At 39.4% G+C, this 144,179-nt stretch overlaps 1 protein-coding gene across 1 annotated transcript; it reads right to left on the reverse strand.

Annotated features, from left to right (window-relative positions):
- Positions 1-15,180: 15,180 nt before the first annotated feature.
- On the reverse strand, positions 15,181-86,886 carry STAC (SH3 and cysteine rich domain). Its single transcript, XM_059477462.1, has 11 exons — positions 86,690-86,886; positions 63,050-63,326; positions 43,257-43,357; positions 41,012-41,093; positions 39,498-39,613; positions 35,127-35,208; positions 30,911-30,975; positions 29,908-29,996; positions 26,412-26,463; positions 26,149-26,286; positions 15,181-18,119 (listed from the first exon to the last, which is right to left on the reverse strand). The coding sequence occupies exons 1-11, from the start codon at positions 86,804-86,806 to the stop codon at positions 18,021-18,023; spliced, it is 1,218 nt and encodes a 405-aa protein (XP_059333445.1). The 5' UTR covers positions 86,807-86,886; the 3' UTR covers positions 15,181-18,020.
- Positions 86,887-144,179: the final 57,293 nt, after the last annotated feature.

Here is a 144,179-nt window from a genome sequence, read left to right on the forward strand (position 1 = left end):
CAGTTAGATGTAGAGATTTATTGTGACTGAGTGACTTTACGTGGTCAAATTTTACAATACCAAATGTCTGTGCAAGGCAAATCCCCCCTAAATCAGTCCTCCTCTGAGACCTCTCGTGCCAAGATTAGTCTTAGAGCAAATATTCACTTGTTCCCCATCATCTAAAAACTTATGTGCTTTCTCAGTAGAAGAGGCTGATAATATTGTGGTCCACAGCAAGGCATGAAATTTGGCTCCCTGAAAGGATCTGGGAAATTGGAGACTTGGAAGCCTTAAGGTGAATTGGTGGTTTAGAATGTTTTTCAATGCCTTGGTAATTTGAGACATCACTTTATCTCCCTTGCTTTTTAAAAATTTCCTTTAGTCTCCCTCTCTTTCTCTTACATAAAAGCAAAGGAAAAGGGTCAACAAAGGGCTATGGCTCAATTTCTCCATGAGGCAGGTTGGATTAAATGGAGAAATGAAAGAGCTTTGTGCCTTGTTTATCCTTTTCATAAACAGCTGAAAATTAAATCACACGTATTCTTGGTTTTCAGTAGCCAAAGCTGAAATGATAGATTTCCATCAGGCTTAGTTTGTTTACTGGTGCACAGGCTGCAATATTTGGAGGTTATGTTGCAAACAGACTTTGCCTTGAAACTGATGCATATCTCACACTCCTGTTTCTTTACAGTGAAGAGATGGAAAATCAGCATTTGAATTGAAGAATGTCTTGTATTTCAAGTAACCCTACCCTGCAGAGAGTTTCTTGTCTGTATTTCAACAAGTAGCAGGGCTGATTATTATTACTGAAGGTTGCTGAGACAGTTGAGTGTTTGTGGATGTGCTCTTGCTTGTCAGAATGAAAGAAGAGGACCATGTCCAGCTCCCATTTATCTAGGCTTGTACTGTGGCTCAGAATGACAAGGATGTGACTGAGATATTTGGAATAATAAAATAAGAGGGTGTCAGCATAAATTGGAGGTGGGGGATACTATGTTGGTGAGGGCTCTTATGAACAAATTCAAGCAAATGTTAAGGTTTGAGGAGAGATGCAAATATGTACTCAAGATGCATATGTGACCTGTGGCATGAACTGAGCACATAAAGAAAATTCATGCTATAATTAAGATCCAAATTCACTGTTTACCTTCTACATGCCAGTGAGCTAAATTTTTATTTGTTATTTGTATACAAACTTGTGATAGAACACACTGGTGGAAGCCCATTTGATCGTGGTCTAATTGATGTTAGTCCAGGGTCTCCAAGTCCTGTGAATAAAACAGGTTAAATAAAATTTCTGTTCAATTTTTTTGCTGAAATAGCCTCTAATAGCATTTAGGCTAATTTGTGCTATCTCCTATAATAGACAGTGAAGTGTATTTATGGGTGGAAAAGCAGTCCTAGTTGACTTCCCTTCCCTGAATGCAACATTCACTCTTCCTCCCTTTCAGGAGTGAAGAACAAAGTGCTGTACAGCAGCTCCTTGGTGATATCAGAGTTCACAACAGTTATGTCTGCAGCCTGGTGAGGCAAGTTTTTGTCCCATTTGCACAAATGAAGATAAATCCCAGTTACTAAGGAAAGGCACAATAATGTTTTAATTATTTTTATTTTATATTCAGAAACACCTCTTTTAATAGAAGCATCAGTGCGGGTACTGCAAACTGAGCTAATGTGATAAGGGAGATACAAGACAAGATAAGCATGGTAACTCACAATGATCTTGTTTCCAGTCATGTTTCAAAGATTTCTGTCACTGTGCACCTGAAAAGAGACCTATCCTTTCAAAGGCTTTGGGTAAAGTTCTGGTCATGCTGTCAGAAATGTGTGGGTGTTTCAGGGAACCAACACAATTCAAAGGACAAACATTAAAACACATTTTTAGCTATGTGGGACCTGCTTCCCCATTCCCATATGTTTAGCAGATCAATATTAGCTCCTCTACAGTCAATAGAGCTCACTGATATAGAACTGCTGTGTGCATGTTCTTAATGATTCATAGTTTTGAATCCTGGCCAGTTCTATAATTCAACCCTCACAAAGGCAAACAACCTCCTGCCAATCTGCCCTTTCTTCTCTCATCCTGTTATTTGTGAGGCGTCTGTAGCCCATTAGCTGGCTTACTATGGTATTAATAAGTGATATAATTATTCATAGCCAGATCTGCTGATAAGAAATCGAATGCTCTGGTAAACAACTGACTCCTTTTTTTCCGTGACATCAACAACAAAGTCAAACAGGGTACTGGAAAAAGGATAATTCCCAGGACCATGCTAAAAGATTGCATAGTTACGTAGAAGAGGAGAAAATCTGCTTTCAAAGCACTGATCAGGAATGTTCTGTGTCATTTCCAGCAGACACCTGCCACCATGTCTTCTGCTCCCACCGGTGACACAGGAACTCATATGGCTGATCACTCCATGCCAGGTCTGGCCCCCAAGGGAACCTGTCTGGTCCCACCATCTTTTCCTCCCTAAAACCAGTGCCTCAGGGTATAGGAGAGCACAAGTTGGATTATTGGATTCGTTTGTAGTACTTCTGTCCAATGCCAGTCCTACAAGTGCTTGCTGAGCCTCCCTGGCTGGGAGAGTGCTTTAGTGGGAAGCCCTTTGCATTATCACAGGACTGGCTGGGCAGGTGTCTGTCAGCACCCAGGGCTGCTTCTCCCTGCTGCTGACTCATGTGCCAGTCATGTTGGCATGGGCACAATCCCCACAGTTAGAATATGGATGGTTTGCAATATGTGTGTGTTTTATATTAAATGTGCTTTACATTATTGGGATTTCTCTGGCTTTGCTAGGGTTGCTCTGACACCCCGTGTGGCATCAAACCCTTCCCCTGCTCCCCTTCCTCTCCTAGTGACTGCTTGACTATTCAGTGGTTTTGAGGCTGAGATTAACTGTGGTTAGAGAATTGAAAACTCTGGTTAATGCTGTAAACACTTGTGCAGCTTTTCTTGACAAAGTAAGTGCCATCTTTAGTGTTCAAAATAATTTAAACTTCTTGTTCTTTTTTGTTCTTTGAATACTCTGAATAGGAGTAGGGATACTTACAGGGAAACACCTCTCAGTGATTGAATACCATTTTATGTTTCAGGTTAATAACAATGATTTTCAATGGTAGTTCAGAGGTTAAGTTCTGACATGACCCTTATACTGTCTGTCACATTTCCTGTGTTACTCCTGGTCTTGCAGTGTTGCTACTTTTTTGAGGCTACAAGCTTCTGTGCAGAATGAAGATAGTTTTCTAAGTCTTCTCTTTGTCAAACTCTATCATTTTCCTGGCATCTTATCCAATCAGTCAGTTACCCTTGCAGCTCAGAACATTTCAGAAAAATCTGAATTTTTTCTAATCTTTGTGGTCTTGGTGCTTTTTATGTCTTCTTTGGCTGAAAGAACTTGTCACTGGCCTTGGTCTTGCTCTCTGAAAGCAATAACATCAAGTGAAAAAACTCACTCAGAAACCATGTTTTTGATGAGTTTCTGAGTAACTGCCTTGCTGAAAGTAATTTTTGATGTGTCTGACATAATTTTTTATGCCTTTTCCAGCACTAGGTTTTTCAGCACCTAAATTGCAACTAGTTCTGTAGCTAGTATTCAACCTCTCTGCGTTGCCTGCACAGATAACACAATCTCCCTTACAGTGGGTCACATATTCATTTTTAAAATGTGTTCTAGGATCTTTTATTAAATCCCTAGGGCTTCCTGCTGAAACTTCTTTTGTGCTGGTGGGAAACCTGTGGAACTTACATTCTTTTCAGTGAGTTCCAGGATGTGACTGTCCTGATCTGAAGGTCTGTGGTATCTCTAAAGGTCTGTCTGGGAGAGATCTTGCGTCTGTGGCCTGTCAGAACACAGCATGTTTGCAAGGGTCTGTTTACAGGTGATTCACCTCCTCGTAGCATCTCTTGTTTTGGCTTTCCAAAAAGATTAGAGATGTATTTGCCTAGTGCTGAACTGGAACTTCATCATCAACATTAGCAGTTCTGTGGGAGCCTTTCAAGACTCTCAAGTGACAAGTGAAGCAGGATTAGGACCTGTTTGGTCTGAGCCATGAGCTTTTGACAGTTGAAACTTTTGCCTACACAAAACCCCAGTGGCACCTCTGGGACTTGACTCAATGGGGATGAAGGCCATCATATTGAAAGTAAGGATGGAGCACAAGTATTTTATTTATTCTTCTGGGATTCTACTCTTCTTCAGGATAACAGAGGCCATTGTCAGTGTTATTTTACTCTCCGTTGTTTCAAGGGTGGTCAAAGCTCAAGTGCTATGGGCACTGCTCAAAGAAAGACGTAACCTGCTCTGTTGGCTTTCCTGTGGAATTGATTTAACAAAGATGTCTCTCAAGTGGGAGGGTGAGTGGATGGGCCAACACAAGATGACTTTCCTGGGCACATACATCCTGGCATTTCTGAGAAGAGTTTTAGCAGTGAATTCTGAGTATGGAAAACAAGGAAGAACAAAAGGGCAGGTGGCATGACCAGTGAAAGGCTAAGGATAACAAACAATGCATGAGTTGCCTGGATTTAGGTTTCAGTGTTGTGGCAATTTTGGGCATGAAAGCTTATCAGCTCTTACAATAACATCTGATAATGTTTTTTCTAGAAGGATGCTTATGTTCTGGAAAAGCCATTATGAAGTTATTGTTTTATTTTAATTTAATTTTAAAACCATCCACCCTTTTATAACATCAGCCTCTGCTTCTTGCTACAGAGTGATAGTCATTTGGGAAAAAAAAAAAGAGGCCTGATAATTAACTTAGTTTTGTGTGTATATCTGCAGAGCCACTACAGCAGCACAAGGTTAGAGAGGACTGTTCCTTCTCTTTGTTTGCCTTCCAGCTGCCAAACATGCCATCTCTTCTGTTCTCCAAAGGAAGAAGCAGAGGTGGTAACTCATGCTCTGCTCAGCTCATGCACTGTGCTCTGCATGTGTATTCCATTCAGTGTGAAATACTGCTAGTAAAAAAAAATCTTTTCCTTAAAAATGGGCAAAGTTTGTACAAATATTTATTAGCTGTAAGCAGTGCTTGAAGTCACACAATGCCATAAGAGACCCCACCTGACAAACACAAAGTTCATAGGAAGAACTTTGAAACAAGTGTTCAAGTCAAATGATTCAATAAAATACCTCCAACAAACCATCAAAAAACCCATAAAAATAATTGTGATGGTACTTGTACCACAGAGATCTTTACTGTGGGGTCAAATCTGGACTGCAGCTTTCCTCCCAAGGGAAGGTGTGTGGCTGTTCTTGGACCCACCATACCCAGAGCAAGCAGGAGGTCTGCTGTGTGGGAATGGGTTGCAGTGCTGATTCCTGAATCACTTTGCTGTGAGTTGCTGTGGGTGTTTGTCCTTGCAGGATGCAGGGGGGGCGAGCTACCAAGGTTGGTAGTCTGGGATTGCTGATCAGAGGACTAAAGGCAAGAGGATGCTGGAAAAAAAAATACAAATGTTTGATCCTCAGGTACCAGCACACCTGCACTGGGTAGCAGGTGGCCTCGTGCTGCACATACAGTTATGTGACTCTTCCCTTAGGATACTAGAAAGATAAAGTGTGTCCACAGCCCACTGCTGGGGTTGGATGACAGGCTGAAACTTATCCTGAGACATCTCATTTGTATGCTCCAGACATGTCTGTCTATTGAATTATTTATTCCTTTGGCTTTTCCACTTTAATTTCACTTTTCAGAAGCTCAATTTTCTCTAGCTATCATTCTGTATCATGAGTCATGCCCCATATACTGAGCAGTAATAGTGCATGCAAAAAGAATTGTACCAGCTAACACATCAGTAGAAAACATCGTTTTTGGAAAGTGGAATCTGCCATGTTGCAGCAGAGCTAGTTTCAAGTTCCCAATCTTAATGAAACTGCCACCTGAACTTTTTTTTCCCCTAGATTTATTTGCAGTTCTTTGAGATTTATTTCCAATTAATGAAAGTGTGATTCATGTGATTACAGCAGCCTTAAAAGACATCACAGATCATTGCAGAACAATTCCCCTCTGTAGCTAGCAGGACTGTAATTAGTATAATGTCCACTAAATGACAGCCCAGTGTGTGAACCTCAGTCACAGCTGCTTTGGGTGTTATCAGTCTTTCAAGACTTAGAATGAGCCAAGTCATGCATAAATGGTGTTTATCTTTGCATTGCAAATATGTCTGAGAGCTTATTATGAATGTCTCCAATTTCCTCAAGATTGATGCTCTAGATGAACCTGGCTCTGCATGCTTTAGCCTAGGAGCCGAACAGGATATTTATGCAAAAATGATTATTGCACCACATATTGAACTTTGAATAGAAGATTTATCAAATTGCTCTTTTATTCAACAGGATTTCAAAAGTCATGACTGGATTCTTCACACATGTAGCAGAGGAATCTCTTGTCAGCTCCAAGAGGTGGGTGGATGTCTTTTTATTAAGCCACCCATCTCAACTCAAAGGGGACTCTTTCAGTTGCCTTTTTTTTTTAAATGAAGGTGAACTTCATTACTAATTTAGTAATTCAATAGCAATTATTAATAGAGTAATTAGTAATTTATCTGGAAGCCACCACTCCAGGACCAAAGTCTGCTCCAAGAGGTAACTTCCTAGAGGATCTGACCTTTGATGGTTGCATGCCAGAATTCACTAAGAGGTGGACGTTTGGGATGCAGAGAAGATGCAAACTCCTCTGCCTTAGTTTAAAGGCTGTGAGTTATTCAGTAAGAGCATGGAGAGAAATTCTGAAAATATGGCTGTCTCTGAAATAAAATTTTAGTTCTGTTTCCTCCTTTCTTCCAGATAGAAACACTATCTAGAAGATATCATCAGCTGATGATATTTATGAATTTATAATTAATTTTTCTTCCTGGAAACTTTTCCCTTTCTCAAGTTTCCTCTGAGACCAAAGGGTTTTTATGACAGCTGCTCCAATGGCAAATTTGGATTGTGTCAGCAGCATAGTGTGTTTTCCCTGTGTCGTACCAGACCTTGGCTGAAAACCCATAGTCTCAACAGGGAAGAACAGCAAACCCTGGAAACTGACACCACATAACCCTGTAGCCCCTATATTGTCTTTAAACATCTAAGTAAAAAAGAAACAGTATCCATTGTCATGTTAAATTTTTTTAATGCCATTTTCTTATAGAAATGGCAATTTGTAGTAGCTGAAGTTGGGATTTTTTGAGCTTCCAACTTAGAATATGCCATCAGGAATTTTTTTGTATTTTGCTTGGATATGGTACACCAAATTTATTTAGTAGAGAATGTATTAAACTCAATGAAGAGGTGAAAGTAACCCACGTGAAAACTGATTGCAGTTAAATTATTGCATGCTGGTCAAATCTTATCTCCCAATTACTTTTCTAAATGCAGCCTTTTTATTGCTGATCATGGCAAAAAAGATTTCAGCCCCAGTTGTTCTTAACATAAGACTTTTCAGAGGAAAGGCCTCATAGGAATCTTGTCAGTATTTTTAGATTGTGGGCAGGATTTATTGTGTTGTCCTGGCTCTTCAAGGCAGCCCATAGCCTCAGTTTTTTGGCACCTTCTTCAGAAAGGACATAAAAGCAGGAGGTGTTGCAGTCATTTTGTCTGCCCAGTAAAAACCCTCACTGTGAGTCTGCAGGAATCCTGGGAGAGGTGAGTGGTCAGCAGGAGCTTCCCAGGGAGACCTTTCCACACAGGAAAGCTTGCATGAAGAGAAGGCTGGCGGAATTGTTGGCAGCTGTGCCAAAAGCACAGGGTAAATAAAACCACCAAAAGATAAAAAGAGAGATCATGCAACCCAGCAGCTGCAACATTCCAGGATATACACCTGCAGTTTCTCCAGAGTCTAACTGGGAGAGAAAGCTTTGCCACAGATGTGCATAATGCAATCACTGCCTGAAGTGCTCTTCTTTGGGAGCCTGAAAGGTGCTGCTGTCTGGCTCCCACTGCTCCATCTGTGTAGTACTGACACAGGTAACATAATAAGGAGGAAAAGCAGAGCCAGACGTTTCCAGCTGAATAATTTAAAACAATAAATAAACAGGGATTATCACTATAAACTTTTTTCTCCATTCTTTAACCGTTTTTTCTTTTTACCTTATAACTAATTTTCTACTTTCCATCTTCATCAGCTAAGTTTCTTCACTGAATTTTTCTTAACAGCAGTCCAAATCTGTTGCCTATCACCTGCTACTTACTTTCAAATGAAGAAACAGTTAGAACATCGGCTGGACTAGATGATCTTATAGGTCTCTTCCAGTCTTGAAAATTCTGTGATTCTGTGATTCTGTGAATCTGTCCCCATTTTACTCATTTCAATTAATTGTCATGCTTAAATGATCTTCTCCAATCCTCTCTAACCCCAAGGCTACTCCTATATGCAGTCTTGATAGGTGATTAATGACTTTCCATTCCTGGAACCAATGTGAAAGACAAAAGAGAAATAAGACAACCAAGAAAATACTCTCTTTTTTAACCTTTCTTTCACCTCAATCATTTCAGGAAGGAAGACAAGAAGCGTAATAAATGTTTCACTCTTCTTCAAGGAACATCAGCTCTGTTGGTGCCCGGTGTTAATTACCAGAAAAATATTTAAATGAGGGTACACAACTTAAAAAGATTAAGTTCTTTTCTCTTGTCAAGTTGGAGTGGCAGCACAAAATATATTTCTTCTGTGCCTGTTGACAGTGTTAACCCACCTTCCTTTAAGCTCTTATGTTGTTCCTCAAAATCTAGATAAGCTTAAGAACAAGAACAATGCTTTTTCTGTGTGTAACTTCAGAGTTCATCTAATTCAATCTACAGTGATTTATAGAGCACTAATTGCTGCCCAGTGTCTGTTTTGTGGTAACACTTTGGAATTAAGAGGTACAAGAGTCAAAGTGCTTTACAGAACTCACCTTGTCCCATGCTTAATGGATTTTTTTTTCTTGTCCACTTGTTCTTAGCTCTCAGTAGCAAAGATGAACAGAGATCCAAACTTCACACAGAATACAATTGCTGTTGTGATATTCCATGCAAGAAACAGGGGATTAAACTGATTCATGAAGTCTTTCTTCCCTTCAACTTCTCTAGGGCAACACTGAGCGCTCAAACATATCCCGCCTATTTGAGTGATGATCTGTCATCTTGGGCATTTTTTCAAGTGCTTGACTGTGATTTGACAATCACCTGTGGCTTTTGCATGCTTGAAGGCTCCTTGTGCCATTCCTTCCATGGTGAGAGCTGCCTCCATTCCTCAGTGCCACATAGTCTGACCAGGTGAACACCAGCTGGGCCCTCCTTCCTACAACAACCTCAAACCCATGGTTAACCATATTATTCATAAGCCTGCAGTTGGGTAGAGAGTCACCATTCCTCAGCAGCTCTGTGCAAAGCTGGTAATTCTGGTTTGAGAATAAGGGACTTGTGGTGACATGAATGATTCACGACAGATTCTCAGGAAGCAGGAATGGCATATTTACTTAATTAAGAGTCTTTTATGTCCCTGTTTACAGTTCCTGCTGGGACTCCCACTGTTTAAGAGAACCCTTTAGTACAGCTTTGGTATCACCTGCAGTTATTTGGTTTGACTCAAACCAGTTCATTTAATATTAGTCTGTATCTCGTGTGCCAAGGGGTGGATCACATAAGCTGGCTAGCAGGTGCCACTAATAAAGCAATGAACCCTAAAAGTAACATCTGTCTCATCCTACTCAGGCTCTCAGATGATAATTACATCACCTGCTACATTGCTCATTAGCACTGTCAGCTCTTCCTTCCTTGGCTCCCAAAATGGTGGGGGAAGGCAAGGCACATACCCCACCTGTGTGTGGATTTCCACTAAGCAGGTGTTGACTCCATCTTTTCATGGAGAGGCTCAGAGACTACAACATTACATTAGATGCTGCTCTGCCTACTTGTCAGGAATTTGCTTGACTGGCTGGTCAGAGACCAAGGCAACAGTGATTGATATTGCTTAAAAGAAGTTGAAATCTGACTTATAAAAGGGTAACATTTTTAAAAGCTGGCTATGAAGGTAGTGTTACTCTGAGGGGCCAGAGGGTATCATCCGGATCTTTAAACATGCAAAGACCACTACCTGGTGATGCTTGCCTTCAGAAAGGACTTTTAGGGGCTGACAATGTGGCTTAGTCTGGAGGTGGAACCTGGAATCCTCGCAAAAGAATGAGAGCAAAAGTGACCATTGCTATTACCTTTACCACCCAATCTACCTGATCTGGCAGCAGAGGAGTTCACTCATAGAGCACTGAAGACAAGAGGCTCCTTTGATGCCCCTGGTCTGCTGCAGATTGTTTCATTAATTGCTAGCATTAAATGTGACTAGTGAGCTAACTCTATGAGGGGTGTAATGGGAGCACTGAAGCAGGAAGACTTCTTAAAGAGCACTCAAAACTCAAGAAATTAAGGTGCTTCCATCTCAATTAGCAGATCTCATGTAACTGAAGTCTGAGGAGTGAGTACAGTGCAGTCAGAATAAGAACTGTGTGTCTGCTCCAGCATCTGATCTCTCAGCTCATGTGTTATGGTGATTGGGTTTGTGTGCTGGGAGGTGCATTATGTAGAGAAGCAGACTGTATTTTCACAAACTTTACTAATGTCACATGAGCCAACATAAAGGCCACAGGGATTTTTTAGAAACCACCAAGCTATAGCATCATGGCCTATAGCAATATGGAGAAACCTGGGCAGGTGCTGCCTGACCCCAGACTGGGAAGTAGTGCTTTCTACACAGCTAACATTGACTCTGCACTCCAGCCCTGCCGCAGGGCAGCTGAGACCTAACCTAAGAAAAAAGTCTGTATCTTCATAGATACAGGTGTGCCCAGGCTGACACCTTTTATTTGATCAAAATGCATGCAAATGTGCAGGATATAGAAGTTGTGCCCATCAACGTTTCATTTAGGCTAGCAAGTCCCATTGTACTCCTGATGCTTGAGTGGAGGATCATCACAGGTTCTTTGTGATGTCTCTGGGGTCTTTAGAGAGCTGACCCTTGCAAGTGATGTGGAGGATAGCACTGCTCTTGGTGCTGTAGTCTTCAGGAAGAAATGTCTTTCTTCCAGTCTGGGTATATGGGAGCTTTTGCACTCCTAAGGAAAATGGCAAAAAATGCCTTAGCATCCAATGAAGATTTATGTAAAGGAATTAAACAGATTTTATGTTCTTTCCATAAAGCACCTGTGAGTTAGTTTCAGGACGTCAGTAAAGCAGATTTGCCTGCCAGTTGTACTAATAATACTGTACTTACAATAACCTCCAGAAGCCACAGGACTTTATGCATCTCTACAGAAAAAAGTACAGCAGGCAGTTTAAAAGCTGCAGGTATAAGATGAGGGGTAATAATAGCTTACTCACTATTAATTTTGTCTTGACTATTTTTGTGCATTTACCATTTTATTTACATGGTAAAAGGCTACAAACCATATAAATACCAATAACACTAATGGAGGTCTGATCACACTCAATTCCACAAGTCAAATAATTCAGCTTCTCAGTACTCATCTAGGGTCTACTTATGTTTAAGTGGTCCACCTTGGAATTTTAAAGAACCCACATGACCCTATGTGGCCTTGCAGCAGGATGAATTGCAAACCAGGCGGCTGTGCTGGCCATATTCAGCCCTGGCTGAGATAAAGGTGTATGATGTTGGATAATATACACAGAAAGCATCACCTGTGACAGGAAGGGAAAAGCCAGGGAGGGGAGACCTTTGCAAGACTGAGCTGAAAGACACAAGGCAACAGCTGATTGGGATGTGGAGTGAATGAAAGAGAAAGCAAGAAAGGTTTGCATTCACTTTTCATTTCTTGAGCCCAAATGTGATGATACAAAGTATTAAAGAATGCGGACTGGCTAAAACCAGAAGCTGGTCTCCCATGTTTAGTATGACTCATGCAACACTTGGGCTTGGAGACACAGATTTGTTCCAAAGGCTTAAAATAAGATAGTTTCCCCCTTCCATACTTCATCACATTGAAGTGGACCCTGCGCTGGTGGGGATGGGGCTCACAGCAGACCCACACCCCTCTGAAAGAGGCTTTTTCAAGCAGTTCATAAATGTCCATGTGGGAAGGCTGTTGAGCCAGGGCCAACGCCAGATTTCCCTTTTTTGGGACAACTAGGTCAACAGCAAACATTTAGCAGAGCAGATGCTTTGGATAAGCCTGAAAGGTTTCTCCTGGCAGAACAGAGTGAAACTTAGTGGGTGTAAAATGAGGATAGCTTGTGAAAAAGATGCTGCAACCTGCCCAGACAAAGAAGGACCAGGAGCAGAAGAGGTGAGTGACACCTCTCAGGAAGGCAAAAAGAACCACCATTTTTTGCAGGAAGGCCACACTCCAAGGTTTTGGGGACTGCTGCTTTGTTTGGCTGCTGTTTTCCTTGGGATCATTATCATCATTGTTATTATTATTCTTATTCTTATTATTGTTGTTGTTGTTGTTGTTGTTTTCCTCTCCTAGACACAAGGGCAAGCAGTTGGCAGCCAGAAGCTGAACTGGCATGACCCTTGAAATGAAGAATGGCTGGAAAGACAGTGGCTGAAATGAAGAGTGGCTGGCTGTGTTGGCAGGGCTGGGCAGTCTCGAAAGAGCCCAGAGCTCTGCTTTGCAATTGTGCCCATATTCCTGTAGTGCTGCCCTTGGAAGAGAGCAAGGGGTGGGATCTGCTGCCTGGGCCTGCCAGGGAGAGAGGGTTACATGGAACAGACAACACAAATTGAAGGTTTTGGTTAAGTACCACTGCTGCCCTGCTTCTGTTAAACGTTGAATTTTACTCACAGCTATGTCTCATTTTTTCCTGTTTGTGATGCAAAGCTGAAATAACTCTCATGGTCTCTCAGTTTTGTGTTGTCAGCCTCTGACCCTGTCAGCTGGAAAACTGCTGGTAGCATAGTAATTATCCAGACATTGATTTACTTCATTCTAATGAAGGTATACTTAGGTGTGCTTCTCATGGTGTGCGTGTGTGACTGATTAGCACATTTTAAAGCCTCCTGGCTTCCTCTCCTTCAGGTGTCCCAGGAGAAGTAATTCTTTGTTTTCAATATCTCATTATTGTGAGTCACTGGGTCAAAGCAGTATGATCTACATGATGTTCTGACAATGTTTTCAGGCTGCCAATTTGTACATGGCATGCAGTCCTCTGTCTTTGCCTCATGAACGATGTGCACTTCAGAGCAGTGAGCATCTAGACTCTGCTCAATGTATTGCATTATTTCCAGTTCAACTGCTGCAACTCTGGCTTTATATATTATACACATTGTCTGATACACATAAAACTTCCAGACTTTGCCCATCTACCTTCCTGTCTCAGTACTTACTGGGCACCATCCACTACTGTAACTTGGTGCTGAGCACAGTAAGATAAGGAAAAATTCAGTCATGACAGATTATTTAAGGGTATGTACTCTTGCAATTGGATTGACGGTAATGTATATGAGATATACATACATATTTATGCATGTGTTGCTTGTAGGTACACGAATAAAATAAGAAATTAATTTAGACTCATTTGATTGAAAAAATTACATTAACGTAGGCAAATGCTGTGCAGAGTTTCTTGGGGCACTCAGGAGATGGATGTACATGCTGACCTGCAGCAGTCCTACTAAAATTTTTCTGGGCCTCTTTTGTACCAACCCTGCCAAGTGTTCATTCTCCAGGCACATAGCAGTTTTCTATATAAAGGATGGTTTTAAAAATAACTCCCATGTACCTCTTAGATCCAGATGCTCTTTTTAGCTATGGAAAACTCAACATTGTGATGACATATATTCCCACTGGGGAAAATATTTATTCTCCTTGCGTTGCAAAATGCAGTGTGCAAAATCTGGATGATAATTTGGGACCGCATTTATTATGAAATGCCTCAAATATGAAATGAAACACTTGTGTTGGTCTGATCCTATTTGTAGTAGAGCAAAGTACAGGAGTATGCATGGGAATATCATTCACACTCCTCCCTCCTTATATTTTATGTGTTCTATTTAGGAAGCGACCCTTACCCACCAGCCAGCAAAAGAAATTCTATAAAAAGAAAAAGGGGAAAAATGCATCTCTTTCCTCATTTCTAACAATAATCATGAGCAGTACCTTCAGAGTTACTGTAAAAAGTACAAGATATGTGGTAGTCAGGTGTCATCTGGTACAGATATAAATAGATCAGATGAATGACATCATTGGTTTTTGGGAGAAAAGTAACACTGATGAGCCTTTTGCAAAATAATGAACTTTAGTCCCTATGGCATTCAAGGGTTCTTTTTTACTCTGGATTTAAATAGGATAAGATTGATATGGCATACTGCATTTATTCAGCATCCTTTACGGAAAGAAAGATGTCTTTTAAATTCTCAATAAATCAGACTTGTCTGCACATATTTAAAATAAATGAGTTGGGTTAATTTTACAAAGACTTCTGTCTAGTTCCATTTTAGAAAACCTACATGGTCTCCAGTGGCTTCTTTAGAAGGTTGCAGCTCTTCCAATTCTCCCATGACACTTTCTGCCAACCCTGTGCGTGCTCCTCTGATGGCACAGAGTGCTGTATTTAGTCAATCGAATCTCAACAAACAACTAGAAAAAAGGGCTGTAAGCATTTCTAAGGTATCCAAAGTTTGTAGGCATAATGTGGTAGTTCCACTGGGACAATGAACCCACAGCTGAATGGTGTTGTGCTGCAGCACTCATCTCCAGATGGAGTCACTGAGTCCAAGTGCAGGAAGAGGTCACAGTAAACTGTGATAATGTGTTATTTGCTGAAGGGACAAGATCACGATTTGGGCAGCTCAAACTCAATTCATGTTGTTCAGCTGTTCTCAGCACATAGGAAAATATTCTATAGGCAGTTTTATGCTGTGTTGAGATGTTGTATGGCTAAAACTACTTTCTGATATGCCACAAACAAGTGTTCAGGGTGGCCCCACCACAAAACTTCCTTCTGAATCCACACGTTACATACATTGCAGAAATATGTTAGAAATGGTTTGCTAAATGTGGCAAGTGCAAGTGTTGTAAATTTTAAATGGAAATGCTCAGTAACATCTGTTGCTGATGGGTTTAGTGACTGTGCTTCAAGCTGGGTAACGAAAATTCCACAGTCTGATGCAAAAAAGCCAAGACACACACACTTCTACTCTCCTTCCAACCGTCACATAGTCTTTATTAAGCAGAATATTAAATTAAATCTGAGCAGCATTTATCTCCTAAAATTCAGTTTTTCTTAACATATGTCGTATAAAATCCATTCCATCTTCTGTCTGATTTTTAACTGCTTGCTAACACAGTACCTATTGCAAACTGCATATGGTAGTAAAAGAAGTGATGAGATACTTCTCTGGATTAAGAGTAAGGCATCCAAAATAAATTTGAGTAAAATGACCCTAATTTAGCAAAGTACTTCAGCTTTAAGCATGGAAATAGCCAATGAATCACATGCTTAAAGTAAGACTCATGTATGATATGTGCTTCTTGCTAAATTAGGCATAAATTACATCTACATATTGAATGGCAGCAAAAGCCCAGTAAAAAGACAAAAGCAAGCAAGCAAGCAACCAAAATCACAAAGAAAACATAAACATGAAAGCTTTGGTTCAGAAGCAATAGTTTCTCAGATGTAATGCAGTCCACATAAGGCCTGTTTTGTTTTTACTCAGTCACTTTATTATTTATTGCTCAGTATCAAAAGGAATAAAACTGACATTGATTAAAGGCCATTGTGAATTGTAGGTAATATTCATATAATTCTTTGAATAGTATGATGCACATTGTAGGGATAAATCAGAGTCATAGAAGACTGAAAAAGGGGGAATCACAGTATGATGCAATCATGTAAACAACAGCACGTATGTATAGATTAATACAGATTTCCTTTTCTCCACTTGACAGGCCTGATCAAAAGTAGCAAATATTTCAGTTGTAACAAACATTTGAGTTTTTCCTTTGAACGGGTGAATATATATATATAAAAAATAATCTTATAAAGCAGACTGGATTAATATGTCTCTACTGCTTTTCCTCTTGATCCTTAAGGATTATCAGAATCCTCTCCCACTGAGTTTATTAGTTGTTTAAGAAAATATGCTGAGCAAATGTTGTTTGAAGTGGAAAAGAAACCCCTGCTGATATTCCCATAGAAGGTATCAGATACCTTTGATCAGCCAGGAGTTTGTTGATAATCAGTATGGACTGGTTGCATTATAAAGGGCCGTGTTTCAGCAGCTGGCAGCCCTGCAACTTCTTCTGCAATAAGGGGTGCATAGCAGCAGCAAAATGTGTCTCTAAGAGACTGAAGACCAATCTGCTCTGAGAACTTCTGGTCAACTGTAGAGTTCACCTGGATTTTCTAAGGCTTTGAGCAAATTCAGCAATTCAAATAGGGCAACTCAGCTACTGAGACCTGGGCTATGCAACCCAGCTTCAACCTGACTCAACACATGGGAACAGGATCAGCAGCTGCTGTTTTTAGAAAGAGCATCAACTTTGCAAAGGCCTATACTAGCCTGGCATGCAGCAGCAGGATTTAGGACACCAATTTGTGGTTAGTCACAGAAAAGACAGGCATTTAGTTTCAAGCTAGTCAAAGAAGGCATGAATTCAGCAGGGAGCTTTAGGATAGGGCTTAATCTCTATGTCATAATACATGCTAAGCTGTTTAAGTGTATTTGGTGCAATTACATCCAATTAAATACTTGGAAATTAGGTTCCCTGTCTTCAAATATCATAGGCCCCTGCTTTACAACAGAATTGGCACCGACTGACTTGTGTAATTTAGTCAAGACTCCCAGGTCCCACAGACCGCTCCCTGAAAGGTTCCTGTGCCCAGAACACATTTGAAGATGGACAAAAGAGGGATGTCTGCACAGTCTCACCAGCATGGAAAAGACTCAAGGGATGATCACGGTGGTTTACACCAAGGAAAAATTTATGTTGGTGTATTTACTGCTGAATCTGCAAAACTTCTATTTAGCAAATGGAGAAGAGAGCTTTGGTGTGCGAGCACACCACCAAGACACTCAGTGCCTTTCTGTCACGAATTCTGCATTTTGATAATTACAGACTTCAGTCCTGTGTGCAGCCTGTCCTTTCCTAACATTTTCAGCCTTCCAGTGGGTTATATAACTGTTTTATTTTTTTATAAATAGGATTAATATATAAAATGTTTTAAGTGCAATAAACACAGAAAAATATAAAATGTTTCAAGCCTGTGGCTGTCTCCCAGCGTTTTACCCATTTTCTGTATCACCAGATCAGGGTGAAGGAAACACAGAGCGATGCTTCCACGCAGGCTTGTGAATCCAAGGATCAGCTATTTTTGTGACCTATGAGAGCAGCCAACACACACCCAACATACGCTGAGAGCTTTTGTTCATATACAGAGAAAACAAAGGACACACAAATTCGCTACTCTTTCCTACGGGAAGATTGCACAGAAAGAGAAAGTTGCCAGCTTCCAGGGCACAGTGCATTTCTCGAACTGACATTCACACGGTGTCTCCAAACTGATTTGTTGTGAGACTAAACACCAGGACTAAATGCTGAAACTCGGGTCGTATTGGGGACAAATCTGTAGAACCACAGCCACACTCTACTACAAGCATTGGACTGTAGTACGAGGACAGTTTGAACGGTATTTTCCCCCATCCCCCAAAATACACACTTCAAACAAGAAAGCAGTCCAACAGTTTTCTAAGACACAAGAACAGGACGCTAGTTTAGTCCTTCAGAACAAGCTGTCTGTCTCCGTCAGGGTTGTAGCAGCCATCTTGCACCAGAAATCAGCCCAGGCTTTGCTCTTCTCCCTCCCTTACCTTATTCCTGTTACAATTCAAGGGCCTCTTATTTCCCTGGTGGTTTCTGACTACATTTTCTTACAAACATTCAACTTTTCATATTTTTTGTGTTGCTGTGGCAGTCTAAATGTCTTTTTCTTCGTCTTGTTGCAGTTTTCTCACAATTTCCCTGAACATCTGCAAGACAGCCCATCTGGGTTGACACAGTGTGAGATGAGGCAGACAGGCATTGCCAACAAAGGGCTCCCACTGCAGGGAGTGGGCTGTTGGAATCAGATGTTTTCCAAGACATCTATGGGGACAAAGCCTTTCTTCTTCCCACTGTATACCTTGATAAAGCCATCGTGTTCCTTTTCAGAAGTCACACAAATCTGAATACAAAAAAGGTATCAAAATGTTAAACTCTTTGCCATGACCAAAGACACAAATTATTCCAGGGTATATATCAGGCAGGCTAGATATCCTGCTAGTTACATCTATAAGTAGAACAATCCCTGTTGGACTCTTCATTGCTTTGATAAGAATCTCAGACTCACATATTTAGAGACTTACCTTTCCCCTATCTCCCTGAAGTGCCACATAAGCATGAGAGATATCAAAATTGTTAAGGACTTTGTGGTGGATAAAAGATTTTGAAACTTAATGTTGACTTCAGCCTACTGCAATGATCATGCTGAAGCTGTCTGTGTATGAGAAAAATGGGTATTTCAGATCGTGAGCTATCTGACTCCCTCAGCACCTAATGGTGAAAAGTAATCAGGGGTCCTGGTAGCAGCTGATCTGAATGCAAGCATATTCTCTTTTGCATGTTAAAGGAGCCTCAGTACTTCTGAGACAAGCAGCGGATTATGATATTTACTCAGCCCTCGCACCTGCCTGTTTTGGATACCAAAGTGTGTGACCCAAATCCAGCTCTTTGAGAGTGTTTCCATAACACCTGCTCCACAGGGAAGCAGTCATAAAACCATGTGGTCTTTATAACAGCACAAATATTACACTGTGGTAAAGACTTTAATTTCCTCCTGACCTCTCTCATCTCAGGCATTTCCACTTTAAGGCCCTTCTTGAAGCATCTGGTAATGGCTGAGCCATTTGAAAGCCTAGTAGCACAGGCACATTAGACTGGGCACAGCACCACACCAAATAAAGACTTGTTTTCAAACGTCTGTGCCAAAGAACTATATATTTCCTACTAGTCAAACAAGGATAAAATATAGCTGGAAAACTGACAGTCCTATTGAGACCACTCCACACACTGATTTCTCATGATGTCAGCGCCAGCCCTCTATCTGGACTAACACTCATCTCTGTCTGATAAGTATTTACAATGTTTATTTACAATAATTCACAGGATATGAAATGAACAAAAATAGCTCTAATGTATTCCTGGATAAATCCATTTCAGCATTACTATTATGGGTGACACCTAAATACCATGTCTGAATTCTAGCCCAGCTTGTCCTGTTGCTGCATAAAATTTACTAGCAGCACTGATGCTGCCAGAAGGAAATGAAAAGTTATAAGAAGATGGTGAAGCTGCTTCACATTTACCACTTCTAGTATTTGTAAATAGGTAGGTGGATCTCTGTACCTGCAGACAAAGTTTTGGAAAGAAAATGGACTCATTAATTTTCTTACTTATCCTGCCTACTCAACACTAATGGAATTGGATCCCTGGGGCAGAATGACTGCGCACACCAACAGGGCTGACATGCAATTAGAAAGAATAATGTATTGTTGTTTGGGCCAAATCATATGGAAAGCGTGGGAGAGGTCTAGAATTGATGCTGTCTAGTTTAGGTTCTGTTGCAAAACAGCCAAGCTCATTTATGTCGTGAATTCCCAGCACAGCATCTGCTTCCTCTGCAGTCCCATCACCATTCAAAACAGAGAGTGCAAAGCACATGGACAGTGAAAGATGTTTCTAACTACTGCTTTCTGTTGGTCTTTGTCCCTGAGAAAGAAATGATGAGAGAAAAAGCCTGCAATGAAGCACAAGACTAAGGGTGGCTAAGTATGGAAGACTATCCAAGTGTGGGAAGGAGCATTAGTTGCAAAGTTCCCCTTTTCAGTTGATGCCTACTGCCATGAGCCTTTGCACCTTCTCCACAACTAAAGTTGAATGTTTAAAAGGAGTGATTCACTACATCACTGCATTTTTCTCCTAACTGAAGATGTCTGCAAGACTTCTAGCTTTTTGATAGAATCCCCAAAATTATCACATCTCCAGCAGGTCTACATTGCTCACTAAACCTGGTGCATTTTTTTGCTTAACCTCTCTGGTGCTGTGCAGAACATATTGCAAGAACAGAGTGGTTTCCCCTGTTGTCTTGTACTGTCAGCAGAATGATTTGTGGACAAAAGAAAAACACTGAGTTTTCTGAACACTGTTTTTCTTTGTTTTTGGAGTGAAAAATATGGCAGATTTCTTCTATTTTCAGTGGGATGAGGTATTATTTTTTTTTGTTTTTGCTCATTTGAGTGCTCCTTAACATCAATGCGTCCTGTGCTACAGTGGTAACTTCAGATCTTCACTGGGCATGAGGTGTACAATGCCTTTATGTGAGAACTCTACATTCCAATATCTGAATTCTCCCAAATTCCAGCTAAAATTCTCTCATGCTAAGACACTAAGCCTTGCATGTGCCAGACCCCAGATGGCAGAGTTTTTTCTCACTACTTTCCAAGGAAGGTTAGAGTTCAGGGGCAGAGTAAACTTGGCCACAAAATGTCACACTTTCATAATCCTGTGCCACTCAGGAGGTCTCCTGGGTCTGTGACAGCTGCTGGAACTTTGCAAAGCCCTGGAGCTGCTCCAAATTCTGCACTTTTCAGAGAAGACTGAATAAAATACCATCTATGGCCACTTTTGCTCTCATCCCTTTATGTATGCTGCCACGGATTTCACTCACAAGTTGTATCCTGGAGATTTGGCTCTTGATTTTCTTACATAAGTGTAAATTCAGAGTAATCCCGATGAGGACATGGTAGCATCCAGAGTTTTGGATTTCACCTGATGGACCAGCTGTTGTTGAGGATTAGCCTTGATGAGAGATGGCAAAGATGATGGCTGTGAAGGAATGAGCTACCACAGGTACCAACAAGTGGTTATGGTTTTCTGAATGAAATTGGAAACTGCTTCAAATGGCAGCTACTCAGGCTGGCATGTTTTGGGTGGCAAGCTGCTGGCCTGACCACAAAAGTGAGCCACAGAAACCACTCTTCAGTGAATTTGCTTGGAACACAAAGGGGGATGGTTGGGATTTTCCCCTGCACTCTGGCTCAAGAGATTAGTAGTGGAGTAAGCCACAGGGCAAGAAACCACATCTCAGGCTGTTTCTCACTCAAAAAGTTATCTTCAGAATTCTCTGAAAGTGGGATCTAAAAAGTTACTTCCCCATTCTTTCATCTCATTAGCTTTAAAAAGTTAGTAAAAAAACCCCCCAAACATTCAGATTGTGACTGTTGTCTGAACTTGTCAACAGCTACCCTGGGAATTTTTTATCTGTCAGTCAGCCCTGAGCAGGTGGGGGAGATGAGCAATTAGGAAACTGTCCTTTGACCTACATGGTCATTCCTGTTCTAAATCCTGTGCTTTGAATTTGGGCTTAAATGGCCAGTTCTCTTTGGGAGTAATTTTGAAATTGCTGTAGCTTTTTGCAGCTCTTCTTTCTTCCACATAATTAACCCATGTGACAGCCACAGACTGGTTCTGATGAAGTAGGACTTTGGTTATGAGGGCAGTACAGTTTCAAAAGCTATCTTGGAGCCCATAGAGAGTGCCAGGTCAAGAGGCCTACAAGTTCAAGTCTTCTGTTTGCAAGAGTGACAGCACAGGGACACTGTGAGCTTCTGTATCTGCTGCTGCCAGTGCACCAAGGTCCTCGCCTGTGTGAGCCTTGGGATGGAAATGCTGAGCAGTTCACTTTCCATACCCATAGAGTCATAGTGCAAATGATGATGAAGGGTTTTGTATCAGTTGTTTTACTAACTTTTGGACAGGGAACACGGTCTTGTTTTACCCATATCACCTAAGGTTTCAAAGAAGACCTGGACTAGACTGGATGATCTGTGCCCTTGTTTTGGACTCTTGCAAATATTTTGTGCCACTCAGCATCCCTGAATGAATGGGGACACCCATCCCTTCTCATTGACTGATGTCCATGAAAACCAGAGAGAGCTGGAAAACGACCCTGTTCCCTTTCAGCCTAGCTGTGAGGTGCAGCACTTAGAGATGGGGAGCACACGAAGATCTGCAACATCACTTTCAGTGATGAGTTTGCCTTTTAAGTGTTCTAATTTGAATGCATAAGTCACTGTGATGAAGCTGGTTTTCAAAGGCAGCTGAGTCATGCTCTTAGAAGCTCAGCTTCTTTTACAGGATCACAAAAATATGGGGAGATAAAGTAACTCCTAGCAAATGAGGCGAAAAGCCAGGTAGAACAAAGCAACCGGGCTAACTAATCAGAAGATCTGAGAGAGGTGGATTTCCTGGCTTTGTAGATCTGTCCTCCAATCCCGCCTTGTTATGCCCAGCCTTGTGGATATGAGACATTTGTAAAACACCCACCACAAAAAGTTGCACTGACTTCTATGTAAATTCACAGTGCACTCTGGATGAGGTAAAGAGCTTCTGATTCCCAGTTTGCTACAAATGCCATGGTTTAGGGTAATTTCTGTTGCTCAAGATCACTTCCACAATTTAAAATCGATTGTTGCTATTTAAATACAAAAAGCCCAGCTCTAAACTAATTTGTGTTAGTGTGACTGTAGGTGTCAGAGGCAGCCAGGTGTGAGTAGCATCTTTTTCAATGTAAAAACAGACATTCAAACAGCAGATTATTTTGAATTCTTTAAAAATAAGGATGATCAAACACCTTAAAGGCATTTTAAGAGATGCTTTTCCAAATATTGATCATATATTAGATATTGTAATTTTTTTTTCTTTTGTAAATAGAGGTCAAATCAGAGCCTGTTGTCATGCAAAGAAGTATTTGTATAATGTGTGGTAATGAATTTGGGTAGTCTAGGGCAGAAGTTACAGGCTGGGGAAAATATTATATATATACAAGTGATGATACAATCAGAGTTGAAAATGATGCAGTTCATATTATTTGTGAGAAGAGCTGGAAAGTGTGGAATCCCACTGAAATTGGTCAGATTTGGTTTCATTATTGATCATCTTGATTTACTGATGACAGGGGCTATGCCTGCCTACATCCTACAGATCCCTGATCGAGCCTGGTGGTGCCCAGTCATTTTCTGAACTGGTTTGAAACTCAAAAATCAGCCAGTGAACCTTAAATTCCAAGATGCTGCCATCTCTGAAGCAGTACACTTTTTATCCTCCAGTCCGGGTTTCGTATTGTGTAGTGAAATTTTCAAGGGATCCTTTGTGAAGATTAGATTGTGCATACTGCTCAAGATGGGTGAACAAACTGTGGTTATTCTTCAGCCCTCTCCCTGAATATTGATTTTGCCAGAAAGGGTGCATGAAGCTTAAACTTCAAATGTTATTTCCATGGCATGAAACCAAATGATTGTAGAAAAAGTATCACTCACTGTGCCTCAAACTTTGAAAGTATCTCTGCTTGTATCTTAAAGTGGCTTTTTCTAGGATAGCCATGTAGGTTTGTTGATATGAATTTATTTCCTTTTGCCTTACAAGAGTAGACTCTTTACCCAGAAAAATTCATACAGGGCATGAGAGGACAGAGACCTGAGGAATAAACCATGGGAGGTATCAAGCAATATAAAGAAAATTATATTGGATCAGTTTTTCTCTTAGTGTATCATCCTTGCTTTCATTGTCAGAATGGTTCTGTGCTCTCTTTAGACCACATGGAAAGTGACTCAGTGAAGTAACTTTGCCGTCCTATAGTCACAGGGATTTATTAGACCAGTTAATGAGTTTTTCTAGCTAAAGTGAGACTTGACAGGAATAAGTAGGGATGAATAATCTCCCCTGCTTGCTAATCTGGAAGAAGTCAGTGCTTTGCACATAGTACATGTACTGCATTCACAGCAGTCTGAACACTGTGCCTGGAGACAGGTAACATGGCTGATGACATTCCACAGAAATTCCCAACAGACCAAAAGACAAAAAAAATTGTGCCTAAGTTTTCCCAGAAGTCCCATTCAGATAACTTTGTTTTTGCCATGCCTTCCCCTACTGCACCCCTCTCTCTGCTTCATGTGTAAAACAGTGGAGAAATAAAGGCCAGAAAATAAGAGAAATGGCTGAAGAAAGAAGAAAGGAAATTTGACTTTGGAAATATAAAATAAATTTTTAAAGTAAAAAATTCTCAATAACAATCTTTTTTTTTACAGTAAGAGTTTTTCCACAGTGAAGGCAGAGTTGTTTTTTATAAAAAAATATAAAAAATTGTGCCCAGTTTGGAGGGAAGCAGGAAGCAGATAAGTGTCCATGGCCTCACTGGAGCTGTCCCACTTGGAAATTACTCAAAATGACCTTCAAGCTACTTAAATGTCCCCCTTTTGCATAATTCGTGTGAGAGAGGAGCAGGATCTGTTTGCTATGCTCCTTTCCTCTCATGTCTCTGCATTCATGTGTTTGTGCAGTCTGATCTCTGCCCCCTGTTTCACAACAAATATTTATTTATTTCTTCCTCTGAAGCCTCTCCCACATGGAGCAAGCAGCAGACAGCATTGATATTCAGCCTCAGCATTTGTGTGGGCTTGAGATAGAGCTCCAAAGTTTTTTAAGGAAAGGAGGCAGTAGGGGTACAGGATCTATTCATCCCTTTCTTTACCTCCTGCCTTGCCAGAGAGGATGAGGCACCCTGACTCCGAGCTCCCTTTGTGATGCTATTATGAAATAGGGACAATAGGATGGTCCTTGTGTTTAGATGAAGCTGCCAGAGCTGCCCACCTGGAAACTGAGGTTTTGTGAGAACTGAGGGAAGCAACTGGGCTCTCACTGCTTGCAGCAGCAGCCATGCTGACAGAGATGATCTGGTACACCCGCTAATGAGAAGTGACACAGATCTTGACCATTCCCTCATGCTGGCATGCCATGTTCCAACACTACCATTTCCTACCTTTGCCCTTGTGTATTGCTTATTTTAGAAAATAAAGCCTCCAAAAGCTCTTGTTCTGCTCTGGTAATATTTCTTTTTTTTTCTGTGTACAGAGAGAAAAAAAATTAAAAGAGATGTTGGGTAAAAAGAACGTAAGAACTTTCTTTCTAGAAACTGCAGAGCTGCCCAATGTACTATGTGTACAGGGGCAGCTAAAATATACTCTGGGCACTGTATTTCTGTGCCTTCCTTAAAAAGCTGTGTGCACCCAAGGATTGTTAGCACTTTTATGTTTTGCTATGCCCACAAATCAGCAGCAGCCAAGCTGTAAGTTAATCTTATCCACCAGTGCAGTGAAGCATAAAAGAAGTTCTGTATGGAAAAATCTACAGCCCTCAAGTCCACACTGGTTCTGACTTCTTCTCTGCTTTATTAAAATCAGTGGCTGTTCAGGTTATGAGGCAAACCATTTCTGGTGATGTGACACAGTTGCCACAGGAAAGGGCTTTGCAAGGTGCAGTGAGAAAATCTACCTTTCTATTGCATCCAGATTTCAGAGAACTCAAGCTGTGTGTACCCTTAGTATGTCATCATCCTAATTAGATGAGCATATGCCACAAACCTGTCCCTTAATGCAGGTTTTGGGTCATGGCTTGTGCCTAGTGAACCTATCTGAAGGACACAAAATAGAAGGAGTTGCTGAAAATACACCTGGGTGAATGGACCCTGCAAGTCTTCACTGTATGTATGTAGTACCTAAGCTCACAGGAGCACTTAAAGCTTAAAATAAATTACAGCCTGTAGAAAGGGTATTTAAGTGGTGACAGACACAAAAAAAGGATTAAATACACCTTGCAACTGGATAACAAGTGTCACATTTAGGATTTACAGCTTTGTGTCATGCTGTCTTAACTCTCTTCCTGTTGAAGCAAAGACAATGGGCTGTGTTTAGATCTTTAGGTAAGTTAGGATCTGGAGAGGGAGGCACTATCTTTTATTAGATTAGCTCTACTAGTGGGGAGAAAACCAGATCATTTTTCTGGCACTCAAGGTCTACTGCTAAGACTCTGTGTTCATCTCTCTGAAGTCAGTAAGAGAATGAGAAATATATAAAGTAACACTATGAATGTCTGTGAAACTGAAAATTCAGGCTATGCTAGGCATCAAGTATGTGTTTGCACAAGGCAAACACTGCACTTAACTGGCTACTAGATACTGTTACCATTAAAATAATAAACCTTCTAAAATTGCAGTAAAAACATCTGCCTGTCCTCATGTTGCATAATTTTCCCTTCAGTCATTGGTAAGACTGCTGGATGCTCTAGTGAGTCCAGTGAGTGTTCAGCACAGAGGATCTTACCTGGTTCTCTTTCAGAGTTATCTGTCCCTGTTCCTTGCAGCCAATGAATGTCCTGATACACCTGTAAATCTTCTCATTTTGTTGCACTCTCTGAACAAAGTTAGCAGGAAAATATCCAGTTCTGTCATCAATTCTCCCCTATGAAGGAAGCATATTGATAGAAGAAGATTGTTAACAGTAGAAGCTCTAATACTATTTCAGTATTGAAAACAAGATATTTTTCCTTTTGGAAAGAAAACAGATATAAAGTGATTATCACATACCTTCCACCAGTCTTCATTAGAGTCTTCCAGAAGTGTGATCATATCTCCTGGCCTGTGATTAGAAGAGGAATAGGATGTAAGATGACTTACATAATTGTCATGTTGAATCAGCTTTCACAATTCCCTTCTAATAGGAAGGTGGTCCCCACATGGTTATTTTGTTTGAGTGTTCACTGAAGGTAGACCCAATAAGGTGGCAAGGCTTTCTTCAGTCACACATGTTAATGTAGAAAGGCAGTCTCTGTATCTTGGGGCTAGATCTATATTTTGAGACAACATCTATGGACTGGAAGTTTTGCTTCCTGTTTTTTAAGGAACTGTTTAAAATACAGTCCCTCTTTATTAAACACATTATTGCTTTATTTTAAGACATTTCACACTGTTGGGACACACTACTTCATCATCTGTGTTTTCAAGCTGTGATTGCAGAAGGAAGGCGACAGGAAAATAGTTCTATTTTACTGACAAAGGCAATTAGTCAGCAGGGATATAATTCTGCCCAAGAATGTCTTTTTGATTTGAATGGGACATATTTACCTTTCTAATGTGTGGTGCTGAGTTGTAATTGCTAAGTATCAGCATCCAGCTGACTAGTTCCAAAGCAGAACTAGGAGAATAATTTGGCTGGAAACACTAATAGCAAAATTTGCTAAGATGATTTTGTGCAGGTAGTTGAACAGTTATTTGACCTTTTCTCCCCCACTGGTGGCACTTCATCAACATCCCTACATACTTATAATAGTGGTATGTTGTAGAAATTAAGTGGGAGACTATTTCCAAAGGGATTAACTCCAGAAAGCTCTGTCTGCTGGATAAGAGACATTTTGTGATCCTAATAAAATTAATTGTTGACCTCTAATTATTCAACCTTCCCTGCTAGGCTCAGTGTATTGTTGAGGTATCATCACAAGAGCCTGTAAACACATCTGGAGCATCTGTTATGGTGGATAACAGGTCCAATTTAACAGGCTTTTTCAGAGCATGCTTAGAAAATGTGGATCTGTCCAGCATGCAGCTGGAGGTGTGGTCAGTGGTGGGCATCCTTGGTCCACTTTACAAGTGGCTATCATTGCTGCTGACAACTGGAGAAACAGGCATTTAGTCTTCTAACTGTGCAATCTGAAACAGGATTTTTTTCAAGCCCTCCTCAAGAACCTGCTTCAATGTGTTTGGAATAATTAAATGTTACTGAGGTGAGGAAGGAAGCTAGAGAAAATGGACAATTTGGTATCCCAATGGAAAAAGATTTTTTTTTTCAATGGGAAAGAATATATGAATCCTTTGCTGCAGTTAATATTTAGTATAAACACTCAAATAGGTAACAGCCATTGGAGCTGTTACACTTAAAGGAAAAACAATTTCAACAAGAAGGATTTAGAGAGCCTTGTCCAACCCATACTTCTCAGCCTGGTTGTTAGAAAATAACCCAGAAAATATAAATTTATTTGGCTGTCAGAGAAAGATGGCAACAGAACCTAAAGTCTCTCCCTGTCACTTGCCTGAGCACAGAGAATTTTAGGTTGAAAGCCTGTTGATTTTGTTGATTTTCTTTTTCCTAGAAGAGAGCTAATATAAATGTCTTTAATCTCCAAAAAGGACTCAAAATAGAAATCCCATCTGGACCTGTTATTCTTGCACCCTAGATTTAGGCTGCTAATCTCTGATAGGGGCTAACCCACTTGGTTCTTACTACTAGTTGAAATAAGTGAGATGTCATTTTTTCTTCCGTAAATCACAGCTTTGGATAAGTTGTCTGCTCTACCTCAGTGATAGGAGGTGGCAAGGTGGCAAGTCCCTACAGGGACTCCTGTAGGTCCCTTCCAACTATTCTATTCTATTCTATTCTATTCTATTCTATTCTATTCTATTCTATTCTATTCTATTCTATTCTATTCTATTCTCTGCAGTGTCTGAAACACGGTGTTGCCTGTCTTCAGGATTCTCTCTGGTAATGTAAAGCCATCTCTTAGAACAAGTGTAGTACTCCAATGTCCTACTTTAATTATGCCAGAGCACTGGAAAATCCATCTGACTGCTCCTGCTGTTAGGGAAGCAATCCAGGTTGTGATAAATTCAAATTTCAGCTGAAATCAGGGCTACACATCTTCACTGCAGTAATCTGCCATTCACTGTATCCTCTCAGAGATGAGCTGAGAAATCTGCCCTAACTCTTCCTTTCAGCTCAGGTCCTTCCCCAGCTACTTGCCTTTGGTATGATGGAGCTGATCAGTGCCTGGCTGGTTCCCAGCTTGGGTTCCCAGGACAGAGCTTGACAACATTGCTCTACTGAACCCACCTCCAGCTAAATGGGAATTCCTGCAACAGAGTTGGATCCTGCCTGGCTCTGCAGTAACAAAACAACTGGAAAGAGCCTGGTGTTCCATGAAAGAGAACGTTTCAGACCACAGGCTGCTTTTTCTCCTAAAATGTGGAAGAGGAAGATTTTGAAGGTTGATGTGTTTTCTGGATTTCTGTGTCTGGATGAGGATGGTAGTCCAGTGCAGGCTTGCCTGAGAGATTTTCTATGTCATGGAAGAAATGCACAAGATTGAATACACTGCTAAAGAGCAGGATGCAAAGTGGAATCTTTCAAGCAGAATAGCTGGCAAGTTGCACTGAAGTTTGCCATGTACTGTGGTTATTTCCTGAAGAGACATTCCTAAATTAATGATCAGGAAATGCCATTAAAGCAGAATGATAGGAAAACTTGTAATTTCTGCATTACATCCCCCCCCTTTAGTTCCAGAGCAGTGAGAAGGCACAGCTGGGAACAGGAAAAAGGTTTTCAGTGTTGGAGATGCTGAGGAGAGGGACATTTCTCTACCAATTCCCTAAATTCTGTGGCACATGCAAGATTATTTTGATACAGGGATGCCTTGAAGACAGGTGACATGTTTCAAAGTAAGAACTCCAGCAAGACCATGCAAAATGTGAGCGGCATGAACAAAATAATTTCAGTGAAAGAAAAGATGTCCTTTTGCTTCACTGGGCTTGGATTGGACCTATTAATGCAAGCAACTGATGCAGAACTGAGGAAGTAAGTGCTAAAAATAGCAATTAACAAGGTTATTTTGCAAAATTCTCACTGAAAACACTGCCATCCAGCAGCTGGACACCATTCTCTTTTTTCAGACACAACTGAATAAGAGGGAGGATCAAAGAGGACTGGTAAAGTTTTTAGCATTAACATGAGAAGTGGTGGAGAATTCCTAGCTGAAAACTTCTGATTGAAAAACAAAGCAGCTGAGAACATTTTATAGCTGAAAGCCATCTTGCTCCTAAAGTGATATAAGTGTTTTTGAAACTTTTAATCTATTGTATCCTTGCCAAAGGAATTGGTTATCTGCTCTTTTTAACTGTAAGAACATCTTTGTATCTTGATGGCTTCATCTATAAAAGTGTATATTAAAAATGTCAGAAGAAACTCTCCCTTCCTTAAAGTCATATATGATCATTAGTGCAAATGTGTAAAATCAACTAATATTTTGGAGTTTACCTCATCTCCAAGTCTTCATTTTCTTGTGGTACAAATTTGTACAAGGCAACATAGGTGTTCATTTGTAACGTGCTTTTATAAAATGGTCCCTTTAAAAAAAAAGAGAAAGAGAAAATTTAAATATCAGCTCTGTAAAGGAATTTGGTTCACTTTGTTACAGACAGAGGAACCAGAATCTGACCTTACAATAAATTACCCAGAATCATCTCTCTGCTCTCACAGCTTGGAGGACTATGGCCCAGGTACATTGCAAGCCATTAAGGCAGTAACTATCTCAATTTAGAAAGAAGATTATTTGAACTCGAAGATCAAATTCCAGGCTTCCAAAGAACACAAGCAAAAATTTGCACTGGCTGCTCTTTGAGACAAGATCTCAAAAATGAGTGTGTATTTTGTCTCTCAGTAGTACATATGGTAGCTCTTACGAGCCCAGTAGTGTAGTATTGGCATTATGTAAGGTGTCTAGTCTACAGTTCTCATTATGGATGGGGCTAGAATTGTACAGTGCACAGGCCCAAATTTAGAGCACGAAAATCACTTTTTAAAAGTGATTTAATTATCTGAAATCTTTTTGTGCTTGGTTTTCAACAGAGAAGACTGGCTACTCTCTCTTCTCACTTTTTCCACTGTTAATCTGGGGGAAAAGAAAGAAAAAAAGGCAGCTAAAGCAAACACTAAATAATTTTCAAAATCAAATCTGTGATTTTTACATTATGGGAGTTCTATTGTAATTACATGGCCTGCACACTGGATCTTTTGCATTCCCAAATCAATTTGCAATAAGCAGAAAAACATAAGGTGATGACAAAGGATAAACCAAAAAGCCATCCAGTAACATGTATTGCTTCCAGCTGTGGCCAGTGGCCCAGAAATGGTGTAAGAACATGACTGTCAGATATCAGTGACCTATCAGACCTAGTCAACGTCCTCAGACAGCCATAAAAACAAGAGTTTTACATGACTTCCCATTACCACTGCATCATCACAAAATTTATGTTCATACCGGGGAATGTATACTTTTTGGTTCTTCTCCAAAGTGTTCTGTGCCGTTTTCAGAGTATGTAAACACTGAAATAAAGAAAACACATGACATTTTAGGAGTAGTTTAAGACTCTTCACCTAAACAGGATCACCTGGATTTGTTAATCTCTTCCCTTTCTCCCTTATTTTCTTTGAGTCCTTGTGGTCTCCTCTGAGCCCTTCTACACTCCCAACAAAACCTCAGATGTCACTGGCACATGACACATTCTCTGTCCTCCAGAATTTGCAAGTGTAACAAACGAACCATTTTGATCAGATGAACGCACACAAGTACAGCACTACAAACAGAACCCAGGTACTGTAAGTGCAATACTATTTAAAGCCCAGCAGGCTTTTTCTGACGTTCAGTACTGGATTGTCATGTGTAGGATAAGCAGTATTACCATTTTAAAGCACCTGCAAAAGCTGATGATCATATATGAGAAATATTGGGAAAGTTTGTGCGCAAAACCTCTTCCTTCCCCTCTTTGACCTCTAACTCCAAGCATTTGATAGCCTTCTTTGGCCCCTCTCTCCACTAGTCCATGGAGTACACTGGATACACTACTTCTCTCTCTGAATTTACAGGAGGTAACTGAATTGTTTTCAAATCAGGGTAGGTAAACTCAGACACAGGCCTGTAGATGTAAAAATTTGCTTTTAAGTTACTAAATCAGAAACTCATAGAATAAGACAACAGTCACAGCACCTAACATACTTGCTAAGTAACCAGTTACCCTCTGTTGCAATTAATTAATGAGCTGACTGATACGTGTTCTCAGTTATCTCCCTAGAAAAAACACTGTGGCTTTATCCTTTTGACTGAATTTCCCCTTCACATTTTTAAGAATTGCCCAGTGTTTCTTGCTTCTCGGTAAGAATGTGATTTTTTTAACAGCTGGAATCTTTGAGCAGTTAGAACCATCAATGTCTTCTGCTACCATTTACTTCTGTAAGTGTTTTGAGGAGAAGCTGGACTTTATAGCCTCTAACAATTTGGCAGTCTCCAAAGTGGTAGTATCAGGTGACTTGGGGGCATTTTCTTTTTGTTTCTCTGGCATACAGTTACATGATTTAGGGGAAAAAAGGAACAGAGAACACCAATCCTCTGAATTTTTCTCCTGTTTTTTCACTTGCTTGTCCTTTACTTCATTTACACATATTTCTTGGACTAGTCTACATGGTAGTTGACAACATAACAGAGTCTGTGGAGAAGCTTTATGAAGGAAATAGTAAGGTTCTTTGATAGAAGAGAGTTGTGCTTGGATATTGAAAAACATGACAGTGTTCTTGCAACAGATAAAAGACAAGCACACGGCAGCCACAACATGAAAGATTTGGTACAAAGTGACAGACATTCATGAGCACACACATCTTCTCTGACAAAATGTAAGACAATGTTGTAGTCATAAAGTTCAATCTGTGAACGTGAAGGGAGCATGTGAGCTGATACCTGCCACGCTTAGGGTGAAAATGTCAACACAAGTTGTGTCTGGCTGTCCTGACCGCAGCGTACCTGAGGCCTCAATATGCTCCTCAACAAGTCCTGCTGCAAAGGACTCTGACCCTGCAGACTATCATAGATATGAGAATGAAAAGCTAAGAAATAAACCCAATTTACTGCATCATTAATATAGGGGTATATACACGTCTGGCATCTGTATGAAGGGGTTTAAAGTGCTGCTATTACAGATTGGCAGGGTTTAAGTCCTACTCAAATCACTATGCTTTGCTTTTTATGCTCAGAGGAACAGGAGTTAGGAGGCAAATTGAAGATGTTCTGGTGAGAATTGAGTTGGGTAACCAGGAGCCTTTTGGACTTGCAAAAAGTCATTCACTAAACTAAACTAATAACTAAAAGTATTTCAGCCTCCTGTCTGGAGTAATTCCTGTTTGGTGACAGAAAATAAAGCAAGTTACTAATGTACAGCCTCGTGAACTGTGGAGCTGACCCAGCACATGGGGAAGTGGCTGAAATGTGTCCTTGTGTCCTTGTGTTGGCTGAGAAGCGCTCTTCAAAACTGGGCTTGCAGGGAGGATATCCCATATTTGATTCAAGGGGAAAGTGCTCAAATCACTGTTGATAACAGGCTCACAGATGTCACCTAAAGTACATTTTGGCTATTGGGACAGATAGTAGGTCACAGCATGAAAGAGTCTAACTGGCTTAGAGGAGGCTGAAGGGCTGGAAATTAAGTATGCCATCTCACAGTTGTAAACTGGGAAGCTTTGCTTCATGGGATTTATGCCAGGGCCTGAATGAAAGAATCTCCCCTTGAAGTTGTTGTCATAGGAGTTCTATAGGGAAAATTACATGGCCATGCATGTGCTGGGTCCTTTTACCCATCTGGAGGTTGTCTTTTCTGCTGATTCCCTTTACCAAAGAGCATCAAATGTACATTTTCCCAAATACTTATTTGTAGAACAGTATTTTAATAGCAAAAAAAATAACAACACAAACTCAACTGGAATGGACCTGAGTCATTGAGGCATTAATGTGCAACTTCCTGATAAAGAAGCAGTAGACAACTGAAGAAAAAGGAGCCATGAGTCACTTTGTAAAAACATTTTGAATGTACTTATATTTTTAATCTATGTTTAGTTTGTGGTGTCTGGATGTTAATAGGAGGCACTCGAATCTGAAAGTCATAGAGGTATGTTGTTCATATCTCCATACAACAGAAATCCATCTATTAAAAAAAAAAAAAAAGAAAGGAAAAAACCAGGGATTTTTACATTCTGAAAAAGATTTTACCATTTCCATAGCTTGTGCAAACAGTGCAGGCAGTTTATTAAAAATCTACCAAGAAGAAATTTTTGGAGTGACTGATGCATAATTTATACTCTGAGCCCCTAAAGGATGGATTGTAAAAAAGCCAGTGCTGATCAAAGGAATTGTTAATGTGCCGAGGAAGTTATTTGGAGGTTTGACACATGCTGAGTTTTTAAACTAATCTCTTTAAGTAAGTTCCTTGAATGCTTTTCTGTGCATTCAGTGAATACAGATTTCAGAGAAAAAAAGTTTCTTTGGGTTTCAGAAATGAAACTATTGACTTGCAAAGAAATAAAAAGTTATCTGAACATTCAAACAGGGTCAATTCAATCTCAAGTGGCCAGGATTAAACAATGTAGTGCAGACTGAACTCTATCTTTAACCAGGTCAGGTCAACTTGCACTTGCAAGACAGAAAACTTAATAAAAATTTCAGGAGAAATCAGGTAATATGGATGAGATATTCACAAAACAAGAGGAAGGAAATTACAGAACACCGTGAGGAGAGATGATAGGACCAAGAGGGGAGGAAAGGAGTAAGGAGGTGGCATAATATAGGAACAGACAGCTAAAGCTGGCCCTTCACCTACATGAATTGGTAGCAGTATGTATGGAGTACTGGGGGTACCACAAAGAAAACAAGTTATGCTCGGTGTGGTTTGTTTTTATTCTGTACATCTTGTGAGATTCAGCAAAACAGATTTCAGGTGCTGTTAGAGAAGTTGCCATGATGGTTTGGGTCTGAATTTGTGCTGAGCAACAGCTCCTTCTGTGCATGACTTCCACTGCCATGGCTGAAATCAAGAACATGGTCACAAACACCAACTCTTGGTGGCTGAGATTTCATTACTAAACCCTTGATGCTATCAAACCATCAAACCAAAGCTGCAAAAAAGATTACTTTTGTACTGCAAATCAAACAAAGGAATTGGGCCATTAATATTACGGGTACATACTACAGTTGTACTGAGAAGATGCAATTATAATCAAAATTCACTGTGTTGTGTATTTTACAGACACAAAGATCTTTTATGATTAGTTTTTTGTCCCAAAGAGATTATGATATACAAAATCATGTGGAAAAATCAAACATATGGAAAAGAAAGTATTTTTTTGGTTCCACTTTGCCAATGTGGAAGTGAAGCATGTTACGTCTACAGTCATGATCATGAAGTAAATATAGGAGATAGGGAATAGACCTGAACCTTGTCCAGTTGCACTTTTGGACACACCACATTAAGGAAGGTGTTGGCTTCCATTTCATCTGAATGGCAAAAAAGCATTCCCCAAATTTTTTGCACCAACTCACCCCCTGCTTTGGAAACCAGAACACTGCTAAAACCTGTCCATGCCATAACCCCTGCTCTGAAACAGGCTGCACATGGGCCTTTTCACCGGGGGGGCTGTCCTGGCCTGGGGGCACTCACCGCTGTTGCTGCGTTTTCTGCTTAGGTCGAGGGTGCCTGCAGAGCTGTTGCCTTCCTCAGGAACTTCTACCAAGTCAGCTGTCTGCAGGGACAGAAACAGCACATGAGACAGGATAAATCAGAAAAAGGGACCAATGAAGTGAAATAAAACCACAGCAAGGACCTTTGGGAAACGCAGTACGTGAGTGGTGAGAGAGCAGAGCAGAGTCAGGCTAGCGGGATGGGAGGAAACATTGGATCTGATGATGCACAGCGCATACCTACTGCACAGGGAGCAGTGGAAGCCCTGACAAAAAATTCCAAACCAAGTTTGGAGTCTGGAGCACAAAAGATTTCTGCAGTATAAAATAAAGTGAAAGTTAAGGAACAAAGGATTATGTTGAGCAATGTGCTTCTCTGAACAAAACAGAAGGGGCACGAGGGGATTTGCAGATTCTGCAGGTGTACTAAATAGCTATAATCCAGGGAGACTGAACACTAGTTGAAACTACTGAATTTTAATATGCCAGTCCCAAATACATTATTCAGTAAAATAACTGTAATGTAAGGGTCATTTTAATTCTTTTAAAATGCTGTAAAAGAAAGAGCTTAGAGTTTAATGAAGTGGATGAAGTCAGTCTTTAAATATCTGCCCTCACTTTCTTTTTAAACAGTCATCTGGCCAGTATGGTTAGGGAAATTGAAACCTAAGTGTTGCTTTTAGAATTACTATGATTTCTTTTCTGTACCATATTAATGTCAGTCATGATTAGGGACCCAGTGTTCCAGGGCATAGGAAAACGTGGGATGACATAATCTCAAGCCTCAGAAGTATACTCTGCATACAGATTCCTTGGTTGGGTAGTCAGCTTCTCCTTGTATAGCCCAACTGGAATTAGGAGCTGCTCCAAACAACTCTGTGCAAGTCTGACCTTAACAAAACTTCAGTCGTTGAACTCTCTACATCTTTGAAAACTAGAAAAACCCCAAAGATTGAACTTGAGTCAGGTGCTTTCTCTAATCTGAATAAATGTAAATTTATTGCAAATCATCTTTCCCAAGATTTATTTTTTTTCCAGCTCACAAATTTCAAGACACAAGAAGGATTTAATGTTATTGTACGACACTTTACAATTGTACTGTACACACAGTTTTCTCTTTTGCTTTGCAGTCCTGTATCACAGGAACATTTCTGTTTTTGTTCATGGAGCAGAATCTGACTTGTTTTATAGATTTTACATGTTGTTTTGTTCCCCTTTTACTAGTGTTGACAGCAAAGCTTTTTTTAGAAAGGGCTTTCACAATTTTATTTCTCCTATCTAGTACTTTCCTAGCTATTTTTCCACAAAGGAAACGAATGAACAAAGGGGTTGAAAGTAGATTTGTGCCACAGGTGTCTTGTGGCTATCTTGTTTCCCTTGCTGTTTTAAGAATATATACTTTGCTGCTCTGTTGCTCCTTGTTTTTAGACTCAGCCTTTTGCAGCAGGTCATGTTTATCTTGCATCTTGCCCAAATAGGCCACCCGAGGATGAGGAGGCATTGCAATAGCAAAGTTTACACAGATCCAGTGCAGAGCATATCTATGGATTCTGGTTGCTGGGTGGAGAAGAGAAAGACCGGCTTTGTTGAAAGACTAAGTCCCAGCTAATTTTCAGCTCATTGCTACAATATGTTCCTCAGTTTTCACATTAGCTTCATTATTGCTGATTAGCAATTAATATTATTTTGTTAAGTTCTAGTGCATATGGGATGTGTAGTGACTGTCTCTTCAGTATTTACTTCATCCAAAACCTTCTGAGGCAACCTCATTTACCCTTAATGATTTTTCACTGAATGACTACGTGACAAATGGTCTAATAGAAATGATAGGTGCAAAGCTGCTTTTGAGACGACCTGCTCCACAAAAAACTAACAAGAACTAGATTCACATTTGCATCACCTCAAGTGCCTTTTTGTATAAATGTGGGTTGCAGAAGCACAGTTTTGAAGCAAGCAGTAGGTAGTAAATCTGGAGCATATGGCCACTTTCTTTTATGGGATATGCAGAAATCAATGAGTACGTCCACACAGCTCAGTCATGTTAAAAATACTTTGGCTAGTTTAGAGGAAGGTGGTTGTCTCTGCAGAGAGTAGAGGCTGTCTACATGAACTGCATGCAGTATGGCAGTTTCATGGCTGTAGGAGTAAGGTACAGCTCCTAAGCCAGTCACCTTTGCTTTTCATCACCTTCAACAGGAGCACCTCTGTTGTGCTGACCCACAGCAAGGCCTTGGACAGCTTGGACACCACCTGCAAGGTGAAGTAGTATCCCAGGTGTCCCCACGTCCCTGGTGTCCCTAGTTTGGCGACATGGCAGAACCTTGAAGCACGTTCCATCTCCCAGGGCTGGGAGTCAGCACAGCCTCAAAGCTGCATTGCTGCTTCTGCTTGGAGAGGAGCAAAGCAGCCCAGAAGTGAGGATCACTGGGGAAAGGTCGTAGTCCCTCTGACCCCTATTAACTACACATGTTTCTAAGGGCTCTGTGCCACATCCTTGCACAGCCACTGGTCAGTACCTACTCCCAAGTCACACACCAGTTTTAAAGGTCCTCAGCTCCATCATTTCGTTCAGGGTTGTGTGTACCCTGTTTTTTTATCCTTGTCTTGATCCACAAGCTTGTGCTGGCAAAATTTATGGTTTCTCAGGTCTGCTTATTCAATTCTCTGATGTGCTCTATTTCCTGTATGCTGACACATGTTACATTCTCTCTCAGCTTCAATACCCTGGAGAAATTCCTGTAATGAGCTTGCGTTCCCAATTCTACGCCCACACCCCACCTAGTTATGATCTGCTCCCTAGAGTAAGCTGACACAGCATTAGTGACTTCTGTGCTCGAGTTTTCATTTATAATTCAACATAAACTTTATTGATTTAGAAAGCAATAATTACATTTGTAGAAATTTTGTTTCAAAGGAAATTAAATAATTGAAAGAAAGAAATGTAATAATGCGACAGAAGGTTGAGTCACTTTGGGTTTAAAAAAAAAAGGGAATTAGCAAATTTCTTTTAAGGCACAAATGGGGGTGGGTAGAGGACATGTCCTTTAATAAATCTCTTGCAGACTTCATTTAGTTCTTGCTTGAGTTTGTTTTCTTTCCCATCTGACATGAATTGGTGCCTGTTTAGAGTCCACCTATACCACCTGAGATTACAGGTGAGCCATGTGAATGAGCATGCATTTAAATGCCAGGGAAATGTTGTAACAAATATATACAGATATTAGCATGACTTGATATTAAGCATATAAATATTTGCTTTGAGACCTGGAGACCAACTCTCATCATGTCTCTATGTCCAGTGATTTTTCTTATGAGTGTGAGCAGAAGAGGTTGTCAGATAATGTGGGCCAGATTTTTAGAGATGACAATCAGCTTTAGCCTCCAGCGGATTCAGGCGTGGTTTTCTTTTTATGGTTATTTTTTTTGAGGGGGGGAGGGATGGCATGGGGAGGATCTCTTGGGAATAGAAGAGAACCTCAAACATAGGTGTGAGTGCCTGTTTATGAGAGGCTGAGAAGGTAGGAAATGTTCTTTCAACACCATGAAGGAGCTTCTGATCTTGTGGATCCCAATACTAGGATAAGGAAGAAACTGGCAATTTTTACTGTTGAACAAGGTATGGATATAGCAAAGGCATGGCCATGGGAACTGTCACTTCCCTTGTTCTCTACCTCTTCTGCCATAGTCCTTAGGACAGTGACTTTTATGATTGGAGGGAGTGAATGACAAACATTAAGGCTAAAACCTCCCTGTCTGGATAGAACAGCCTTATCACACCTGTCTATTTTTATTTGGGGTTTGGAGAGAGAAGCCCCAGTCTGTAATGCCTCCCTCACGATTCTGCACTGGGAAGGGGTGGAGGTCCCAGTCCCTTGCTTTGCTGCAGTAGCAGTGTCTTAATATTTTCTGGGCTTTTATTGGGATAATGTACTTTTAAATCTAGGTTCTGAGAACTTCAACTCATCGTTATCATTTGTATGAAGGGAAAATGGCCACCATCAACAATGGGCACTATGCATCTGCTCCAGCCTGACAGTTCAATATCTCAGTTACCCTTCTAAATGGATATGCAAAATAAAAAGATTAATATTTCCTTTTCCAATCTGATAAAAACAGTTTACTAATTTAATTAGTATTTTTCTCTTTTTCTCAAAAGTCATCTAAAAGATACATAAAACTTGAATTTGCAAAACTAACAAATTTTCTGGTCCCTATATGAAGCTGAGAGTAAGATTTTAGGTTTTTTTTACGGTTTAAAATACAAGTTTTGTGAACTCTGACACAATCTCATGTGAATGATTATCTGTTGCTCCTCCAGAAAGAAAACGGAAGAAAGATGTGGGATACTTACAGAGTTTCTGTTGGGAGAGTCAGACCCACTTCCAGAACTTCCCTTTTTGGTTTTCTGGGCTAAGGAAGTCCCAAAGCGAAGAGTTTCATACACAGGGTCAACCTTATTTCCACAGGCTGCAACAGAAGGAGCAAAACATGCATCAGTCAATCAGTACCTTGAGGATATCTTCCTGCTTAACTTGGAGCAACGCATGCCTCTACCAAGAGGTTGAGCTGTATACTTAGAAACAATTTGAGAGACCATGCTGATAAAAAGTGAGTGTTGAACTTAATGGAATTGCTATCAATTTTCTGCTGCCTCCCTACTCCCATAAAGATCATCCTCCTCTCATCCTGGCTCTTCCATTCTCGGCCATCGCCTTGTCTCTCTTCACCCGCCGTTCTCCTCCCCTAATCATCACTGGTGCCACCTATGTGGTGATAAAGAAGACAGATTACCAGGAGGTTCTAATCCATGTTTGTCTCTACCAGTGACTTCTTGAATTGCTCTCAACAGTGGCTTTCCCTCGTAGCTAGCCACAAAAATAATCTCCCATGGAAGAGAAATGGATGTCTTTGATGGAAACAAGAAAATCCAGTTCAAGCTCTCTTCTACATCATGCATTCTTAGACCTCAGCTTCCCTTGTGACACAAGGCTGTGAGCATGTAGAAAATGGTACATTTGTAGAGCTATGCACAAAGAGGAAAATTTTAGCCAAAGTACCGGGAAAGCGCAACAGATTTTGGATTTTGATTGGAGGAAAGCACACGTCATTTTTTAGCCAGAGTTTATTTGAAATGTTTCCATTACTTCTGATAAAATGATGGGTGTTTTTGAGAAATAGAAACTTAGATGAAATCATTGTAATTATTTTTTTTTAAACTGATAACAATAAGAATGCAAATGTCCTTAGACAAGTAGTTTCAAGCAGATTGCTTAGTTTTAGCTTTGATTTTTTTGCACTTCCAGGATTGCCTGGTTAGAGTACTGGTGCGGAAAAATATTTTCCAGAACAAACTTAACTTCTCCATTTCAAAATGTTTCTTTTCACAAATTTGTTATTACAGTGAGGAGCAAGTAGTCTTTCAAGTACTCAGACAATGTGCAGACATGATCAATAAGGAAAAATATGAGGGAAGTAAGAAATATGGATGAAAAAGGACAGGAACCTAGCAGCATCTCTCAAAAGCTGGACCAGTGATTTGAATGCCCCCTGTTATTTTGATCTCCCTGTCTTTTATCCATTTTTTCCCAGCTCAGACCCTCATTTCAATATTTCAGCGCTCCTTCACTTCTAAGTTCCTACCCTGATCTCAGGTAGTTGTTCTGATAAGCAGGGTAATTGCTAAGAGGTATGCACACAGGGTTTTGAGTGAAACACACAATGAACACACCCTGTCCTCTTCCAGCTTTGTATCTTTGAAGTGATCCTTTCCTGAGATGGCAGAAGGGCATCCAGTCACTGAAAGGAGCTGGACGGAGTCTTCCCATTGCCAAGGGAAGACTGAATGGAAAAGCAGTCAAAACCTACCAATAGGCATCACTTCTTTGATGCAGCCAAACTGTTCGTGAATGAGTAGTGGCGAGCTGTAGTACCGTCGAAACCCCTTTGGCTGGAGGGAGAAAAAGCAAAAATGAGTGAAGTGCATTGCTTGCCTTGACTGATGAAATAGAAATAGCCTCAGCTCTTTGATTAATGGTGGAACATTGTGGTGAGGCTGGAAATTTGCCTCCTGTTGTTCAGTCACTGTGAGGTTTAGAGATCAGATGTTTATTTGATTTTTTTGCCTAGAAAAAAACCAATTTCCTATATTTGTGTGGAAGGATGGGCTCATTTTCAGCTCTCTTTTTTCTTTTGTCTTACACAAAAGCAAAACTAATTAATTGCAGCAGAAGTGCTGAATCATTAGAGGTTCTGGGAAGTTTCCCTATCTTCTTATGTATATATAATGTGAATTTGCATTGTCTTGTATTTGTTAAACATGTGACTATCCTTCCCCACCCTAACTCCAAATCCTCATGCTCCCACATACACATATGTGAAACCCAAGAAATTTAGAACCTTCCTACAGGTTTTTCTAAGGTTTTCTGCTGACTGACTGCAGCTTCCACTGCTTTTTTTTTTTTTTTTTTGGTCTTGTAAGGTCAAGAAGCTCTCTAAGCTGTTATCAGATATTCCCATAGTGCTGATGTGTAGAAAAATGCTCCATAAAAGCTCAAGCTATAGCATTAAAGAGTACCATAATATGGCAAATAATGGTGCCTATACCACTCTAAAAAATGTATCTCAGTCAGGCAAAATTTTAGGCATCCATTCAAAATGAATGCCTTCAAGACATTGGAATTTCACAAATGGTCTCTCCAATTTCTAATGTCTGCAGGCTGTGAGAACTTCTAGTCACACTGAGAAGTGAGGAAGATTTGAAGAGATATGCATATTTTCCATATCCTCTATTCAGTGTACATCAAAACCTGATAGACAACCAGTTCTTCAGGTAATGAGCTGCAGAAAGGACTGAAAAAGACTGAGGTGACTGATAGTCTTGGAGTCTTAGAGGAATAAATTTCAGATTCCTCAGCCTTTGTCCGTACCCAAGCTAAATTCAGAGCATCAGCATGAGCTCACAAAACTCCTGCGACTTTGCTGACAACTTCCTGATGTAAATATGGTCTCTCTTTTTTTGTTTTTGTAAACTAGTAACCACAAGAGCTGAGGCTGGAATCAAGTCATGCACGAATCAATTAACATGAGACAGTATTTGCCTTGTCCAGGGCTTGTCATTCAGCTTTTCACAGACCAACTTCCTATACCAGAATGCCTCATACTAGAATTATGATTATGGTTTAGATACATGAAGACTTGGGGATGTAAACAACAATAGCTTTCAGTGAGCCCTCTTGGACAGAAAAGATCTTTCCAGTGAAAGGTGAGGTTTGTAGCACTTCTGAAGTCAGTGCTTGCATTTTCCCATCACTTAACACAGTAAAACTGTTTGGTTTTAGCTCAGTAGTCTCAAGTGTCTACAAGTCACAACAAATCCGAGAACATCTGAAACATGAATCTATGTATTATTCACTTTTCATATTCCAATTGGTATTATTCCAAGTTCTTTTACCAAAAGTAACCAGAAGGAACCATAGTCCCGTAATAGTCAACAAGGTGGGTTAGAATTGTCTCAGACATAGTCTACTGCCATTGCCAACCACAAGATTTTGCTGCTTGGAAGGCAATCCAGGCACTAAAGTGCTGTGCCCTTACAGGGACAGGCTCCTCCCAGCCCCTCCTGCAGAGAGATTGCTTCAAACTCTGCTGTGTCTTACTGCAAAATATCCCTTGATTTCCTTTTTAAGGTGAATTATGTTTTTTTATTCAAGCCCTAACTGTGGAGAAAACAATAAAACATAATTTGAATGATTTTTCATTTGTTAAACCCTACTGAAATACTATGATTAATTTATAGCATTCTTTGAGAGGTTTACACTACAGCAAGCATTGTTGAAATCAAAGTAATTAATTTTGTTAGCTAGCTAAATTTGTATTCCGTAACTGTATTTTCACATCCACAAAGCAGACTGGATTTGTGCCTTGTTTTTGTTTGCATCCTTGTGCAGCAGCAATCGCCCAAACTGACAGCAGGGCACCACCTGGCTTCGCTTTTCCCGCCTCAGTAAAGCGACCTGGTGTGGGTTCTGTTAATGCAGCAGCTAAATGCACACCTGGGGTTCAGGCACACAAAAATAGCTCCAGCACAAGCTGCCCTGGGCTGCTCACTTACCAGCTTGCCCATGCACTGCTGCTGCCCGATACTGTCGGCACACTTGTGGTGGATGCTCATCTTGCACGCCTTACAGCGCAGTCCGTGCTTAGCGTTCGTCCCTAGGAAACACACAGCAAAGATTGAATTAGACAAAATCAATAGTTTCCATCCATTTAAACAAGTGACCTGAAAGAGCTGAAGGGGTCAGTTGCCGTAGAGCAAATACTGGCAGCATTCATTGCCTTACCTGCTTTTAAAAACGCACATTCGTACACCCATTTTCTTTACAGCCTCTCCATTTTAGGCATTTGTCCCCCAGGCTCTTTCCCAGGCTGTTGTTGCCTTTAGATTTATACTGGATTATGCTCTGCTATATGATAATCTGACCAATAGCGTCTCTGCCTCATGAACACCAAGCAAAACCCCTCTGTTATTTTGAAAGGTCTTGGCGTGGCTGTGCATGGCTGAGGGAGCCACTGAAGGAGCACCCAGGCTCTGGAGCAGCTCTGGGGAGCTGGGCCATCAGTGGAGGCCCAGGTTTTGTGGATGAAGTTAGCTCCAGCCATATGTGAGAGGGTTAACCCATCTCCTTTGCCATTTCCCACTCACAGGCAAACACATCCCTGTTTGTGTGGTTTCTTTTTCCTGCATGGTTGCTCTGGATTAGTGTGCTGTGAGGATTTTTTCAGTTATAGTTTCTTTTCAATTACACATGCTCAAAACAATACTGACAATTGCTCCCAGGGACTGCTGCTCTCACCATCCTGGGCCAGTGCTCAGAGGGTGCAGGAAGGGCTCCTTGCATGTCCCTGAGTGGGGCAGTGAGGGTGCCACAAGTTTGACCATACTCTCCTCCCTTGTCAGTAGAAAAGTTACGTGTCACAGGTAGGGGAGCTACAGCAGAAATTTGGCTTTAAAGAAGCAGAATTATCCCACTAGGCCAAATGTAGTTCTGTATTAGCTTCAGTCAGGACCTACTCTTAAATGACAGACCCAAGTCTGCTTGCTTCCAGGCAGGAATAGTCACTTTTATTCATACAACCATAACACTTCCTAAACTATGAAGAAGCAGCGATGCTGCAGCAACTCTTTTATCCCCTACAGGACTGTGTAAATGGAATGAGTAAACAACATATCTGTTCATTATATCTACTGTGAGAATTAGTATGAAATGAGGTTAATAAAAAACCCTAAAAACTCTTGACATTTTAACCAGCCCTCATTAGTCAGACGTGATAAATATTAGTCAGAAGGATCCTGCATCTGAAAGCACTCATTGAGCTTATTGGTTATGTACATGCTGCCAGTTTCATTCAGTGAAGTGCTACCTCAGAAAGAAGCACTGCAGGGAAGGTTTCATTAAGCTCTTGCTAAAACCCAGGCCTTGTGTTCCACTTTCAGAGGAAGAGGTGTCTGAAGTGGCCACTTGCAAGCCAGGTAAGGCAGGCTGAGGTAGCCGTGGGTTGTTGCAGTGAGCCAGGCTCAGATGTTTTACCTGTGTGCTTCCTTTAGGACAGGGAACCAAGATGTTCCCCACCTCCCTCTACAGACTGCTGGAGTGATAGGGACTGAATGGGGTCGAGTATGGGGTGTGCCCCAGGGACTTCAAGGGAGTGGAGTCAGTGCCTGCTCCCCACTTGTTGCCCCTTTTAGCAACAGTGAGTGCAGACATGCTTTCTATCCTCTTTTTCTGAGGTCTTTTTTCCTAGCAAACACAGGATTTCTTAGAAGAACACATGCCTGTTTATTTGTTTCTTTTTCCTGCATGATTGCACTTGGATTAGTGTGCTGAGAGGATTTTTTTCAGTTATAGTTTCTTTCCAATTACACATGCCCAAACCAATATTGACTTCTGTGGCTTTGTGCTTTTATTACTGATGATGAAATGCTGAATCACCCTTCCTGGTGATCAACAACTGGCACTGAAAAAAGAGTATTTCCCTCACAGTTTTTCATTATATTTATAGGGCAGAATGAGTAAAGGAAAATTACATCACAGTTGGCCTATGCAACACGTCAGTGCTTACACCAGGTCTAATTCTCCTCTCATGCTGCTCTGTACCAAGGTACTCCTAAGATTTAGCTGTGGAGAGGCAGACAGGCTCACAGTCCTTCCTGCTGACTATGTTATGCTTTTCCAGCCATTTTAATGCTAACTTTACAAGGTAGATGTTGGTCCTTACATGTTATAACCATGTGATCACAGAAGATACACATTTGTCAAAACAATTGTGCGCAAAAATGATGTGCAAAATGAATGTGAAGCATCTGAGTTGCTTTCAAAAATCAAACCCCCAACTCTTTCAGAATAGGAGTCTGTGGTCATGTGAAAATGAGTAAGACAATTACAAAAGAGCAACTCTGTATTTCCATTGCCGAGTACCATATTTTTATATCTGAGTAGCTAAGTAGTGGCTTCAAAGAGAGGAAAACTATTTCTGTCACACACTTGAGTCTACAAGAAGGCTAAATCAAATCAAAATGAAACCCCTGTAACTACCAAAAGCTCCAATCTTCAACCCATTTTCAGTTCTAACTACTTGGTTTACAGTGGGGCTAGCTTGGAAAAAACTTCCCTGCGTCTCCCTGCCTCCCACTGAGGAATAACTACGGAGCTTGGAGAAGAATCATTTATGCTGTATTTATGCTAAACCACCATATCTCAAGCTCTGAAAATGGCTTTTCTACAAGAAACATCTTTTTTTTTTTCCCACATAACAATTCTTTCTTCAGTTTCTCTTCCCCATTACACTAATCACTCAGAGAACTATGGCTAAGCTGTTTCAAAACTAGTGCATGCCAGGAATCAGATAACTACATACTGGCAATGTACCTGACCCAAAAGTTTCTGAGATTCAGAAATGAGGCACAATCACAGCTCACATCACAGATAAGAGATTGCATTCAGTACAGGTGTAAATGAGACCAGGGTTTGACTCATTGCATCAATTTCTGGCCTCCTATTTATGCACACTTATTGACCATGCAGATGCCTGAATGGGGCAGGTTTTAGGAGATATCTGGTAGATTAAAATAGTGAAAAAAGCAGGCAGAACACAGATCTTGAAAGGATGTTATTTAAAGCTGAATGATTACAGTGACAGTTCCACAGTCATGCATTGGTAGAAGACAGTTATTTCATTATGCCTAAAGTAGTGGCACAGGATATAGTAATGTGTTGAAACATTATTTCCCAATAAATTCCCCTGGAAAACATAAGAAAGTTAGGAATTTGGTCTGAATGTACATTAAATACTAGAAAATAAGTGGTATTAATGACTCATAAAAGTAAAAAAAAAAATAAATTACAGTGACAAAGATAGTAACAATAATAGCAATAGCTACAACAACACAATAGAGACTATTTGAGGATAATTTTCCTTTGTTGCCAGAGGGTACCAGGCCTTGTTTGAAGCTGAAAGCCTCTCTGTGGCGTGGTTACTCCCACTGGGTTAATCTTTCTGTGGATTGAAGCATAGGGCAGGGGAAGGGTAAGGAGAGGGTTCACACATGAGCTGGTTAAAGCACTGTCTGGAAGGTGCAGTGTTCCAATTAATGAAGTCTCAGACACTAACACAGTCTCCTCAGGGACATGTGCTGAGCACACACTGATGATCTGCAAGCCTGACCATCGCTGTCTAGGTTGATTTCTGTCCCCTTAAATAGCTGATGGTTTGATTGCAGCCCACTGTGTATTCCCACCAGCAGATATTCCCCTATACCAACCTTAAAGCAAAGCTGGAAGCTTCTGATGCTCACATGCAGTAGTCACTGCTTATCTTAGCTCACCTGGAATAATTTCAGTCAGTAGTGGATCAGAAATATAGGAACTGAAGGCTTTACAATTAAGCTTCACTTGGAGTAACCTAACTACTTTTTTCTCTGGTTTTCATTCAAAGGGGGAGTAAACTAACAGCTTTGATAGCTTTGCTATTACCTTCAAAAAGTAATCATCCCTCCTACCTTCTTCTCCAAAACCCCTTACTAAGGTTACTTAAGCTGGTTGGTAAATACTGAACAGGACAGAACAAAATTCTGCTCAGTTGCTTTTTGGTTGCTGTCTGGGGATGTGATTTTCACTATTTTTATTCAAGGCACACTACTTCTTCATTCACCAAAAAGAGCAGACAATGTTTGATGAATGGACAGTTCTATTCAACATCTATTTTTTACTTTCCTCAGTCAGTGTGTGTCTTTAAGCATTATCTCTTGAGTCCCATGTTACCTTATTCCAAATACAAAGTGATTAACGGCCTCATGAGTTTTCTTATGGGCTGTCTTTGTCCCTTGCCAAAACTTGTATGAGATGGCTCTCATTTAGGGGAGTAAGGGGTAAAACCGTCAGAGGTTGCACTAATGTTATTTTGGCCCAGATGCTGGTGTTTAAGTTATAAAAATTGAAAATTCTAAAAGTGGGGATTTAGAATGGAAATTACTAGACATGTTTAACTGACTTATAGTGTTCATGAACCCTTAACGTGTCCTCTTTGGTCAATGAAGTAGTGTCTATGTGGTTATGAAATTCATACAGAGAAAAACCACACAGACATTAGAATAAATGTCCTGTGTCATAGTCATTAATGTATCAACTATCTCCAAGTCTGTAGAGGCTGGTATTCCTTTTTCAAACAGTAAAAAAGGCAAAACTGACAAAAGAAACAGTATTTCACTGGAAAAAAAGAGGACATTTCAGGCCAGAATACTGAGTAGGTCTTAAATAAACTTACAAATGAGGTTCTGTCCAGTAATTTTCTTCAGATATCAGCTAATGTATCCAGGCACCTAGGTCTGGAAGGATGCATTGTTTTGAGAAGCAGGTCATGTTTAATAACACCTCACTAGAAATACTCTGTGACTGGGTCAGCTCCCATTTGAATATCTAAACCAGAGGCTAGGTTTTCCAGAACAGTCATGGAAAATTGAATCTTAAACTGTTCTGATAATATGACCTTAAATACGTCTAAAAGGACACACTGCATCACTTTTATAAATTTAAATCTTTTTTGGAGGAAGCCTAAATGGAAACAGAACACCTCAATATAGGTGAACAGAAATATTTGTAGGCAGAGAAAGACAGAGGGAACAGGGCAGAATTTGATTCCAACTCTTTTTTTCCTGTGTTTCCTTACAAAAGCAGTTTAGTAACTACTGTGCATTTCAGGAAAGTCACATTTTTCCTAAGGAACGCAAATGACAATCCGCTGGTTACAGACACACAAAGGGAGGAACCTGTGTCATCCCCTTTATGGCCACGGCACTGCTGGCTGATGCTTTTTGCCTGTTGTTCCAAGTCTCAACATAAGATTAATAACCAGAGAGGGAGAACAAGGCCTACGGCCTGGAGAAATTTCAAAGAAAACTGCAGATGTTGGTAACAACATGATGTTATACTGGCTGTATAAACATAACTATATTAGGCACTTATGCCAAAGTGGGGAAAAAAACAGAAAGGAGAGGATAAAAACGTTCAGGTCTATAAAAGACAGAATGAGGAAGGGAAAGAGACACAGATAGGCTGTCACCTCCAGCTAATCTACCTATGGCCCAACCACTATTTTTTTATTATTCCAGGTGAGAGGAACATACCACTCAGAAATTGTTTTGATTTAAAACTTTCAAAAAGAAATATATTTAAAATTACATAATTTCCATAGAACTTCAACTTCTGCTGTGGGAGGATGATAAAAATAATGAGTGTCTTGCCCCTTTCTCCCTAAATGCATTTAGAGTTGTCACCAGAAAGCTTCATCCATGCCAAAGTTTATGGGAAATGGAGAATTTTAAGCAAGCTGGGCCAGTATTGCAGCAGAGAAGGGTTTAGGATGTCACCTTAAAAAGAGGAAATGCCCGAAATGGGACTGATGCCTCTGCAGTTATCTCTAAGCCTTTGTGTACTCTACTGTCATGCCCCCTTCTTAGATTTTAATTAATTGATTTTGCATAAAAGCTCTGATGCTGAAAGAGACAACTGTTTTTAAAAATTCCTCTGTAGCAGCTTCCTGCCCCTGTGGCTGGCTGCTGCTGGACAAGCACTTCTCCTTCTCCTGCTCTATCCCAATCAAGAGCTGTGAGGAGATCAGAAAATGGCATTTTCTACATGAGACATCCAGATCTTTAAAGTTAAAAACCTTGAGCCTAATTCATCCAAACCACCAGGTTGGTTTGTAAGAATGAGCTGGGAAGTCCTTTTCTTACCCTTCCTCAGCCTCAGCTTCCCTGAGTGCCTCCTGCCACCTTGGGAACTACACTCTCTCCTAATGCCTGGCACCCTTCTAATTATATTTTTTTAACTGATGCTGCCCCATCACTTTCCCACGCTGGCATTTTGGAGAGTACAGAGGCTCAGATCCTCACCTGTTCATCAGGTGAGCCATAGATCAAAGCCTGAACACAGATTTCCCCAGCCACCCTAGAGGCCTGAACACTGAAGTCATTGCTGCCAGATACCTGATTGAGAATTTAAATTGAGAGTTATTCTTTAGTAATGACATTTTTTTCTTTATTAAGCGGTGGGTTGGATTTTTTTACAGTTAAATTCGCCACTTCAAAAAGTACAGAGCTTTGGGCATGTTAAATTTATAATTTCTTGGGATGAGGCACATTGTACAAAGTGTACAAAGTGTCCTGTTCCCATGAGTTTACCTTGTGCCACTCTAAACCAAACAGGGTGTGTAGAGAAGCTGGAGTTTGTATATTTCTGTTCTGTAGAGTAGGACTTGATATCCAATCATGGTACCTATCCCTTCAAATGAATAAATTTTAGATTATATCTCATTGAGAGGTGTGGGTCCATTTGAGTGCCTACCCCAGTTTCTCCATAACAATATCCAATGTTTAAATAGCAAGAAAAGTTGCCTTATGTGTAGGTAGGCTACATAACAGTGCACAAAATTAGAATTGACTTCCTAGTGGCATAGTTTTCTTTAGAAATGACATGCTGAGAAAAAAATGAGGCAGTAATAGGCAGGTTTTTCTGCAAGACGGTTATAGAGATGAAAAATATCCCTGCTAAAATAAAGCCTTTTAAAAATTTGGCCATAAGAATTTTTTTCAAAATGCATTTTTCACATATTCAGCAGCTTTGCTATAAAAGTCTATCCCTGAAAGGAAATATCCACCTCCGCACTTCTTAAAATATCATCTCAGGTTTTTGATCATCTAAATGTTAATTAGGATGCTGGAACACCATGGTAAATAAACCAACAGCTATTATTGAAAGAAAAAGTCCCTGTCCCCTAAACACTAAACATGCTAAATCATGTCTAACATTCCGTGCTTTGAAAAAACTGGCACTGATTTATTGTTACCTACTCTTCTGGATAATTTTCAAGATTGATGAACCTGTGCTTATAGGTCCTTGAACTGGGCTGCTTGGCTGAAAAGGAAAACATTCCAGAGAGGACAGGCATAAACTTGGCTATGTGAGGAGATGGTGGCAGAACTAAACAGGAGAAGGGAACATGGAGAAATTAAGCTTGGTGTGTTATTTCAAATGAGGACAAGCAGAGATGAATGGCTGATCTTGGTCCCAGTAGTATTAGTAAACATAGCATCCGAAGTAACTCTTCCTGAGGTGAAGATGATGAAAGTCAGATTTCAAACAAGATTTCCACTTTGACAGGCTCAGGTTATTTACACCTGTGTTGAAATGAAAAGTCATTAGTTGCAGCCTTTTTTTTCCTGTGTTTTGAATGCTTTGAAAAAGCAGTTGAATTTTGTAAGGCTGCTCACATGTGCCAAAACCTTTATCTTCCAAGGATATTGTATCATTACAGAGGAGCTGGAAAACAGAAACCAGAAATCTGAACAAAAAACTATGATGTGAAATGAAGACCAGGACCATGAGCTTGCTGAAAATGTGGGAAAAGAATTACAGAACAAAAGAACAGTGTGTCCTCAGCAAAGGGATTTGATCTCCTCTCTTCTCTGCTAATGGATTTTTGACATAAGCCTGCTGCTTATGTGGCTCCATCGTCATCAGTGAAAATGAGAGACTGCTATTTGCCAGAAGATCAGAAAAATCAATTAGAACTATAGGACAGTTAGTTCCCATTATATATATATACATATATATATAATGTGTGTGGTTGTTCACTGGCCTTCTGCTGTTTCAGACTTACTGAGGGGCTGGGCCCTTTCCTCCTGCACTAAAACCATTCCCTCACCAGTGCAAGCTCCCAGTGCTGTTGCAAGTCTGTGTTGGCACAAACCGACTGGCAGTGCCTGCTGCAGCAATGGGCCTTGCATGCAAAGTGCTGAAGTGTGACTTACCAGGACAACAATTCCTCTTCCTCCCTCTCTTTTCCATTTCACAGTAGCTAGTGACAGAGATGGGAAATGGAGTAAGAGAAGATAACAGAAGATAAGGTAAGATGTGACACCATGTGGCTAAAATCTAGCGCTTGGTCAGGATTTGGCCACATGCACAGACTTCTGTTCCAAAGCTGTTTCTTCCCTTGGATCACACATAGCTAAGGAGGATCTCATCAGAAGCTACAGATGCATTGACAGCATGATTTGCTTGGACTAGAGGGAATTCAGGGCACGACCATAAGTAACTGGCTAGTTACACCATTTTGGTGGGATCAGTTTTCAAGGAATTTATTTCTACAGTTAGTCATAATGTGCTTCTACCTTTCAGAATTTTACCACCACATTTTATAGCAAAATGTGTTTCAGTTTCTTTTCCGTGTGAGGGATATACAATCACAGAATCAACTAGCTTGGGAAAGACCTCTGAGGTCAGCAATCCAACCTATGACCTAACACCACCCTGTCAACCAGACCATGGCACTGAAAGCTACATCCAGTCTTCCCTTAAACACTTCCAGGAACAGTGACTCCACCACTTGCCCCAGCAGCCCCTTCCAATATCTGTTCCTGTTTTCTGTGAATTCTTTCTGATTTCCAAGCCATGGAAAAACATTCAAGTGAAACCTTTCACACCAAGTGCAGGCTGGGGGAGAGTGAGGTGGGGCAGGGTGTTGGTAATTTTTTTCCAGAAATAGCTACTGATTTCAGTGAGATCACACAGGCTGGGAAGTACAAAAACTTCATTTACAACTGTCAAAGAGGCAATCTCAGCCTTCTACCCTTATAACCTGAAAGAATTCATTACTTGACACATAGCCGTACTGGCCTAAAGCACACCTACAGGTACACTTCCATAAGGCACCAATTAATAATTAAATAAATAAGAAAAACTTCTGTCAAGTGATTTTACAGAAGTTTATGTAGCTCAGCAAAAAAGAACATTACCTGCCCAAGGGTCAATCTGGACAGTGAAAAAAAATGGGGACATTAAGCTGAATTTTCACTCTATTGCTAAATAATTAAATCATTAATCAAAATCACCAAAGATCTGCTTTTTAAGATTTTGTCAATCAACATGAATAATTCAATGCATCACTCATAAGATGTCCATATTTAGACAGTATTTACCTTACCAGAATTCACCCTGGCTTCTAGTAGGAACAAGCCAAGCCAACACAAGCCATAAATCTTATCATCTACATATGATTTGGACCAGCATGGCTATGTGGTTTGTTGTCCAAAAACCTTAATTAATGTTGACCATAACTGGGCTACCACTATCAGGGTAGTGAAACCCAGAGGGACAGCAAAAGGCTTGGCAGGCATTATGTCTGTTGTACAATTGTACAGTGTACAAAGCTGTAACATATAGCTAAAGTCCAGCAAAGAGCACATCAATGTGTCAGAAGGTACTGGCACAGAACTGAATGTCAATACAGGTATTGAGATTTAGGAGCTGTCACTGGCAAAGAACAGGTGAAATTGTGAACAGAACAGGCAGCAGGTGACTGTTGTGTAAGTGCATGAAACTGAACCCCTGAACTCTCAGACAAGAGGTTGCTACTTGCAAGATGCAACCACTATTAGCCGCTGGAAATGTTGGTAACACTCTGACTAAACAAAAACAGTGTATCCCAAATCCTGCAATTAATAAAGAGACAGGAGACCAGAGCACTAGTTAGAAGGCTGATTATGTCCTGTTCTTATGCACATACATTATTTAGACTGGAGGAACTGTAAGCTTGGTTTCCAGAAAGAATATTTGGTGCCAAAAGTTCCTGAAAGAAAGAAGTGTTCTCAGAAAAAAGAAGGGGGCCAAAGGTGAAGATCCTGGCCTGGGGTGGGATCTGGGAAATGCAGGAAGATCTTGTAGATGAAGAAGCCATGGACATCAATGTTGTACATCAGTGACGGACATCAAAGCCAGGGGATGCCCGGGAACTGCGCCTGAGATGGGCAACTTCAAGCAGCATCAGAGCAGGAATAAAAAATTACTTTCTGCCCCAATCTCACTAGTAGTGACCCCTCCATGCAGGGAAGGGGAGACTTAGGGAATGAAAGGCTGGTGGGGAGGGAGGAAGTTAGTGTAAGAAAAAATAAATAGGGTAAAATCTGTAATGTCATTGTTTCTTCAATAAAACCTGGTACCCAGATGCTCTCCACATTAGAATTTTTAACAGTGTATTAAAGACTGCAAGAAAGGCAATATCTCACCTTGCTGCTGTAAACAGATATTATAACCTGAGAGAATTCATTATTTGACACACAGCAGTACTGGCCCAGAGCACACCTACATGTGGCACCAATTACTATTTAAACGAATAAGAAAAACCTCTCTCAAATGATGGACATAGCTAACTTCATGCATGCTCTAAAGTAACCTCCAGTGAAGCCACAATTTTCAACTACACGTCATTTTTAACTGAGCCTGTCTTCAGAATCAAAAGCCAAGACTCATGTGTTTGCAGCATCCTTCAGTGTACAAGATAAACTTATGTCAAGGGGGAAAACTGCTCCGTATTGTGTATACCTGGAGAAATGAAATTTCAGCAGATCAGATAAGAGCATTGGTGAAGTTGCAGTAACTTTCACTCCTATTACCAAAGCAGGAAAACATGCAATGATCCATGTGAGCTGCAAGGATCACTGCTCTCTGAGACATCCTTCTATATTAAGGACAGCAACAAGCACATGTGGGTAGGCATTTTACTCTACATGATGGCAGTGTGCTATTTCTTGCAGAAGCATTTCTGTTAAGTGCCTCCTTTTAAGATTTCTGCAACTCAGAGTAAGGTAAAGCTTCTAATAATTTTGCTTCTGGATAATGCTTTTGTCAGCTATACAGCATTGTAATTATCCACATAACAGTCACACTCTGGTAGATAAGGACTCTAAAGAGAAAAATTACGTTTTTACAAGAAGGTCAGCTTGAAAGAAGATGCACTTAATTTGCTTATCTGTAAACACCCAACATCCCATGTGAGCTCTGGAAAAGTACATAGCAGGACATAAAAACTGCACTTGCATTTTGCTTCATCCCTTGGCCTCTAAAAAACCTTGAGCTTGCCATTATGTTCTTCACTAGAGCTGATACCAGGAGCAATGGTACCAGGAGCCTACTCACTACTGAATAGGATGTTTGGTGGTTTTAATGTATTTTTTGGTTAAAAATCACCATGGCTAACAAAATATTAATTGTAGATGTGCTAGAAATGCTTGTTGTTCTCCATCTAATTAAACAGCAAATGTTGGTCAGCATTTTTTTAAAGTCTGTATTGACTGAGGGATTAACTGCAGTTAGTTTCATATTAATAGCAATTTCCCCCAAATTAAAGTGAGCTTGAAAACTATCTTGTAACAAATGTGAAACATGTCTGATGCTGTTCAAGGACAAATTAGAATTTATAATATATTTCCACCCTCTTTTCTCAGCTAAGCAGTTCCTGATTATCCAATTTACTGATAACATTCTTGCCTCATCTCAGAGGAGGAAGCCCTCCCAGAGGATAAACAAACTAAATATTTTCTTTTCAATATTTGCTTGAGAGCATGTTTTAACTCTTTGTTAACAAAGAAAAGTAATGATTTGATGCAGGGATAATGTGTGGCTGCCTGTAGCATTTCTACAAATGTGGGACTGCATGAATTGGATACTTTTCCCCATGTTTATCAAAAAATAGAAATGGAGCACATCTATACTGCACATACCATTTTGTTTCTATGTCTTCACTTCTGTTTATTCCCACTTTATTTATTCCAACAGACAGAATATCCACTGTTGGGAAATTTTGGAGAGTCCAGATGATATTACCTATACTTGACTGGTCCATAACTAACGGTTAAATGCATGCTGTACAGTTTGGGTAAATTAGTACTTCATATTTCCAGAAGGCTTTTGTTTGGCCCTTCTTACAGGGCTCCACTCAGAAGTGGAGAGGTCTATGCTTATGGAGACATATTAACTCAAGAAAGAGATTGTAGGATAAGCCAGGTTCAATTTCACTCTAATAGGGTAAAATAATTATTTTACACCAATTTTTAGCAGATGTGTGTTAAAAAAATACAATGTTTTTATTTCCCCTAAACCTTAGCACAGCAGAGGGAGATCACTTAATACTCACACACTGACTCTCAAAAGTGCCCACAGCCATTCATTGTCATCAACTGAAATGGAGTGTCCTAAATCCAGGAGTAAATTCAGTGGAAGGAAGGAGGAGGTAGAGGCAGGGATTGTAGATCACCTAGTAATATATGGGATGGCACCTGGTACCAGTAATTGAAAAGGTTACACAATGGCCCTTTTTCAATGAATCACAGAGTGACTGGGTTTGGAAATGTCATCTGAAGATCATTTAGTCCAATTTCCTGCTGAATCAGGTTCTACTAGAGCAGGTTGCACAGGAAAATGGCCCAGTGGGCCTTGAATATCTCTGTAACATGAAACCTCACAACTTCTCTGGACATCCTGGTCCAGTGCTCTGTAACTCTCACAGTAAATAAGTTCTTCCTCATTTTCAGATGGATCTTCCTGCTTCAGTTTGGGCCTGTTGTCCCTTGTCACTCCCAGAGCACTGCTGAGCCTGGCTCTATCCTCTTTCAAACCTCCCTTCAGGTACTTATGGACATTGATGAGATCCCCTCTCAGCTGTCTTTAGTCCAGGCTGAACAACCACAGCTCCCTTAGCCTGTCCTCTAAGTGAGATGCTCCAGGCCCCCAATCATCTTTGTAGCCATCCGTTGGACCTGCTCCAGGAGTTCCATGTACCTCCTGCCCAGGGAGCCCAGAACTGGACACAGCAGTCCAGAGGAGGCCTCACCAGGGCAGGATCACCTCCCTCAGCCTGCTGGCAAAGCTCTTCCTAGTGCACTCCAGGATACAATTGGCCTTCTTGGTCACAAGGACACTGCTGGCTCTTGGACAGCTTGGGACTGTTATCCACAGGGATCTGCAGAGCTGCTTTCCAGCAGGTCAGCTCCCAGCCTGCATTGATGCCTGGGATTATTCCTCCCCAGGTGCAGGACCCTGTGTTTGCCTCTGTTGAATTTCTGGATCTTTCCATCCATACAGCCCTCCAAGCTGTCCAGGTCTCACTGGGTGTCAGCACAGGACTCTGGGGTATTGGCTGCTCCTCCTGGTTTTGTAACATCAGTGAATTTGCTGAGGATGCATCCATCCCTTCATCCAAGTCATGGATGAATGTGTTGTACAAGACTGGACCTGATCCCAACCCCTGGGGAACATCACTAGCAATGAGCCTCCAACTGGACTCTGTCTCTACCATTCAACCAGTTCCCAATCCATATTAACGTCCACTCATCCAACACTTCCTGAGTTTGCCTACAAGGATGTTAGGTGAGACAGTGCCAAAAGCCTTGCTGAAGTCAAGGTAGTCAATATCCACCACTCTCCCCTCACCTACCCAGACAGTCATGGCATCAATAGAAAGCTGTCAGATTGGTCAGGCAGCATTTTATGACTTTTCCTCACAAATAAAAAAAAAAAAAAAGATTCAGCAGCTTTTGAAAGTTTCTTTCAATAGGGAAACTCTTAATAATAAACAAAACAAATTTATGCTGTAGTAGTAATAATGTCTCTGGAGGATAGATGTGGGAAGGCTTGGCTGTGACTACACAAGCCCTGCTCCAAGGGTATGTCCCCCTTGGTGGAAGATCTTTACCCTTCTCTATAAGGCACAACTCTGTTCTGATGAAGTGGCAACACAAATTTCTTCCCTCAAGGTCATCTGTGTTGGGAGATGCTAGAGAGACTAGGAAGAGTGGAGGGCAGGACTGAATGAATAACATTATTTTTATTCTTCATCCTGCAAGATAAATAAAAATGTCTTTTTTTGTTTTTTCCAAGATCTCTGTCCAAAGAGCCTTCCAAACTACCATAGCCTTGGAAAAAGCCAGTTACAGTCATGCTTCCAGGAGTACTTCTACTTTGTCTTGCTGCCAAAAAGTGGTGATCAATCTGTGACCATTTACTGCACCTTTGTCTACCTGGATAATGCTGGATATAGGCAGGTTTGGACCAAACCAGAATTCCTACTTCATGAAATGAGGCAGCAAGCCTAAAAAAAGTCAAGCATATTTTTTAGGAGAGAGCTGATCAGACTGGAGGCAGAAAGCACTGTGTCATAGTTCCTGTGAAATTTTTCTATATTTAATAAACATCCACATAAATTACAGTTATATAAACACTTCCTCTAACCATGGAGTTTTTCCAGTACTTATTAGTCGCAGTTACAGATAGTCTAAGAGAAGAATTTCAAATGCAGAATCTAACAGAAAAAGGCTTCATTGCTTCAACCTAGACCTCTTCCCTTCCCTTTTTCCTGCATTTGAAAAGCTTGCCCAATTTATCAACTTTGACCCTAACTTTCTGGAGGATTTTACAATACAGCTTTGGGATTAAAAGTGGTTGAAATTTCTAGCGGCCACAACTGCACAGTGAAATAAAGAAATAGGGGTTGTTTCTAAAAGATGAAGTGAGAAAGAATTATTCATGGTAATTTTTTGGCTGTCTGAACCTCCAGAATGACTGGCTAAACCAGAACAGACGGTGGTAGGAGTGAGTAAATTCTGAAGGGATAACACAACTTCACTGCTTAAGCACTACTGATTAATAGACTGAAAGGAAGCTATGCTACAGCCATGTCTTGGTTTTATCTTTTTTACTTGCTTATTTGTTTTCCACAGGTTTCTCTAACTGCAATCTGGTTAGCTCCCCAAGAGGACAGGTACTGAGTTATTTACCTCCAGAGCTGCAAAGGCTCAGAGAATCTGCATACAAACCAGAAACCCAGCTGCCTTGAGAACACCTATAAATGCATATATTTCAGGGGTGGCATGACCCAGAAGGACCTGGTTTTGACTTACTGGACATTGCGAACCACAATTTTTTCTGCTCTTCCTGCAAGTTTGTTCCAGGCAAACATGCTCCAACAGGTATGCCAAAAAAACCCAGGTGTTTGATTAAAATTTTGTGCCATAGTTAAGGTTAAGAATGGAGTGAAACAGTTACACATACTTTGGAAACACAAAGAAAGATACAATAAAAACAGAGATATATTTCTTTAAAACACAGCTTTGAAAGATTGACTACAAAGTAATATATTTTTAAAAGCAAAGCACTTTTTTTGCTTCATTACTTATATTTGACTTTGATGGGAATACATTAATTGCATGTAATATGCTTGGAATATGTGGAAAAGAACATTTTTTCCATGTGAATCAGCACAGGAAATGATCTGCAAATGAATAAAACGTTGAGAATTCTACAGATGGAGTTTTTTCTGAAAAATGCACAATGTTTTACAACTCCAGAGTACTGACATCATGTTTTCTTCAACAGCAAATTGTCACAGAGATGATTGATGACACACCAGAGACTGAAGAAAAGCAAGAACTTCCTTCTGATCATAAGAACATAAGATATAATAAGATAAGACATAGGACCATAATCTGAAGCAACATTAATTTAACAGTATCTATCTTCGCTGCAGCTAGGTGGTTTTGCCTCCCTTAATTTGCCATTGCCAAAGCTTACCACATTCTTGCTAATCACAGAAAATGGTAGATAAGAAGGTATCTGAGTATCTGACATGGTTTTCTTTTCACTGTGATGTAAAATAAAAACCCCATAAAACCAGTGTCTCCTAAATGATGATCTAGTAATACATTCCACAAGACACTTTGATTTTCAAAATTTTCCCTTGCTGGAGTTAGATATTAAAGTAGTAATAAATACTACTACTAAAACCAGCAAATTAATGGTTTTCTAAAAGACATACTGTGAGAGGATGTTCAAGGGTGGATATGTTTAGGAAAATATGTAGCCCTCAATGCAGCTGAAACCCCAGTCCTAAACTAACCGATGCCAGGCACTCACAGCAGCAAAACAGTGAGTGGGAGAAAGGAGTGCAGAGTCTGCTCCAACACACTATTGATTTGCTCTGAAATTATGTGAATTATTACTGTTGAATTCATTATTAGGAATGATGATTTTATTGGAGAATTGGATGCTATAAGAAGGCCCCATTAATGTAAAATGGATTCTGCATGCACTCTTCAAAGCTCCCTCAAATGTGAAATTTCCTCCATTATTTCATTTGACAGAAAATTGCTGCTTCTGTATCAAATTTTTCTTCTGTTTACTGAGGTGGAACTTGAGTCTCAGTCTAGTACAATTAATAGGAACAGTCCAACTCCTGCCTTCAAAGCGCGGTATGAAGCACACTATTAATACTCTTTTTTCTTTTTTGAAATCACATCAATAAACAGATTTGCTTTTGAATATGTTGCTGCATTGTACTCTGGGCTGCATGAAAAACATTTGAAAGAGTAAGTTTACTCATTCATATATATATATATATATACACACACATATGTATATATATATATATATATACACACACACACACACATATATATATATATATATATATATATATATATATACTGATTGCACTGCATCCCAAAGGCAGTATTTGGCTCCTAGTGCCCAGGGATCAAAGAGAGATGATGCGTGTATTTTTTTCTAGTAAGATAATGTTTCAAGTTCTTTAATTTTGCTGTGAAAAGAGCAGCACAGGGAACCTGCTGCCTCTGCTCCATGTGTCCTGCTCACTCTGAAGCTACAGATGGATTCTGCCACATGAGTGAGACCGAAGCAGTCGCTGCACATTCATGCTGTGCACTGTTTTTTACGCTGCCATGTACCAAACAGAGCGGCTTAGTTCATGGATCAGAGTGCCATTTAAGGTGAGCCTGGAATCATTCTTGGTGGCAAAATTAAAGCCATCTAAAGTCAAGACACAATTTTCCTGGAGTCTTTCCTCCAGCCTTCAAAACATGTATCTGTCTTTGCCTTTATTCTCATCAATGAGGAATTTAAAGTCATAGACTCATTACTCTTAAATGTCACTGCCTGTGAAAAACGCAAATAGAGAGAACAAATCAGCTCCATGTTTCAAGCAGTCAGAGTCCCTGAACAGAAATGAGGCTTTTTCAGTCTGTCTTTGGGAGCAGGCTTGACAGGGTTCTCTGAAAGCGGCCTGTTTTGCTTTTCTATTCCTATAACCCACAGTTGCACAACCTATATGGATTAATTGAACAGCAAACAGTTAACATCGAGATTTACCATGCTATTTAAATAACAATACAGCAAAATCAGGCACAAATGCACTAAGGATTTGCACTTCTCAAAAAGAGAAGACGGCAGGAATAGAGAAGACGTTTGTCTATGAAAATCAGGGCATCTACAGTCTAAGGCATCTTAAGGTAACACTCCCAACATCTTCTCTGCCTTACCTCCAAGCAAAGATGAGCTGGAGGAGGTCAGAGCAATTCACCTGACTCAGACTGCTACCAGACAAAATAGGTCACATTAGTTTCTTCAGCAATTATAAGAGGCTTCTTCAGCTAATGAAGTGGCTAAGACACAGAACAGAAAAACAAAGCCCTCAGCAGAGAGAACAGAAAAAACTTCAGAAAGCACAGGGGGTTTAAGCTGATGTTTTGAAGCCTAGAGCTGTGCTTCAGGACTTTCCTATTCCAGGCGGACACAGATTGCCCAGCAAAGGAGAAGGGCAGGAGTGTTTATGAACTGGATTTACTCTCTGCAAAGTTTGCTGCCAGCAATAATCCGTCATGAGCAGCACTATTTTGAAACACTAGTGCTGAGTCATGCAGATTTGTGATGATATTTGTCTCCATACAACTTCACAAGAAGCTGCCAGAAATTCAAGGAACTTATATTTGCAATATATATTTGTGAAAATAAGCTTTGATAGAACATCCATCCACATTACTGAAGGAGACAACTCCTGGGCCTTTCCCATATATAAAGTTATTTCAATTAACTACTTTTCCAGACTTCCTGTCAAATTCTGGACCGTGAACTTCCCTGATACTTTACTGTTTCTCTCTTTAATTTATTTTACCACTTCAAGTAGAAAACAACCTTAAAAGATTGGAAAAATGACACAAAAAAAAGTGATTAAAATTCCTTAGCTTCCTTGGATTCAGTACAGCTGTGGTGAAGTGAGAATATAAGTTAATTTGTGGAAGCAAGATTGTCTTGCATCAATTTTAATGTTCTGTAGACAGCTGCCTTTTCCAAAGACCACAAATTCCTCACAGAAGTGGGGAACGCTGAGCACCCTCATTTGAAAAATGTTGATCAGTCCTATCAGCATCTTTCAAAAGCTTACCATACTGTTACCTAAAAAGCAGTGACTTCCATGCCAGGGGATGTAAGCTTCTGACTGTAAGTTATACAAATTTTGTATAACAAGTTTTACAGACAATATTTTGTACTCAAAGACCTGTACTACTTCTACATGAAGCTAAATCATTAGCACATTTAGCTCCCTGTCCTGCCTAAAAGCTTGGAAGTTGCGTCACTCACTTTTACATTGGTAAATTGCCACTGAATTTACTCCTGCTCTACTGTGCTGGGACAAGGAGATGGTAAGTAAGCAGGAAGACCAAATCATGTGCACAACACAAGCCACGAGGATGTGAATTTCCAGGATCAGATTGCTGAATAGCAGCTCCTGCAGCTTCCCACTGTGGTAGCCATGCAGCTTCTACACCTCCAGGCACTTGCACTTCTCTTTTGACCTCTCCTTGCACAGCCCCATGGATGATCAGCATGAAGGCTGGCTTTTTAGGTCTTCACACTGCACTGAAAATTACCTTACAAGCAGGGCTCAGCAGGGAGGTTTTTTCTGCACACTAGAGACAATAGCAAAATTTTCTCCTGTCTGTCCATCAGTCAGTACCTGGCTGGAACTTACGTACTCATGGACTGCTTCAGAGAGCAGATAGGCCTACCTTTCAAAGGTATAAAGTTAGTGTGAGGTTTTGTGCATAGGAGGGATCAGGTAGAATAATCCCAAGAAAGTCTGCAGTGTAAATTCAGTTGTTATATTTGGTTTTTGACCTGGTCTCCCAAAATATTCATCCTAGACAGCCAACACCCACACCCACACAAGCAGATAAGAGCCTGCCACCCAGCAGATGCTACTTCTTGTCCCTTAAGTGACATGTAGGACAGCTGGGGGAGGTAGGTATGGTCACCACAGTGAAAGGGAACTGGGGGTGATGCAGTGCGTGAGGGCAGACGTGAGGAGGAAGAAAGTTAAAATTACTGCTGTAGGAAAAAGTGAGGATAATGTACACACTCGCAATATGGATTTCTGCTGCTTCTAGTGCAGCATACAACTTGTGCTTGGTGCTCAGTATAACCTGGATGACAGAAGAGTTTGATTCCAGCTGAATCCCTCACCTGTAATTTGTGATTACAGTATGTGTCTACAAGGCAAGACATCTGTCAGTAAATGTTAGCCTGTGGCAGATATGACACAAATCCAGAACCTCCCTGCATGAATATTCTCAAGGAGACTTCTGGGCTCACAGAAATTAGAGAAAGGTCAACTTGCAATTTCTAGCAGGGACACACATGAGATTTTAAATAAACTGTTTCTTACCAACAATCATATGGTTGCAGACATCACAGAAGGTTGGTTTTTTGAAGATGTGCTCCTGGAAGATGTGAGTCTTGCTGTTTTCTGGCAGCTGTTGGGCTCTGGTGGGTGAAGATGCCTGGCTGTCTGAGTTGGGGAGCTGCCCAGTGCTTGTGCTCACCTCAGGCATCAAGTCTACTTGCAGCTTCACATCACTATTAGTCCTCTGGAAGAAATTGTCTGCACTTTTACTCCGCAAGCTTTTAGTCTTGAAGGAGAGGGATCGCTTCAGTTTCTGCAGCTGCAACAAATAGACCAATTATAATTACTATCTTTTCTACTCTAAAACCAATGCAAGGCTCCTGGTTTTGGGGTGTGTTGTTACCAAGTGAACTTGGGAGATGCTGTTAGACCTTAAACCACCTAAACAATAAAACTGACCTTAAAATTTAACCAGCAATTTCTGAGCAAAGAAAGCAGATCCTGATCAGAAACAACCTACCCTACATATGTTTTCTGATGGACAATAAACTTGATAGTCTTAAAAAATGTTCCTTTTGGTCTTTATTTGCAGGTACAGCAGCAAAGAAGTATTGCTGAAAGTTGTGGGCATGGGAGAATACACCCTTTGTATTCAAGCGTGAGGGAACTTAGAGTATTATTCATCCTCTAAGAGTACTTAATCAGTCTGTAAAGCCATTACAGGAATAGCTGCTAAATGGTGGTACATGACAAGTGAATTCAGTGAATATATTTGATATACTTAAAATTCTTGAATTTGGCAGAAACAAAGATTATATGCATTTTTTATCATATATATTTAAGATTATATGCATTTGATTATTATTGACTAAGAAATTCTACTTTATTTTTTTAAGGACAGAAGTCTTAACAGCAGTAAGAGTGTAATTAGTTGGCCAATTGATAGTTAATGCATTAATTAACACTAGTAAACACACATTCACATATGTTCTTGTATGTTGTATTGTATTGATTGTCAGATTATCAAGCACCACAATAAGGCATTACTTAATTGGAGTTGTTAACTCAAATTCTTTATCTGTAAATTCTCTTGTGCCATATCAGCCATAGTCTCATTTTTCATGCTCTTCCCCAGTTTTGTATAAGGCTGAGAGGGGTTCTGGATGAGTCACTGACATGACTAGGAAATTACCCACACGAATTTGTGGTTTTGTCAGCTCCAACATCCCACAAGGAGGGGCCAGGTAAAAGGAAAGGCAGCTCTGAGTCTGCTTTGTGTTTGCCCTCTGTGAAGTGCAATAATTCTGTATCACCTTTCACACAGCATTATTCAAACCACTGCAAAATAATTTCAATCACCGCTGCTATTCTCTGGGTGACTGTGATGTAACAACTGAAATTTTCCATGCTGCTCGGGCTGTCTGTGGTAACCAGCAGGAATGGTTTATATTAGAAACTGTTTATGTTGGAAGCAATGATTATTTGGAAGCATAATTCACACTAATATAAAGGGAGGGAGTTTACATGCTTTCCCAAAAAAAGCATGGAGCTGGTACGTCACACTGACATAGCGGCCTCAGAGTGCTTGCTCTCCCTAGATTCTGTTCCTTATCCATCCATTTTCTTTATGATGTGGCTGACAGTACACTGTTGGAGAGGAGAGTCAAGACACTGGGGGAAAGCATCTCTTCCACCTTCAGAAGCAAGCAGCTTGTTCCTGGAGAGGGAAACACCAGCTCTCTACCCAGTGTTTCCCAATAAAACCCCAGAGTCAAATAAATGGACAAGGAGCTGCTGTTGGCTCCAGTTAACAGTGTTTGGGTTTGCTACATGGGAGCAAACTGCAAACTGCATTCTACTTCCTGAGCTGTTCCTTCACAATGGTTTTGGGAGTGGGGAGGCATCAGAACCGGGGCCCATCTCACATTCACCTCTCTGCACCCACAATTCACTCAGGGTTCAGAGGAGGAGCCCTGGATCCAAAGGAAGAAAATACCTATTTGCAAGAAACTCTCACTCTGTAGGGGAATGTGAAAATAAGAGCAATTAAGTAATTAAATGCCAACAATGAGTTAAGTGCTGTTTATGGTTTCTGATGCTTTTTCATCTGAAGCTTAAGCCATGGACTGTCTGAACCTAAAACTCACTGTAAACTGCACCATGAGAATGTGAGATCTTCTCTTGGATGTTAAGTTACTAGCTCCTGAAGTCACTGAGGTTAGTCAGTTCTGAGATTACTTCATCTCCCCAGTGACAGCCAGGAACTCAACAATAATTCACCTCCTTGCTCCTGAAACATTTCTCACTGAAGGCAGACCTAATTAGAGTAGCAAAACACAGAGAATTACAACACCACAAGGTGACTGAAATGGCATACGTTATTGATTTGCCATCCATTTCTACAGTGCCACATGAAGCTAATTAAATTTCAAAATGCTGTTCCTGCCAGAGAAGGAAACCTAAGCTGTGCAATACAGTATTTGTTTTATCATGAAACAACAGTCCTGCTGCTTTGGATACTGAATGCAGTACATTTTAAGAAGCTTTGCATTTACTATCCTTATCCCATTCTCCTGTGCACAGCCATTTACCAGTTGAGGGATCTACCAGCAGCTTTTCCTCCCCCAAGCAGAGAAGCCAAGTTTTCAAAAAAACAATAATCCAGCATTCAGGCTATACCTGCCCAAATTTATGGATAAACACTAAAGGGCATGAAACTGTGGATTCTGCGCATTCCCTCCCAGAATATTCAGAGGACACATCCCCAAGAATGAGTCGAGCAAGTTACCTTCACATATTTGGGAGGCACCTCTGCAGTTCTGCAAGCTGATAGCCCCTTCTGAAACTCACTGAGAACCATCCTGGCTTCCTGTGGTTAAATAATTCCCAGACAAGATGAGCATCCATTTCATTAGCCAAAATACAGATTTCATGCCCATTTGCACTCAGACTGGAAGACAGCTGCAGGTGTGGCTTCCGTTGCATACCTAAAACACCAGTGGAAGTCTGGGACTATTACATCCCAAATAGGTTATATGTGTGGAGAAGTGACTTGGAGAAAATGAAGAATATTGGCAAAATGTAGCATTTTGCACAGCTAATTACACACCTCTACTGTTAAGAATACCTCTCAGATCAGGTTTTATTCTCTTCATGCATATTCTCTTCATACACAGGGCCACAGAAGACTGGCATCAGGTTTTCAGATCAGATCCAACTTTCCTTTCTCATATTAGGCTCATGAGAGAATTTGAAATAGGGCAATGGTATGTGATTGTTTACTTAGGAAAAGTTGGCCCAGGCAAGGGCAAGGGCTGGTTGTTATACATGTTGTATAAACTATAAAACCATAAAAGCTTAAGTAATTATTAGACTACACTTGAGTAAGCATTGCTTCCCTTACTTAAATATCACCATCTTCTCATTTTGAAATTTGCTGTGGATTATCCCCATTCTTTTATTGCCAGATTTCAAATGCAATTAAATACAGGTATGTAATATATGTCTGGTTTTGGTCTGCTGTAAACTGAGTTAAAGCACTTGTGATGCTACAGCTGCTATAACATTCCCCTGAGGTGGGAATAAAATCTTTCAATAGAGAGGAACGTATGCAAATTTTAATATTTACACTTTATTTCTGCAGAGTGAATGAGTCCAAAGTTAAACCTTATGAAGACACATCACAAAACTTTGTGAAAAAGCCCTGCAGCTGGGTTTGTTCTACACTCAATACTTCAACTTTTCAGTGAAAAATCATGTATTGATACTGAAACAACCCCTAAACCAAGCATAAGAAGGCCTTAAGAAACATATTTGAAATAAATCTCCTAAGACTTTCACATTTTCTCCATTGTGAGCAAGGCTGCAATTTGCTTTCATTTAAATAAAAGTAACATTCTCAAAAGCACAGGAGGTTTTCTAGACTCGCGGTAGCATCACGAGACTCCACAATGTTGACACTTCAGGAACATGAGCCCTTGATATCAAAGCCAGGATGTTCCTGTGGTTTGAAACTAGAGTAAGGGAAAAATCTTTGTTTCTGGTTAAAAGCTTTTTATCAGCCACACAGATTCACAGTGACTGCACATACTAGCCCCACAGGCAAGGTAGAGATAAGTGCAATAGCTCAACCTCAGAGCTTGATTAACCTTTTTTTTTCCTGTATCTTGCAGCACAATCTCAATTTTCCTCCAAGTCACTGAATGTTCAAGCTTCAAGGGATCAGGAAGCTCTGTTATCAGCACTCCTCCGTTCCTAATTCCCCTATACTACAACTCTTTAGCTGCTGTAAGCAGAAAACAGAAGGCAGTAAAAGAACAGCTATTCAAATTCATTGCTAGTGTTAGCTACATGCCACTGCTTTTGCTGTGAATGGGAATTGCACCTGCCCTCACCAGGACTCTATTTGATGTAATTGTTGGAAGCACCCAATGCTTTTCTACAATTTTCATTTAAGAAGTTCCCACGAAAATCGTAAAGATGTGATTTGAGCTGTTTCACAATCCCCAGCTTTGCAATTACAAAGATACGCATCCACCCCGCAGAGTACTTTATTCAGGCTCCTAAGTGCTCCCTGACATCTAGGAACAATTTTCCCCTTGATTCTCCAGCTTGCCTACATTAGCACCTAGCTCAGTAGAAGAGGCTGGGAGGGATGGAGCAGGGGCTGCTGAGCACCCAGCGTGCACACATCAGGTGATTTCCCAACACGCTTGGTCTTGTTGCCCTCTGTGTCACTGCCAGCCATCCCTGGCAGCAGCAGAGGCTCCTGGGCAATGTGGGCCTATGGGGAGATTGTTTGTACATTTCCACTCTTAACTACTTTCCAGCATAAATTAATAAATGAGTCCTATTTATCAACCCGAATTCACTGACTCACCATATAACCCAGCCCTTGTTTCCAGACATCAGCTGTTTGCTATATTGCTACTGGACTACCAATAAATAAAAAAAAAAAATATTGCTTGCTGTTCTCTATCCCTTTCTTTACACTGGTGTAACAGTATCATTAGATCCACTACAAGTAATTCAGGGTATTAACAGAGCTGGAATGAGCCATCAAGCCAGCTTGAATCCTGCAAGCCTTATAAAATGTGGCTATTTTGTTTAGTACGCAGACTAAAAATGCTCTGTCAACAGATTTCACTCTGCTGTGAGATAAACATCCACCTTCTGTAAGGAGCCATTTTTTCTTCCTTGCAGCTTCTTAGAGCAGATTTCCAAATTATTTGACTCTCATACTGGTTTAAAAGAAGGACTTCAACACACATGGTTCAGATGATGTTGTGTAGATTTGCTAGAGACAATGTCAGGTACAGGGGCTATGACCAAAAGGGACTCAGACCAAAAGTGTTTCAAATAAGGGAGAGAACAAAGCCTTGATGAATGGCATCTCCTCTACTGAGTACAGTCCATTTTCTGGGTCAACGAACATTCAATTTGTATTAGCAACTCTCAGGACATACTTCAGTTGTTTACTTGCATTGTTGAAGGACTGGATGTTACCAGGGTCTGAGCTACCCTGGCGGCATTTCTGGGCCCCAGCTAGCTGTGCTGATCTGGAGCCATCAGGGAACCAGCTCAAATAGGAGTGCTTACTTTTTGTGAGCAGGAAGGCTAATGATTTTCTTCTTAATACTGAGAGATACAAAAGCAAGTGATTTTTGAGGACAAGAGCGGGTTTTTTACAGATTTTGAGTTGAAAATGCTCTGCCTTGACATTTTAATGAGCAAAAATAAGATTATAACATGCCTAAAGGCAGTATGCAATTTCATAAACAATATGTGTGTTTGCCTGCTGATGAGAGGAGTATCGTGTCTTATAACATTAACAAGATAAAAGGGTATTTCTAATACTTAAGGGGCTGTATTGTTTATTGGCAAAGCACTCATGATAAAACTTGTAAGCAAAGCTGATTTCTTTTCTACCATCTTCTTTCTAAATAATAAATAGTCAAAGTACTCTGCTAGTACAATTAGCTAAACTGACTTCAATTGCAGATGATTTATACAGTCTGAGAATCTGGCCCTATCATGCAGATGTGCTTGCTCTAGCCAGCTTTCTTGGAAGCTGTATCCTTTTAATCCACTACAGACAAAGAGGGAGTGTTCATTATTGCAGAATCTGCTACGTATTATATTTGTGTATTTTCCCAAACAGGTTGCTTAGCTCTTTTTAGAACAAATATGTTTGTTGGTGTTCTAAAAAGTAAATAATTCAATCTTTCTGCTTGAATATTGTATTGAAATAGTCAAAGAGGAGCCATTTTTCATAATACCTACCAATAATATTATTAGCAATTCATTGTGTACCTTCAGCTACTCTGTTTGGCTCTTGCAGCTCTGATCATCGTCCTCAGATTCTCCTCCCTGTCTTATATTACTTTTTAAATCTGCTCACGGATTCCCAGACCTATTAAGAATATAAACCTTTCTAGGCAGGCCTCTTTTTGTGATTTTGTTTCACACATAGAGTCCTAAACTACAATGAAATGCTCTGATTGGCATGACAGAGCATAGCGGCAAAAATCCTTGAAAGAGCCTCAGGGTTTGAAAGCATGAAATCTGAAGGGATGCCCAGGTGTCACTACCTTCACAAATGTCTGTGTGAATCCCATGTCCTCAGCCCTCTCCTGATGTACTGCATCCTTGCCAGCTGAGCATTTGCATCCCTAGTTAGCAGACCTCTGAATTATCCAGAGGTCAGCCTGCACATGTAGCCACACAGGCACATTGCTTAGCAGAGCTGTTCATTCTCTGTGACTCTGGTTTGGTTTAAACCAAGCTAAAAATTCACCTGGTTCTCAACAATTGCTCCTCAACCAAGAACTGCATTTGGTTTGAACTTATCCTACATTTTAATGTGTGTCGTCTTCCAACTCTTCAAGGAACCAGGATTGGCAAATATGTGAGGTAAACATGAGATAAAGTACATGAAATTTTAAGGCCTGAAAATATGAAAAGTCTCCTATGTGATCTGATTTCCTTTATATGTCTTCAAAATTCAGCTTCACATATGACAGAATAAGGTAATGCAGTCCAGTGAGTGATAGGTTTGAGGAAACACAATTTATTCAGTGTATCAATTGACTTCAAATCTCAGGGAAATTCTTTTCTCTATTATGTTCAGAACAGTCTACTTAGTCCTAAGACATAAAAAGGGTAGACACTTTATTAGATTGTCTGTAATTGTGACTTACCCTGAGATCACAATACCTTCCCTGCTAAATTATATTTTCATTGTAACTTCAACAGACTCACAGTCATTTAAAAAGTTTAAAATAGTTTATAAAAAGGAGGAAACATATGTAAAATAAATACTTGTATGAATGAAAATGAAGAAAAATGCAAGGCTTTTCTTTAATTAAAAACTGAGTAAAATCCACACCCAAACTCTCAAATTTTATATCTGACATAATTTTTGCTTTTATGTTTTTCAACAGCTCTATTTTGATGTATTCCTTGGATTTCTTTTAACCAACTGTATTAGATAGAGTAATCTAGAAAGAAAGGAGTGCATATTACATTATCTCAATGAGGTCTAGTGTCTATCAGTATTTCTTCAAACTTCCTAACAGGTTTTATTCAAGTTTATTTTTTGTGGGGAAAATGCTTGTAATAACCCTCAGCCATGGTTTACATTCAGCCTGCTTCTAGCAGAGAATCTTTCTCAAATTTGCAGTATTTCAAGATAACAAGTCACAGTACCTTTCAGAGAATCTGTACTGTAGCTTTCCAAAGTTTGTAATCCAATTGATACAAATCAGATTATCAGTCCCCAAGTAAGATCTACTGAGCTCACTGATCATCAGTTCTCCCTCCTTTGTCAACATGTGCATAAAACAAAACACTTTGCAAATCAAACTAAAGAACACTTCAGTCATTATCAAATATCAGGGTTGCAAAATATTTTGTCTCTTTGATCTCCCCTGCTGCCTCACCTAACAAAAGACAGGCTGCTTCTCTCAGGAGCAAAGACTACAAATCCTGCAGCTACATCCAGGATTCTATTCTCCCTGCTGCTAAATAACTGTTTCCACATAGGTGGCAACAGCTGCAGGACATCCTTTATAATTCAGTTTACGAAAGGTGTCTGGTGCAGACTTTTATGTAGCTCCCTTTCACAGTCTGACAATATAACTGTCTCAATTTTTTCCTCCTGAAACCAAAGTAAAAGCTCATGAAGAAAGCAAGAGATGGTTAGGAATAGTCCTTCCATAAAAATAATAATAATAAAAAAATCAGCCTGTACTTTCAATTTCAAGAAAGGTAAGTGTTTACAACATCTTGTTTTATACTTTGGGGTCCACCTCAGGCACCTGGTTGCTAAGCAGCCAGTCATCTCCATACTTTGTCTCTCAGGATCTCAGGATGTTGTTATCTCTTGCCTCTGGATGTAGAAGGCATTTGGAGTGTTATCTCTGAGTCTCTTCTGGGAATCCCATATTTTGTATCTCTTTTTGGATAGCTCTCTTCCATTTCAGCTTCTAAATGGAACATTTAGAACCCTTTGGTAACTTCTGATTCAGTCATTTATTAATCTTTGCTGTGGCAGATGTGGCACAATGAAATTTAGGAGATTAAAAGGCTGCGTTTCAGAGTGATGTAAATCCAGGCAGCCCTGCTGAGGTGAAAGAAGCTACACTGGTAACTACCTGCTGAGAGTCTTCCAGATTGATAATAATAGGATCTGAGTTTTGTTTCTTTTCCTTCTCATGAATAATCTGGGGCAAATGTGATTGTGAATGTAAGATTAATCATCCTTGACTGTATCTCATGTCTGCACCTCTATGAAATGTGCATTACCTCTATGAAATGTGCATTTTCCCTGCTGATCTTCTGTCTCAGTATGACACCCTTAGACCTCAAAAAAATCCAACCCAAAACACAACAGTGTTCTGCTAAAAAATGCTGGGCTACCTACAGCAATAGTTTTGTTTATATGTTTTATAAATCAATTTTTTTTTTTTCTTTTCTTTTTTGTTAACAGAGATGTTTTATAATACTTTAAATAACAGTTTATCTCTTGAAGCAAATATGGAAATACATCTTGCAGAGATGCTGATACTAACTAAGGGCAACTTAACACGAACACCACAACCCACATACTGAATTATCACATTTGTGTCATCTTAAAACAAAAAGGAGTCCAAGACCTGCTGGGAGTTGTTACAGTTAATACTCTGTCAGTGTTTCCACTCTTACTTCTGGGGCTCAAAACTTACACTGTTAAAATTGCTTTGCAATGAAAACATTCAAGTTCTCAGCTCTACGACAAAATAATTGTCACTGGGCCAAATCCTAAAGGTCTTTGCTTACTGCTAACTCCCACTGACTTCAGTGAGCATGTATCCTCAGTAAAGGCTCAGGGTTTGGACGGGTTATTGGAGGTTTTTTGTTGTTTGTATGTTTTGAAAAAAAAATATTTTTTAAGGTTTTATACTGTGTTTTATACTTTAAAATAAAGGATTTCTGCAAGCAGCATGAAAAACCTGACCACATTTGGCATTCTGTTACCTGGCTGACTTTATCTACCTTTTAAGTTCCATCCTCTTTTTCTTAAACTACTCTTTTCTAAACTGCGCTGCTCTGAAACCAATTATAGCTAGACCCAGGTGATATTATGCTTCTGCTTCTCCTGTCCTTCCTGGACAATTGTATCAATTCGTACTTTGTGTGAATACATTCTGCCCAATTCTTGCCTAGCTACTGTGCTTTAACTTTGAGATTATATTATTTTGTTTTTCAGTCAAAGAAAGAGATAGAACATGAGAAATGCAAGAATGTGGGTGCTGTATAGACTATTGGCTTAAAAGAAGCCCACAGGCCATTATTTTGTCTTACACGATCCCACAGGTTTCTTCACTCATTTCTTTGCTGCCTGTTCACAAATAGGGATTCAAATCCAAATTTTACAATTTGTTTTCATGTTTCCATTTCAAACACAACTCCATGAGAGATGGCATAGGAACTTACACCTTACAGAATATTAGCACAATTTGTTGGTTCCCTTCTGATTTTTCTTTTTCATGGTTCCCTTCCTCTTCTTGCACATAGTTTTGCAATCTGGTGCCAAATTTTCTGCCTTCTATCTTCCTTTTGCCCCTCCTGAAGGCTAATAACGTCTCCTTGTGTGAACACTGCTTCTTGCCAGCCAGGGCATTTGGCCACCCTGGCAGTGCTGGTTCAGGCACCACAAATCTGACAGGATCCATATGGTCCTGGTGCACATTGCTGCCCTGAAACCGCTCTGGCATGAAGTCCTGGATCTGGGGGCAGAGCTGGTAGCACACAAAGAGCAAAGCTAGTTAGTCCTCTGGGTTTCCTCATGCTTTACCTGGGAACCCACAGGGTGTCCTCCATCTCATATTTTCAGTTATTAAGTCCGACAGCAGCTACCACATACATAACAAATGCTGTGTCAACTAAAATTTTTTCTACCTTGATAACATTTTCCTTGTCATTTGTTCTGCATCCAGTTACCTTACTGTCCACCAGGACAAAAATATGTTTATTTTCAGATCCAGTCCAGATTTGGTACATTTTCCATTAAAGCTCTTCTCAAAGTGCAACTTACAGTATGCACTTATTCCTTTAAACAAATCTACTCTCTAATTTTCAAAAAGCACTTCAAAAATTTTTAAGGTAAAATTATGCTTGTAGTACCAGTTTCCAATGAGTCTTTTACTGCTACAGAAAGTTTCTGTCTAACTCTGTCTTTTGTCTTTTTGTTATGACTTTTTAGTCATGCCAAGCAAAAACTGCATTCAATGTCCTACATAAAGAATAGGCCAATTCTCCACATGGAAAATCTGTTTAATTCGGTGATGATATTGTCATGCAGATGACACACAGTTACTTGGCGCTTCTTGGAGACATCTGAAGGCCTAAACACTGCTCGAAGAAGTTGACAATGTAAACATGTATATTTGGAGATGTTAGTTAGCAAGAGTTGTTAAGTATGAGATTTATGATCTATCTTTGACTCCTTTTGCCTCAGGCTAATCCATTTCTTTTATATTTTTTCCTAAACCTCCAAGCTGCTGAACAAATCTTCAGCCAGCTACTGTTTCAAGATCAACCCGGCAAAACAAAACCATTTTATTTTTATCCTCACCAGCTGCACAATTTTCCTTCTCAAATTACCTCTATCAAAATTTCAAGATTATAATGACTGAACTCTAAAAATGTGGTTTCATACTGAGATAGCTGGTTTTGTGTAAAAAGATGGTTATATACAGGATACCATATGTAGAAAAGTAGAGAATATAACTCTTTCTGAAGTACTACCTTTTTTTCTGACTATGAAGACTTCTTTTTTTAAGTTCTTCAAAACTCTCTAAATTTAAACTGTTGCTAATGAAATCCTGCACAAAAACATCTAATAATTGTAATAATGTTTTTGAAAAAAGTTTGTAATACTGTCACGATGTTGTGTTCACCTAATAAATGAAGCTTCATAATTTTGGTATTGCAAGAGAAAAGAGCTGTTGTCATTGACATAAGTTATCAATTGTTTAATTTAATAAGAGTTACTGCTTTGACAGGAAAGTCAGGGATCTTAAAACTGTGAAGCCTTGTCTGACAAAAATACTATCTGTGACTTCAAGAGGAGCAGCATATTGCATGGGGCTGCTTGAGGGATTCAGACAGGCAGGAAAGAAGGGACATAAAAGGAAGAAGAAAGGAAAGTCACGTTAATAGAAAGAGTTTTAAAGAATGTGAATATGAAGCCTATAAAAGTGGGGGGGATTTCCATGAAAAGATTCCCTTTGTCTCATCTATTCTACTGTTAGAGTAGGTGCAGTTCTTGAATTCTTGATATTATCTGAGTAACACTGAGTTATAAGGCATGTGAAATATTACAGCAGAAATACAGCTACTGTCTACTGCTGAACTAAAGAGCAAGTGCAGTGCTAAATTCTGAGATTTATATCAATTTTGTCCCATCAGTTCCTTTTTTTAATATGCAGCAGAGGCTATGTGTGGGACTGTACTGGTGAGATATTAACTCATGGAAAGGAGATTTTTCCTTTTCTAGAATTCAGCAGCTGGTAGTAAAGACAAAATGACATTACCTCTATTGCTACTTTGGGAATATTGTATTTATTACAGTATGTTCTCTACAATGCCAGAAAAATAAATAGGCTAGCTTTCTCATCTTGTTTAAAAAATAACTGATGCTTTTTTGACTGGACTGAGTGGCTACTTCTTATGGCAGCATCTAGTCATAGTCTAGTGCATTCTCCTCTGAAGAAAATCACTCTATTCAGATATTTTTTCATTTAAGGTTTGAATGTCATTTTTTGGACCTTTATGAAATGTTTTTAATTTTTCTACCTTCTAGCAGGATGCTAGGTAGGTCTATTACAGCTGTTGGCATTCATGTTAGCTTTGATAATCTCTAAGGAAGATGGCCAGATAATTTTTCTTGGATGCCAGGCAGGTACTGTTAAAAAAAGCCAGTGCTGTTTAAGGGCAGAATTGCAGCCTGAAGAAGTCTGTGGGAACCTTAGCTTCTGGGGAAGGCAGGAGCTCAAAAGATTTTTCAGCAGCAGGGCACTTGAAAAGGGCTGTTTTGAGTAGCACTGGTCCTCAGTTACCTACCCCAAAAGGAGGGGAAAAGATGGGGAAACTAAGAAGAGGGCTTTATTTCTTCTCCATAAGGAATGTTTTGTACTACCTCATTGTTCAGGGTTTAAATGTGTGTATAGTTTCCTGTATGGACACATAAAACCACAATGAGTTTACATCAAGGGATAAATAGGTATCCACACATGAGGAACAGGCCATGTAAAACTAGAATATGTGAGGAAGTTAAATGCAACTGAAGGCATTCCTCTGTGAGTAATGGAAATACAGCTTGAGTATGGGTGAAAGGGAAAGTACAAACTGTGAGGTTTGCTTTTTTTCCAAGAGTACTTCTGGCCTGAGTGTCAGCATCCACACAGTGCTTATGAAAGGTCTTTTCCCCTAACAGAAGAACCACCATCCGTTTTCTTAACAGAAATATCTAAACTTGACTAAGCCTGGAATGTGGAAGTTTTTCCTGTAAAGACTAATTGTATCAGAGAGACTGGTCATGGTTTAAAGCATTAGTGTGAGAATAGGAGCAGAGAGGGAAGAAAGAATCATTGAAAGGCAGAGTGTGAGTGGGCGAGGTAGCACAAAAGTTAACTGGATCTTTAATGGTCAGGAGGATGAAATCCATTTGTCATTATAACCAGCTCCAGGAGGTAGATCTAACTGCTGTGAACCTGCCAAAGATTCCTGTGTGCCCATAGTTCGTGAAACTGGTACATGATTCATCTCGTGGCTACAGCTCAACAGCAGCACTTCACACTCTGAAGCCTGGACAGACTCATACTTTGCTCTCTTTTTCTCACAGGTTCATAACTTTCCATTATAGGGCTGTCTGCAAACAGCTGTTTTGCTTAGCAAACATTTTCAAAGTTTGAATGATGTTATTCTGCTTTGGCATAAAAAAAAAAAAACCAACTGCAGCTTTTCAGAATGTCTTTGAGAGACCTGTGGGCAGGGGAGGGGAAAGTCAGACAGACTAGCCATGCAGGGGGACAGACAGCTGACCAGTCTTTGTAGGCAAGGTTCAAGACCTCACTCTGACAGAATCTCAGTGGTGCTCACCTCACTTAAAACTGAGCTTTTAACTCAGCTGTAGCTGCTTGCTCTGGTCAATGGAAAAAAGATTTCTGCTCAGAGAGGCTAATTTAGATCACACAAAGCAGGCTCTTCCTCTAAGTCACCTTTGATAAAACAGTTTTGGTCTGTGCTCCATTTATAATAGAGGAGGACTGAACTACTAACTTACCTGCCTGTAGTTGGTCTCTAATTACAGGTGAGGTTGTACAATGTAACCTGGGATGCATTTTTCCCTCCTCTTTTGTCTGGAAATTTCACTTGCAATCAGGGAAAGCACCTTAGCAAAAGTTTACACAATTAAGAAACTGAAAAAATCCTCAGGACCAGATGTTTTGACATTGAAAAATAAGCAGTAAGTGCTTTTTTTTTTTAAAGCACTCCAGAAGCATGCATTTCACTGGAATGCTCATTATCAGAAATATTTGGCAAATCATTACAAGTCACCTTATGTTTATTTGTAAATTATTCCTTAATTAGATAATTTAAATTAAAAGATGTTGTGTGAACATAAGTGAGAAATTATCTAATACCACTTATAAATAATATAAATAAGTACACAAAGAGATACAACAAAAATTTTATATTCCAGGTCGTTGAGTTGACTAATACTAGCTGATAAGAGCAAGTGCTTTTTTAAAATGGATTTGAGCCTGAAACTCCTTAATAACTGGATTCTCAATTGAACTGCACAGCAGTCAGGGACTCTGACAAGTTTACCTTTATGAATGTTTTGTTCACTCATGAGCATAGAGATGCCCAGTCCAGGGCTGTTTCTCACTGTATGCACAGAGGCAAGAGAGGCTGGGTCAGGACTTTTAGACTCTCATTTCAGTCACAAGATATTTTGATTTTGGGAACCACAGAATTTAAACTGACAGGGAAAACACTGGCAAATCAATGACAAATAGTACACCTATATAAGTGACAGTTTAGAAGGTGACTTGTTTGCATTGTGCCAGAAATCTGACCCTTCCCTTGGCTGAAAAAAGCTGATGTCTCCCTTCACTACTTCACTATGAATGAGTAATTTTTGGAAAAAAAAAAAAAAAGAAAAAAAAAAGGAAAAAAAAAGAAGAGAAGATGAAGAAGTTGAATACTGAGGTAGTGGGCATTTGTCTGTAAGACCATATTTAACAGTATTTGCTATACCAATCTGTCAGGTTGACTCTGCCCTCTCACCTGCACCTGTGCCTCCAAAGCATACATTTCTTTGTCTTACTCTGATGAATAAGTGAAAAAAAATTCTAAATGCATATTTTAATAGCTCTGTGAACACCAGTTTATAGTAATTTTTCTCCTTTCTTAGTTAAGCCTAATCATCAGTTACTGTAGGTCAGCTTCATTTTCCTTTTCTGTTCAGAATCCTAGACTGCTAAAATGATCTTCATTAATAAAGCATTACATGTGTGGCATTTTAATAAAGCTTTTAAATGGCACTCAGAGATGGAGCATATTGTGTCTACAAAAAAGTAAAGCATTACAATTGTTGCTGTTACTTGCCTAAAGGATTGCAATTCCATATTGAACTTGCAGCCTCCTGTGGCTGGGAAATGCCTCTGTCTCACAATTATTCATGCTATGGTATTTTCAACACCACTGCAGCCCCTAAACAGTAACACTTCCATTTGACAGTACTTAGCAAACCACTCTCATCACTTAAAAACTGGTAAGCTAAGAAATGCTGACCTGTCAGGGAGAAAAATTCCATGAGCCTCTAGTAATGTGAGACTTCAGACATGAAACTCATTTTATTTTAATAAATAAGAAGATGGGCAAGCCATTTGTCACATTTAACTGCTGATGTCAGAGACACAAGAAATCTGTTTTTCAGACATCGGTTGTAAATAGATTTTACAGGGTTCCTGAGTTAAATTCCCTGACAAGGAGCATTTACTCTCTCAATTGGTTTACTGAATCAAAGGGAGTTTCCTCCAACAGAGGCATATGTCAAAGGAAAACAAATTTAAATTATTTCAGTCACTCACACATAGATTTCTCATTTTCACAGCTGGTTCTCTTTGCTAATGAACATGCAAGGTTTGCTTATGCTTCAGCACTTTCCTGGGAAGTGCTTATTTAACACTGAATGACTGCTTGCCTGTGCAACTGGAAGTTGTGCAGGACTGAGTACTGTGTTAAGAATATTCAACTCACGCTCACATCCATAAGCCTAGTCCTCTGCCTGACAAACATGAGTATAAATTTATCAAATATGGAATCTTATACCCATCAGGAGTATGCAGCAATGGGTCCTAGGCAGTAGGCAAAATCCTTGTCCTACAAAGAATTGCAGTTTTGCATCAAATGGTTAGGACTTACTTGAATTTAAATTAAATAAAGTGCACAGGAAAAATGAACCTCTAAGCCATGTTTTGGATTTCAAAAATCCAAAACTGATGTGCTCCATTATACTGAAGAAATTTCAGGCCTTCAGCACTCTCAGATACTTAGAGGCATATTTTAGACAGTATCACTCTTTGGAGTGTGACACAGAAGGACTCAAACTTTTAACAGCAGAGCTGCCTTGAATGTGCTTGGATGTGTAAGATACATATAATTTCTCCAAAGCTGTTACTACTAATACTAATGCTATGAAATGAAGATAAATAGAAAGACTCTGTGAATGTGTGCTCTTGGAAAACTGCATGAAAATAGTTATCTCAAAAAGGAATTTTGGACTAAGAAAAAGTCTACAAAGAAGGTGGGGAAGGGAACAAGAAAACAAAAAAAGTAAAACAAATGCTGTGGAAATAAAACTGGATCTTTCAAGCACAGCTGCTTAGGTCAAAAGATATTAATTGTCAAGAAAAGCTGATTCCTTTGAAAATGTATTTTAGGAGATGTCAATGGACAGCTTTGGGCTAGAGAAAGAAAAAGAAGAAAAAGGCTGTGGTACAGTAAGGATTGTAAGGATAAAAGGCTGGTTTGGAGCTTCAGCAAGCACTTCAGCTTACCTTCTTCCCAGAACCATGATCCTGGGGAAAAACAACTGGAACAATAGGAAAGAGATTACAGAAATTTATGGCACGCCATTAAAAAAGCAGTTCAATGTGTCTGTTGAGGTGAAAGGGAGAAAAGAAACTAGTTAAGCTCTGTTATTAAATTTTACTTTGAAAGTCTAGAAACAAGTTTCCTTAACATGTTTTATCAAGACAGAAATGATGTAAAGTGAAATGGAGGTCTCTGTTGAGAGGCAGGAAATGTGATCACAGCAAATACAGATTTGTAGATCTGACCTCAACAGAATTTGACAAAACCAAATCAAAATGAAACAATAAAAAAAGAGAAATCTTCCTAGATCAGTTGTAATGAACAAGATGAACAATTCTATAGACAATTTTCTAGAAAATGTATTAGGTCAAAGGTAGACTGTGTCTACTTGGATTTCATTTAAATTATTGAATATGTTCCTGAAAGGGAATCTATTAGCCAAGACAAAAAAGGAGGAAAGTTGTAACTAAGTTTTGTGGAAAGTTCAGTGGGAGATGGATTCTGTTGAAAGGAGAGGTTGAGGGCTGGTCATTGGTGGAGTTCTTCAAGAACAGCACTGACATACTTTTAGCGTCAATATTGCGCTCTCTACTTTTATTACTGGATTTTTTGCAAAGATTACGCAGGTCATAAGGCCATTTCCCTCTGGCATTGTTGAGGAATGCATTAAGCACAGACAGCTCCGTGTGTGCAGCTGCAGATTGAGCTCTGGGTGGCAGGACCCCAGGCAAGACTGTGAACTGATGACCCCTTGCATAACAAAGGGTATGGGGACCTGTGGCACGGCCTGGTGACCAGACACAGAGACACGGCAGGGCTGAGGACTCCAGGCTTTCCCACGCTTACCTGTGAAGGTGTGAACCCCCAGGGTTTCCTTGGTTTGGGGTCCCATCTTGGAGGCAACCACCTCAAGCTGTTATTTTGCTATTGCACCGTGATTACATTTTTTTAAGGATCGAAACATCTGAAAATGTGGCATGGGAAATCTGGGGTCAGGTGGGTAAGGAAACCTGGTGTGACTGTGTGAGTGTGGGACGTGAAGCTGGGAAGAAGCCTTGGTCCCATCTTGGGAGGTCCAAGAGGGACTGTGCCAGAGCGACTCCTGGATGGTCAGACAGTGAAGCTTCTTTAACATGAGGTGGGAAGCATTGTCACATATGAGGAGGCCTGGATCTTGAGGGATGGAGTCAGGGAAATGTGATGAAGTTCAGCCCTGGAAACGCCAACTTCGGTGCCTGAGACCTGATTCAAACCGCTGCAGACGAGGACAGACAAATGTATCCTGCCTGGATCCCCTGGAAATTCCAGAAAAATAGAATGGAGACCTCTGGTTCACCAAGGGGTGACTAGGAGACACAAAGGTTAGAAGCAAGGTTTCTGGGAATTAATGATACTGTGCAAGCTCTCAGAAAATACCATGCACAAACTCAGTCACTCTTTTTCAAGAAAGATTATTCAATACTGAAATGGAGGCACTGCTCTGCTACCAGAATGAGATGAAGAATGGTGAGTTTATTTTATGTCAGCCCAGATTATTTAGCATAAAAAATTAAAGGTTGGTAAGAGATATGAAAGTCTATTATGGGATGGAAACCTGCACCAAGAATGGAAAGGAGATGTTTAAGCTAAAGCAATATTATTAAAATTACAATGGCACACAAGCTGTCAAAAAAATAAATGTATGCTGGAATTAGAAGAGGATGAAGCATAGAGGACATCCCTTAGCCATTTTTAGACCACACAGGTGTTGGCAGAGCTTTTTACAAGTAGTGATAAAAGCTGAATTCAACAGAATTACTTTATGAAGAGGAATACAGTGTAAGAGACTGGACAGTGGACTGAACTCTCTTCCAGCTGTGTAAATAATTTGTTTTGTTTCAGTGAAAATTTTCACTATTTTAAAAATCCATTTGTTTTTTTCTTACCACACCAGATTTCAGTCAAGTCATTTTCAGTTGTAGAAATGTAATAGATGTCTTCTCCATTTTGACACCATTTAAAGTGTGAATAGAATGAACTGATTACATTTCTACTTTGTCTTAGATATCTCAAAGTACCTAGAAACTTATCTGACATATATATCAAAGTAAAAACAATACCAGAGAGTTTCAATCAGAACAAGAAGAAGAAAGTCAAAATAAGTGTAAACACAAGAATGAGTCTGCTGAGGAGACGTTGACTGGTTAGAGTATTACTTTCCTGCTTTAATGAAACTTTCCTTTTCATAGTTTGTTGCAAAACATGTAAAAATACTTAAACTAATTTCTTTCCCTTAGTCTTACCTTCACAGCATGTACTCACCATTTGAAACAGAGGCATGGAAGTAACACTGAGGAGGAAAACTGTTCTTTCTTCCTCTTTCATGGGATGTTTTTAAGCTGTTTGGTATTGCTTTGAAGACTAGAGCACCAGTTTACATGCTGTGTATTTATCACTGGTGTGGAGGGTGAAACACTAACTGCACACCATACTCCCTGCCCTTTTAAAATATTGATGAGTAACCATCTATGCAGCCTCATAAAGTATTAACTCTTTAAGTGGGGAAGATCTCTGCTTAACAGCATGGCACAAGCTCTATGTGATTTAAATGCCACACAACCCAAAGAGTTTCAAGCTGTTTATGTTAGTCCAATATCCAAAATTACACCTGGTTTTGAACCTCAAGTAAGCAATATTGCTCTATTGATCCAGCAGGACAGGTATGTAAGCTCAGTCTTTGTGATCGATGTGGGGATATTCATAAATGAAGTTCACACCTTGAACTTCAATGCTTAATCCTTTTATTGGCTTCCTACTCTTTTCAGCTTCCATTTTATGTACTGCTTATTAGGTTAGCTCATGTTGGAACAACTGTTGCATCTCCTGAATTGCCACACCTGAATTTGAAGATAATGGGCTGCATTTCCCTGAATATTGTCCACTAGGTAGTCAGTGTGCGAAAGTGTCAGATTGAGGCTGACTCATTTATTTTTTTAAATACATACTCCAGATACCATATATATTTGGAGATTTAATTTATCTTTTTCCTTCAAATTTTTTTAGCTGCTCAAATTACCAAGCTGACCTGAGTGTGAGCAATTTCTTTGACCCATGAATTAGTGGTTCAGAGGAAAATTTTGAATCCTTCCAAACATGTGTGATTACAGAACAACACAATTATAGCTGTATTTTAGCAAATACAGTAGACAGAAATGGGAAAACTGTGGGGAAAAAAATTGATCTTCACAGAAATCCATCAATATTTTCAAACAAGTAACTTTTACATGACAGATAGCCTGCTGTGGTAGGGGTAGGACTTGATAAACCCTTCTGAAGTATATGAGAAAGCCTGAAAGACTTTTAACATATTGACATGGAACTCTAATATCTTGAAGATCAGCAGTGCTAATCTACCTTAGTGGCACTAGCTCAAACATTGTACATGCTCAGGTATCCCCTAAAACTTAAAAATGCTAAAGGAATTTTCAAAGATAACCCTATTTCCTAGGAATACCCCAGCCATTGCTCACAGAAGATGGATAACAACTTGATTCATAACTAAAGAAATGAGCAGAAGTGGGTTCTTTCCTCTTCGTATACAAATGCCAGTAAGATAAAACAAGAATAAAGTTAATAATAAAGAATTATGTGCCAGCTACACTAAAACACAAAGAAATCATGCCATGTGTAGGATTCCTTTCTTTAGACACATATTTATTCAAATTTTAGTTTTCTTTACAAAATTCCAAGGTACATTTAGATAAAACACATCAGGAACATGATCGCTACTTCCACTAGATTTCTGCTTATATTGCTAAGTTAGTGGTTAAATAAATATGCAATATGTCTTTAATTGCTACCATCCAGAAGAAATTTTCCCTAAGGATTCATTAACTAATGACTTCCTCCCTTGCTGAGTTGTAAATTTACAAAAGGCTTTGGCAAACTAGTAATTTGCTCTCTTGGAAACCAGATGTAAATGTCCCAAACAGGTGGGAGCCAGAACTACAACTACATAAATGTAAAAAATTTAGCAATTGCAATTTTGTGGTACCCTCCTAAAGTCATTCTCCTGGTAAACTTTAAAGTATCCACTTGAGTCATACTGAGGTGTGAAGTAAATGCTTTCAAGAGCCAATAAATTAGTTTAATAAATTAATTATTAGTTCTGCAAGATTCTTAGCCACTCAGGCTCTAGGGTTTTTAGCACAGTAGCAGTACATAAAGTACCACAGGATGGTTCTTTGAACAGCCAGGGCGTGCTCACCAGCAGCTATGCTCCTAATCCACAGGAAAAGGTGGTGGGAGGCTTTAGCATGTGTTTAAGAGTGAGCTGCTTTCCTGCAACAGAGGTGTGTGACTAACATGAGAGTCATCCTTCCAAATTTCAGCTACTTGGTGGCAGCCTGAAGTTCTGCCTCTCAAACTCAGCTCTAGTCAGAAGTTGCTGCACCTGCTCTCTGTCATCTTCTGAGTGCACTCTGGAGGGTGAGAGATGAAACTCATTTCTGGACTTTAATATGAGCAGGGATTATGTGCCACCAATGTCTAGGATTACACTGGACTGGATGAAGCTTGCAGCTATTAGTTCTACATAATTTTTTTCAAAATTGCTAATCTGCTGAAGTGTTTTCAAAGTCATTTTGAAGGTTGCTATCCTCCATGTTGGTTCTGTTTGTATATTTGGAGTTCATAATAGGTGGAGAATTTTGCCAAAGAAAAAAAAAAGGCAAGTTTGAAGTGTTTTGCCACAGAAAAAAGTTGTTGTGGGCTAATTAGATACTGCACAAACAGTTTCGCAGTAAATGCAGTAGACATGAACTTGTTAACATGGGCACAGAGAGTTTCTGAAGAAAGCCTAGTTTCCACCGAATGACAGGATAGCTCCCTCAGCATGGGACATCACAGGATGAAAGCACTGACCTATGCTTCTGTCAGACTCTAGTTTCTGAAGTACCTTAGGAGTTATCTTAGAAAATAAAAAAAAAAAACCAAGCATAAACAGTATCTTTATGAAATCACAGAATTTTTTCCATCCTCCTGTTTTCTTGGACCAAAAAAAGAAAGCTTATTACCCCAGTAATCAGAAGGCTCTTTTGACTCTATCTATTGCAATGACAATACATCATGCTATCTGATCGTATTTGCAATTCTAAAATGTGAATACACAGATTATTTGTTTGCTAAGAATATCTCTATCCAAGCAATGGAATCAACTTCATGGTCATAGCTTTTGCATATTCCAGTGTATTTCTTCAGATGCTCAAAAGACTGAAAAAAATTGATGATGATAATGTTTGATCATAAACTAGTTTGCAGCCTATTTGTTCTCCTGCCAGATGTGCCCAATTCCTGTTGTCATCCTTGGAAGCACACGGGTGCACAAACAGCAAGAGGGGACCCTCTGAGCAGGTCTCCACTTTCTCAGAGTTTTGGATCCATGCCAGCCTGTTTTGGGAAGAGCACTCTGCAACCCAGCGGGAGAGTCCCTCAAGCACCGTTGTCACCAAGGGGCACATGGAGCTCCTGAGCCACTCTGGCACAGGGTGAGGATCCCAGCCGGGATCACGGGGAGCACACAGCCCACCGTGCACAGCCCACAGCACTCGAGCAGCTGGTGCTGGCAGGGCAGTGAAGCCTGCAGCTACTTCTGGGACCTCACTAGGGGCAAAGCTTTCCACTGCCCATATAACACTTCAGTAATTCCAGAGAAGGGGACTCAGGGGGGTGGGATTTAGGTACCGTATCCTTTTAGAGCCCAGGCTTATACCAATAATCCATTTACTTTTCATTTCCCATGAACCAGGGAGACTCCAGTAGCACTAAATGGGTACAGTGAATATTGTATGCTTTATTACTGGAAAAGCTCCTCTCTTTTAAAGAGGTTGTAGTATCACACAGGGAATACCTCAGCTCTCCTCCTTGGAGTACAGCTTCTGAAAAAACATATAAAATAAAAAAGCCCAAAGCCCGCGTCAAAACTCTACCCACACAGACAGATAATTTGAACCCTCCGGAAAGTGGAAAGCTGTAACTGCAGAATAACATAGCAATCTTTCTATATTAGACCCAGGCAGCCACTGCCTTTAAACACAGGCCAGCACAAGAGCTTCCCTGTCAAGCAGCTGTTTTGCTCCCACCTCCTGAGGCTTTACCCACCTGTAAGCTCCTAGTGACAAGAACCTCCCTATTTTTACATGCGTACACAGCATCACTATGAAGCTCACAGAAAGATCTGTCAGGTGCTATCATGGTATCAATCATAAGTAACAGAGGATCAGTGAAAGCATATTATCCAACTCAGCTGCAAGGAACTTTGATTATGTAAGCTTACTACTTTGCCTTTTGCCTCTCTGTCTTCCAAGTAACAGCCTGGCAGTCAGAAAAACTTTTCACATGCAAGTCAATTAAAAATTCAGAGGCCATGCCATTTGAGCTGAAAGCTGATTTTCAATAAGGTAAATTGAACCACATTGAAAAACTCACAAACAGAAAAAAGGCTGTGAAAACAAAAATCCTTTTCTTTGTGATGTACACGCGTTGTGATAAAGCTGTGACTTATCTCCTGCTTTAAGAGACTCATTAAACAGTGAAAGTTCACTGATGAGTCTGCCAGAGAAGTAAAGCCAGGTGAAATACCCCAAGCCTCCAGACAAAATTATTTTCTATGAACCTTTGAGGAAAATAAATTTTCCAACAAAAACCCTTTAAGTGATCTGATACTTGGTGTGAAAATAGCTAACAATGCCCGTTGACAACGATCCCCTCCCTGAGCCCCGTCACTAGCCCAGGATGTCACTGTAACAAGGAGAAGAAAACAGGCAAAAATCCACCAACCCAAACATGTCAGAAGGCAGGTATTTTCCCAGCTCAGACTCCTGAGGTGACAGGCAGAATTCAGAAGCAGGAGTGTCGGAGCAGGCACCGCAGTCAGAGGTGGCTCATTGCACTCTGCCGCTGCTCCTGGCACAGGGCTCCGAATGAAAATCAAAGCAATACATCTCTTTTCAAAACAAAGAAAGAGGAGAAAAATAAATCTCATTCTCTGAGTACCTTTGATTCCTGGCTGGTAGTTGATGCTGGAGAGGGGGGCTGCTCCGTGCTCTCCACTTCATTCTCTTTCTCCACACTGTCCACGCTGACTTCAGCCGTGCTGCTCGGAGGAATCATTTTACCTCTAAAACACCGCTACTATCGGAGAAAAAAAAAAAAGCTACAGATGGTTCTTGCTTTTTTTCATTTAGCGTCCTCTTTCTTCTCTGCTCTTCTAGAGCAAATGAACTCCGACCGCTTGGTTTCACTATATTTGCCAGACTAGAATTCTCTGGATTTTCTTTTTTTCCCCCCCTTCTCCTCCTCCTCCTTCTCCTCCTTCCTCCCTCCCCTTTCCTATGCGATTGTGCTGCGAGGGAGTAAGTTATCGATGGTTCTGTAGGTCAGTTGTGTGCCTGCTTTCCCCCGGCACTCCTCCCCTCCATAGGAAGCCTGGAGGTGTGGAGCAGCGTCGTGACCGCCAGCCCCACAATCAGAGGGCAGTGAGCTGAAGCAGCGAGCCCGAGCCACGCACACACAGACAGACACACAGACACACACACACAGACACACACACACACACGCACGGCACTGGAGGGAGGAGCTGTGTTTCTAATGCTGTGAATAGCACTGGAGGAACATGTGCTGTCATAGTAGTGAAAGAAAGTAACGCGTGCATGCACATGCACACACACACACACACACAGAGGCCGGCAGTGTGTATGAAATTTGGAAATATTTTACCTTTTAACAGACTGGTGAGGACAGAGTTGAAGGGTACCCTTATATTCTTTCATGTCTTTTACTGAAGAAAAAGAAGCCCAGCAAAAGGGTTCTAGAAAAAGAGGAGGAAAATTAATCTTTTTCCTTGTCCCAGAGAAGATTATTTTAAATCCTAGCTATTCAGTGTCTCTAAGGCTCCCACCTTGCCCACATCCCAAACTTGCTAGCAAATGACAAGACAGAGTCAGGGGAGAGTTACCTGTGGATCCACGTGTTCCTCACTCCCCTCCCAGGCAGGGAAGCCCCGCTCTGAGGCATGCACACGCAATCTGGGTCATCTGGAGCTCCCACTATCATGCACATACTATACCTGTAGGTTGTCATAGTGACAACACTCCATCAGGCAGCAGCAGAACAGATGCAGCCATTGGGAAGAGCCTGTTGGCTTCCCCCATGCCGTCACTCCTGAGGATGCAGCACCTGAAGTCATGCTTGGGTCTGCAGTACTGCTGGCAGAAGGTCAGTGTGACTTTGCTGTCTGCCTCAGATTGCTTAATATTGCTTGGGGTTTGGCCTCTGATTTAAATCTGCTGCAAAGGTGCTTGTCAGCTCTCTTCCCTGCTGGATTGAGGTCTGTATTGTGAAGGGTTGAATGGATCTGCTTCCCACCAGATACGCTTTGCTGAGCGGGTGCCACTCCATATGGCTGGTGGAGATGACTCCTTCATTTAAAGAAAACAGAAAAAAGCAACCCAAATATGTTTCCAATAGCAATACTTACATCCTGGAAAGTGAGAAAAAAAACAGTTGTTCAGTGGATCAGTACAGGTGTTTGGAGATGATTTGATGGGGTCTAAGTCAGAGATGTGCCTTGTAGCTCTGGGAGAGGACACCAGATTCCCCTCTGGACCCATCCCTTAGAAACACAATTGCTACTTGGAGCTGCCTTGCAGGCCCCCTTCATCTCAAATAATCAGTGTGTGAAAGTTAAAGCAAGTTTACAAGATAGTAGGGGTTTTACAGATGAAAGCCAGAGCAGAAATTGCCCTGCAGCCTCTGTATTCTTAATAACTATGCAGAAGTCAGAAAAAAAAAAAAAAATCAGCTTCTCTTTGAATCCCCAGTGAATCTTCAGGACTAGAACTTAGATGGGGAAAAGGTCTTTATGTTTTTGAAACAGAGCATATAAGATATCAAAATCCTTAGCAGACAATAAAGATGAAATGCTGCAATGCTATTTGTACAGCTGCTTCAGAGCAAAAGAGTGTCTTAAGGGTCTGCCAGTAGAAGCCATTATTTGGCCTGTAGTCACTAACACGATTACAGGGATCAAAAAGAGAACACTGTTTGCTCTTGAGGCAGTGGCAGTAACAACAGAGATTGAAGCAAGGAAATACACAGCTCAGAGGGGCAGATTTGGCAGGTAAGAAGAAGAATTTATTTCCAAGGGCTTGCTTTCTAAAATGCAGCAGTGTCTCAGACCATCCCCTTCAGTGCTGGAGGAATTCTCCAGGTGCAAAGGTAATTTCTTCACTCAGCAAATAAGATTTGGGCTTTGCTGTAAAATCATCCTCTTAGCAATGAGCAGTGACTCATTAGAGCCACAGTTTTGGAGAATTAGGGTAGCTGTGGGCAACAGAGATCTTGGCAGGGCAACAGCAATTGAAGGCTCCAGCCCTGGCAGTACATCCTTCCCTGATGGTCCAGCCTAGAACAGCCCAGCCATGGCCAGCACATGGGGTCTGCCCCTTGCAAGGACTGTTCTGAGTGCCCAGCAACCTGACAGGTGAGAATCATAAAACTGAATTCTGCCTGGTTCCCAACAAGTGTTGTGATCTGCTCTTTCCTAAGAGGCTCAAAAACATCTTATGGTGAACTTGCAGGTTGCCTTTGAAACGGGTGTGGAGTGGCTGGTTAATAGTTAATTCTCTGAGTGTTGTAAAATCCTGCACACATTTTGTATGAAGAGCTTGTAACGTCATGATTGTGTAAGTGACTATCATACCACTCTTTACTTTAATTGTTTTACCAAATTAGTACTAACACCTGCTGCACTCCTTCTCTTTCCCCAATTACTCACTTGTCAACCACGATGGATTTGTCAGTTTCTTGACAATTAGCTTGGGAAAGATGAGTCAAACCTAAAATTTTACCAAAAATGCAAAAAGGAAAGGAAACTGGATTTGTTACATTTTTATTTCCTTCCACAGGAGCTGGCTATGGAAGATCTAATATACAGTATAACAAAACAGACTGATCAAGTTAGAGGAACCAGCATCTCTCACCCACATTTCACTCCTGAGAAGCTGGACTTGTGATTACTGCCGAGTAATCAGTCTCTACGTGGAGGGGCTCAGAGGAAATGGGAGCACTGCAGCTCTGTGCTAAAACAAGAGGAAATTGAACAGCTTCTCTAGTGTAGAGAGGAGTGTAGATTTCTGGAGTGGGGAAAAGCAATTTGGATGAATAAAACATGAGCGCCAGTTCCCAGCCCCCAGCTGAAGTTTGGCTGTGTAAAGGCTGCTGTGTGTTGCCTGGAGTCCCTGCCAAGCATTCCTGATGCTGGCTGCATGGGTGCCATGGTCTGACGTTGGCTGCATGGGTGCCATGTCTTGTCTGCCTTCACTCTCTGGTCCCACACACAAAGGTGACAGGGTGTGGTGTGGCACAGCCCTCTGTGCTGGGCAGCAGTTCTTCCTAAGCTCTGGCTGAAGCCAGCCTGATAAGAGCATCCCTAAGATTCCTGACTCCAGGAATACATACACACTTCCTGTTCTGCCAAGTCCTACCTGCTGGAGACCTCCAAAGTGGCAAGATTAGGCTGGTGGGATCTGGCCCATGCCATGGTTTTTGCCTCCCTTTTTTTTTTTTTTTTTTTTTTTTTTTGCTTTTTTGGTATGGACATTCCTTTGAAATATTTAAACACCTCTCTGCCAATGATATACATGCACAGTGCTGTATTTCACTAAGGGAATGATAAGAAATCAGTACTTACCAAATATTTTATTTATTTCTGTTTAGGCTCCCATGTTAGTAGAGAAAAGATGACAAGGAAAAAGGGAAGAGGGAGATATAATTGTCAGTATTCAGAGCTTGATGCATGAACCATTCCATGCCTCTGAGCTAAGAGGGTCTAAGGGACCACATAGAGATGATATTGCTTGTAGGTGGCACTGGTTCAAATTACTATGTACCACTCTCTAGAAGTTTACAAAGCTTTACAAGTGAGGAATCAGTCTGGTTGCTGCAGTCTGGATTCCTCTAAAGCAGACTCTTGAAAGAAAGCAGAATCAAGTCCACAGATTCCAACTTCCAAGAGGATGCAGACTGAGAGCTGCAGAAACCATCAGACACAAAAAGAAATGTTGTCCTAGTAGCACTTGAAGTGAAACTTGATCAGCCTCACCTCAAGCCCCTCAGTCCAATTTGTGAGCATTCCAGGTGAGAAATAGTTTTCTTTCTTGAATATTCCAGGTGAGAAGTAGTTGTTTTTCTTTGTCAAATAGAAACTGACAACAGGATACTCTGTGCCATCTCTGATGAGAATTTTACTTTTGGCATGGTGCTTTTGGCCAGGTGTACTGGTTGATATCTTTACTGGACCCTTCTCTCAAACATCTGCTTCACCCACAGCTGGCTACTAGACTGCAAGGACCATTTCTCAGAGTATCCTTCTGTGTTTCCAAGTGTCAGGCTAGCGGGCTCTCCTCTCCAGCAAACACTGGATCTGCAAAGAAAACAAGATTAAAATAGTATCACATGGCTGGGTTTTTTGTTTATAATCACTCATCCCTTGTTTGCTTACTATACAATCTTGGCAGTTCATTGAGCAGCTAACATACTAAAAAATCCCTGTGGATTCTGCTTATCTAAATGCCATCTGAGGGTTACAATCATCAGCTCATCAAGCTGGAAGCAAAAGCTGGTCAATGCTCTGAAAGCATTCCCAGTACTAATGGAACACTGGTGGCCTGCATTTTGACTAAATAATCTCAAAGTATATTTTAGAGGTAAAGTATTAAGCCTCCCACTGCTCCAGGGAGTGTAGCAAATGAGTAACTGTGGAGGAAGCCAAACCAACAGATTTGTGCTTGTACTTAAGCGGGAAAAAACCCAGAACCTCTGCCTGAGTATTAATTCCAAAGCCCTCTTTCTCTCCATCCACAACAATGCCACAGGGAGTGATGAAGAGATCATGCTGCATCTTGGGCAACATGAATATTTCTTTCAGGGTGGTCATGATGAGATTGAAACACTGCTACACAGATATCTAGACCAGGAAAACGAAGAGTGCTGCATCCTCTTGTGACAGCGAGAAATGTTTGAGAAGGGGAGAAGAGGATGTAATTATAAAAGGTGGAATTTAGCCAAGATACAGCATGTAATATGTTCAGTCTTACAAAAAGCATGGCAATACCTTTAAATAACCAGCGACAGTCCCGACCTGATTTTACATCTCGCTGGCAATAAGATTCCTTCTCACTTTTTATAGGAATGCGATATAAAAAGAAGAATCAGTAGCAACATTTCCTGCAACGCACAGATGCTCCTAGAAATTCCTGCCTTTTAATAGCCACTTACTGATTTGGTCCAATATGACTGTTAACAGGAATGATCTGAACCAATTCAATGGGTTGCTGAAGTGCTGATTTAGCCATGTACTAAATCCTTTCAGGGTACGTCACAAAAAAAAAAAAAAAAAATTAAGGGAAAAAGAATTATGATAAATAACATAATCTCCTCTATTCTTTTGAGACTGTGCTTCACTTCTACTTCCTTGGATAGTCATTAAGACTCTTCCAGGTGACTCTCAGTAGCAGTCATAATGGCCTGACATAATTATACCATCTCAGCCAGGTCTGTGTCTCTTTTATCCTCAGCATTTTCCAGGGTATGGTGGAAGGAAGGATCAACAGGGTAACCATGCTGGATCTCAATCTTTTTTTTTTTTCTTTTTAGAAAGGTTTTTGATAGAATGGGGCTTCAATCACTTCTTTCTTCCCTTGACCTTTCTTGACCTGAATTGCTCCTTAAATTCCTTTGTCTGGTTAGCTTTTCCAGGCATGAGCTGGGTATTACAGCTTGCAGAGCTTTACTGGATTTGTTTCAGGTTCCTGTTCTTTCCATTTACTGTGGTGCTGAATACTGTCATCATGAGCTATTTCTTAACTAATGTCAGTGAAAATGCATTGAGAGCAATGTTTTGCTTAGACTGTAAATAGAATCCAAAATAAGATCTGGCAAACATTCCCAGCATAACCCATGCTGAACACAAGGATGTGTTCCGTATATATGGTTTGCTTTTTTTTTTTTTTTTTTTAGATATCTTACGGGTATGCACCAATTTTTAACAGGCTGTGCATGCACAGTATTTCCTGTCTTAGGTAGTTACAGCACGCTTGTCACTGTAATATTTAGGTGCAAACATGCATGCTGAATGCAAAATGAACCTCACTGTTGACTGCAAACCTGCAACTGCTGTACTAATGTATTTTGCTTTGGAAGAAAAAAATATTTTTCATTGTTCTAATGACCTTGGTCATGGAAGGGGGCTTTTCTACAGGGTTTGTAGAACTCAGTAGTGCACAGCAAATCTTTTAAATGCCTTTGGACATTAAAGAATGAAAAGCTTTGTAGAAATAGAAGAAATTATTATCAAGATTAACATTTCGCTCTATCAGATTAGTGCATGTGTCAACTGGAATAGAAGTGTGTATGATGAGGGTTGCCTGCAATTATGTAATTCAGTATAAAGATCTATCACAGCTCTCAAACAAGAATCAAGAAAGTAATTGTTCAGCCCTTTATAAATTGGATGAAACAGTGAACATCTTGAAGACCAAATATATTCAGTTTATTCCTTGATCATTGATAAGATGTAAAATTTAAAAGATATTGCTGGTAGCTGGGTTGTTAGGTCTCCACATATTTACCAATTAAAAAGAGAAATGGAAATAAAATTTTAATTGAGCAAAAAGTAAACTTAAAAAACACAGCAAGAAGTTATCTATAATGATTTGTATTGTTTTGAAACAATAAAAAGTCTTAGAGCTCATTGAAAAATTATAATAGGAAGGTAAGTTTGTCTTCTTAATAAAGACAAGACTATGACAATCCTATGAGCCTATGAGGTATACCATTTTAGAGTATTCAGGTTAATTTACATAGAAAAAAACCAGATCTTACTATTAAGAATACAAGCAATATTTAAACCACTAAGCATTGCAGCTGAGAACCTTTAAAACCTGGTTTCTTCATAGAAATAACACTTACTTTTATTGTGCTTCATTTCATACACTTGTTTTATCTGTGATGACTGATGTCCATTTGAAATCTCAACACAGAGCAGCCTGGACTCACTGCTTCTTTTGAGAGTTACAGATCACAGCCTCTTATTCAAAGGGGTTAAGCTCAGCTACAAGAGCAAATGATTTTACTAGCAAAGATAGTCAAGATTTTCAGAGTGCAAATGTCATAAAGGAGGAGAAATAAAAGAAAAATGAGGGGGAAATTGTCCAAAGTATGAGTGCCTTTACCTTCCTCATTCATAACTAATTTTTTTTTCTTTGGAATCAAGAAAGAATCACTCAAGGTTTCCTTATAAAGTTTCCTTATAAACATAAGGTTTCCTTATAAACATGTTAGTCATACCACCTGCTGTAAAACCACTCAATAATTGTCATTCTGATGTCTCAGAATCTGTCTGAATTGTTCAGGCAGAATGGGACTGCACGCTGGACACAGTAAGAGCTGGATCTTTCCTGCTGTTTCCATGGAAAGGGGTGTCTCAAATTCACATGGCTAATCACTGAGGTCTATGATTTCAGACTTTGAATAAGCTGGGTACTAAAGTATGCTGGAGATTTATCCATATAATTGGTCAAAATGATTTTTTTAAGATAACTGAGATAGCTAAAGTTAATTAATAATGATTCAGGTAATATATCTCTATAATTACAAAATTCTGTTTTCATTTTGTAGTCCATAACACTTATGTGTCTTATTAGCCTCTTTACCTGGACCATGAGGAAAGAAAAGCTTACTGAGCAATGAGCATCAGGATGTTTGAAATTTAGCCAAAAGCAGAACAAGCAGAACTGAGTGCTGGTGGTTGGACATATGTAAACACAGTAGTCCAAAAATTAAAGAAAGCAGAAGTTAATAGCAGAAGGGATACTCATCATCTCCTAGTGTAAGGGATTGTTTCAAACTAGGGCATTCCTCTGGAATGCCAGATACAAGGAAATCCAGGTAACTCTGAACTCCACGTTCAACATTCAAGAGATAAGACATTAGGAAAAGATAATTTCTGTCAGAAAGAGACTTGGATTCACAGGAAAATATGAAAAGTTCTAGCGATCAAACTGGGATAGAAAGGAGGATCTCTTCACAAAGGGATGTGATCAGCCCTCCAATGTGAACTTCTGCAAACATAGAAAATTTGTATGTAAATTGTGAGCTCTTCAAGATAGGTATTGTTCTAATTTGAGCATGTACAGAAACTAGCAGATAGTTGGGGATTCTGTCTGGTCTTAAATATTGCAGGAAAAATGGATCTTTTAAAAATGGATATGTTCAATCCCAGTGGCACTGTAAATCTAAATTGTGCAATAAAATGATTGTGTTCAAAAATTTTATCACCAAAAATTTTCCTTTTGCTGCTCCCCTTCTCTCAGTTTGTTATGATGAACAGAGTGCTGTTCTGCACTGACTACTAGAAACTGGAGGAAGAAATATAAAACCATTTTTCTTTTTAGAAAAAAAGCAGTGCTGTTTTCAAACCTGATACCTTAAGCAAAGACATTGAAATAAAAAAGGTGGAATCTAAACAGTAACTATATAGACACACACTTCCACATATGTCCACATGCTGCATACTTAGCACAGTAGTGGCTTCATATATTGTAGACATGTTGAAAGATAAGGAATTATGCTCAGGAGAGGTGGGGGAAAAACTCACTGCACTAGGAACTCCATACATCAAAAGAAGTACTGTAGAGGATTATCTGATTTAGAAAAAAAATTCTGCTCTGTATTTTTTGACCCTCTAATGTGAGATTCGTGTAGGAAATCTGTTTTTATCTTCCACATAGAAAAGAAAAGAATATGGGGTAATGTGAATGATATGCTTTAACTGCAGAGTTGGTAAAGGTTTTGAGTTCTCTGTGATCTGCACCCAGTGGAATATAAGGATACTTGGAATGTGTCTTAACAGTCATTTCTCCATGAACTGTAATACACTGTTGTAAGATCATCCTGGGATTTTTCAAAAATGCTTAATGGACCTTTCTCTTATGCCACAGAAGTGAAACCTGCTTCCTTTGGCCTAGACCGAAAAGCTGGACCATAGTCAAGCACTTAGTTGAAAATCCTAACACCACTTTGGTCCAAAACACTTTCAGCCTATTTTTCAGGCTTTTATTATTATGATATAGTTTTATTTGTTTTTGTTTTTTGTTTGTTTGTTTGGTTTTTCTTGGGTTTTTTTTGTTTTTTTAATTACAATTATTAGTCACCTAAAAATTCTCCCTGAACCCCATGCTCAGAAACAAAAATAAAAAAGTAATATGCTGCTGGCTCCACTCACCTCATAGCCATATTTTTTTTACTCCTTAAAAAATGAGGAGAAAAAGTTTTATGTTAGTGAACCAAAACTTGATCTAAATGCAGAAAATTGTAAGTAGCATAAAAGACATGGTAACAAGCAGCTGAAAACATTTTTTCCAGTCCTTTATTGTCAGGTGGTGTTTATTTAGCAGTTGGTAAATAGGCTATTAAAAAGTCTTGGGGACAATTTTGCAAAAGACGTGAATGACACTCAAGTCCTGAACTCTGGTTAACAACAGACAGATAAAGCTAATATTTTAGTTTAAAGAGAACACATCTCTCTCCCACCCAGAGAGGCACATTTTGAAAATTACCGTAAAAGCATCTGTGACAGTTCTAAGAAGCATCTCTGAGCAATACAGCTTTGCACATGAAGTTTCAGCCCTTATATTCTATTGACATGGGGGAGTCATTCAGATACAACTATATATATAAAAAAATGTTGAAAAACTATTATCTTAAAAGGAAATGTTAAGGATGCATGCAAAATCCTGAGGCCACTGAAATCAGTAAAAGGTCCCAGGATTTCATCCTTTCAAACAAATTGAAGTGGTTCCAGTTAGGCATGTCTGCTGCTATCTGTGGGAACAAATTGGCTCCAAAAAAAAAGGTCATAACAGTTATCTGGCAAACAGATCAGACAGTGCTATTATAGCCAGCATGCAAGCCATTTTCCCTGTTAATTATATGTGTCTAATGTCAGAGATCTAATTATCCAAGAAAAATTAAAATTCCTAAAAGAGCACAGAACTGAAAAAAACTGGAATACAGCCAAACATCCCTGAAGTTTTAACTCATTGAAATGTTAGCCAGAGAGATCAACATCAATTCTGATAATGCTTTAACCATGATGTGGGTTTTTTCCAAATGGAACGAAAAATAGAAAAAAAAACCCCTTGGATTTATCACTCTCTAGTGCTTACTTCTTCTTAGTGCCTTTTGTACCATCTGATTGTACCAAATTAAGCCAATTACTTTTTTCTTTCTATCATTGTGAGAGAAGCATTTCCTGAAACATACAAATTTATTTTGTGAACCAGTTTTACACCAGTGTTCATTTTGTCTCTGAGAAGACCACTCAAAAATTCCCAAAGGCATGGAAGAATACAAATAACTGCTCTGTGAAAAGTTAAGGTCATCAATTTTGAATAATATTTTAAATAGAAATTAAAATTTAGGTGAAATTTCTTCTTGAAAGCATAAGTTTTCTCTGAATAGATATCCAGCTTGTTTTGTGAAATTAGTTAGATATTCTGATGATGAGTATTAATTCTTCCCATCTTTTGCCTGGAGCCCTGGGCCAAGGACCAGCCCCCTTGGGAAGCACTATCCATGTCAACAGCACGTTTGCATTTGGCAACTTTGTCCCACTGTCTCCAGCTGAAATACCTCATCCTCCTCTTTAGTCAGGATGTAGGACTGTGCTTTTCACACAGAAAATGGAAAAAAATGAATGGAAGGAGATGTAAAACTCTGTGAATTGTCCAGGCATTGGGTTGCCCCCCTGCAGGAAAGAGGAGAGCCATAACCCAACTCGCTTTTGAAGACATATGTGGAAGTTTCATTTCTTTAGATCTTATAATTTTTTTAGCTCAAGCCTAAAGTCTCTGTTCCCAAGTTCAACTCCTCTTCTAGCAGAGGGTATAACACAAGCTGAGGGCAAGTTTGTAAAAGAATTCACCAAAAGGAGGAACAAGTATTAACTTGACATTACAGAAACTATATTAACTACATCACCTGGGACCACAGATGAGACACAAATTAATGGAATCACTGCTCTCATTTTGTAAGAATCTATCCACAAGGGAACAACTTGAAAAAATATCATTCACTGTTTTAAATGACAAAGCCAAACCAATTTGTTTTAGCTGTCAGACATTCCAATGGAGAAAGGACAGTCTCTGTTTTTAGCACACACATTCCTATTTTCTGTATTTTTCTGCATAGTCTATCTTACAAAGAAGTGTAACTATTTCAATGCATTTCAGCACAGTTTAAAAGCCATGTCCCTATTTCAGCCTCAGGGGTTCCTATTAATTCCATTCAAATGTTATATGTTAATTCAGGAAGCAAAGGTTTTCTGCTTTAATTAGTCACCTTATCAGCTCCTATTTCACTGTCTGTCCTGGACAAGTAAATGTTTTATATATTCCCCACAACTGTAGCTTTGATACTGGGGGTCTTATCTAACAAATGGCTTGCCAGGTCTTTCCAACAAATTTAACCTACTATTTTTTCACTCAGATTATACTACAACACTATAATCCCTATTGGGATTTTTTGGCCAATGTGAAGAAGCATGGTTGCCAGCTTAGGTAGCATTGTAACCAGCTGGATAAGTTTTCCCAATGCAGAGGAGGTGAATTACTGCTCAGCAAGAGCATGGCCTATGTTCTGGCCCTTGTTAAAGACTCACTGGAGATCTGGAAGAAATCCATGAACTGTAAGCCTTCTTGGGGAACATTTTCTAAAGGCATGTGAGCATTTGATCTGCTGCTTGAGATTTTCCCTCTTTTCCCAGGTGGGGAAGGAAAGACCATGGAGTTACAGAGTGATTTGTCTATCAACGTGTTTGGTAGAGCCTGTGTTCACACCACGTGGACTCAGAACAGAATGCAAGCAGATTTCAAAACAAGTTTAGGAGAAAACAAGGGTTTGGTCAGTGGTTAGCTGATGGAGGCAAGAGGAAAAAACTGCTTCCTATTTATTTAAAGTGAGCAGCTCTGCACCATAGACTCATTGGCTGTTTCAGCTTGATGCTAGCATGAAGGTCTGTTATTCAAACTGAAGAGAAAGAGGTGGTCTCTTATTCCTTGAAATTCTAATTCAGCAATGTAAAGTATCCTATCAAAGACTGCTGAGCCTTCCCTAAGCTCAGCTTTACAGCTGTAATGCCTTAAGCCATGTAGGCATGAAGACTAACACCTATAATACTTATTGAGACACGAAACACAGCTCCTAGCTCTCTCACTCTTACACCAGGGCAAACTGCCCTCTCCCACCCACACTCTGCCTTGGCCTTTGACTGCAATGCTTGTGCACAGTTTATCTCATCTCTTCAGACAAATCTCTGCACTGTTTAACATTTATGATGTGGACAAAGCCTTTCAAACCTGTGAGTAAATACAGCCTGGTCCAAGCCATGTAGGCGCATGAAAGGAGAAGGGAGTGTGCTTGTGGAAACGCTTAGATTTCTTATCTGTCATGTGTCTGAAGTAAGACCTTTTCTAGACAACTACTCATGAGCAGTGGTCTTTCTACAAAAGGAGGTAATGCACTGTGCATACTGTGTGCAAATGAGTTTTTAATTCTGAATGCAAAATTCTTTGTGGATGTCAGCTGTACATAACAATGTATATTTAACGGAAAATGGATCAAATTTTGCACAGCGCTGAAGCTGTAACATCTTCCTTCTCCTCCAAAATGAAACAATTAGATTTTTTTTTTGATTCCTTAAGAATAAACAAAGGTAAAAGAGCAGAATATTAGGAACTCAGTTTCTAAAAAGGAATGTGGGGTTTAGTTTTGCTGAGTCAGATACGTGGATGGTGGATTTACTGCAGTGCTTTCAAAGCTAATGGCAGCACTCTAAATTTGCACAGCAGAACATCAGATTATGAAACACTCTCACATGCAATCAAATGAAACTGCAAAAAGTGTCTCTGATTTTGATGTAAATCTGTCAGGTGGTTCATCTCTTTTAGAGGAATGATTTCTGCAAATTTTGATGCTCTTGACATTAACTGTTACTTAACCGTAGCAGAACTTAGAGCCAGTAGAGCACTTGATAGTTTAAGGTTTAGAGATATTTAGAGACATTTTCATTACAAGGTTCAACAAAAAGGAACATTTGCCCATATTAAATTCACAGCCCATATTAAACAGCACAGCATTCCTGTGACTGCTCGTCAAAGTCAGTGGATAACTTGAAGGCTGTAATGTAAGAGTGTTGGTTTCTCTGAGAATAGAGCAATTGCACATTTAGGAGAGTTCAAAATCCAATTTGACATATATATACATATATATACTCTGCAAATGCTGCAAGTGCTTTTCTAGGCACGGTGTGCTGAAATAATTCCTTTGAGTACCAAAATTACAGCCAACAGCGAATTAGCTTCTGGGCCACCACCATGGAGTGAATAAATTTCATTAATCTAAACATCTCTAAGTTTTGGATGTAAAAGATGAACTAATGCCTGAATTCTGCTTCATACCATGCAGCCTCCTTCTCTCTCCCCCGCTTCCCTCTTGGTCTTGCAGCACAGAAGTCAGGCAGCTCATTCCTGGCACAGTCCTGTCTCATCCTTCTACTTGCTCCAGTGTAACCCATCATCAACCTCCTCATGTGTTTTTATGATACTTGTACTAGAAAAATCTATTTCTTTTGCAACACTGGAAGCTGAGTTTCTGAGGCCCTGGAGGAGAATTGAATGGGATCACTGCGTTATGAAAGGGCTGCAAGAATTGCAGCCTGAAACTATATCAGCTGTAAGCTCACAACCCCTGAAACAAGTACAGTGGGCTTTTTGTTTATACCTTCTACACAACAGATTTAAAGCCATCTGGCATGGCCAAACTACCTTTAAATGGAAAATTAGTTTAATCAGCCTGCACTAATCTCAATAGATTAGATTCCTGTTTTATGAACGTCTATTCAAATCCTCAATCTTTGAACTCCAAGGCTGTTTTTTTTGTCTCTCTATGTAGCCACAACTTTAAACTTCAAAACTAAGACCTCAGTGTATTTGTAGTGTAGCTCGCCCACAGCAAGTGAGAAGGATAGGTTTTATTTCTTCAGCATTACACCAGTCACGCATCTTTGCCTTCAAGCTGGCAGAGTGGCTCACAAAGGGCCTCAGCAAGGTTCATTTAACACACAAAAAAGCAGTTAGAAATAAGGACACGGAGCCAAGCACACCTCTCAATCAGGTTGGCTCAGCGCTGTGAACCAATCAGCCTAATTGGATAGATGTGATGAGGGGCTACAGACCTTTCTAGAAAGACCCAGCTGTGCACAGAAATGGCAACAGTAATCAGCCGTGTTGGAAGAAACAAAACACTAGCACCACAATTGCCATGCACGGACACTCAGGTGCAAAACCTCTCTGTGTGTGGCACTGGGGCATTTTTAGGTTGTGGCAAAACTTTGCCCCAGTACCTAGACTTACAGAGAAAAAAAAGAGTTAGAAGAATGAAGGATGTATATTAAGTTCTAGTGGAAATAATTGAAAACTTTAAAAACTGTGAGATGTTGAAAAAAAAAAAAACCTCCAAAAGAGGCAATTATATACCTGCAGTTTTGTGAAGTTATTTCTGTGTTGATACAAAAAAAATTGAAAAAAACTTATTTTAAAATGTTGAAATGAGACAGAATTTCTTTTCATGCTGTTGTATCTGCACACTTTTTTGAAAAATTACAGTTTCCAGTCCTTATGATTATGATTATAATTTAGAAAACATTAATTGGAGCACTATACAGAGTAGAAGTGTCTGCAGTTACTGCCTGAAACAATAGCTTGGTGGATATGAATTAGCTCATCTTAGAATATATTAACTCTGAAGACATATACGAACAATACAATTACCATTTTACTACTATTCATTTAATTTGAAATACCTAGCTAAAGCACATATCTCAAAAACTCAAAGCATAAACCCAAGAATTTTCTCTATGCATAAAACCCTCCTGACTATATTCTGTGTAATCAAGCATGAACACATGCTTTTCTTCCAACCTGTTGGTTTTTTGGAGTTCTTCTGACAGAAATGTTTTGTTAGGCAAATAGTTCATTTCAGTGCCTTTAAAGGGTCCATTTTAAACAAAATATGAACTTCGAATAAAGCTGAAACATTTTTTCTGGAGCTAAAGTTGACAAAGCCTGAATTTAAAGAGGCAGTTCCTTTCATATTTGGGTTACATTCCTTGCCTGAGACTCCAAGGACCTAGAAAGCTGTGGGTCAAAATAGGTTTTATTTAAGCTTTGCTTTAAATGGCCTTTAAGTTCCTCCAGGATCTGGTTAACCTAGTTACAAGCTGCACCATCTTAGACAAAAGACAGAAAACAGAAATGCCAGAAAAATGTTCACAATTTTTTTTTTTCTCCTGGTAAAAGAAGGAATCAAAGTGGAAGACTGTGTTCTTCCAGTGTAATTCCTCTTACATGTCATCTACTAACTATTGTTATTTTTCCCCCCTCACTTACATTTTCTTTCAGATGCAGATCTGGAAAGCAGTCCCGTTTCTAAATTTGTGTCACAGGCACAATGAGCCAGTGGGAGATGAAGGCAGCGGAATTCCACAGGCCCCCCACGGACTCCAATTAAAATGAGGGCCAGAAAGCAATTACTCTGTGAAAGTATATATATCTGCAGCCACCCAGGAGGGGTGCCTTAATAAAGAGTTTTAATGCTGTTGCCTAATTAGCTGGAGGAGAGCTAAGGTTAGCAGTTTTGCATGTTGCAGTGGTTCAAAAAATGACAAGGAAGAGTGAGAAATAGTACTTCCAAGGTAAAGAAGGCTTCACTTTCAAGCTCAAACCAACTACCCTTTCATCTGACAGCTGTATGACAGATGGATGGAAAGAGTCTAAGAATAACAAAATTTTCTAGGTTGGGAAAGACCCCTAAGATCATCTAGTGCAATCATTCAGAGTGTGTTACAGATTCTGGCAAGCTGCATCTTTAAGAAAAAGGAAATTCACACCTATTGTTCCTATTAGGAAAGGACTCAGTTAATGTATTTCTTTTGAACTTCACTGCTATCCCATAATACTCTTCCTCCCTCCTCATGGCTCATTTTTGGGCAAGTGCCAGCTTAGTGAGGATGACTCTTCGGACTCTGGATGTTCTTTAAATTTTCCAGTGCTTTTGTTCCTTTCATAATTACGTCGCAAGAAGTTCAGGGGCTGAAACATCTATGTTAAACTTATCTGGACCACTGTAAATTAATTAAAAGGGATCATCATCCTACTCTTGACACTCAGCTCTCCCTCCTTGCACTCACAAAGTGAACTCGATTGGTGTCCTGCCAGGCAGGTTGGCTTCATTCTCCATCCCCTCGTCTCAGTGACACCTGTATGAAAAGCCAGACCCTCACCTCTTCTCGAGGAGGGCTAGAAACCAGCTGTTCAGCCAAATTGAGCTGTGGTACAGGGTTTATCGGAAACCTTTCCTAAGGGTGCTGCACTGCCTCCTCTGCCTAACTAGACTGCCTTTTGCTGTATGACAAGCTGGTCTGTACCAGTTTGTCAACACAGCCAGGTTCACTGGATCGTGTTCAGTCTGGATAGAAGAAGAACTTGAGACAGACATTACTGCAATCATCCTTACTAGAATGGATAGGAAACTCCACTCTCATGGCACGATATATGAGAACATGCTCTGCCTGCTGTTTTTCAGAGCCCTTGCTTGCGTGTTATTAATCTGCCAGTGCATCCAGAGGGAGAGAGTCCCCTACAGCTAATTTGATCATTGGTGAATTTGAGGTAGAAGCACACATACAGAATCATCTCTTCCTCCAAGGTTCCAGATTTCTAACCACTTAACACCCACCCTTACCCTATCTGTATTTATAGAATTTTTTGAGGCCATGGCCCCATGGACTATTTGTGCTGCCTCTGCATACAGATCCAATAGGTTTATGTTGGGCAAACTGGCACTGTAGGCTGTTTATTAACAGAAATAATTGCTTCTCGTGTGCTAATTATTTACTTTGCTACTGGAAAACATGCCACCCTAATATCAACATAGAGCAGACAGCACATAACATTTACACTGAACTTTGAGTCATTTCAGGTACTGCCAGAACATTTAAGAATGGGAATCTTAGAAACAGCTACTACTGTAATATATTTAGAGAATGACCAGAACAAGTTCAATTGCTCTCAAATGCTAGGATCTCCTTATATATGGTCAGCAGGGTTAAGGGTGATAAAGGTAGGTGTATATATATATATATATATATATATATATATATATATATTTTTTTTTTTTTTCTTTTCCTCCTTTGCTGCACAATTAAAACAATGTATACACACATTACAGTAAGACTGTACAAGTCAAAAGCCCCAGGGCTAACATCAATCAGAAGGATAACAGCTCAAGTGCTATAATCCTTCTGTACTACCAACTAAAAGAAGAAAAAACACCTCATCTACCTTTCTGACATCTCTAATTGCACAGTTTTCCTCTCTGCAACCAGCCAGCTGGGGAGGTCAGAGAAGAGAAATCCCTATATTGTAGGTCATTCAGAAACTATTCTTTCACTGTTACTGTCACGAAGGGAAAGCAGAAATCTTACAAGAAGTCTGGAGAAGTGACAGGGCTTTCTTCCCTTTTCCCCACCCACACAACAGGTCCACACACAGGACAAGAAGATGCTTCTGACGGAGATTAAAAGCTTGCTCTCCCACTGCCTGTGAGGAATTAGACACCAGGGCACTGGCTTAAAAGCCACCATCCAGTTCACAGGCTCCTAAGTGCATGCCAGGATTCCTGTTGTTATGAAAAGTCCTCTTATTAATTTCAGCTGGAGCACAGCATGTTTTACCTGTGCTACCTTGCTGGGTACTCTGGACAAAACTTCTATAGGCAATAGTTTGGGTTAAAAACAAAGAGGGGACAGAAAGAAAACAGTGTGACTTTAAAAGAAATTAAAAAGAAAGAAAACCTTATTGAAGTCAGAAAGATAGTGAGTCTATAGAATGTGAGCTTATTGAATGGTGAGTCATTCTGAGTGGCTTTCTATTACGTGGACCTGGATGATACTTGGGGAGCCCTGAGTCAGTGCAGGGTGTCAATCAGCCATGAGATAGTGAGATAGTACACAATGGTAGTGCTGAGTATAACATGCTCCTTTTTTTTTTTTTTCTTTTTAACATTACACTATGAAGTGTGGAAGATTTTATTATAAAATAAGAATGCTACATCTACTCAGCATGTGTCTCTGCACCATGCTATTGTTTCAGCTCTAGCCTACCTGGCTTATTTTGGCTTGAGGCAAATGCTTCACTACAGCTTTGACTCCATTTTGAAATGCTTGCCTTCCATGCTGTTCTCACTGCTTGATAATTGTCTCCTGAGCAGCAGACTCAGTGAGGATGTCACTACAGAAGCACTCCTGACAAATGGCTGTTAATGTCACCTAAAAGAATGAAAGGCAGGGGTCCTGAATGTGCCAGAGCCTACAGAGAAACAGAACAGAGTTTCTAACAGGGCACGTAATACAAACTGATTCTTATGGGGGAAAAGGGGAAAGATGGAAAGGAATTCGGGATTTCAAAATTACCTCTTTAATTTGCTGAAAAGAGAAAAAATGGTGCTCAGTTCTGTTCTTAAATCTCCTAATTCAATTTTTGTACATTTCTTCTCCATTTTTCCAGTCCTCATTCTTTCCCAGCTGCATACAGGATGTTTTAGATGCTTGATGGAGACCTTTGCTTAATGCTCCCACTTTGTGGAAATAATACATTTCCTCAATACACAACTGAAACCTTCCCCTCTGTAAGTGGAATTGAGGAACCATTCTCTCAATTTTTATCTTAAAGTTGGCATAATACCCACGGGTCTCTCAGGAACTGCTGCAAACCACATTGGACTGTGATGCATCATGCTTGGGAAGAAGTGAGTCATTATCTCCAGCCAGCATCAGTACCTGCACAGTTTCCCTTGCCCCTGTAGCCCACTACCAGGACCCTTTTGGCCTATGATCCCAAGTGCAAACTTAATCCAGTACCTTGGGCATGGCTTATGCTAAAGCCCTGCCTTTAAAGGGATGAGTTAGAGATCCACACCACCTTTTAGGCCAGCCTCACTTTTTCTGTATCCCCTGAGAACCAGCAACTATTTGGCACAAAGCAGAGTATTTGCAGAGAGAAGGGGACTTTGAAGAGTAAATGAAAAGACAGGAAGCAGAAGGGGGTGGCTTGGTTACACAACAGTATTGATTGTTGCTCATTACCAATAGGTTATACAGCTCCTTTATGTAGCTTTATAATGGAATAACAAGCCCTGGAAAAAGCTGTCTGTGCCTTTACTTACAAATAAAAGACATCACAAATCACTGGAACCTCAAGGAATTGAAAAAGCCATCAAACAACTCCAACCAGACATGCTGGCCTCCAATTAAGCTAGAAGTGAAAATGTACTTGCCTGAACATTGTTTTGGATTGAAAAACAAGTTTTACTCAAATTCTGAAAAGTAAAATCTAGAAAACTTGGTAACAAAGGTAGATGAATTTTCTCTGCTGGCAGAATACACAAGACTCACAATTCTCTATTAGTGATAGGAAGAATTGGGTTTTCACCAAATATATTGAACGATCAATCCAGGAGTATTTGCAGTGCTATTTCCAGGAATTAGTGTCTGCAAATATAGGATGACTTTTCAAATTCTCTCTTCTCTTATTGAGACAAATAACTTTTTTTTTGGTATGTTGTTTTGAAAACTAGAAATCTCTCAACATCTTGCTGCTGGATTCATGGTGTTATTTTAAAAATTTTACATTTACACTGAACTTTGAGTCATTTCAGGCACTGCCAGAACATTTAAGAATGGGAATCTTAAATGTAAAATTCATGGTGGAATTTTAAGTGTCTACACAGTCCAGCTTCTTGAGCTCTTTTGAATACCCATCCTCTTAGCCTGGTGCCTAAATACTTACTGTGAATTAAACTAATTTGCAGAATCTGGCCTGAATATGAGGACCACCTAACTTGTGTTCAGATTAGATTCACAAACATCTAAAGAACCACTAAAGCAGGCAAGAGACACAAGCACTCTTAAAACCAATTAATCTGTCATTAAACCAATAAAAGGAAAAAAAACCCCAAAAACACTTTAGCCAACAGAGGCTGCTTGCATATCAGGGAAGACCACAATGATTAAATATTTCTGTAGCTCTTTGCCAGAAGCAAAGCTGTTTGAAACTATTACAGCTCTGTGGTTTGGGGTCTGCTGATGAGGATGAGAAGGGCAGGTTCCGGCATCCCATGTGGATGTGTCATGTTCCTTTTGTGGGGAGGGCAGCAGGAAAGGTGCCTGCAGAAGGCTCAGCTCCAGCAGAAAGTGGCTGGTGCTGTCACAGCCCCAGGGCTGCCCAGTAAGGCAAAGGGTGGTCCAGGGACATAGTTGGTGCTTCATGGCTGCGCTCCAGGAGTGCACGGCCCCGGGAGGGAGGAGGATCACAAATCATGGAATAATCTGTGCTGGAAGGGACCCACAAGAATGGAAACGGGACTTCTGACTTCTGTCTTCAGCCATGCTGATCTCACCAGATCCTATTGCCAGCACAACAGGGGCAGATACACCAAAAATGTCCTCTGAGGACTGCCAGCATGCCACATGGTGATGTGCTTGCATGACAGAATTGCCAGAATTTCACAGCAGGCAGACAGGTGAGGCCCTTGGCCTTGAACTTGCTGCTGGGGACGTCTTCTCAGGGCTATGTAGACACTGTCACTACCATGAAATGTCAAAGCAATTTTCACTTCTGCAGTTCACTACCACAAGATTAAACAGCTAAGTCCCAGATACTCTTTTCTACTCTTTTCTCTTTTCTACTCTTTTATAACTCCCAGAACTCTTTTCTAAACTCTTTTTCTTTTTTTTTTTTTTTTTAACAGCACATTGGGTTTTATCTGTTGGTCGGTTGGAATTTGTTTGTTTGTGGTTTGTTTTTGTTTTCTATGGTTTTGTTTTGTTAGTTTCTTTTGTTTTTAATCTGACAGCTAATTTCTGCATAGGCTGACAAGGAAATTATATGATGAACTCCTGTTATTGATTTTTTTCTCTCTCTTCTTTTCAGTAGCCAAAACAACATATTTAGAGAAAAACAGGAAAAGAAGATTAAAGAAACAGACTTCCTATTATAGCATTTTTTTATCACTTCAGAATCAAGAAAACTTTTTAAAATGGCTTCTCTTTTCCTGAGGTATGTGATAAAACACATAGAATAATTAACATCCTGGACATCCTGCAAAAAAAAACCCAACATAAAACAACCTAACACTTTATATTATTCCTACAGTTCATTCTTCTTGGAAGAGGTAGACAGGAGGAGATTCTTTTGACTTAAATGAACAGGTTCATCAAAGGTGGCAGAATCTTTGTGGTTGGGAAACTCAGGAATCAGTTATGGCAGGATGAGCCTTTTGAATACTACTCTGAAGGTCTTGCAATATTTTGGGGTTGGGGGGGTGGGGTTTTTTTGTATTTTTTGGGGGGGGAGGGGGAGGGGTTGGTTTTGGTTTTTTTAAATTTTCGTCAATTTTGACAAGTTCTCCTCTGTGTCCAGTAAAAACAGGTCATCTCACATGAGTTTCTTAGACACATCCTTCTAATTCCATACTTAAAAGCAAGACAGTAGGCTTTTCTCCTGCTGTTTTCCAAATTCTGTATGAACACTGAACACTGGAGTCCATAGTTGCACGAATAATTAATGAAAGTCTTAAATATGTTAAGTATTTTTCATCACAGCTCTTGGAAAGATGGAATTTCAGAAATAATTTATTATTTTGGGCTAGCAACTAAAACCATAAACTAACCAGCAACAAATAAAATGTAGTTTGCATAAGGTGCTATCCTCCTCCAACTCATCACTAAATTAAAGAAAAAGCATAACCATTTTTGTTTTAGAATTTAAAGCTACACTTTTCTATTAGTGCTGGTATCCCTTTCTTAAATTTTAATTTTGTTTATCATGATCTAAAATGAGGATTTGAAGAAGAAATGTTTTCACTTTGAAAATCCTGCAAGAAATATGAAAAAGAATATTATAAGATCCTCATTTTTCCTGAAGGAATTATTTTTTTCTGAACTTAGTTCCCCACTGGGAGATTGTTTAGGTCATGCAAAAATTGATTTTCCATCTAGTGAACAATGTGACTGAAAAGTTTTGCTTTAATCTAATATTCCATCCAGTTTTATCTCAAACAGTTCAGCAATCCTAACCTCATTTCATAGGTTACTTTGCAGATCCCCTAACATTTACTTAAAGATAGATAAAATCAGGTATGCCATTCAATCAAGTAGTAATTGCACATTCAACTAAATCATATGTTTTTCAGTAACCACACATTTTTATGAAGTATATTAAAAGCTTTGGTCTTTTCTTATTGCACATTCCCTAGAATTCCCTATCATCCCCAAGGAGTTAACACACTGGGTCCCTCTAAATGTAATCATATTACATTTCATATATTTTCATATATGAAAAATGTACAATCATGGAAGAAAAAAACATTTCTCCACGCACAGTAATGTATTTATAAAATATGCTTACAGACTGATGCCCACACTTAGCATTCTGTGCACTTTAAACGTGTGGTGATGTCAGTTAGGGACATTTTAAGAAGAATACCAGGACGCAAAAAAATATTTGCATCTACAAAAGTGCAGTGCTGGAAAAGATTAAAAACTACCTGTATGCAACAATGTACAAAAATGCAGCTGGTTAATGAAAAAATTAGGTAGATAGTCCCACTATGGCTGGGCGAGGAGGAAAACACATTAGGAAGACAAAATGGAGAAGTAATTTGTAAGAATATATTTTGGGGGGTCTAAAGAAGAGAGGATAAAAGGATTATAAAACTTTATGTCCTGGCTCTGAGCTCTATGGTAGGTACACCATAATATGTTTCTCCTGAGAAAAACACCTACACATATAAACAGATAATTAAATAGGATGACATTTCCCTGCCTTTACCTGAAACTCACTGATGAAGCTGAAGAACAATGGTGTGTAGCAGAAATTCAAATGCTCTACCATAGTCTTGGGGCCTATTGAGCTTTTTTGATGTAAATCACAGCAGTTTCTGTAGCCAGGAGAGCTATTTTGTTCTATTTGTCCATTTGAAGGTGTCAACAATCTCATTAAAACTGACAAGGTTGTGGCTGATATTACCAGCTCATGGAGGCAGTGCAGAAGAATCTTGTTTGGAGAGGCAATTTCTTATTTGCCCTAATTATGACAACTTGCATGCTGCAGATATATCAGGCAATGCAAGAGAAGATGCCAATGAGACCATGCCTGAAACACACACCCAGGTCGTGGTCATCAGCAGCAGGGCTGGTTGCATCTGCTGGGAATGAAGGAAGATCTGAATGCTTCCCAGGAGGTGTGAATGTCCCATCTTTGCTCTGCTATACCCTGGGAGGCAGAGCAGGCTGAGGGCTTGCCTTTCCTGGGAGCAGCACAGGGGAGCTTTGCAGCTCAGCACCCCAATCCACAGCCAACAGCTTCAGCTGCTTGAAGAGAAGCTGCTCAGGGGCAGCTCTTGTCCTCGCTCTCCGTCTTGAGTTTGGAGTATTTACTCAAATTAGAATTCTGTTTCTACAAGCCTTGGGTTTATAGCTTTTGAGCCGTAAATTTAACTGTGACTGGGGCTATTGTTTTCCCATTGTAGCACATCTACGTGATTCATCGTTTGAAATGATTCATTTACAAACTCGGGGACATGCACAAGGAATTATTTTTGGAAATGGCCAAATATCCAAGCATTGCAGTAGCATCCTGAGGAGTTACTTATCCAAAGGCAGAGGAGATGGCTGGCTGAGGGATCATAAGCAGCCAGTAGGAGGAAGTGCTCCTGTTTGTATGTCCATTTATCTGCTAATAAGAAACTGAATAAGGTGGTAAGCAAAGCAGTGACATGAGTCATTAAGGCCACCAAATTGTTTTCTTCACCACCTCAATATTTCCCCATTATATTTTCAACTTTTTTTTTTTTATTTTGTGACTAAAGTTTAAAGAAAAAAATAAAGAACGTTAGAGAAGAGACATGGCTTTTTGATTTGAAAGGATTTTTGATTGTGTTTCCCTCAAGGTAAATAATTCTTTCGAACTGTTCCCTAACTAGCAACTCACATAAAACCCACTAGTGATCCATGCTGTTGGACTTGGAAGAAAAGCCCTGTCAGTAGAGAGGGAAAAAGCCCTGTCAGTGGAGAGGGAGCAACCTTTTTATTTCAAAGGGGTACAACTCAACAGCCCTCCCTGGGTGCAGTGGATCAGTGCAGTGGAGTATGTTCAATGCAACACCACTCCACTCAGCCTCAGGCAGACAAATTCTGCATTTAACGAGGGGCACGAGCTTCTTGCCCAAATCCCCACAGTATGAAAAAATGAATGGGGACAGCAGTAAGTGTAGGAGTAGTCCTGGTTTCTCTGTCTTGTCATTAGAAGAGAAATAGCTATTGGCAGCAGAAAAGGGAAGAACACCAGTTTGTGAAGCAACCACCCTCTCTCTAGACTGAAAGGAAGTGTCTCACCCTCATAACTTGGTTTTAGAGCCCTCTTGATAGGTTTTTTTACCCCTGGGATAAAGCTGTGCAAAGTTACAGTACTTTCTTCACAGGCTGCTTTGCAATCAAAAGGACAATGCCTCCCCACAAAACTCTCCTCAAGTAACCTACCTGAGCATTACTGTAACTCTGAGTGTGAGCCAACACCAACTAAGGACATGCAGGAGACAGCTCAAACCAGAAAAACCTCATGAAGACTAATTCTTGCTCTGAAGAGGAGGAAGAATAAAATAAGATGAATTTGCTCTATGTTTCCTGGTAATAAGCAAACACATGTCAAGTGAGAAAAGTTTGAAAGGCTCATGAATACAATCTGGCTCTCTTTATAAAAACAGTTTTGAAGTGGAGTGGTTTTTGTTTAGATTCAGTTTCTGCAGTTAATCTTTTGAATCTTGGATTCTCAAAAAGTTGCATTTTCTCATAATCTCATTTTCTATGCATATCTACCTTTTGTGTAGGACATCCATTCTCACGTGGAAGGGCACATCCTTCTGCCTACATTAGGAGCTCCTGTAAGTGAATAACGTGTCTTTCTGAAAATGGATTCTTTCTGGTTTCTTTCTTTCTGGCATGGGTCAGGACTCTTTTGACGTTACACAAATAGCAGTTTTATATTTCTGGTGATTATAATTCTCTCACACTGAGTTTAGGAGTTTGTGACTCTCATGCAGTCTGTCCCCTCTCTATATTTAGACTCATAAAACTAATATTCTTCTCTCAGGAAATATCACATTCAGATCTGTCCTTTCATCCTCTGAGAATTTCACCACGCTGCAATCATACAAAAAAAAAGACAGAAAGGCTTGGTTTTCCCCTATATTTAGTCATGGGACAATATCATAGTCTGAGCTGTCTTTTTTTTCCTAAAAATTACAGCTTTCAGTAAGTGACTCAGCTGCTTTGCCCCAATCCCACTGGAAATTCTGCTGCTGATTTTAGTACAGGAAGAACATTTCAACTTGTTACATCTAAATTTGATCAAACATGAATTATCTTTAGGATACCACAGTGATACTACAGTGATATTAACTTTATGCCATTATCTTTTTTTCCACCACTGGTCAGTAGTTTGATGTAAGAAAAGACAAAAATTATTATTATGGCTTTTGAAAAATGTCTTTCTAAGGTACTGAATTTTAGAGCCTTCATGGCATATTGATATTTATCTAATCCAACTGAGCATTCTTGTTATCAGCTAAGATGGAACATCAATAATAAATAGCATTAATTTGCAGTGATGAGATTGTGTTTTCATTCTGGAGAAGAGTTGCAGCATTACTCTCCACTAATTGTTTCCTGGGGTGCATACGCACTTGCTGGAAGCTTCAATCAGAACCTAACAGAGTATCACCTAGGGTTAAATGAGAGTACAGATAATTAAGTGCAATATTTATTTTCCTGGTTTTAAGTATCAGTTTATTTGGTGATTTCATGTTTTTTCACCAGATTGGCTGCTTAGCATAGGACAAAGCATGGAATATACTCTCTAAACACAGATACCAAAGATAATCACAGGAAATGAAAGTCAGAGACACTCAGCTGTAATATAACTTGAGACAGCTATACATCATGCCTGGAAGAGAAAACTTATCTTACAAAAAGAAAGGAGGAAGATGATCAAGAAAAAGAGATATTTAATTTGAAAGATACTCATTAAAATCAGATCTAGGATAATATCCAAGGCATGGATTACAAAAGCTACATGCAAAAGAGAGAGAGATGTGTTATATGAGGGTTCTTTCTTAGCCAAATGAGAAGGTTATTTATTGATAACTTTTATGCATAGTGTATGCACATAACCTATTTTTACACATGCACACAGCTGGAAAAGTACCTGAAGTAAAATGAGCAAGAGCTTTCTGCTCATCACGTACTTCATGTGACTCAGGTGGTTCTTCCAAATCTAACTTTTCATGGGAAGAGTGCATGCTGGAAACTCAAGTGTGCACTCAAATAAAGAGTCTTCTATAACTTAGGAGGCTTGGCAGAAATCAGTTAATATTCACAAATTGCAAATCTCCATGCCCAGAAAGGACAATACTCTGATTTCCTGTTTATGTCACTGTAGACCAAGATTACTAATTTAAATGGATGAAAGCTCACAAGAGAAAAGGCAAGGCTAGATATTGAAGGTGAAATATTCAAAAGATTTCTGGGAAAACTGAAAGTGGAACATAAAAAGATACAACATTAAAACCTTATCTCTACAAGAACCAAACTGAAACACAATTTCCAATGCATTCTCAATGTGTCTGTCCCAGTTGTGATCTTTTCAATCCAAAAGAGTACTAATCCCTTTGCACATCTGGAAAAGGACCATACCCAGAGAGATGTATTTGAATGGTTTCATACATGAAGGTAGAACTGCATTTTTATTTGATGCACTTACCAAGAACATTTGGATTTGCTATGTCTATACTAAGAAAAAAAAAATTCCCACACCTGTGGTAAATGAACAATCACAAAACATGTTTGAAGGAAGTGTTAAGTCCCTAAGCAGTTGACAGCAAGGAAAAATCACAAAGAAAATAAACACATTTAAGCTGAGAACTCTGAACACAGCAGTAGGGAAACAAGAATTATTAGACTACTTTGAAAACAGTGAGCTGCATTCATCTGGTATTTTACTCTGAGTTTAATCTGAAATATGAACACACACACACAAAAAGTTACAATAAAAGTGAGCAAAAAATGGACTGGTAATTGCTCTGCCATACCTCACCTGTTGAGACCTGATTTCTAGCAGATCTGCATCTGAAGTGTGTTAAATGGGGTAACAGAGTGCAAGTTCACCACCTCTACCAGAGTGACACAATCTTGAGCCTCCCTCTCTCACACAGCTTGTTGGCATGAAAAGAAGTTCCGGGTTTCTGGCAAGTTTGCTTAAGACTGGCTAATGGTATCACAGATAAGTGAAGGAGAGGATTGGTAGTCAGAATTTTTTTTCAACACTTTCTTGACCTAGGAAATACAGAAAAAAAAAAAAACAAAACAAAACAAAAAAGAACTCTGAGAAATTGTTCTCCAACACTATTTAATGGAGTTAAGCATTAAGTTTAGCATTACTGGGGCTGTGTTTATCCTTTGGACCAGAGTGACGGCAGAAAGGAGTTTGCTACAGCTCCAAATAAGGATTCAATAGCAGTATCACAGGCCATTAGACATCTTGATCCTATTCTGCTTGCTTAGCCAACACAGGAGCTCTCACACCAAGAGAAATTGTTTTGGAAGAAGTTCTGTCAGCTCTACTATCTCATTATTAACTCTCTGTTTGGTAAGTAACAATACCTGTCAAGTAAGCATTAGATGAGAAAATAGGGTAGAAACTGGATAAGTTGGCAAATGCAAAATAAAGAAAGTATGGTTTTTCAGCAAAGTGGAATTACAGAGAGGGCATCTCAGAGAATAACAGCAGCAGAGTCAAGTGTTTTGCAAGTATGTTTGAGACCCCACTATCAACTTTAATTACAGTGCTTCTTCAAAACACTGTATAATGCATTTGACTGTTCAGAAGTAGGCAGACATAAGAATATTTTTCTATATTTCTATATGTTTTTCTAGAATTTTGCAAATAGAAGTGAGGAAAAAACCCCCTAACCCTTAGAAATATTTTGGTGTCTCTGTCTCCGTGTCATTTTAGGTCCAAATATAACAAAGTAGGACAATTTAAATCCTAAATGACTAACCATGAATCAGTTTTATTGGAACATTCCTGTCTTCCTATGAAATTATTTGGTAAAAAAAAATCTCAATTAAAATGCAGATCCTTGAACTGTAATTATAAAAATTTCTTTCAATATTTTCCCCTTGCTGTCATGTAGGAGGCTGTAAACTAATATTTATAAAACATACTGTTCCTGTAATTAAAGAGATCACAGTGTTGGTAGTGAGAGGGCTGAATGGGTTTACATCAAAGTGTTCCTCTCAGAGCCCTTATTAATTTAGGAGGTTAAGCTGTTCATATTTTTTTTCCAAGTTTTGAGCAAATTTTTAAGCGCTAGGAAATAAGAGGAAAAGCTCTTTTTTTCCCCTAAGCCTAAAATGCTATAAATGCAAAAGTTTTAATTAGTTCAGTTAACAATTAATATGAGTTATAATAACCATTATTTCCAGCCGAAGGTTTAAGTGAACCTTTTATGTGCTTTATCTTTGGTGTGAAACTTTGGTTCTTTTAGCTCTGCCCAAAACCTGGCAATTTATTTGTTGCTTAAGCATTGAAAAGCTGCCTAAGGAAACCTCCCCCTTTTTGTGCCCAGGTAGAGAGCTTTGATTTCGAACTTTGGTCCTGAATAAAGACAGAAGATTTTTGCAATGCAAAATGGTCACCCCTTGTTTACCACTACACAGGGCACAAAGGATCACTTAGACCTGTGTGGAGATGTTCCAAACCCATACTTTTTCCTACAGAATGAAGGTGAAAATTATAGCAGGGGTTTCTGCCATGTTGTGTAACAGTCTTTAAATGCCATACTAATGTGCTCAAGGGCTCTATTGGCTACTTGAATGCAGTAAGTTAAACTAAACATCTCATCAGCCTCTCAGACTAAATGTCCCATTCCCAGGCTGCCTCGCCTTTGAAATCTGCATGAGAAAATATCCCTAAGCAGGAGAGCCAATGAATATAAAATATGTGGGAGAACACCACCCACGACAAAAATGCCAACTTAAAGTACCCACATAGACTCGAGAAACCTTGTTGTGTGCTATGAAGATAAGGAAGATTGCCTTAAAATCCTCAGCATACATCCACATACTGCATGGAGAGGGTGCCAAGGGTTTGCCCTGCTTCTGTGTAGAATGCATGCTGAGGCTAGAAACTTGCAGATAAACTGTGTGAGTCACTTCCCAAAGCTGAGAACTCAACCTGGTGGCATTTTAACTTTAGACAAGAAGAAGATATTTTTCTGTCTTCCATCCCCTTGCTGAGCTTTTCACAGAAATGGGAGCTGGGCATGTGGGTCACAGCCAGACTGCAGAGCACCAGTCCCTCCCTTGTCAAATAGCCATAGCCCAAGTGCTGAGCCTTCCTTTTCTGTATCACATTCACCCCAGCCTAAAAGAGCTGAGCTACAGCTGCAGCAGTGTGCTATGCAAATCAAATGAGAAATTGCTTTAATATTCCCTTTTCATGGGCTCTTTTAAGTACTGAGGTCTCATTTTCCCAGTTTCAGGAAATGTGCTGCTTGGGTTTTTGTTTTTCAGGCTCAGTGTTATATGCTGTCCACAAGTGAAAAAACAGCTGGTCTTTTCTTCTTTGTCTGCCTTTTCCTTAATGTGTCACGAGAAAGAAAAAATAAGAAAAATCAACATTTTGACTGACTTACTTGAGGCTTGTTCTTTACAGCCTGCTACAAACAATGTTGAAATGAGTTCATTTTAGTTCATTCCCATTTTAGGGGTATTATGAGCTGCAGCACCATCTCTCCTCTTAAAATGTAGCACACTCTCTGGATCTGGCTAAGACACCACAAACACCACTTCATTTAATGTGTCCATTTTATTTATTATTTATATTACTTAATAAGAACCAGTGGGGAAATTTTGACTTGAATACATTTTTGTCAGGAATTTTAGCAGGAGGGGAATCAAGGGTTTTCCAATATGAAAAAAAGTCATTTTACATTCAGAAAAGAAACTATTGAGGCTTGTGGCTGTTCAACTAAGAATATTTCAGTTTATCCAGTTCATCAAGAAGCATTAAGCACATATAATATTTGATAAAACATTATGCTGTTCCTCACACTACAGCACAGACTTGAGAAAAATGAGTGTAAGGTCTGACTTTTTCCCCATGGTGGTGCATTTCCGGGAAGTGTAATTCTTTCAGGGAAAGGTTATATTGTACTTTTCCTTCTACAGCAAAAATGATAGAAGATATTCCACATCTGCCTGTTTCTGTCCTCCACCTCCAATGCCATTCACTCAGAGATTACACTCTAACCTTGGTCATTGGACTGGGTAAGATTTTGTACTGGAGCCCTGTTCTTAATCTGATTTACACTGTGGCCCCCAAAACCTTCCCAAACACAGAGGTGTGGGAAGAGGAGATGAGTGCCAGAACATCTCAGTCTGGCTTTAGTCCTAAGTGCAGCACACCCTCAGGCTATTCCTGTGCAATGCCCCTGCAGCCATCCATCTAGCTCCTGATTCATAAACATAAGGGTCATGAATCAGAAGGTGGGGTTGTAGGAGATGCATCCCATGGGAAGGATGCTCTGTTTGGAGGGAGATGCTGAAAGATGAAAAATTCAAAGGGTTTTTTTCCCCTCTTTTTTAAAATTCACACTGATGAGGAAAATGTACTGTGATAAGTTACTCCAAAGTATTATATGATTTCAAAGGAATCATCCTTTGAGAATTTTAATTGGAACAGCTGAAACATTCCTAAATTGAATGACTTTTGAAAGCTATTCTGATTTTACCACTTTCACCAACTGACAAAATATCCTATACTTTTCTATGAGACAGGAAACCTTTGGATGTTCATTTCAGTATCATCAGATGTCATATAGAGAAATACCTTATAAACCTTTGTGTATTTTTTTTTTAAGTTAGATAAATACTCAAGGAGTATAACAATATAAGCTGCAACTGAAATAATTTAAAGCAGTTTATCATATTCAAGGGTTGGACTCAACACTTCAGTTCTATTTTGATTATTTAGACCTTTCCAACGTTTTAGGGGGTATAGAAAGATCTCTAGCAAGCAAAGACATTAAAAAATAATCTCAGATTTCATCAAAGTTAATTGTTTTCAAAATGTTAGTCACAGAAAAATATATTTAATGTGAGGCACTATCAGTTTGGAAAATGTCACTCCAAGAAGCCTCAAACGAAAGATTTAAATCTCATTTTGCTTTTCTTAGCAGTACAGCAAAATAAACAGGTTTTCATTTGGAAAATGAATTTGGTCAAGTCAAAAGTATAAATTTTTTGGGGTGTAACATAATTTAGGGCTTTTTTTCCCCTTTTCTACTCCAGCTACTATTTGGCCATCAGTGCACATGGCTGATGCATCTAGTCCCAAAGACAGATGTTGATGATTCACCAGCAAAAATGAAAGATAGAAATGGAAAACACTTGCCATACTCAGGGATGCTGGATAATTGTCCCTAGTTCATACTATGGCAAGACATTAATCTTATAATGGCAGAGGAATAAGTTTAGATTCCTGCTGGGGATGTCGAAAGGATTATACTTCTAGTCCTTCCTTTCTTCACTATGTTGGTATAGAGGAGGAGTAAGCTTGACTATAAATCATCCTTTGCATATATAAGCTCATCAGGTTTTGACATGGTGTGTCCCTAGGCATTAAAAGAAAATTTCAGAGAGAACTGACTATATTGCATTAGGAAAACTAATTACCTAAAGCACAATCCAATTAAGATAGGGCATTTAGGGGACAGGATCCCAAAGCTAGGATTGCTTGGGGACTGTTAGTAAAACACTGAACAGGGAGCTTCTGTGAAGCACCATATCTCCTCTATACCCCACATTAAACCAGTGCCATTTGCTACCAATACTCCTGAGAAATCCCTTCTCTGCTTGAGGTCTTATATGCTATGCAATTTCATTGTATAACATAATGGCTCTAAAATATGTGTATTGAGCATAATGTAGGGGTTTCCATTTCTACATCCTGAGGACCTATGTCCTTCTATTAAAGGAAATATAAGCCAGACATGAGCATGGATATAATACAAATAGTCTGTACAAAGCCAGTCTGGGTATGTAAATAATGATACTTTGCAATTACTCTTTAACAGCCTTCACAGAACCAGCTCAGACTTGGTAAAAAAATTTTTAAAATGAGCCATTTTTCACACCTAATTTGCAACACTTTATAAAAAGCTTGGACATACAGCTTTTCCAAAACCTACTGCTCTCTATGGTCTCCTGCTAGATACCCAAGTCAACAAAAATCTCACTCTTTATAAATAACCATACATCAAAATTGCACTTGACATAAATTGAAAGAAGGGAGCAATAAATCTCTCAATGTTATCTTTTTTTTTTCACTTGAGTGTTCATGAGAAAAAGGTGAGAAGACTTGTTCAAAATCTCAAAGAACATTTCTGGAAAGTGGTCTTTGTGTCTAATTTCAATACTATGCTTTTAGCCATTGAACTGCCCCTCCTGATGGCCTCAATACATGAAAAACTACCATGCATGCTTGTCATCAAGTTGCGGTGTCTCACTGAATAGGTGGCTCAAAAAGTTAGCAGAAATTAATATATTTAAATGATAAAGCGTAGAGGGCACTTGCAGGAAGATATACTTAATAATTATTGAATAAGTTATTAAGAAATGACATTTTTCTTAATGATTAAACCAAGAAATTTCCCAAAGATAGCTATTTCACTAGTCATTTACAATGTAGCTTAGAGATAAAAAAAAAAAGACAAAAAGAAATATTGCCAGAAATGTTAAAAAACCCCATAAAACGTAAAGTGTCCATAAAGCAGTGACTGAAATATGATCAGAATATTTCTCCTGGTTTTCCCAGGGTTTGGTGGTTTGATTGTATAGGTTCTTTGGGACTGATTTACTGTGTGTCTGGACTTTGAATACGCTGAGCATGGGCAGATGGATATAAGAGGAACACTGTATCCGTCCCTGCATCCCTGTCAAATTTTTTATTGCAGATTTTGGACAAAAAGTTTTAGAAAAGTCTTGAAGTTGGCCTATGCTGTGGCAGGGTCAGTCTCTAGCCAAGAAGAGAATTACAGAGCTGTCAGCAGCTCCTCTGTTGCTTTTGTATTTGTTGACAGAGGATATTTGGGTCATGCCAGAGGAACTGACTCGAGTAACTAAAAAACAAAAAAAAACCCCAAATAAACCCAAACCACCAAACAATTGTGGAGGGGAAGTTGTGGTGAGAAAATGAAGAAAGAGGGCAGAAATGTACCTGGAGGCTGATTTCATTATTTAAAATAGTTTACAGATTAAAAATCTATTATGCATCAGATACTTTAACAGTATCTGTAATACATAATACATAAAACTGTAATACAAATCAGACTGCACAGGTTACTTAAATAATGGTGTAAAGTAATAGATAAACAAAAATATTTCAGGCTTATGCCATCAATGTAGAATAAGCCATAGCAGTCAAGGAGAACACTATTGATTTTTTTAAAAGTAATTGTCCTGATGTAGCTGATACAATCCCTAAACCTTATCCTGAGATACTCTTCCCTAGGGTCACACATAGTGCCTTATGTAATTCCTTTAATTGTCTCTCAAACTCTTACTGCCCACAGTAAGTGCCACTCTTAAAGACTGCAGTTTGTTCCTGCATGTTAATACAATATATGCACTGGAGAAACTACAGCAAAAGAGCTCTGAATGGGCATCTGTATACTGGAAATCATTATGTTTTCTGGGGAAATATGGAATATAAATGTTATTTTGCACGCTAATGAGATTTTGCTGGAGTTTCAAGTCTACTGAGATATGAGATTTATTATCAAGATGACCTAGCTGCTACCTAGTTTCCATGACATTTTCTAAGTGGGCTGAACTGAAAATTTTGTGTGTAAGCAAGAGAGCTTATTTTTAGGAAATAATAAAATAAAAACAAAGTTTTATTATAGGGTAGAGACACACATTTATTCTACTTCAAATTAACTCTACTTAGAGTAATAGACTGTTAGGAAATGAAATTCCTGCTGCCAGAACAAAGCCCCAAAATCATGATCAGTTAAGTTGGCAATTCAAATATCCACATTGCTTGCCCAGAGAAGAACAATCTTGATGTGTTCCTAGTGAGAATACCCAAATAATGCCTTTATTTTTTTTCCTAGCTTATTTATTTTGCTTTGTCATCTTCTATGTCTTTGTGATACTCCATTATGGTTTGTCTTGTGACAACTGGAAATATAATTTCTCCTATTTTCAGTCAGCTCTTTCCCAGCTTATGCCTGCACAAGCCTTTATCTCAAATTTTATACAAGAGGAAAGATTTAACTTAGCCTGCATTGCTGCTTTTCACTGCTCCCCTGGTAAATATGAAAATGATCTTACTGTGTGCTTTCTGCTATTCTACATCTGAGGGTTGGGGAAGAGCAACCTATTAATAACTGCAGTATTACATTCTTATCTACATCAACTGACTTCCCTAAAACTCTTACTTCAAAGGTTACAAAAAGGCATCGATTCCTCTCCTGTTTCCTACAAATTCACAACTAATCTTGACAATTAGACCACAGATATGTTAAATGCACCCATCATCATCCAAGTATTTCTTTGCATCTTTAAAATTGTCTTTATCTGTCTTGCTTTTCTATTCTAAATTCCAGGGGGGAAAAAAATCTTTCTAACTATTTATATAGCATACAAAATAAGGTGATCCTAAACCATGCCTTGAGATTCTAACCACTGAGTTATACGTAATGTCCTCTGACCATGAAATCTCTTCCCACACTTAAAATAGCAACAACTGCAACAACCTCTTTTACACAGTGCTTAAAGCATTTGAAATCTGGGCTTTCCATGTATTTCACAGGTATTCAACAGCATCCTACATAATGAAAAAATGGCAAAACACAAAAGCTAATAAGTGTACCTGTTATAGCAAAAGTGATAAAGTATGAGATTATACCGTGGGGTGTACACATTTTTGGTGACAACTTGCTGTTAACTCCTTCAGCTTGCTCCCACACTAACTCATGGATACCTCTGGGAGATACTCTTTGTGAACAGAACTCAGCCATGCATCTTCTCTCATTTAAAGATTTCCCATTTTAATTTCAATACTGAAGTGAAACACATGCAGATTTTGTTAATTCTTTATGATACTTTGCAAAATTGATCACCTGAATTGGAAATATTTTAGTAGAAATAACTGGGGATGAATTTCTTCAAGGTTTTAGTGTTCATTTAGATGGCAGAAAAGATGGCAAGCTTTTCAAGTGAGTTTATCATGGTGGATACTGAATCAGCCTAGAAGCATAGCCCTTATTTATAGATGTGAATAAAAAATTCTTTTGAAAAGCTTGCTGTGAACACTTTAGAACAGTTTACATTTAAGATGGGGGCATTCACAAGTTCTCAAAAACTGAGGCTATGGTACAAGGTTGCTGCAGCTAGCCCAGACTGATACAGAATGAGTATAGGAGTAGCAGAATAGTGAAAAAGTAGCAAATACACAGAGAGGACATAAAAACTGTTCTTTCTCAATGGTTATTGTCATCCATGATGATGTTACAACATTATTACATCATCATTAAAGGATCAAACACAAGACATGAGTTTTCTTTAAAATAACTACTTCCAGCAATTAGCAGAAGTGGTTAAGATTAAAAAAAGAAGGAGGCACAAAGTAACTTTAAAATCATAAAACTCTGTTTTTATGAGCTAAAACTCTCCTTGAAGCTGCTGTAAGAATGCACTGAAATAATCAACCCAGGAATAGGAACTTCTAAAAATTTCTGCTTCTATGGAGAGCAAATTTGGAAGCAAAATTGTCAAAATCCTTCAGTCATTGACTTTACTTATCTTAAGGGAAGCAAAAGAGCAATTAAAGGGTCAGCTTTTTACTTACATCCATCTTCACAGACAAGTATAACAACAGTGAAACATTTTATGTTTTCACCACAGCTACAATATGAGTTTTCTTATGTAGCTGTGATGAAACTATGAAAGTTTCCTGTGGGATCCAGACTTGCAGAAAGGTCAGAGAAGATGGTATTCAAGAGAAAGAACCACCTCTCCCATACCTGGAATAGAACTGAGGGAAACAGATTGCAGAGTAGCTCAGCCCAGAGGAACGCCCAAGGTAGCTGATCTAATTGTTCCTTGGCACTATGCAAAACCGTGTTGATTGTCAGCCATGGCTCTTCCACAGACTTGGTACTTGAGAATAAGCATTGCTACGGCTTCAAAATCAAAGGCTAGAGCATGTTTTAACCATGCATATGGTGAAAAATATGGAACTATTTTCCTTAGAAAGTCCCACTTTTCACTTAAAAATAACCATATTTCTTCATGTAAAGATAGCAGCATGATGGCCATGAAAACAAACCAGCCTCTAAGTCAGTATGTAACCACAAGGCCTAAAAGCCTTTGCAAAAATGCTAATTGTTTTTATACCTTTAGTACTGTAATGAAATGAGACCTCTAAGATAAGGATACATGTGAATTGACAAACAATGAAAGGTTGCAAACATAAGCATTTCTTCTTTCAAGTATTTGTCATATCATTAATTTTTCTAATGAATGTATTTCTCAGAGGACATTTCAGTATTTTTTTGCAAAATTCTTTGGCTTTATTAAAATAAATAAATCAGGATTTAGAACCACAACAAATCACCAGTTCAGTGGGAATTTGTTTGTTTGTTCAGGTTCTTTTTGCAATTATTATAACTAAACCCTGTTAAAACACCTCAAATTCCCTCATGGAGGATGGATGATAATTTCTCCTTCTTTGCAGTGTACACAGACACAAACACACACACACTGATGGTGTCAGGCAACATTTCACATCTCATCTCCAGAAAGAAGATACATATTTACAAGGACATCTAGGGACAGCATTGCCCTGTTTGCATCATTCATTTCCATTTTTAAAACTTCAAGAAATTGTCCCTGTGGTCTAATTCAAGTTTTAGTAACAAATTAAGAAAGGACCAGCATGATAGGTCAAATGGAACAAGAAGGGAACTATACATACTTGAAATCATATTAAAACATAAAAATTTTATCCCTGTGTTTGCTCCTAGGTCTTTATACCAGTTGACAAATATTCAGACACTTGACTGTTGTTCAATGTGTAGTTTCAAAGAATTAAATAAGAGCTAATAAAAATTTTTGTACAATATTATCTGCTGTGTGATGCATGTGCTCTTTACCAAATTTTTAAGAGCGTTTGAACAATAGGGTAAGTCTCTTGAAAAACTACAATACTATGAGACACAGATACACTAATATTAATTTTAAGGCTACCTTTTTAGTTTAAATAATTCAAAAGCTATCTAGTGTATAGTTGAATTCTCATCTGTACATCAATTGCATTAATGAGTTCTAGATCAGAGCAGCCTATGTAAACCACATGGATTTTCAATTCTAGACCTAATTTTCTCCTTTCTTCCCAGGGTTTACTACACACCACATATTGCACCACAACATCCTCAGCCTCAGAGGCATCTTTCTGCATCTAACATGAGTAAGCTCTTGTTTTGTAACAGGTGCTACCAGTTCAAAAGTGGTTTTTCACCACTCTGTATTTGGGTTGATTTTCTTCCCTTCATTAGCAAATAAGCTGAAGACAAGATTTAGTGTCTTGGTCCAACTTTCTGTAGATTCAGTAGCAGAGGTCAAGTCCAACATTTTGCTGCAACTCATTACCAAAGTGCAGCAAAAACCAGTGGTGAAATCCCCATGAGTGAAGACTTGCTTTGTGTTACAGCATCCAAGGAAGAAAAGGGAGAAATATCAGCAGTTGACTGAGTAAAGGAACATAGTCTCAGAGTTCATATTCACTCCTGAAAGTTTCTGGAGCATTTTAGTTTTCATGTTCTATCTTTTAAAAGAAAAAAGTTTTTCATTCACAAAGCAAGTTAAAATATGAAAAGAAGATAGGGAGTGCTTTAAATAAAATAGCCACAAAATACATTTCTAAATTACAACTCTTGATAGAAAAGAACAAACTCTTTTTTTTATAGTTGCTGTCATTTCAGTCCTGCCAAAATATTTAAAATTCTCTGTTGGAAGGCACACTGACATAATTCCTTGTGTCTAGCTCAGTGCAACTAGCAATGCTGTGAATGCAGGTGAGCATTTGTCTCCCAACACAACTGCATATGTTCCTTTCATTTCATTTTCCACCAGCAAGAGAGGTGAAGCTTTTGCCTTTTAATATTTTTAAAGAATAAGAACCCTTGATGAGATAAATGCAGTGTTTTTCAGGGGGAAGAAGAGTTTAATCTTCATGAGATTACTCTAATTGCTTGGCAGTACTTTATTAGGGCTGGATTTTGTCACTGTGAGTCAAGAAATGGATTGTTGCAATGCCAAGCACAAGATTTTGGATGCTCTTTTTCATTTGAATACTTATAAAAAACTCAACAGGTTTATTGTGTTTTCACTTTCATTTCTTTCCCCATGAATTAATCAACAGGCTGCAGAGTAGTCTGGAAATTGAAAAGACTTTTGACATTAAAGCCATTGCAAATGGCTCAGCTTTCTGTAAACAAGACCCTAAAAAAATCAGGGCTATTTGGACCTAGTTCTCAATTTCTTATCATTCAATCAAACTGCACAATATTTTCCAGTTTTCATTTGGGATTCAAAGCATGCTGCTGAGGCAGAATACATTTTCAGAAGAGGTCTGTAAGCATTCAAGAAACAGCTAGCAGGGAAAACACGAGGAACAAAGGAAACCTGTATCAGAGACTCCCTCTGCTCTTCCCACTGGATGACCTGCATCAGGCTCACTGTTGCAGAGGATTTCATCCCATCTGCACCTGCACCAAGATCAGCTGGGTCTGTGTCTCTACAGCAGGAATTAATACAAACTAGGAGCAGCTTTGAGTCCTCTATGAGCCAGGGCTGGCCTTGACATAACTTTCTAAAATTTCTCTCTCTTTCTCCTCTTCCCTGAGCCAGGGATGGAGCAGTGCAACCCCTTCTTGGGCTGCTGGTTTAATTAGGCAGTGCCAAAGTTTAAGCTGGGATGAGTAGGGGGTGCAAGACATTCTGAATGACAAAGCTGCACCACAAAAAGGATCTGTCAAATTGCACACGAGCCAGAACTCAGAACTTTCTACATCTAAGTAAGGAGAGAAAAACAAAGTGACTGAGGTCTAAAGTTAGGCTGCTACCTTGACCTGTAATAAAGCACTCTTTTCTATTTTTTTTCTTTGTCCTCCATTTAAAACTGGCACAAGAAGCCAGCAGTAAAATTATTAAGGGATTACTTCTGAGTTTCTGACTTAAGAAGATTTTTTCTCAACAAATACCATGGGTGTTGGGAGAAAGTAATGGGAAAATTTTTAACAATTAATAGAAACATCAGTGAGCAAACACTGTGTGCAGCTCCCTGCTGGTATCACTGGATGCTTGTGCACAAATGTGATGTTTTGTCAAGTAAGGTGCTATGTACTGCAGATTCAAGTTATCAAATAAAAATAGCAGAGATAATTTCAGCTCCATCCACAGCACTGGGAGCTGGGGAGGGGAGGAAAGTGGAGGTGGGAAGGAATATTTGTGGAGTGAAAAAATTCTGAATTTTTGGGGGGTGAGAAAAGAGGAGGAAAGATTTATATAAAAGCTCTGCAAAAAGTGCTGGAAGAAGAAACCACAATTAATCCAGTTCTGGTCCATATGCAGCTTTGTGAGAGTCTGCCAGTCTATACACACAATGCTGTGTGCCACACATCATCAATATAATTCTGTAATTCTTGTGCCATAGGCCTTTGCAGATATATCCTCTTGAGACAGACAGCCTGGTGAGACAGAGTTAGTAGGCCTGTGAGAACTTAGAATTGGAAGAGACCAGAAAGCAACTACATGGAGAGCTCAGGCAGCAGGACTCTGAGGTACACAACCAACAGCTACGGGCTCAGCCAGCAAAAGCAAACAATTAGCACAAACTGCAAAATGGGGAAAAAAAATATCTTAGACATCAGAGTTAATCTATGTTAGGTCATTCAGGAAAGTTCATCTGGAGTGTTTCTTAATCTTGATTGGCCACACAATCTTAAAACCAGTAGGTGAACACTTAGACAGTGTAAGGGCAGCTGACATTCAGCTTCCCTTAAAAAAGAATAAAATGAAACAGGCTTAACTTCAGCCATTTGTTTCACTGAAAAAAAAAAAAAGTTGACAAGAAAGGTGTAATACATTCAGCTATAATAGAATTATATTCTTTCAGAATTCTCTGTAGTAGAAATAGAAACCCCAAAGAGATAAGCCTAGATATTGCCAAAAGAAATTTCATACAAGAAGAGAAAATCCCTCTCAAACAGATATCCACTTATATATAAGGCCTCCATGCTAACAGTTTAAGAGCAATTTCCTTTTCTCAAATGAAAGTCTGTGACAAAATAACATATGCTGATTTATTAAAAAATTCTGAGCAAAGCAGATTTTCCTACACTTGGTATTCATAAATTCGATGAGGCAAATCTTTGTATCACACAATCTGTGTTTTCAGCAGAATCATCCTTAATGCAGCCAAATATGTCAGTTTGTGGGGTTTAAAAAGTCTTGGGTATAAATAACACGTGCACATTCCAAGGAATTTCAGCCATCATTGACTCAGCAGGAGCAACATGGGACCTATGGATTATAGACTGTATTCTCTGTTCTCTTTCTCTCTCTTCTCCACGTTTATTTTTCCCCTCCCTTGCTTTGCCTGGGCAAAGCACAGCTCTCATATTCTACTCCATACTCTGTGCTGAAGCTTATTGTGGGACTAGGGAGCTTGTGGAAGAGTGTTTCTGCTTCTGAGCCAGCATCTTCGAGAAATTTATTGTGAGGAGCTGAGAGCTTACTGAAGGGTACTGTACAGAATTAAGGGCTTGTTACCAGTCACTCGTGGAGGTCTATTGTACAAACCTGAGAGCTTGTTAGCCAACACCTTCTGAGTCTAAATAGTGGGCTGGTTGCCAGAGTAAAGGCAACTGTATATTGCAGGCACAGGAATTCCCTGACCTGTGGTCTGGTGTCTTTGCTCAGTGATGAGAATTTATAACAAACATCATGGCCCCTACCGATGGGTGACAACACATACCTTCCCCTCCACCCCTTCCTTAACTGAACAAATTAAAAAAAGAAAAATTAAACAAGAAAAAAGTTGTTGTACAGCTGGTTACCTGTGCTATCTGAAGTTTTCCCCCTCCCAAATGCTGGTATCTCTTCTCCAGGAAAATTTTTTCCCAGGAGACCCTCATTTTCTAGGAGAAGGGTTGTTTAGAGAAATGGATGCATGGCACAGTCTAGGATAGCCACAGTTATGGCTTCCCATGTCCTGCATTGCTGAAAGGTTTGTGACAGCTGTATTTCCTGAAGGTAGTTCAGGTTTAATCCTGTGTTCCCTGACCACCCCATGGCCTGTCAGAACAGCGAGTCTGGTGGGCTGTGTTTGAGCAGCCTCATTCCTGCTGGCAAAGGTTACCTCTGCATCCCTCCTTTTCAATTCTCTCTTTTGGGGGCCTGGTCAGTAACACAGGATATTTTCACTGCTCTTGTCTGCTGAGGCTACAAGTGCACATGTGTCCTCACACTTGCTCAAGACTACACATTTGGGATAAATCTGCAGCTGCCTCAGAGTCCCATGCATAGAGATACACTTGGTCTCTTCTTCCTCAGTCTCTTCAGTCTTAGTCCCAGAGCTTTCACATGTGATGAATGAATTTCTCTGAGTTTGAAGTTAATATTTTTAAGCATCTTGGTTACAGCAGGAGGAGAGTGTGAGACAGAACAACATGCTCAAGCACTACCTGCTTGTGAGCAGCACTGACTCACCAAATTACAAAGGAACAAAAAGCAGTCCCTGCTTTTCCTTATTTTCCAGATGTCTTTGTAATGTCGCCATGTCCACTCTCATCCAGTAGTAATGACTGAAACGAAATACAAGTGGTTCTGGGAAAGTGTTGTGCTACAAAACTTTCAAGGCAAAGTGGATTTAAACAGAACATCTCCCTACAACTTCATTTTTGTAATTCCTTTTCAGAATTTAATCTCTGATTACTCCACCAAATCAACAGGCTGCAATAGCAAAGCTGAGCAAGCCCTCTCCTTCAAGTGATGCTTATTTTCCTAAGCAAAGCCCTCCAAGGCAACTGACTGGTCATTCTGTGGAGGCTTTGTCATTCTTCTCACAATGTGCTTTTTTGGAGGGCTGCATAACATTGCTCTGCCTGCTTTAAGGCTGCACGAACACAGCTGTCACTGGCTGAATTAAATGAAACAGTGACTCATACTACATCTTTGATATTGAAAAAGGCATGGGTAGTATTTTGTAGCTTTCAAAAAGCTATGATTTCACATTATGGTTAAATAAAGAAGGGCAATGATGACTTTAGAACATATAAACCCTAGATGATAGATGATGTACTATGTATTAAAAAGTTTGGGCAATATTTTATATGGTTTTGTCATCATCCATCATCATGAGGATCACAAGCAGAAGAGAAGTTCAGACAAACTTCCAAAAGAAGTATACATTACAGGAAAGTAAACTAAGGAATTAGAAACACAAAGCACTGGTCTATTCACTGCCAGATTAGATTTTCTTTGGTAGGGTAAAAAGAAAATCTGTACATTCAGAGGCTCTGGCTATATTTGGCTTCATCTCACACATTCAGTCACCTTTCTGCAAAGTGGATTTAAGTACTATTGTTCTTGCAGAGTGGCATTGTCATGTTTGCCTTCTGAAATTAGGGCACCAGGTCCTAGCAATGGACAATTGTAGGTAAGTAATTTATGGTGTTAGAAACACATTTAAGTTCTGCTTTTCCCCATTCCTCTCTTCTTCTGCAACTTACTCCAGATGAACAGTTTTAAAAATATTTTCAAAAATATTCACAGCAAATATAGTAGATGCCAGAGGTACACTGTGCTGCCTAACCTCTGCAGGAAATAAAGTAAGGAAAGTATACCAGGAGTTTGTAAGACTTTCATTAAAAAGTACATACTTAGGTTGCATTTATTCTGCTGAGAAGCAAGCAGAAGACACAGTGGTGAAATTGGTAATGAAAGCAGCCATTGGAAAGCTTGATGAACACTTTCCTTTTCATCTGTTTCAAACTACAATCTGGTTAAGAATCACCTAGTTTTTAACACTGCTCTTCTGTTGCTGTGTATTGCAGCTCATTTCAGGTAAGATGTTGATGTAGAAGTAGGTTTAACTTGGGAAGTGTTAGGCAGATGATAACTTGGAGTTATTTGGAAGACTGAATTCCAGTACTTCTGAGCAGGATTTCAAACACCTCTAAAGTCCCACTTCTTACTAGTAGCCAACAAAAGAGTGACTCAACCAAGGCAGTTTTAATTTATTATGTGCACTTTTCACCCACCTTTCTAACTTGCATGTTTCTCAATGATTGGCTGTCATTCTGCTTCAGTCCTCACCTCTCTGTCTTGTAGTTTCTTCAAGTACCAATGTAAGTTTGAAGTTCTCTAGGAGGCCACAAAGTACTAAATAAAGAATTAGCCTTCCCCAGTATTTTCCCCATATTTCCTTTGTCTTCATTATGGCCCATTAAATCTAATTATATCCACTGGAACATCCCCAGTGTTTTAATCCAGCTGCTCTCCATCTGTCAGATAAACTAATAGTACACTCTAGAGAAATGTACTCTAAAGTCTGCTTGTGATTCAGGCCCCCCACACTGAAAGATACAGATACAGATTCACCTCTTCCTCTGACACTCATATCAGCTCACAAAATGGTCATTGAGAAGATGTAGCAGGCTTGCAATTCAAGTTGCCTGTTTGCTTGCCAACCCTTTGCAGAGTATGGGTATTTCATGAGGAGCTAGGATAAACAGCTTTTATACGTTACAAACAACAATCTACTTTTCCTAGAATCTTGTCCTTGACGAGATACCACATGGCAATACCAGATTTCAAGAGACCCTAACTCTGGATTTAGATTGTTTTGCAGAATCCCTGGAGCAGCCTCATCTTGAATATTGGGTGCAGTTTTGGGCACCACAATACAAGAAAGTTATTAAACTATCATATAGCTCCCAGGGTGGGGCAACAGAGAGGCTGAAGACTCTGGAGAGCAAGCAGTATGAGGAGTGGCTGAGGTCTCTTGGTCTGTTCAGCCTGGAGAAGAGGAGACTGAGGAGACACCTCATGGCAGTCTGCAACTTCCTTGTGAGGGAAGAGGAGGGAAGGGCATCTGCTCTGTGGTGAACAGTGGCAGGACCTGAGGGAATGACTTGAGGTCATTCCCCTGTGTCAGGGGAGGTTTGGATTGGATATTAGTAAAAGGTTCTCCGCCACAGGGTGGTCAGGCACTGGAACAGGCTTCCCAGGGAAGTGGTCACAGCACAAAGACTGACATAGTCCGAGAACCATATGGACAATGCTCTTGGGCACGTGCTCGTGGGCAGACCCTTGGGGTGTCCTGTGCAGGGCCAGGCATCAGACTCAATAATCCTTATGGGTCCCTTACAACTCAGATTATTCTATGATTCTGTGATTAATATCTGGTTCCTCTTGGTCCTTGGAAACACTCTAAAATTACACAGAATTTTAGGCTTAGCATTAATTTTTCATAGTGACATAAAGCAAAAAGTATCTGTTTTACACTACTACACAGGATTAAGACTAGGCCATTTGGGTTGAGTTTTCTTTATTTATTTTTAGAGTAATAGAATATTTTTGTTTGTTTTTAGAATATTGGAACAATTTAGATTGATAGGAACCTTTGGAGGTAATCTGGTTCAAACCCACTGTACAGTCTTGGTCAATGTCAAAGTGACATTGGGTTGCACAGAGACTTATTAATTAAAAGTGAGAAACATAAAATGAAGGAGGGAATGGCATTGTAGTGTTGAGGGTATTTCTCTATATTTTAAGTCTTTATTGAGATACCAATAAAGAGGAAAAAAAAATTTGATATCAATAAAGAGTAAATAAAATTTGTTATCAATTGAGATATAAAATCAGAGCAAGAGCTTTCCTTGCCTTTCATCTTACTCTTTATCTCAGGAAGAAAGATATTACTGATTGCATAGTGGAAATCCAGCCAATTAAAGAATGCAAAACCTTATGAAATGTGTCTTTCTTCCTCAAAGCTTGTACACTCTATGCTGAAAGGAATTTGGAGAAAGAACGTGGCATTGCAAAGCAACTCTGGAAAATAAAATATGGAAGTGGTTTGCAAAGAAGCTTCTTCCTAGTTGTAAGGACTTAAGGAATACAGCTGAACTGTTTCAAAACACTGTCAAAGCCACAAGAAGGAATTTCCCATAAGATAAACCACCACAACAGGAGCTTGAGATAAGTGCAGAGGGCACAGCAGGAAGGAGCTAACTCCAGGCCTAATGGAGGTGAAGATTTGGTTACTATCTAAACAAAAATTCCCACCATGGCCTCTATACCCTGTGGATACCTGAGACTTGGACTGTATAAAAGTGATAGCTCCAAAGAACAACTCTGAGGCCCCCAACAATAAGAAGACCAGGGTGAAGAAGGACTAGCAAGACACTGCAGGGATCCATGTGGTGGTGGTATCTTTTGCTTAATCTCTCTCTCACTCCTGCCTTCCCCTCCCACAAAACTATAAAGATTTTAACACAATACTACTAAGATCCTCTTCTTGACACACAGCCTATTAGCAGTGTATCAGCTCTCTGCTCCTAGCAGCATGCTCCCTGTCCATGGAGATCTCTCTCTTAGGTATATTGCAATATAAATGAAATTTTTTTGCCAGAATAGTGTCAGAAAGAAAATTAACTGGAATAAGAAAATATCTACAACTAACAAGTTATTCAGCCTTTGCTTGGCCATGCAATAATGTGACTCTTTGTCCCTCCTCACTCTCTTCCCCCTCTTCTTTGCTGCCAAATTAGTTCCCTTAAGATTTGTAAAGGAACAGGAGGTCTCTAGAATGACAACAATTGGGTAATTGCAAAATTCATTACCAAAGGAGTTTCTCTGTACGCTCAAACTCAGCAGGACCATAAACCATAGGGGACAATCAGAAAGGTACCCTCTAATGCAATGATAATGGATGCTGCTGTCCCTTTGATAAAGGAGCTATTCCACAGCTCCTGCATGGGAGACAGAGCTCATCTCTAAATGGACGAGGAATCGAGCTGCCCCCCTCCCCCTGCCCAAGGTATTTCTTCTGAATTCTCTCTTTATTTGATTCATTTCCCTCCTTCCAGTCATAAACCATAAGACACCAGTCACTCTGATCAAATACTATGACCCAGCTTCATTACCAAAACAGTCCAAAGAGTAAGACTATGCAGAAAACCTTGGGAGACATTTGATTCAGTGTATGGAATATGAAAAGTGAAGGATAGAGGCTTGTTTTGTACAGTGATGATCATGCAAAGTGACACTCTGTCACACATAATGTGACATTAGATGACAAACACGGAGCGGTTGATGTGAAAATTTAAGAAGGTGATGATGAGTTAGGGGTCCCAAGCCACCTTTCCTAATTAACACTCTTAAACCTCTACACCCTATGTACATTTATGATGAACATTCTACCTGAAAAAAAAGTATTGATTGTGACAGAGTGAGTATTTTAGTTACAGGACTAAACATTACTATTTTTCTGAAGCTGATTTTCTCAACCTGGGAAATCACTGCAGGGACGTGGGCAAAGGTAGGGAAGGAAGAGACTGCCACCAAGCTCTTCTGGCCAAATGAGATGGACTGGAAGAGAAAACGTGAGTGATCATCAAGTGTTCTCAAAAGCAGAGACACTGACTAATACTAACAGGCATCAGGCAGAAGACAAAGAAAAAATTAATTCCTCAGATCACAAGAATGACATTTCTTGCTGCATCATATTGTAGGTACTGAAAGCTGGCACAGTCTCAAGGATTGATTGAATATGTTCATGAAACTAGAACCAATTTGAAGCAATTAAAAAGATACCATCTTCACTAAAAAACCAAACAGCTTTGTGGCAGAGGCCCAGATTATTTGAAAGCTGAGAGAATCTTTGAGAGAAACAGCATGATATGTTTCCGCTCATCAACCATACCTCCCTAAGGAACAGCTTCTCAGCATTGCCAAAGATCTAGCTGAATCTTTGCTTCGGGGACTGCTTTCCTGGACACGTTCTAGGAAAATGACTCTGATAGGAAAGAAGAGACTGACCACCAGTGTTAAAGGCATATTTGGCCCTCCTTTTCAAATGAAGATGTTTTGTATTGCAGCTTTACAATTGCGTAGAAGCCTGAATGCCACTTACTGATTACTAATGGCATTTTAGAGTACTGGAACATTACAGGACTGTGAGGTGAGGGTCCAAAGGGATGCAGGGTCCCTAAGCAGGTGAAAAGGAGAGCCCCTTTATTCAAAAAACTTGGCCTTTTAAAGCCATTAGCTGCTTATCAGTTACATACTTTTAAATCATATCAAACATAATTCAACCAACCACCATATACCACGATGTGAACACACAATGGTTGTGCAACATTTTTCTATCCTTAACTCAGCTAAGTCTCTTTCTCATAGTCCTTTTCTTAGCTGAAGTAACAGTCTGAGACATGATTTTACAAGGCCTCTCTTTTATAAAGCCTTACTTATTGGTGACATAGGACAACTGCAATGCTAATGCAAACTGGCTGCTACACTGCAGAATCACAGCATATATTTATGTTAATTCCTTGGACTTCCTAAAGTTCCCACTTTTATGCTTATCCCCACCTAGGAATAATTTGCCGTGCTGTATCCAGTCTGTGGAATGGTGGAAATGAGAGAAATTACAAAGCTTGTAAGCCAGCATTTACTATGGATGTCACAGATGCCCTGGGAGAAAAGGCCATATTCCAATGACCCGATGAAATCATTCAGTAAATTGCATAGACGGTAGAGTTAAAAAGAGAGCAAAAGAAATCCATGCTGATATTTCAAGTCTCTGGTTTAAACGGAAATGAACTTTGTCCTTGGTGAAGGTACCTACAGTTCCCAAGAGCCAAGGGCACAAAATGGCTGCATGCTTCTACTGGAATGTCCTTCAGGACAGTAGGCTAAACAGGGATTAACTGTGGCTTGCATGGCACAAGTCTCTGAGTGAACAGTTACCTGTCTTGCTGAATTGCAAGGGAGAATGACTTTAATGATAGGCTGAAGTTCCACTGACAAAGTTCAATGTACCACAGGGCTGGTCATTCTAGGACCTAATGAAAACTGGTGTTGTGGCACTCTAAACTTCTTGTTTAACCTCTGAAGAAAGACTGTTTTACTGTAGAGAAATCAAAATCATTTAAGAAATGGAGAACTTACACATTTTATAAAGGCATTTCTGCTTAAAGATGCAGATTAATTTTGAAAATTCTGAATGGGTGTTGCACTGCAACTTCAACTGCTCATCTTCAGTATATTTACAGTATATTCTAAAGATATCTAATCCATATCAGAGAAGGGAAATGTTCGTCGACACCCTTTCCCTTTTCTGCTCTGCAACAAAACGGTTGGGAAGATCCTTTATTGCTAAATCATCTTCAGAGGTCCAGATTTCAGATATACGTGGTTTGCAAAAAGCTTGACTCAGAACAAAAGGGGTTTATGCATAATGCACAGGGAAAACCTAGACTACATGTTTTATCTTCTCTCTTGAAACTCAAAGGCCAATAAAAAGTAGAGCCTTTTATCAATTAATTAATTAATTAATATTTAAGGTTCAGGATATTTGGGCTACACTCAATTTGAATTGACAAGAATGATGAATAAAAGAACAGAAAATGTGTATTAAGTTTCCTCTGGTTTGATTAGAACAGGTCTGTTTTCATCTTCACTGTATTAACTCAGTCTACCTTTATAGAAAGGAGAAAAGCATTTCCTACTCTACTTTGAAACTTAAGAGGCACATTTGTTTAACAGAGGCTTTGAACTAGTAAAAATAACCCTCCATTTTATAAACCGTATTACAGTTTGTTGTCACAATGCTAAAGTCCATCTTTGTTCTTCAAAGTCTTCTGAGATGAGTTCACAGGATGAAAAATTCCATAAATATGCATGCAGTGGCTGTGAGTCTTTTGTTTCCTAATTAAATATTTATAACATTTAGAGCTCCAAACACTTCAGCATATACAGATCTGGAAACCATGCTACATAGCCCAGTGATATAAACTATATAATGAAAAGTACCAGAGACAGCCATGAAGCCATTTATTATAATGGTTAATAGCTTCTGAAAAATAAAAGAATTAAAAGACACTCAAAAATATATTAAGGGAATTACAGCAGTTAATAAATAACCTAAAATACAGGAATAACTTTGATCAGATACTTAGATAAGGCAATGTAAAATACACTCACAATATTTGGATAGGTAATCTAAAATACACTCACAGAAGAGACTTTGGAATTAGAATATTTGAAGAAGAAGAAGTGGAAGCCAATAAGTTAAAGTGACCTGCCAACCCGTTAGGATCAAGCCAAGTACAACAGCTACTTCAGCTAAGTCATGGAAAAACATGCTAAGGATAACAGGAAGAAGACCAAATTAGGAAAAGCTTAAAATTTAACTGAGGAAGACCAAGAATTCCCAGAAGACTCCGCCTGCCTATGAATATGCATGTAATAAATGATGTAATCCTTGTTTAAAATTGTATAAAAACCCGCTTTTGCTGTACATAATTCAGAAATCCATTTTGTGATTTCTCCGACGCGTCGTAATAAAATACCTCCTGCTTATCTGACTTAGGCTGAGTCTCTTAAGCAGTTATTCTCGCCTTTTGGGGCAAAATTCGGCATCAGCCATTTCCTTCCACTCTTTTCAAAAGGTATTAGAAGGAAAAAAGAAAACTGTACTGACTTAGACCAATGGAAGACTCAGAAATAATTCTATTAAGAATTTTAGAGTTTTTCTCAAGAGGATGAAATCTTGACTTCTGCATGACCAGCGTTTTCAATCCCAGAAGGACATAAGAAGTAACATGTTCCCATTCCCATTCTCTTTTTTCCCTACATTGGTTCATCTGTGCCTGACACCTTCTAATAAAGCTGTGAAATAAACATAATGAAAAATCAGTATCTCTGAGGTAAAGACAAGGAAGACATTATCTGACATACTCATCCACATGAAGAAGCAGTGAAGATACTGACCATGGGTTATATGGATTGATAGAGTCAAGAAGACATTGGAAACTTGAGGAACATTCTTGGCATATTTTTGTATGCCAAAGTGTGGTTTTTTTTTTTTTTTTTCTCTAGCTACATAGACCTGATGGGCATTACGTGAAACTGGAGTTCTTTCCTGGAAGTTCAGAATCATTAAAATGCGTGACTAGCTAAAATAACCATAAGCCGTGTGACCACCTGGTATTTAACTCAAAGAAGAATTGGCAAGTGTTTGGAAAGTCTAATTTTGTTCTAGAGGAAAAGGAATTTCCTCCTATCAATACAGAACTAAACATGATAGAAAATGTTAGAAGTTACTGAAGAGAAAAAAGTTCTCCAAAGATGAAATGTGACCAGGAACTGTGGCAGAGAAAAAGAACTGCATTATGAATACAAATAATTCTCTCTTCTTACTACCAACCATGACATAATTTTTATTACTTTCTTAATAATTTTCAAAATTTGTACCGTTTCAGACAGTTTGCAATTTTAGTTGTTTGCTTTTGGGGTTTATTTTATTATCTTAATTTTTAGTATATGCAGTGATGGGAAGAGGAAGGAGGAAAAAACAAGAGAAACACCAGATATCAGAAGACTTTTTACATAATTTTAAGAAGTGTTTCATACTGATGCCTGCAAAATAACCAAGGAGAAATGCTTTTTAAGTGTCCTTACAAAACAGGCTTTCCTTAATAGTTTCTATAGTAGGTACTCTGAAAGTGTTAATATTGGAGCTCTCATTCATAATGTTCCACATCAAGATTAGAGCTAATGAAATCATCCAGCGTAATTCTAAGATGCTGGATTTTCTAATTGTCAACAAATGTAATAGTGAGAGGTTGTTACAGCTATTTTTCCTTGATAGGTCTCAAAGCACCATATGTTCATTAATTACAGACTAAATCAATCTCATCTTCTTGAGAATGTACTCCGAACAAAACCAGAAGAGCTTGCATAAACTTTATCTCCAAGTGAATAACCTAATCTTTTATTTCAAACACATACCCTAGCTTACAGACAGAGTCTTTATGTGGTGTTACTAATTTTAGCAACTGCTTGAAGGTAAGAAGGCTGTAAACTGTTAATCAATTGAAATACAGGATTTACGCAAGCAGCATTTACAGAACATGACTCAGAGTGCTTTCTGAAAAATACAATGGAAATTTTTGTGTGCTGGAATATCAAAAACCAAGAGAAAATTCTGGAAAAAACCTCACAAGTCTAAATAAACATAGAAGATAGGAATTCATTACATTGTTCCCTGGATGTCTCCACATTGCCAAGTGTTTTAGTTTGCCCAAAGCTCCCTACAGACATCTGAGCCCATCTGGCAGGTATAATAGAAAGTATGCTGCAAAATACAAAGCAGAATGTTAAGCTTCTTGGTTAATTGAAAAACAAAATAAGTCACCCAACAATTTCTTCTTCATATTGTGATTAGAATAGAGAGTTATTCAAGAAGATAATTTCATGTTTTACCATGTATTCACAAGCCCTGGATGGAGGAAGAACCTAGCTCTCCTGGAAGGTAATCTGATTGTTTTATCTGGTTGCGTAAGGTGATACAAATGAGAGAATAGCAGTAAGATTCTGAGGAAACACTTTAAAATCTGCTTCTCTCTACTTGTCATTGGAAGTAAAATACAAGTCTTGCCCATATACCATATTGTTCTAAGTCTGTTTATCAATACCATATCTGTAGCATAGGATGCAGGGTTACAAAATTTTTATGCAGATACAGCTACAAGTGTGCTTGGGACTGACTGATCGGTATAAGGCAAAGAAACAACAGGCAAAACCAAGGCAAAAATAAAGCAGCTTAACAACTCACAGGTCTAATAAACACAGGAATTCCCACTGATAGAAAGAGCACAATTTTGTATAATACATTGTAGTGTCTCCTTATGCTGTTAAGAATTTACTAAAATACTGAAGTCTAACAGCCAACATACATTCCCAGACCACTGGAATGTGGAGTAAGATGTGCTTTCTTAACCAGCTCTTGAATATGGGCTTTTGCAAATCCTCCTACAAAGAGGAGAGCACAGCTTTATTAGGGCCCTAAACTGCCCAATGGTTTGTGGGAAAACAGTATGAGATCCACAGCCCAGATTGAAGCAGGAGAATTCAAAGTAAAAGCAGTGTGAAGAGTTAAAATAAAAATTATTCCATCAATATGAGCATAGTTTTGTAAATGTCTTATATCTAATTATGAATTACAAGATTAAATCTCTTCTAGCCCTTGCAGAATACAAATTAAGTGCCATTTTGTGCCTACTGCTGTAACCCCAGGTACCTCAGGTTTTCAAGTGAAAAATAAAAGGAAACAAGGAAAACAAAAAGACATTTCATGCACCTTATATGCATACTGAAAGGTATAAAGTAGAAAAAGGCAGAGATCACTCCATGGGGCAGAAAATTCATGCTGAACCTGTCCCATGTTATTGCTGAACTATATTATGTATATGGATCTTGCTACACACACACTGCACTGTATTATTTCAGGCTTCACAGGAGGTTTCTGAGATGCAATTCAAATATTTTAAAGCACATTGCTTTAGACAAAGTTCAGCACAGCAAGAAATGAGAAGGCAGGAATCCACATTTATATTCAGAGTATCTTATCTCACTTGGTCCCATTAGATCTGCAGTATCATCCAGATCTGCAAGAAATCCAAGTGCCACCTTTGTTTTGGGAATTCTTTCCTTATATTAAGAGGAAGAGGTCATGCAAAAGGGAAAACTCAATGTGCTGATTCATTTTCTAATCAATGTTGTAGACAAAGAAAGTAGGGATAGGGTAAAGCACATGGCTTGCACAAATTCTGCACTTTTCTGTCCAGGGAGTCAAATAGTTCAGCTTGTGAAGAAAACAAGTGAGAAGCCAAGGAAACATTAGCACAACCCTCACTAGCACAGCCCAGAAGACCTCAAGAGAGATGATAAAGCTGCGTATGCAAAATAAATATATTGTACATACAGCACCTCAAATACCATCTTGTTTTGGTCCCAGGGTAGAAATGGCCTGTGACAGTGACTAGTTTCTCCTGGAAAATAAGGCCCACTTCAATGTGAGGCTAGAACATTTCAGACAATTCTGTGTCTCTTACTCATAGGTGTTACTGGAGTGCTACAAGGCCTTACAGAGCAGCCTTGCCCTTTTCTCTCACTGCATCAGACTGCTGGGCAATATGTAATCAATCCCCTCTGGACATGCCTGAGTTTAATCAGTGGTGTCAGGCCCAGTCCTTCAATCATCTCTCTTGATGTCATGATACCTGATCAGCACCACAGAATAGGTTCTTGTCTGGGCAGCTGCTCAAATTGCCTGCTTCACAAATTGGACAACCTATATGTATCATTGTGGCTCATTTTCCTGACAAAGATGATCTGTAAACTCAGAGATGTCAAGCCTACTGCCCATCTCATTTTTCTTTCAGCACCACTAAGTCTACTTGGTACTGTGTGCTATTTCATCTTTTGGCAAATGTTTTTTTCTGGGATGGGGGAAAATATGCCTGCAGTGGTGTTCAGACCCCTAGATGTAACACTATTTTAAGCTATTTTTTTGTAACACCTATTCAGAAATGAGGCATCTTACACTGCAGTGCAGTGACTGTTTCTTAACATAATTTTTACTAGCCACGAAATCCTACTGTCCAACTGTGACATTTTTTTTCAAAGGAACAAGGGCAAGGAAGATGTGGAACACATCAAGCACACAACACACAGAGAAAAGTTAAATTTTCCTGTAATGGATTTAGAGGTTTCAGGACCTAAAATTATTTTAATGATCAATAATACTGAGAAATCATTGGTACAAGGCAAACCCTCCTCTCTGAGGACTCCTTATAGCAATAGTACTTCCATGAATCAAAGATGTTAAAGGTTGTTAAAAATTATTTTCCTTGCTGTATAAGACATCCTTGAATGCTCCACATGGCACTGCATCATGACAAAATATCACTGCACAGGTGGTCTATAACATCGTAATGAAAACATTTCTGCTTTTACCTATGGTTTAAGGTTATGAGAGAACTAGGATTTTCTATCTAGTGAAATTCTTACCAGCTTTAACAACTTTTTGCCACATGCTATAGGTAACTCTAGCTCTTATGCTCTGCAGCTCTATAAATGATGATATTTGTGTCTCTCTACTTGACTTTATCCATTCATAGTTATTTAGGCTCAGGTTTCCATTCACTTGGACAGCTAATGACATGCAGAACTAAAGAAAAGTGCTATCAGTCACTGAACTGGAAATGCAAATATTGGTGTATAATTGTCAATTCCCTCTAACCAACCCAAAATACTTACATTGACTGTAGCTGCAGAAACTTAGATTGCAACAAGTCTGTGTTATTCACAACTTGACGTAAGGCAAAAAATAACACCCTGACCCTTTTCCAGTTTCATGTTTAGACTCTGCAAGTTTATCAGCCTCCATCTATGAGAAGTCCACTTGGAGATAACAGCATGGGCAAGACTAGGGTGAGAATTGATTTTGGACCTGGACAGAGCTAGTATGAGGCTGTCCAAATTGATCACGTGAACATGGCTCCCTAAATGAGCAGGGTTAGATAGTAGTCACCATTTTGAGAAATTAGCAATTTTGAAATAATGCAAAATGTGGTTTTCAAGATTATCATAAATGGCAGTAAAAAAGGGATATGTTATAAAGAAAATTACAATGAGAGAGCAGTGTGTGAGGATTAAATGTCTGCATCATCCAAGCACTAAGAAATCACTGTGAAACTAAAGCGTCCATAAAGCAAAAATTATTTTTTGGGCAACGGGAAGGCGTGGAAGACTTGTTTTCTTTAAGAATTAGTAGTTAAAAAATCAGTCCAGTATTCTTAAAAATCTTTTAGGGTCAACCTGTTACTCCTCTCAGCAAATGATTTGCTTCTATGACAATCGCTTACTTCAGTGCTGGGGCTGGAGAACAGATAAACTTCTGCCATAATCCTAAGTATCAGGATGTAAGATTTTAAGCATATCCAAAATTATAATCAATTCTAATCAAAAGAAAATGTAAGACATTTAGCCAAAACAATGTTGCTTGAGACACTTACCTCTCCTGATGAACCAGTGGGGAAAATTCTTTATTTTAAATAAGTATTTTTAAGTGAGCAGCCTGGAGAGAGAGGGAGGGAGAGAGAGAGAGAGAAAGAGAGAAGGAGAGAAAGGAAGGAAGGAAGTGGCGGAAGGAAGTGGCGGAAGGAAGGAAGGAAAGAAAGAAAGAAAGAAAGGAAAGAAAGAAAGAAAGGAAAGAAAGGAAAGAAAGAAAGAAAGAAAGAAAGAAAGAAAGAAAGAAAGAGAGAGAGAGAGAGAGAGAGAGAGAGAGAGAGAAAGAGAGAAAGAGAGAAAGAGAGAAAGAGAGAAAGAGAGAAAGAAAGAAAGAAAGAAAGAAAGAAAGAAAGAAAGAAAGAAAGAAAGAAAGAAAGAAAGAAAGAAAGAAAGAAAGAAAGAAAGAAAGAAAGAAAGAAAGAAAGAAAGAAAGAAAGAAAGAAAGAGAAAGAAAGAAAGGAAGGAAGGAAGGAAAGAAAGAAAGAAAGAAAGAAAGAAAGAAAGAAAGAAAGAAAGAAAGAAAGAAAGAAAGAAAGAAAGAAAGAAAGAAAGAAAGAAAGAAAGAAAGAAAGAAAGAAAGAAAGAAAGAAAGAAAGAAAGAAAGAAAGAAAGAAAGAAAGAAAGAAAGAAAGAAAGAAAGAAAGAAAGAAAGAAAGAAAGAAAGAAAGAAAGAAAGAAAGAAAGAAAGAAAGAAAGAAAGAAAGAAAGAAAGAAAGGAAGGAAGGAAGGAAGGAAGGAAAGAAAGAGTCACAGAAGGGAAAACAGCTTTCCACTAACATTCATGGACATTCAATCAGGATCAAGGTAACCATTCAGAAAAACCAACCACAAACATACACAAACCCACTGATTATTATGTTGTGCCATGCAATCTCAAGCTGGAAACAAATGACAATGTTTAGAAAGCTTAAATATTCACAATTCTAGCACAATTCAATGTGATCTCCTAGTTCTGAGGAGAAATCATGTTGTTTTAGTTGCAGCTTGGCAATTAGAGTATAGGGCAAGGTTTACTAGGAGTTTTCATAAGCAGAAAAATGAGGCCAAGTGGTACGTGAGAACTTGATTCAATCTCGTGTGGCAAAGAACCAAAAAAAGATGCATCCCTCATTCCACTAAAACCCTCTCCAATAACCCCTGTTTTTTAAAAAAAAATCTCCCTTTACAAATAGCCAAGTTTACATTATTTACCTAATAAAATCTTTTTCTTCTTGATCAATCCAGAAGTTTATTTGCCTACATTGACTCATAATAGTCATGCCACCTGTCTACCAACCTTCATAAACAGCCCTCCTACTACGTTGAAGTATGCTTGAGTCTACCTCCTTTGTGTGTTGTGTGAAAGAAAACCATTCCTCACAATCTTTTCCCAACTGAAATTTCTTAAAAGAGCAATAGCTGACATTTTCATATTGCATCCATCAGACCACAACAGAAGATAATTTCCTCTGGTCTTCCTTTCTTGTGATTCAATTTAGTAACAGAAAATAACATTTAGACAAAAAAACAGAATCTCCCAATCTCTGCTAGGAAGAAAAAGAACAGCCAGCAGAAGCCCTGCTTTTCATGAAAAAGGGATTTTTCTTATCTATTTTGTTTTAAATTCACACACTTGCTTCAACTCCTCTCAACTCTGTTTTCTCATCAGGTCTTTCTGGATTTTGTCTTAAGAAGATGAGGAAAACAAAACCCAGTCCAACCAGCCAAACTTTACTTGCTTTCTGCTCCACTTGGAAGCAATCCTGGCCTTTGCCATTCCCATTTTAGTAGATCACTCATATAACAGCTGGGCTGGAGCCCTGCCTCTTACCTGGAAAGTGGTGGGAGGAAAAAGCAGTACCACTCAGAGGGCCAACCCACCTTGAAACGTTCAATCCTTTAAGGCAATTAAATAAACTGCTACTAATTAAAGCAATAGCAAGAATATTTTCAGCAGCAACATTTAAAGTACGAGACATACACTTTGTGATAATTCACCTTGAATGTTCATGTTCAGATCAGGGAGCTTTTCTTATGGAGAGTTTGGCTGGAAATATC

This window comes from Ammospiza nelsoni, chromosome 1, assembly GCF_027579445.1.
Source record: "Ammospiza nelsoni isolate bAmmNel1 chromosome 1, bAmmNel1.pri, whole genome shotgun sequence".
NCBI lineage: Eukaryota > Metazoa > Chordata > Aves > Passeriformes > Passerellidae > Ammospiza > Ammospiza nelsoni.

Bases quoted from the DNA above. Each gene is read 5' to 3' on its own strand.
- STAC (XM_059477462.1), bottom strand. From the start codon at position 86,806: ATGATTCCTCCGAGCAGCACGGCTGAAGTCAGCGTGGACAGTGTGGAG. The intron at 63,327-86,689 runs GTACTCAGAGAA...TATTTGTTGCAG, and splicing joins CTACCAGCCAGGAATCAAAG to CTGCAGAAACTGAAGCGATC. The intron at 29,997-30,910 runs GTATGAACATAA...TTTTTTTTAAAG, and splicing joins CAAAAAGTATACATTCCCCG to GGACCATTTTATAAAAGCAC.